At 40.7% G+C, this 144,179-nt stretch overlaps 4 protein-coding genes across 4 annotated transcripts in view; 2 read left to right on the forward strand and 2 right to left on the reverse strand.

Moving 5' to 3' along the window:
- Nucleotides 1–8,154: 8,154 nt before the first annotated feature.
- On the forward strand, nucleotides 8,155–81,183 carry LOC134311968 (oxysterol-binding protein-related protein 2). Its single transcript, XM_062993620.1, has 27 exons — nucleotides 8,155–8,241; nucleotides 10,292–10,377; nucleotides 13,085–13,159; nucleotides 13,251–13,362; nucleotides 13,446–13,531; nucleotides 14,910–15,054; nucleotides 17,210–17,277; nucleotides 19,025–19,069; nucleotides 20,590–20,663; nucleotides 23,893–23,956; nucleotides 25,418–25,522; nucleotides 27,251–27,421; nucleotides 27,594–27,672; nucleotides 30,035–30,132; nucleotides 49,754–49,922; nucleotides 53,954–54,065; nucleotides 58,253–58,328; nucleotides 69,302–69,436; nucleotides 69,762–69,859; nucleotides 70,482–70,664; nucleotides 70,862–70,969; nucleotides 71,661–71,750; nucleotides 72,420–72,546; nucleotides 73,442–73,558; nucleotides 73,673–73,796; nucleotides 75,115–75,205; nucleotides 77,290–81,183. The coding sequence occupies exons 1-27, from the start codon at nucleotides 8,220–8,222 to the stop codon at nucleotides 77,390–77,392; spliced, it is 2,763 nt and encodes a 920-aa protein (XP_062849690.1). The 5' UTR covers nucleotides 8,155–8,219; the 3' UTR covers nucleotides 77,393–81,183.
- A 1,996-nt stretch (nucleotides 81,184–83,179) lies between these two features.
- LOC134312458 (tetratricopeptide repeat protein 39C-like) lies at nucleotides 83,180–112,124 on the forward strand. Its single transcript, XM_062994420.1, has 14 exons — nucleotides 83,180–83,513; nucleotides 92,908–92,956; nucleotides 95,226–95,354; nucleotides 96,037–96,151; nucleotides 96,638–97,148; nucleotides 98,008–98,176; nucleotides 99,973–100,066; nucleotides 104,020–104,127; nucleotides 104,891–105,000; nucleotides 106,825–106,948; nucleotides 107,175–107,269; nucleotides 108,310–108,414; nucleotides 109,771–109,809; nucleotides 111,908–112,124. The coding sequence occupies exons 1-14, from the start codon at nucleotides 83,377–83,379 to the stop codon at nucleotides 111,992–111,994; spliced, it is 1,872 nt and encodes a 623-aa protein (XP_062850490.1). The 5' UTR covers nucleotides 83,180–83,376; the 3' UTR covers nucleotides 111,995–112,124.
- Nucleotides 112,125–121,764: 9,640 nt separating this feature from the next.
- LOC134311969 (laminin subunit alpha-4-like) lies at nucleotides 121,765–131,050 on the reverse strand (the record flags this gene model as incomplete). Its single annotated transcript, XM_062993621.1, has 8 exons — nucleotides 131,045–131,050; nucleotides 127,175–127,302; nucleotides 125,842–126,022; nucleotides 124,389–124,544; nucleotides 124,147–124,312; nucleotides 122,332–122,459; nucleotides 122,071–122,164; nucleotides 121,765–121,910 (listed from the first exon to the last, which is right to left on the reverse strand). Coding segments are annotated over exons 1-8 (1,005 nt in total), but the record flags the coding sequence as incomplete, so codon positions are not given.
- A 1,054-nt stretch (nucleotides 131,051–132,104) lies between these two features.
- si:ch211-241e1.3 (laminin subunit alpha-3) overlaps nucleotides 132,105–144,179 on the reverse strand; it is a 116,140-nt gene continuing 104,065 nt past the window's right edge. Inside the window, exons 57-69 of the mRNA XM_062994421.1 lie at nucleotides 143,969–144,172; nucleotides 143,290–143,438; nucleotides 142,102–142,264; nucleotides 139,814–139,947; nucleotides 139,417–139,561; nucleotides 138,270–138,374; nucleotides 137,776–137,921; nucleotides 136,510–136,627; nucleotides 136,149–136,289; nucleotides 134,822–134,952; nucleotides 134,547–134,681; nucleotides 134,138–134,267; nucleotides 132,105–132,390 (exon numbers count right to left, since the gene is read on the reverse strand). Coding sequence (XP_062850491.1) covers nucleotides 132,388–132,390; nucleotides 134,138–134,267; nucleotides 134,547–134,681; nucleotides 134,822–134,952; nucleotides 136,149–136,289; nucleotides 136,510–136,627; nucleotides 137,776–137,921; nucleotides 138,270–138,374; nucleotides 139,417–139,561; nucleotides 139,814–139,947; nucleotides 142,102–142,264; nucleotides 143,290–143,438; nucleotides 143,969–144,172 — 1,704 coding nt within the window. The 3' untranslated portion in view covers nucleotides 132,105–132,387. The remainder of the gene's footprint in view (nucleotides 132,391–134,137; nucleotides 134,268–134,546; nucleotides 134,682–134,821; nucleotides 134,953–136,148; nucleotides 136,290–136,509; nucleotides 136,628–137,775; nucleotides 137,922–138,269; nucleotides 138,375–139,416; nucleotides 139,562–139,813; nucleotides 139,948–142,101; nucleotides 142,265–143,289; nucleotides 143,439–143,968; nucleotides 144,173–144,179) is intronic.

Raw genomic sequence — 144,179 nt, forward strand, 5'->3', positions numbered from 1 at the left:
CAGACCCTGGTACTGACACACCCACATACCATGACAGACCCTGGTACTGACACACCCCATGCCATGACAGACCCTGGTACTGACACACCCACATACCATGACAGACCCTGCTACTGACACACCCCCATACCATGACAGACCCTGGTACTGACACACCCCCATACCATGACAGACCCTGGTACTGACACACCCCATACCATGACAGGCCTTGGTACTGACACACCCCCATACCATGACAGACCCTGGTACTGACACACCCCATATCATGACAGACCCTGGTACTGACACACCCCATACCATGAAAGGCCCTGGTACTGACACACCCCATACCATGACAGACCCTGGTACTGACACACCCCCATACCATGACAGACCCTGGTACTGACACACCCACATACCATGACAGACCTTGGTACTGACACACCCCCATACCATGACAGACCCTGGTACTGACACACCCCATATCATGACAGACCCTGGTACTGACACACCCCATACCATGAAAGGCCCTGGTACTGACACACCCCATACCATGACAGACCCTGGTACTGACACACCCCCATACCATGACAGACCCTGGTACTGACACACCCACATACCATGACAGACCCTGGTACTGACACAGCCCCATACCATGACAGACCCTGGTACTGACACACCCCCATACCATGACAGACCCTGGTACTGACACACCCACATACCATGACAGACCCTGGTACTGACACAGCCCCATACCATGACAGACCCTGGTACTGACACACCCCCATACCATGACAGACCCTGGTACTGACACACCCCCATACCATGACAGACCCTGGTACTGACACACCTCCATACCATGACAGACCCTGGTACTGACACACCCCCATACCATGACAGACCTTGGTACTGACACACCCCATACCATGACAGACCCTGGTACTGACACCCCCCCATACCATGACAGACCTTGGTACTGACACACCCCCATACCATGACAGACCCTGGTACTGACACACCTCCATACCATGACAGACCTTGGTACTGACACACCCCCATACCATAACACACCCTGGTACTGACACACCACCATACCATGACAGACCCTGGTACTGACACACCCCCATACCATGACAGACCCTGGTACTGACACACCCCCATACCATGACAGACCCTGGTACTGACACACCCCCATACCATGACAGACCCTGGTACTGACACACCTCCATACCATGACAGACCCTGGTACTGAAACACCCCATACCATGACAGACCCGGACTTTTGGACTTGTTGCTGATAACAGTCTGGATCCTTTTCGTCTGTTGTCCGGAGCACACAGCGTCCATTTTTTTCAAAAAAGACCTGGAATGCTGTTTCATCTGACCACAATACACCTTTCCACTGTGTGATGGTCCATTCTAGATTCCTCAGAACCCAGTGAAATCACATTATTATTTAGTTTTTCACCTCATTACTAGCCCTAAATTGCCCCTGTCCCAACTTTTTTTGGAATGTGTTGCAGGCCTGAAATCCAGGAATGGATGTTTATTAATAAATGAAATGAAGTTGAGCAGATAAAACATGAAATATCTCAGGTTCATCCTGTCTGACATCAAATAAAAGTAAATGTAAAAAACTCTGTATTTTTATTTTATTTGCATTTCCCATACTGTTCCAACTTTTTCTGATTTGGGGTTGGACATAGTTTATGGTATAAAGCACCTATTTTGCATCCAGTGCCTGAAAAGTAACCACCCCTCGACCCCTCGAAGTTCTCCCAATACAAGGTGAGTAAACACAAATGATCATTTTATTTATAACAGAAAACAAACTATCCAACACCATCTGGCCATATTAATGACTTCATTTAACTTAATTACTTAATTAATTAAACATAATTAATATTTTTTTCAGTAGACTAGACACACCAGAGCTTGATTACTGCAGCCCTGTTCTATATGAGCATAACTAAAATAGAACCAGGTGGAACCAGGTGGTGGTGCGCTCTATTACGCTAACCCACTATCACTGAGATCTGGGTTTGAATCTCATCCTAATCCGCTCCTTCACCCAGATTCTTTTATTTTTCCTCCCTTCTTTTTTTTGCTACATATCAGCGCACAAACAACTTGGATCGTCTCATGGAAGGAAATAAGACTCTCTCAGGTCTGGTATCGCATCATCATCGCTTCCCTTCTCAAGTGTGTTTTCATGACAAAACATAAGTCTGGGAGACCAGACAGACTCGTCTGAGATTCCTCCTGGTGATAGATGGTGTAGTGTGTGACCCAATATCGCTGATCAGTTGTGTAGTGTGAAAACCACAATGAATTAAAAATTCCTGATTACAAGAGATCGATTTGTGTAGTGTGAGCAGTACAGCGATCTGAACACTTTGAAAGTCACATTTATTTGTATAGCTCTTTTTACAATAAACATTATCTCAAACCAACTTTACAGAATCCAGGACCAACAGACCAGAAACCCCTGTTGAGCAAACCAAGGGTGACAGCGGCATTAAAAAAAACTCCCTTAAAATTACAGGAAGAAACATTGAGAGGAACCAGACTCAGCAAAGACCTCCGTCCTCCTTGGATGGCCTGAAGAATAAGTTACATTTACATTTACGGCATTTAGCAGACGCCTTAATCCAAAGTGACTTACATTACAGTTACAGTATACAGTCTGAGCAATTAAGGGTTAAGGGCCTTGCTCAGGGGTCCAACTTCAGGAACCTGGCAGTGGTGAGGCTTGAACCAGTGACCTTCTGATTACTAGTCCAGTATCTTAACCACTAGGCTACAGGTTGGCATTACCAAAATCATGCAGTAGACGGATGTGCCTACATGTCATTGGTTGAGTTTCATTGGGTCCATGGTGTATTACGGTTCTGCAAGCAGTGTTTCTAGGTGGCACTTGATCTACTGTGACCCAGACCAGGGCTTTCTGAAAAAAAATAAAACACTATTAAAGGGGTTTTAGGGCATCACAACAGGACACATCTAGAGTTCACATGAAAGGTTTACATACACGTGTAAGGAATATATACATCGTACAGTCAGTGATACACGGACATGTGATCAATGCCCACCCCACCCCCAACCCCCAAAGGTGTTTAATATGGTTTAATATGGAGTTTCGGGTTTTTTGAAGGCCATCTGAGTTCATCTGGACCAAACTAATCAAATCATGTCTTTATGGACTTCATTTTTTGCACAGTCATGCTGAAACAGCAAAGAGCCTACCTCAAACTGTTGCCACAAAGTTGGAAGCATATACGGTGGAACCTCGATTTAACGGACCTCCATTTAACAGATTCTGGATGTAAAGGACAAAATCTGGAAAACCAAATGCTTGATCCGATTTTTTTACCAGGTCCAGTATTTCAGTAACTGTCTGCTAGCCAGCGCACATCTCTCTGTTTACATGAGTAAAAGGTTTTGTTTTGTCGGGTGGCTCGCTTTGTTCTCGTCTTTTTCTCTGTTAGCGCTTTCCACCAAAAGAACTCTGGTTCTTGAACCGGATTCTGTTCAGGTTTCTTCGAACCTTGGTGTTTTGTAGAGAACCGACCCGCGTTTCCATCAGTTTTTGGGAACCAAGCCTGTGTCATCAACGGTTGGCGTTACACAACAAGTAATCAGGTGAACTTTAAAAGATGAAAGTGCAGCGAAAACACGGTTTTGCAGTTTAGATGCTAGATTAGATGCTAGTTCGCTGTCTGGAACCTTTTTTTTTTTTTGGTGGAAACACGCGGAATCGGTTCAAAATCAAGTTCGGGAATCGGAACAAAACCGGAACCGCGTCGGTGAAAAAGAGGTATGTGTTTTCTGCTTCATTTTTGCGAGTTCTAGTACTTAGTTCTGCACCAGCTCTGCTCCAGTAACCACCAGCAGAACCTCAAACTCAGAATAATAGAAACTCTGAGTCCCCCACCAAAAATCTCTAAATGACATTTCTCCCCAATAGTACAATACACCAATTTTAATACTTATATATATATATATATATATATATATATATATTATATATTGTTTGTTTGTTTATGTATATTCTCCCCTTTTCTCCCTTTTAGAGTGTCCAATTGCCCGATTGCGTCATACTTCCTCTCCACCAATGCCAATCCCTGCTCTGATTGAGGAGAACGAAGCTAACCCACAGAAATGACCAATTACTACTCCTCCCACCCTTACCGCTTATAACCAATGCAGATACTTATTGAAGATCTTTTGTGCATACAGTAACTGCAGACATTAAACTGAGCCACAAGCTTTACAATAGGAAATCTTAAAAAGCTCTGAAAATGCACATCAGAGCTTGAGGTTGATAAAAATGTGGTCAAGGAAAGTCAAAGATCCAACTAGATTCATGCCTGAAGCTCGTTAATGGGTATAAATTACAGATGCTTACGATAAAAAGAACCCAAACTCTAACCCAGCCACTCCTCTGAGAAGGCTTCTCACAAGACTTCCAGGCATGTCTGTGGAAATTTTCACCCATTCAGTCTATAGATGACAGCATTTGAATGGCTGTTGGTCAAAAAAGCCTCAGTTGATGTTCCAGTTTATTCAAGAGATGTTCAGTGGATCTGAAGTCAGGACTCTGCTGGTCACTGGAGTTTCTTTAAATAGAGATTTTATTCACGTCTTTATAGAGCTTGCATTGTGCACAGGCACTGGAAAGGGCCTTCCCTAAACTGTTGCTGCAAAGCTGGATGCATGTGATTTCCTTTATTTTACTGATTTATTACACCCATTAGCAATTATTGTGGCTGAAACATATGAAATCAGTAATTAGAAGGGCGTGCCAATACTTTTGTCCATATAGTGTATATGTAGGTCTCAGACGAGTGTAAATCTTCTCTTTTAACCCATCAGCAACAGAAGAACCTTTGAAGTGGACCAGTTCAATTAATTTTTGAGAACAATCAATCAATCAAAAGGGACCAAAATGAAGCGCCCATGTGGTTCTTATCTGAAGTGGCTTAATGAAGAGGGAACTGAGCCTGTTCTCTCCAGCCGGGAACTCCAGCATCACGGACGCTGATCTGACCACAAATGAGCACTGACCACAGCCATACGGGATCGGAGATAAGAGGGACTCTCCACATGAGTTAATCAGAGAGATGATGGTGGTCAGGGAAGCAGTGGGGAAGGACCAGTCACAAACAAGAGATACAATCAACTGACTAGTGGCTGTTCTAAAAAAAAAAGAGACAGAATTTAATTTATTTACAAACACTTGTATTTTACAGACTCAGGGATTTAACACACCGGGATTCGGTCTAGATTGAAAACGTATTTCTTTACTCAGGCTTTTGATTAGTCTTTTCAAACTAAACAGCTAACTTAGTGATGCTGTAATAATTAGGGGTGCCGGAGTCTAAAGCTACTCTCTGTAAAACTGACATTTTACTCTTAATGATTTCACATTGTAACTACTGTACATCTTCTGTTGTTTTACCCCGAGGTTAAAGACTGCAAGTCGAGACTGCAGTGCCAACAATGCTGCTTCTACTAGTAGATGGGATGGACACCTGGCGTGTTTGCACCAAAAATGTCCAGAACTTACAACAGACTTTATCACAGACTGAACTGAACAATGAAGAACTCCAATTATTTTCTGCTAGTTATAACTTTTTGTTCAATTTAATTTTGTGTTTGTGTGATTTGTTTAAATCCTATTTATTTATTCCTCCAGGCCACCCAAAGATAATGGAGGTCCCTGCTGAGTCTGGTTCCTCTCAAGGTTTCTTCCTGTAATTTTAAGAGTTTTTCCTTGCCACTGTCGCCCTCGGCTTGCTCAACAGGGTCTGTTGGTCCTGGATTCTGTAAAGTTGTTATGAGACGATGTCTATTGTAAAAAGCGCTATATAAATAAATTTGACTTGACTTGATTTAATTCCACCAGCTCTGCCACCACTGCTACTCTGATCACCCGGAGAGGAATCGGTGTCTTGGAGTGGGTGTGTCTTCCTGCCCTGTGCTCATTGTCTCTTAGAGGTGTTACAGACCCATCGCTGCCCTGATTGTAATGAACGTCTTAACAAATAATTATACATCTTGGTGTGATGAGTGGCACTGCCGCAGCAGGTGGTGTTGGTGCCACACAGCTTTAGTGACCCAGGATCGATCTCCACATTCGATTGCTGTAGTCTCTACAGAGACGGTGGGGTTTCCTCTCGGTATCTGCTTTCTTTTCATCTTTCAAAAATATGCCAGTAGGTGGATTGACTACTCTAAAAAGGTGAGAATGGGTGAGGGAGGGCCATGTGAGGGATTTCTGTTCTTTCCTTTTGTTCATTATTATTTGGGACAGGTTCCATTATCTAGGTTTAATCCCCACTTGTAACTGCAGTCTGTGAGGAGTTGAGTGTAATTCTGCCAGGAGGTAAAAAAAAAGGTCTACAGTGAACGAATGCGTTATCAAGGGGCCTGATCCAGCATAGTGATGAAATCCATTGAAAAATTAGTTTTAATAAAAATAAATAACGGGAGAGATGAGTCTAAATGTCTAAAAGCTTTTCTATGATACTGTTAAACCTAGGATGGGAAAGTATTGAGGCCTTGGGTCTCACAGACTTGGCGTCTTTGTAGAAGATTATAATGCGTCATTGTATTTTCTAAACTCAACCTGCAAAACTAGATTGTGCTAACAAGATTACTTAAAAAAATGTAAACAGGCCACTCAGGTGGCGCAGCGGTAAAATACGCTAGCACACCAAGGATGGGATTTCGAATACATCGTAACGAATCTCAGCTCTGCCATCCGTGTGTATCCAGCTGGGCTGGGCGACCACATGAACAACGATTGGCTGTTGTTCAGGGTGGGATGAGCCGGACCAGGGTTCCTCATAACTGGTGCAATTATGACCTCTGCTGGCTGACTGCGTTGAGGAATAATGCTGATCAGGGTGTGGCTCTCCATGCACAAAGCTGATCCGCATATGAACTCGCCTCATGCAGGTAAAAAGAGGCAGTTGGTACTGCGCACGTGTCGGAGGGGGCGTGTGTCAGTTGCGAAGCTCCTCAGTCAGCAGTGGAGGATGTTTCGGTAGAGGTGAAGCGTACCGCAATTAGGGTAATTGGATACGACTAAATTAGAAGAGGAAATTGGGGGGAAATAAGGGTTTTTGAATGTACCAGCGATACACCGATCAGCCATAACATTAAAACCGCCTCCTTGTTTCTAAACTCACTGTCCATTTCATCAGCTCCACTTACCAAATAATTCTACAATTACAGACTGTAGTCCATCAGTTTCTCTACATACCTTTTTAACCTGCTATCACCCTGTTCTTCAATGGTCAGGACCCCCACAGGACCACCACAGAGCAGGTATTATTTAGGTGGTGGATCATTCTCAGCACTGCAGTCACACTGACATGGTGGTGGTGTGTTAGTGGATCAGACACAGCAGTGCTGCTGGAGTTTTTAAATACCTTGTCCACTCACTGTCCACTCTATTAGACACTCCTACCTAGTTGGTTCACCTTGTAGATGTAAAGTCAGAGATGATCGCTCATCTATTGCTGCTGTTTGAGTCGGTCATCTTCTAGACCTTCATCAGCGGTCACAGGACGCTGCCCACGTGGCGCTGTTGGCTGGATGTTTTTGGTTGATGGACTATTCTCAGTCCAGCAGGGACAGTGAGGTGTTTAAAAACTCCAGCAGCACAGTCAGTGTCACTGCAGTGCTGAGAATGATCCACCACCTAAATAATTAATACCTGCTCTGTGGGGGTCCTGACCATTGAAGAACAGGGTGAAAGGGGGCTAACAAAGTATGCAGAGAAACAGATGGACTACAGTCAGTAATTGTAGAACTACAAAGTGCTTCTATATGGTAAATGTGTGTGTGCTCTGTGATGAACTGGCAACCTGTTTGGTGTGTTTTCTGCCTTTCAACCAATGAATCAAACCCACCACGACCCTGACCAGGATAAAGTGGTTGTATAACAGACAGTGAATAAATGAATTAGTAAATAAGAACATTTATTTATGTTAAATGTTTTTAACAGACTGGTGGTGTTTAGGGCACTACTGTGGGCAGCTGGTCAGGGTGTCGGGTAACACGTCTTTATTTAGAAATCATCACGTGGTTCATCCAGTTCCTCCGAATACGAGTCAGATCAGACTGGTTACAAAGTTATGATTCGATTGGACACAAATTGTATTGACTACAGTTTGTTTTGGTAGTTTACATGTGATACAGATCATCTAACACTAGTAGAACCAGCCTACATGGAACAAGCAGTCAGGCCTGGTAAGCGATGGCTCATCAATATGTGTGTGCAGTGTGTGTGAGGTAGCTCAGCTACATGTTTATTTACACAAATGTGGCTCTGCTATGATTAATAATGTTTATTATACTGCACAAACTTGTTTACTTACTTGCTACACGTACACCAATCAGCCATAACATTAAAACCACCTCCTTGTTTCTACACTCACTGTCCATTTTATCAGCTCCACTTACCATATAGAAGCACTTTGTAGTTCTACAATTACTGACTGTAGTCCATCTGTTACTCTACATGCTTTGTTAGCCCCCTTTCACTTTGTTCTTCAATGGTCAGGACCCCCACAGGACCACCACAGAGCAGGTATTATTTAGGTGGTGGATCATTCTCAGCACTGCAGTGACACTGACATGGTTGTGTGTTAGTGTGTGTTGTGCTGGTATGAGTGGATCAGACACAGCAGTGCTGCTGGAGTTTTTAAATATCGTGTCCACTCACTGTCCACTCTATTAGACACTCCTACCTAGTTGGTCCACCTTGTAGATGTAAAGTCAGAGAAGATCGCTCATCTATTGCTGCTGTTTGAGTCTGTCATCTTCTAGACCTTCATCAGTGGTCACAGGACGCTGCCCACGTGGCGCTGTTGGCTGGATATTTTTGGTTGGTGGACTATTCTTAGTCCAGCAGTGACAGTGAGGTGTTTAAAAACTCCAGCAGCATCGCTGTGTCTGATCCACTCATACCAGCACAACACACACTAACACACCACCACCATGTCAGTGTCACTGCAGTGCTGAGAATGATCGACCACCTAAATAATACCTGCTCTGTGATGGTCCTGTGGGGGTCCTGACCATTGAAGAACAGCATGAAAGAGGGCTAACAAAGCATGCAGAGAAACAGATGGACTACAGTCAGTAATTGTAGAACTACAAAGTGCTTCTATATGGTAAGTGGAGCTGATAAAATGGACAGTGAGTGTAGAAACAAGGAGGTGGTTTTAATGTTATGGTTGATCGGTGTATACTGTCACTTTGCTTTGATGTAATGTAAATACATTGAAATTATTATTATTGTTATTATTTTATTATAAATGAAGACTAAACACCCCAGGGGGGTAAAAGGCAGCAATTTAGGTAAAATATTACTACCATGATACTTAAACTAAGCAAATATGTCAGACAGAGTCTCAGGGTATGGAAATGTGACTAAAGTAAAGAGAGTCTGTTGTTTATAAAAAAGTAATTGAATCTTAATACATACATCTCATACACATTCACATACAATTCAATTTTTACAGTTGACATTTCATTAAAGCAACAGGTTTCAGGTCCAAAAACCTCCAAGAGCAACAGTGACAAGAAAAAAACTCCCTAAATATCCCAAGAAAGAAACATTGAGAGGAACCAGACTCAGCAGGCACCTCCATCCTGCTTGGGTACCCTAGTGGATAATTGGATAATTATTAATAAGAAGCATAATAAATGTAATTAGTCTTCATCATCCTGTAATCATCCAGTCTGTGCTGGAATCATGTCTGATGGTGAGTTTCTGGACATTGTGAGTGCAGTCGCTGCTGATTTACAAGGCATCCAGAAGTCCAGGCAATCTCAAACCCACAGGGTCAGCTTCAGGTGGGTGAAAGGTTCATGTCAGAATTATTTGGGGGTAAAGCAATAATAGCCAAAAATCAGTTTTGCAGAGTGTAGCATGGGCAGCACTCATAATTATTACAGCATAACAAACATGAAGAGCCAGGAGCTACCACAGCCATGAGGTGCTCTTGGGTCCTCAGTATCCACCTCATACACAGCCATCAAACCTGAGTAATCGCATGTAAGGGACAGAATGAAATCAACCCAACACTGATCATTGCACCTTGGTCTAAAGCAAGGGTGGACAGTCCTTGGGTTCAGAGAGCTGAAACTTAAAACACAGCATTAACGCCAGGCCAGCAGGTGGTCAGACCATCAGAGCGCTGCTTTAGACACCAGACCCACAGGACCAGAGCCTTGCTCCACTGGTTTGTGAGGACTAATCAAAGGTCATATAGTGTATGTATGTTTCCATTAGGTAAAAGCAAGTCCAACAGTGGGTGGACGACACTTCATCTGGCCAGTTACTTTGGGCAGAAGGATATTGTTGAAGAACTCCTAAAGGTAAGGAGGAGTAGCACTGATCTGACTATTGCTGATATATACACCGATCAGCTATTAAAACCACCTCCTTGTTTCTACACTCACTGTCCATTTTATCAGCTCCACTTACCATATAGAAGCACTTTGTAGTTCTACAATTACTGACTGTAGTCCATCTATTTCTCCACGTACTTTTTTAGTCTCCTTTCACCCTGTTCTTCAATGGTCAGAACCCCCACAGAGCAGGTATTATTAAGGTGGTGGATCATTCTCAGCACTGCAGTGACACTGACATGGTGGTGTGTTAGTGTGTGTTGTGCTGGTATGAGTGGATCAGACACAGCAGTGCTGCTACAGTCAGTAATTGTAGAACTACAAAGTGCTTCTATATGGTAGGTGGAGCTGATAAAATGGACAGTGAGTGTAGAAACAAGGAGGTGGTTTTAATGTTATGGCTGATCGGTGTATATACCTAATATTTTTTGGTTCCCCTTTTGCTGCCCCATATGGAACAAACTGTGGTGCACTGTGTATTCTGACACCTTTCTATCAGAACCAGCATTAACCAGTCTGTTGTATCGGACCACACGGACCAGCCTTCTCTCCCCACGTGCATCAGTGAGCTTTGGCAGCCCATGACCCTGTCATCGGTTTACCACTGTTCCTTCCTTGGACCACTTTTGATAGATACTGACCACTGCAGACCGGGAACACCCCACAAGAGCTGCAGTTTTGGAGATGCTCTGACCCAGTCGTCTAGCCATCACAATTTGGCCCTCGTCAAACTCACTCAAATCCTCACGCTCGCCCATTTTTCCTGCTTCTAACATCAACTTTGAGGATAACATTTTCACTTGCTGCCTAATATACCCCCCCCCCCCCCACTAACAGGTGATGTGATGAAGATATGAAGTCGGTCATGTCTGTGTAGTTGCCTGGCTGGCCAGTAGATCTCTGCGGTGGTGGTCTGTTTATATCACTTAGTTTGTTTAGCTTTGCCAGTCGATTTTAAAAGCCATTAACTAGCAAATAATTCAATTTTTGATTCAATTTTTTATTTTATCTGACCACATCCTCTCCTCCAGCAGGCTTTTTATGTGCTCAGCAACAAGCTTTTATCATGCTTTAACTTTCCTTTTTACAATAGTTTGGAAGATGATGGGAAAAAATCTGCTTTATCTATTCTATACATTTATAATTGTTTTATAGGATTTGAAATTAATGCTCTTTTAAAAAAAAAAAAAAAAAAAAAAGCCAATTTTTTTTGTTTCTACACTGTGCAATAAATGATGGCTTATTTATTTTTTTATTATACGGTTTATAAAGTATATTATCCTATCCACACATTTTCAACCTTTTCTACAACCCTAAATCAGAAAAAGTTGGGACAGTATGGAAATAAAATAAAAACACAGAGTTTCTTACATTTACTTTGACTTTTATTTGATGTCAGACAGGATGAACCAGAGATAAGTCTCTAATGAATAAAGATGATCAGAGGATCCAGTTTGTCCACAAATGGATGAGAAATTGATTACTTTGGCAAACCTTTGTCAAGCACTACAATACAGAGTTACGGCACAAATGCCACTTAAAACTTTACTGTGCGAAAAAGAAGCCTTATGTTAACCATGTCCAGAAGCGGCATCAACTTCTCTTTTTTTTTTTGGAAAAAATGGACGCCGTGTGCTTCGGACCAAAGACGAAAAGGATCCAGACTGTTATCAGCAACAAGTCCAAAACCAGGGTCTGTCATGGTATGGTGGTGTGTCAGTACCAGGGTCTGTCATGGTATGTGGGTGTGTCAGTACCAGGGTCTGTCATGGTATGGGGGTGTGTCAGTACCAGGGTCTGTCATTGTATGGGGGTGTGTCAGTGCCCTTGGTAAAGGTCATTAACACTTCTGTGATGCAGCATTAATGCAGAAAAGTACATTGTGATCTTAGAGCAACATGTGCTGCCTTCAAGACGTCGTCTTTTCCAGGGACGTCCAGCATTTTTCAACAATTCGATGCAAAACCACCTGCCGCACACATCACAAAGGCATGGCTGCAGAAGAAGAGGGTACGGGTACTGGACTGGCCTGCCTGCAGTCCTGACCTGTCCCCAATAGAGAATGTGTGGAGAATTTTGAAACGGCGACCCCGTACTGTTACACATCTTAAGACGTGTTTGCAGGAAGAACAAAAATAAAAGCTGAAACATTAAATCACTTGGTCTCCTCGGTGCCAAAACGTCTTTTAAGTGGTGAAAAGGAACGGCAACATTACAAAGTGGTAAATGTTTTACCGTCCCAACTTTTTTTGGAATGTGTTGCAGGCCTGAAATTCAGGAATGGAGGTTTATTAACAAATGAAATGAAGTTGAGCAGATAAAACATGAAATATCTCAGGTTCATCCTGTCTGACATCAAATAAAAGTCAAAGTAAATGTAAGAAACTCTGTGTTTTTTTTATTTGCATTTTCCATACTGTCTCAACTTTTTCTGATTTGGGGTTGTATAATATTGTAAACGTATGGTCAAGCTTTAAGTCATTTCAGAATCCCAGTCTCAAACCAGCAGGCATGACTGGTACATGGTAGATGTTAAACCAGACTAGCCATAAATAGATACATAATAATATATGGATTGGTGATTATCTACATGTAAAATTATAATAAACCTCTATAGATTAACAGGAAGTGCAGTGCAGATTGTGGTAACTTGATGTGATGTAAATCTGTTCAGACTGAGGTGGACCTGAATGGTCAGAATGATGAAGGGGACACAGCTCTCCATTTGGCCGCCCTCTCCGGGAGAAAGGTAGACCTCAACCACTTTCCCTTCTCACATTTCGCTCTCACGTTGTCTCTTATTAAATCTTTATCTCTCTGTGTTGTGTTCTCTTTCTCAGGAGGTTGTTCTGCTGCTGTTGAGATACGATGCGTCTGCTACTCTGCTCAACGGATCTGCTCAAAGCCCCCGAGATATCACCGAGGATGATGAAGTCATTACTATGCTGGAAGGTAAGGACCTCACTCTAATGGCCTAGATTTCATTTGACAGGTAGTTTTACTTTATCCTGCTTCACTGCATTTGTTGGCTTCAGCTGCTGAGAGAAGAGAGGACAGAAAGATGGAGGAAAGACTTCTGGGTGCAACAAGAGAGGGAAATATGACTGATTTGGCTCAGTTGGTAAGTCAGAAAATTACCCTAAAAGGTATTCTAGTGATGTGTACAGAATATATAACATGATGTCACAGTAAACAGAGAAAGAGTATTTATTAATAACTTGTATAAACAGATGAATGGACGGACGGACGGACAGTCGGACAGACAGACAGACAGACAGACAGACAGACAGACAGACAGACAGACAGACAGACAGACAGACAGACAGATAGCGATTAATGATGGATAAATTAATAGATTGGTGAAAATGGATGGACGAATGGCTCATTGAGGTGTGATTGATGGATGGGTGGATGGATGGAAGATGAATGGATAGATAGATAAATAGCTTGTTGAGTTTTACAGATGGATGGATGGATGGACGGACGGACTGACTGATGGATTAATGGATAGATAGCTCGTTTAGTTTGGATGGATGGATTGATGGATGGAAGATGGTGGATGGATGGGTGGATGTGTATGAATAGATAGATAGCTTGTTGAGGTTTGATGGATGGATGGGTGGATGGACGGACTGACCAATGGATGGATGCATGGATAGATAGCTCATTGGGTTTTGATGGATGGATGGATGGAAGATTGTGGATGGGTGGATGGGTTGATGGGTGGAAGATGGATGGATAGATAGATAGCTTGCTGAGGTTTGTTGGATGGATGCACGGATGGATGGATTAATGGATAGATAGCGCTTTGAGTTTTGATGGATGGATGGATGAATAGCTTATTGAGGTTTAATAGATGGATGGATGGATAAATATATAGATAGATCATTGCGGTTTGATGGATGGATGAATGAATAGCTTGTTGAGGTTTGATGAATGGATAGAAGGATGAGTAGCTTGTTGAGGTTTGATGGATGGATGAATTTGATAGCTAATTGTGGCTTGCTGGATGGATGGATAGATGGATGGATAGCTTATTGAGGTTTAACAGATGGATGAATGGATAAATATATAGATAGATCATTGCGGTTTGATGGATGGATAAATGGATGAGTAGCTTGTTGAGGTTTAATAGATGAATAGAAGTTTGATAGAGGATGAATAGATAGCTAATTGTGGCTTGCTGGATGGATGGATGGATGGATGGATGGATGGATGGATGGATGGATGGATGGATGGATGGATTTATGGATGGATGGATGGATGGATGGATGGATGGATGGATGGATGGATGGATGGATGGATGGATAGATAGATAGATAGATAGATAGATAGATAGATAGATAGATAGATAGATAGATAGATAGATAGATAGATAGATAGATAGCTTGTTGAGATTTGATGGATGGATAGATGGATAAATTGATAGCTTGTTAAGGTTTGATGGATGGATGAAAGGATAGTCAATTTTAACTCCTGTGTCTCCTTTTTTTAAACAGCTCAGCAGTAACAGACCTCCAGATGTTAACTGCAAGGACTCAGAGGGAAACACTGCATTACTCATAGCAGCCAGCAGGGGACATAAAGAATGTGTGGATATTCTGCTGAACAGTGGAGCCAACATCAATGCAATCAACAAGAAAGGTAGAGCAGAACAGCCTGGAACAGAAATGGTTTGCTTTGTAAATTAGACAATTTTCGGCTGCTTGTTTTCCCTTGTCAGAGACGGGGTCTTACAGAGAGCAGAACTGCATACAGAGTCATGCATTGCTATTCACGAATTAACCAAGGCTGCAATTGCACCTATTTAACCTGTCATGCTTAGCGTAAGAATTAAAATTTGCATTCTTGATTTGGTCCAGTTTAATGTTTAGAATAGTTCAGTGATCTGTTTGGATTGTTTTAAAGTTAGCCTTAACTTTTAACATTAGTGTAGCTTTAGTGCAGCATTAGCCTTCAGTCTAGAGAGTCCCTGTTCATTGTTTACCCCCGTCTATTGTGCACTCACCTAGCCTCACCTAGGCAGGCATTACACTAAGAATTACTGCTTTGAGACCAGGTAAGAAATAATCTTTTTTGTGCTGCATTGTGGTTTAATTTTAAATCATTCCTTCTGGCAAATTGTCTTTAAATCCTCAAGGTTATGATGGTCCCTTTTGAGTGCACACAGTTTCAAAATCCTCTATAAATTTGAATAGGGATTTGAGTCGAGAGATTGGCTGGGCTCTGCAATATCTGCACGTTCTTTTTTTCTTTTTAGAAGCAGTTGAATTATTTTTGGATACATCCATCTTCTTTTGAAATGAAGTTTCATGGCTGATGAGATACATTGAATTCAAAGTGTTGTGGATTTTATTTTGAATTGATATAATTACTACTTTTACTCATCAATCTTCACCTGATCACCCATAATGACGATTTTTTTCGAAACGTAATTAAAATATCAAAAACTGAAATCTATTTTTCATCAGGCTGTCTTCTCTGACACTTCCAGTTATAGACAGGTGCATCCTGTTTGCTTAAATTACCCTTGAGCTGTGTCTAGGACTCAATTACAGTTCACCTGTTACAATCTGGATTGATTGGACATGGTTTGGAAAGGCTCACGATTTACAGTGCATTCTCAGGAATACGTTCAACTCAGGGCAGAGATATCAAACAATATCTGAGCATATGAGTCTTTTCAGCGACCACAGCAGTCTCAATAATTTTGAAATGGAAGAAGAAGTTTGACACAACCTTGGTCATCTGGCAGAAAGAGACTAAACTACACCTGTTGGAAGGACAAGGATCTCTGCAGCACTCCATAAATCACACCTTTATGACAAAGTAGCAATAGCTGCAGTATCTTTGAGTAAAAGACTTATGACAGCCCACTTAGAGTTGATTAATGATATATAAAAAACTCAGAGTCTCTCCTGACATGAGGAATAAGATTCTCAGATCTGATGATTCGACAATGGAACTTAATGGAAAGCACTATGTCTGGTGAAAAACAGATTACGCTAATCATCTGGCTAATATTTATTTATTTTATTAGGATGTTAACGTCATGTTTTACACTTTGGTTACATTCATATTGGTTACACAAGATTCATCAGTTCAAGTTTAATGTCAAACACAGTCTTGGACAATTTTGTATCTCCAATTCACCTCACTTGCACGTTTTTGTACTGTGGAAAGAAACCCACGCAGACACGGGGAGAACATGCAAACTCCACACAGAAAGGACTCGGACCACTCCACCTGAGAATCAAACCCAGGACCTTCTAGCTGTAAGTCCACAGTGCTACCCATTGAGCCACTCGGCTAATATCATCTCTAGAGCGAAACACGGTGGTGGGAGTATCATACTGTAGGGGTGCTTCTCAGTGACATGGACAGGGAGACTGGTAAGAATTGAGAAACTAAAAAAACAGTCAAATACAGGAACATTCTCAAAGGAAACCTTCTCCAGAGTGCACACAGACTAAGACTTGGGCAACAGTCCAGTTTTTAATAGCAAAAAGAACCCTGGAATGGCTCAGATTATGACCAGACATCTGTGGAGAGACCTGAAGATGGCAGTTTACATCCCATCAAATGCTATTAAAATAGAGTGTCTGTGAGAATTTGTGCCCATTCAATTAAAAAAGCTTTTGTACAATACTTTCTCTGTTTAGACTATAGGGCACCACGTAGTCAGGGGGACCAAACCAAATGTAACAAAGTAAAAGTACATTTTTGTATTTAAAGACTTGCAGATCAAACACCTCACATGTACAAATGTTGTTGTGTTACATGTCACCTCTGATTGCAGGTCAGTCAGTGTTGGACCTTGCTAAAGACGATCAGATGAGATCATTTCTTGAAAGAAGTCAAGAAAAGGTAGATCTGTGTATCCTGGTTGGTTTTGTGGATTTGTAGTATAATTACAGTGTATCACAGAAGTGAGTACACCCCTCACATTTCTGCAGATATTTAAGTATATCTTTTCATGGGACAACACTGACAAAATGACACTTTGACACAATGAAAAGTAGTCTGTGTGCAGCTTATATAACAGTGTAAATTTATTCTTCCCTCAAAATAACTCAATATACAGCCATTAATGTCTAAACCACTGGTAACAAAAGTGAGTACACCCCTTATTGAAAGTTCCTGAAGTGTCAATATTTTGTGTGGCCACCATTATTTCCCAGAACTGCCTTAACTCTCCTGGGCATGGAGTTTACCAGAGCTTCACAGGTTGCCACTGGAATGCTTTTCCACTCCTCCATGACGACATCACGGAGCTGGCGGATATTCGAGACTTTGCGCTCCTCCACCTTCCGCTTGAGGATGCCCCAAAGATGTTCTATTGGGTTTAGGTCTGGAGACATGCTTGGCCAGTCCATCACCTTTACCCTCAGCCTCTTCAATAAAGCAGTGGTCGTCTTAGAGGTGTGTTTGGGGTCATTATCATGCTGGAACACTGCCCTGCGACCCAGTTTCCGGAGGGAGGGGATCATGCTCTGCTTCAGTATTTCACAGTACATATTGGAGTTCATGTGTCCCTCAATGAAATGTAACTCCCCAACACCTGCTGCACTCATGCAGCCCCAGACCATGGCATTCCCACCACCATGCTTGACTGTAGGCATGACACACTTATCTTTGTACTCCTCACCTGATTGCCGCCACACATGCTTGAGACCATCTGAACCAAACAAATTAATCTTGGTCTCATCAGACCATAGGACATGGTTCCAGTAATCCATGTCCTTTGTTGACATGTCTTCAGCAAACTGTTTGCGGGCTTTCTTGTGTAGAGACTTCAGAAAAGGCTTCCTTCTGGGGTGACAGCCATGCAGACCAATTTGATGTAGTGTGCGGCGTATGGTCTGAGCACTGACAGGCTGACCCCCCACCTTTTCAATCTCTGCAGCAATGCTGACAGCACTCCTGCGCCTATCTTTCAAAGACAGCAGTTGGATGTGACGCTGAGCATGTGCACTCAGCTTCTTTGGACAACCAACGCGAGGTCTGTTCTGAGTGGATCCTGCTCTTTTAAAACGCTGGATGATCTTGGCCACTGTGCTGCAGCTCAGTTTCAGGGTGTTGGCAATCTTCTTGTAGTCTTGGCCATCTTCATGTAGCGCAACAATTCGTCTTTTAAGATCCTCAGAGAGTTATTTGCAATGAGGTGCCATGTTGGAACTTTCAGTGACCAGTATGAGAGAGTGTGAGAGCTGTACTACTAAATTGAACACACCTGCTCCCTATGCACACCTGAGACCTAGTAACACTAACAAATCACATGACATTTTGGAGGGAAAATGACAAGCAGTGCTCAATTTGGACATTTAGGGGTGTAATCTCTTAGGGGTGTACTCACTTTTGTTGCCGGTGGTTTAGACATTAATGGCTGTATATTGAGTTATTTTGAGGGAAGAATAAATTTACACTGTTATATAAGCTGCACACAGACTACTTTTCATTGTGTCAAAGTGTCATTTTGTCAGTGTTGTCCCATGAAAAGATATACTTAAATATCTGCAGAAATGTGAGGGGTGTACTCACTTTTGTGATACACTGTATACTCGTACTGGTGCAGCACACATTTGAAAATATGTTCTCGTTTCCTTTTTTAAAGATGATATCCTGCACTGCCAAGAGGTTTGAAGGACAGCTGTGGAAGGTAAAAATAGAAGTCTTTTTTAGAAGAATAGAAAAATTATTTTTAATAATTGATCAGCCATAACATTAAAACCACCTCCCTGTTTCTGCACTCACTGTCCATTTTATCAGCTCCACTTACCATATAGAAGCACTTTGTAGTTCTACAATTACTGACTGTAGTCCATCTGTTTCTCTGCATACATTTTTAACCTCCATTTACCCTGTTCTTCAATGGTCAGGACCCCCACAGCACCACTACAGAGCAGGTATTATTTAGGTGGTGGATCATTTTCAGCACTGCAGTGACATTGACATGGTGGTGGTGTGTTAGTGTGTGTTGTGCTGGTACGAGTGGATCAGACACAGCAGCACTGCTGGAGTTTTTAAATACCGTGTCCACTCACTGTTAGACACTCCTACCTAGTTGCTTCACCTTGTAGAAGTCAGAGACGATCGCTCATCTATTGCTGCTGTTTGAGTTGGTCATCTTCTAGACCTTCATCAATGATCACAGGATGCTGCCCATGGGGCGCTGTTGGCTGGATATTTTTGCTTGGTGGACTTTTCTCAGTCCAGCACTAACACACCACCACCATGTCAGTGTCACTGCAGTGCTGAGAATGATCCACCACCTAAATAATACCTGCTCTGTGGTGGTCCTGTGGGGGTCCTGACCATTGAAGAACAGGGTGAAAGGGGGCTAACAAAGCATGCAGAGTAACAGATGGACTACAGTCAGTAATTGTAGAACTACAAAGTGCTTCTATATGGTAAGTGGAGCTGATAAAATGGACAGTGAGTGTAGAAACAAGGAGGTGGTTTTAATGTCATGGCTGATTGGTGTATATCTATATAACTTAGAAGCAAATGCTTATCATAGCATTAATTTTAATCACTTTTTTTCTGACAAAAGGAACTTCTTTTATGTAAAAGGGTGCTTATGATTTTAATGTCTTTCTTTTGTATTTCTGTATCTTAATTGGTTTCAAAATTGGTTTCAAATTTTTCTTTTAGAATATTATTTTTAGAATAGCTTACATTTTTTCTGATGGTAAAGAGGGCCATGACGGGTCCCTTCTGGATTTTATGCACAAAGGCTAAAAGCAAGCAAAATGACTGACATTGTGAATTTTGGGATGTATTCATCAGTGTAATATGAAACAAACTTAATTCTGCAGTTTTTAACACATTAAGCACTGTAATAGATAAGTGACTGATGCTCTATGAAGAGTTGTCAAGGGTGTGGGTGCTCTGGACCCACTGTGACCCTAATCAGGATGTTTTTTTTGTAGGAATAAGTAAATGAAGAAAAGACTTTATTTACTGTGTGCAATGTGAACTAGCTTAGTGTCGCTTGACGTAAACACAAGATGGCGGCAAAGTGTTTTTGTTTGGATGGTAATCTGAGGTCTAGTAGAACATTTATTAAACCTTTTAATGAGTAATTTGAATCCTGTTATATTCTGGATGATTTATACACAGTTCTAGCTGTTGTTTGTATCTCTAGTCTCATCAGGTTTGTAACTGTGTTGTTTACAGAGGTCAGGTTCTCTGAGCTGGAACCCTCACTGGGTTGTTGTGGAGAACGGCACTTTAACCTGGTTCTCCACACAGTAAGTCCTTCACCTCCAGTCATTTTATTATATTTCAATTTATTTCAGGAAATTGCTTATTTATTTATGTACCAGAACATTGCACATTAAGAGGGTTTGTGTGCCGTGTTTAAATGGAAATAAAAAAAATAAAATAAATATACCCAAATTTGATTAATTGTTTTGCATAGTTTTAGAAGCAGATTTTAGGAAACTTGAATTTTGTCACATAACAACTGAAAGGTCTATAATTAAAACATATTGTATAGGGATATACAAAAATTATTATGAATATGTATCGAACAATGTAATGGCTTTGTTTTTACAAACATCATCATAGTAGAGTAGAAATCATTAAACACATCTGAAATGTAAAAGGTCCTTAAAGGTCCCAACAACAATATCCAGGTATCTAGTGAACTAAAGCAATTTATTAGTCATTTGACTAAATGTAGTAAGGGGGGACATTCTGTACCTAATTATTAAATAGTTAAAATTATTTTGCACTAATATTTGCCATGTTTTAGCTTGTTTGCTGTAAATGATGTGGTAACTTATCATTTACAGAAAACATAACAAAACATGGACTTTGGTCAGTGTCCAAACTTTTGTATTGGAATGTAAATGTATTCTCAGTGCTTTTTTCTAGTACTAAGGCAAACTCTGTTTTCTTCTTGTTATTCTTCTACTACTTTTACTACTGCTAGTAATAATGTTGGTAATAATGGTAGTTTTTTTATATATACAGTGTATCACAAAAGTGAGTACACCCCTCACATTTCTGCAAATATTTTATTATATCTTTTCATGGGACAACACTATAGAAATAAAACTTGGATATAACTTAGAGTAGTCAGTGTACAACTTGTATAGCAGTGTAGATTTACTGTCTTCTGAAAATAACTCAACACACAGCCATTAATGTCTAAATAGCTGGCAACATAAGTGAGTACACCCCACAGTGAACATGTCCAAATTGTGCCCAAAGTGTCAATATTTTGTGTGACCACCATTATTATCCAGCACTGCCTTAACACTCCTGGGCACGGAATTCACCAGAGCTGCACAGGTTGCTACTGGAATCCTCTTCCACTCCTCCATGATGACATCACGGAGCTGGTGGATGTTAGACACCTTGAATTCCTCCACCTTCCACTTGAGGATGCGCCACAGGTGCTCAATTGGGTTTAGTCCATCACCTTTACCTTCAGCTTCCTCAGCAAGGCAGTTGTCATCTTGGAGGTTGTGTTTGGGGTCGTTATCCTGTTGGAAAACTGCCATGAGGCCCAGTTTTCGAAGGGAGGGGATCATGCTCTGTTTCAGAATGTCACAGTACATGTTGGAATTCATGTTTCCCTCAATGAACTGCAGCTCCCCAGTGCCAGCAACACTCATGCAGCCCAAGACCATGATGCTACCACCACCATGCTTGACTGTAGGCAAGATACAGTTGTCTTGGTACTTCTCACCAGGGCGCCGCCACACATGCTGGACACCATCTGAGCCAAACAAGTTTATCTTGGTCTCGTCAGACCACAGGGCATTCCCGTAATCCATGTTCTTGGACTGCTTGTCTTCAGCAAACTGTTTGCGGGCTTTCTTGTGCATCAGCTTCCTTCTGGGATGACGACCATGCAGACCGAGTTGATGCAGTGTGCGGCGTATGGTCTGAGCACTGACAGGCTGACCTCCCACGTCTTCAACCTCTACAGCAATGCTGGCAGCACTCATGTGTCTATTTTTTAAAGCCAACCTCTGGATATGACGCCAAACACGTGGACTCAACTTCTTTGGTCGACCCTGGCGAAGCCTGTTCCGAGTGGAACCTGTCCTGGAAAACCGCTGTATGACCTTGGCCACCATGCTGTAGCTCAGTTTCAGGGTGTTAGCAATCTTCTTATAGCCCAGGCCATCTTTGTGGAGAGCAACAATTCTATTTCTCACATCCTCAGAGAGTTCTTTGCCATGAGGTGCCATGTTGAATATCCAGTGGCCAGTATGAGAGAATTGTACCCAAAACACCAAATTTAACAGCCCTGCTCCCCATTTACACCTGGGACCTTGACACATGACACCAGGGAGGGACAACGACACATTTGGGCACAATTTGGACATGTTCACTGTGGGGTGTACTCACTTATGTTGCCAGCTATTTAGACATTAATGGCTGTGTGTTGAGTTATTTTCAGAAGACAGTAAATCTACACTGCTATACAAGCTGTACACTGACTACTCTAAGTTATATCCAAGTTTCATGTCTATAGTGTTGTCCCATGAAAAGATATAATAAAATATTTGCAGAAATGTGAGGGGTGTACTCACTTTTGTGATACACTGTATATTCTGTATTTTTGCTTCAACTGTAATACCTTGATTTTTTTTTCCTCTGGGATTTATAAAGTGATCCATTTCTAATCAGAATCAGAATCAGCTTTATTCGCCAAGTATGTTTACACACACAAGGAATTTGTTTCCGGCTGTTGTTAGCTCTCTACAATTTACAAACAATACAATATACAGACAAGACTACATGTGGACAATGTACAAATTTACATGTTCAGCAGAATTTGCATATGTACAGAGACATCTAATCTAATAATACATGTAATGCTATAGTTTTACCAGCTGAGGTCGCCAGATAATGCAAGTACAAATGTTACTGTAAGAACAGTAGACAGCAGATAGTCTTTATTCATTTATGTTAGTTGTGTACAGCAGGAAGTATTGGTGATTTCACTTTATTTATTAAGTGGCAGTTGTAGCCTAGCAGTTAAGGTACTGGACTAGTAAGCGGAAGGTTGCTGGTTCAAACTCCACTACTGCCAGGGTGCCACTGTTGGGCCCTTGAGCAAGGCCCTTAACACCGAATGGCTTAAACTGTGTGCTGTAAGTCGCTTTGGACAAAAGCATCTGCTAAATTCTGAAAATGTAAATAATTTAAATCATACCTGTCAAGTCTTAAGATTTACCACATTTTGTGGGGGTACGTCCTTCAATTAACTTTGATTATATATGCTGACAGTTGGATCACTTTGGATAAAGGCATCTGCTAAACGCTGTAAATGTAAACACTGTGCACTTGAGCAGGCTGGACTTCACAAGTTTGTGTAAAAAAATAAAAAAATAAAGAAACATTTATCTTCCAGTGGTACATTACTGAAATTTATGTTGCGCGTTGTTGTGTTTTGCTTTGTGTTGTGTTGTGCTGTGCTGGATTTGTTGTGTTGTGCTGTGTTGGCTGTGTACACAGGTTTAATGCAGTAAGTGGGGATCACAGACAGGGCTGTAAGCCTCTTAGGAGGGCTCAGTGTGTGGTAAGTAACTGAACACATTAAAAACTGATGAAGTTATGAAATTAGAGCTGATAATTGTCAAACAAGTAATTGTGATTGACTTTGTCTTCGTACTTGCTCATTCTTTTAAATTCTAATATATATAATTCTAATAGAACTTATTCACTTTATTAATTTAGTTTTTATTACCAAGGACAATAACTAGCTGTTAGACAATAACTAGCTGTTACAGCGAGCTTTCTCAATGATTGAACATGTTTATGCAGACCACAATTCAGGGTTGATTGAAAAATCGTTAGCAATCTCAGGTATGCCGATGACATTATATTATTGGTCACATCATTAGAAGAACTACAGGAACTGTCGTGTCATATCGAGAAGCCGGTAAAGAAATAACACATACTGATAAATGCGGCAAAAACTAAAGTAATGATGAACACTTTATGATGGAGGGTAGAAGACTGGAACAAGTTGACTCCTTATATTTGAGTGGTAAAATATCAAATACTGCAGAATGTGCTGGTGAGGTGAAAACAAGAATGGAAATGTGCATGGCGTCGATGGAGCTAATATCCTTGTCAATTTTACCATCACCAAGCTCTGACTGATGAAACCCTCGGTCTGGCTAGTAATCACAAATTGATGTGAAGCCTGGACACTGAAGGAAGAGGAAGAAAGTCACATCCAGTGATCAGAAGTGCATCAGAAAACTGTTGAAAATCTCATAAAGGAAGGTCATGACCACTGAGCGAGTGTATGAGATGGCCAGAACAGAAAAGGAGCTACTGAACCACATTAATTCTAGTTTTAGTTTTGTTACTTTGAGCGTGTGATGAGGCGTCCACATGAAACATTGAAGGCAGTGTTATGACAGGACTTGTGGACGACCAAGAATAAGGCTTGTGGAACTAAAATTTATCATTTTAAATAATGATGAGCTAAAGTAAATTGTAATTAGACAATATATAATTAATGTTAGAGTCCTCCTGAAGTAATGCTGTAATAAAGTGCTGTAAAAAAACAACTATCCACCTTCAGATTGACTTGTTATTGTATATTTGTCACACTGAATAATTTTAAAAATTGAAATAAGGTAAAAACACTAATCATTATTTAAAACGTATTAAAGGAGCAAATTTACCCAACATCCCTTTCATTCTTGTGAAAAATGTAACAACCCCCCCTTTAGTTTTTACTCTTTATTGAGTCCAGCTTCCCCAGAAACACTGTGCATCCAAGAAGAGAAGACAAACCCACCCACCCCCCATCACCAGACATAGCTACTCATGTCTGTGTAGACGCCCGGCTGGCCGATAGCATCGATAGATTCAGACCCAGAAGCTAGCACTAGCCTCTGTCAATTCAAATGTTGCTTTAGTATTTAACTACCAAGCATTTAAACATGAGTACACCATGAGCCCTGCACAGTCCAGCATTAAAACACACACCACCCTGTTACTGTCTGCATGGGTTCTTTTACAGGTGAAAGCCTGGGATAAATACTTCTTCACACTGAAATGCTGTGATGGCAGCGTGCATCACTTCAAAGTGTCCTCCAGATGTGCCGAGCCAGAAATCATCAGGAAAGTGAGTTATTGTAGGATTTTACTGGATATCTGTGCTTAGATATAGCCTGTTAACGGTCGTCAACTTTGTTAGAAGCTAATCATAGAAAAAATGCACGATCAGCCTTATAAATACCAGAGCTAGTAATGAATAATTAAACAAAAGTTTTATTAATGTACTGATTGACTTAGGGGTGGCACGGTGGCTTAGTGGGTAGCACTGTCACCTCACAGCAAGAAGGTCCTGGGTTCGATCCCCAGGTGGGGCGGTCCGGGTCCTTTTTGTGTGGAGTTTGCATGTTCTCCCCGTGTCTGCGTGGGTTTCCTCCCACAGTCAAAAATCATGCAAGTGAGGTGAATTGGAGATACTAAATTGTCCAAGACTGTGTTTGATATAACCTTGTGAACTGATGAATCTTGTGTAATGAGTAACTACCGTTCCTGTCATGAATGTAACCAAAGTGTAAAACATGACGTTAAAATCCTAATAAACAAACAAACTGATTGACTTACGGACTTATTGCTGATTTTAATGAATTACTGACAGAAACTAACTGGCAGAGCAACTAACTTGCTTACATGTTACTGATTGATATATTTAATATACTGACTGACTTGTAGATTTACTTCGACAGACAGATTTACTGACATTCTGATTTATTTACTGAATAACTGACTAACTTACTGACTTGCTTAGACACAGACTGACTCTACAACTTATTGACCGTTGATTTACAGACCAAATGAATTGATAATTACTGGCCGACTCAGTACCTTTTTTGACTAACCAGTGTGCTTATTTACTGGCTAACTGCCTTAGTAAATACTGACTGGTTGACGTGTTAACTGACCTACAGCTGTACGGATATACAATATAGGGACAAAAGTATTGGGACACTTTTTAATTTGCTTGTTTCAGCCGCAACAATTGCTAACAAGTGTAATAAATCAATTCTATAAAGGAAATAATATGCTTGCAACATTGCAGCAACAGTTTAGGGAAGGCCCTTTCCTTTTCCAGTATGACTTTGTCCCTGTGCACAAGACAAGTTCTATAAACACATGAAGAAAATCTCGGTTTAAAGGAACTCAGAGTCAGAGTCCTGACCTCAGCACCATGCAACAGCTTTGGAATGAGCTGGAACATCAACTGAGGCTTTCTTGACCAACATCAGTGCCCAGCCATACAAATGCTGCCTTCTTTTGACTTAATGGGCACAAATTCCCACAGACATTCTTCAAAATCTTGTGAGGAGCCTTCTCAAAAGAGTGACTGTTGTTATAGCTAAAAAGATCACATAGAGGCCACTCTGTTTTAATACCATTTGTTTTCTAAATGGGGTGTCCAAATAATTTCTGGCCATGACTGACAGACTCTTACTAAGTTGCTGAGTCACTGACTAATTTACTGATCTGCTTACTAACATCTGACTTACAGAAGTGTTCCTGACTGAGTCTGTTTCAGCTTTTTTCCTTTTTTTCGCTAATCTGTGTAATGCTGATGAGTTATCTGATACAGCAGGATTATATAAACGATGACATTTTTATGCTCCCTAGGCTTCCTGTACATTTACATGTTCGGCATTTAGCAGATGCCTTTATCCAAAGTGACTTACAGTACAGTGACAGTCTATTGTCTAAGCAATTGAGGGTCAGTATCCTTTCTCAAGGGCCCAACAGCAGCAACCTGGCAGTGGTGGGGCTTGAACCAGTGACCTTTTGATTACTAGTCCAGTACCTTATCTGCTAGGCTACAACTGCTGTTCCTGTCCTGTATAAACAGAACTGGCTGGATGCTATAGAGGAACACGTGTCCTACAGCAATCTCTGCTCTAGCATGGATGGAACTTCAGTTCAGGACAAGGAGCAGGTAGCTGAAGAGGAGACTGATCTGGGGAACCTCCTTTCACACTCCCTGCAGGTAGGTGGATTTTACGCTGTTTTCATCGGGATAAATAAATGCATCAAAATGTTTAACCTTAGTACTGTATTTGGTTTTATGCTGTTTTAAAGGAAAACAATGGAATTGGACACAATGCACATTTGTTTTCTTAGTTATTATTCATAAATCTTAATACTTGCTCTCCACACAGGCGGCCGAAAGCTATCAGCAGATGCTCGAGTCTCAGGTGGCCACTTTTGTCTCCGTGGTCAAGAATGACGACAGTAACGGTAGGAGTTCTGCTCTGCTCTAATACATCCTATAATGCTGTCAGTTCTTCTTATTCTACTTACATTGGTGTGGAATTACACTATATGGCCAAAAGTATCTGGACACCACTTTTAATTATTGGCTTAAGGTGTTTCAACCACAGGCGGCACGGTGGCTAAGTGGGTAGCACTGTCGCCTCACAGCAAGAAGGTCCTGGGTTCGATCCCCAGGCGGGGCGGTCCGGGTCCTTTCTGTGTGGAGTTTGCATGTTCTCCCCGTGTCTGTGTGGGTTTCCTTCAGGAGCTCCGGTTTCCTCCCACAGTCCAAAAACATGCAGTCAGGTTAATTGGAGACACTGAATTGCCCTCTGTGTGTGTGTGTGTGTGTGTGTGTGTGTGTGTGTGTGTGTGTGTGTGTGTCTGTGTGTGTGTGTGTGTGTGTCTGTGTGTGTGTGTGTGTGTGTGTGTGTGTCTGTGTGTGTGTGTGTGTGTGTCTGTGTGTGTGTGCGTGTGTCTGTGTGTGTGTGTGTGTGTGTGTGTGTGTGTGTGTGTCTGTGTGTGTGTGTGTGTGTCTGTGTCGCCTCACAGCAAGAAGGTCCTGGGTTCGATCCCCAGGCGGGGCGGTCCGGGTACTTTCTGTGTGGAGTTTGCATGTTCTCCCCGTGTCTGTGTGGGTTTCCTTCAGGAGCTCCGGTTTCCTCCCACAGTCCAAAAACATGCAGTCAGGTTAATTGGAGACACTGAATTGCCCTCTGTGTGTGTGTGTGTGTGTGTGTGTGTGTGTGTGTGTGTCTGTGTGTGTGTGTGTGTGTGTCTGTGTGTGTGTGTGTGTCTGTGTGTCTGTGTGTGTGTGTGTGTGTGTCTGTGTGTGTGTGTGTGTCTGTGTGTGTGTGTCTGTGTGTGTGTGTCTGTGTGTGTGTGTGTCTGTGTGTGTGTGTCTGTGTGTGTGTGTGTCTGTGTGTGTCTGTGTGTGTGTGTCTGTGTGTGTCTGTGTGTGTGTGTGTCTGTGTGTGTGTGTGTGTGTGTGTATGTGTGTGTGTATGTGTGTGTGTGTGTGTGTGTGTGTGTGTGTCTGTGTGTGTGTCTGTGTGTGTGTGTGTGTGTCTGTGTGTGTGTGTGTGTGTGTGTGTGTCTGTGTGTGTGTGTGTGTGTGTCTGTGTGTGTGTGTGTGTGTGTCTGTGTGTGTGTGTGTGTGTGTGTGTCTGTGTGTGTGTCTGTGTGTGTGTCTGTGTGTGTGTGTGTGTGTGTGTGTGTCTGTGTGTGTGTGTCTGTGTGTGTGTGTGTGTGTGTGTGTGTGTGTCTGTGTGTGTGTGTGTGTCTGTGTGTGTGTGTGTGTGTGTGTGTGTCTGTGTGTGTGTGTGTGTGTGTCTGTGTGTGTGTGTGTGTGTGTGTGTCTGTGTGTGTGTGTGTGTCTGTGTGTGTGTGTGTGTGTGTCTGTGTGTGTGTGTCTGTGTGTGTCTGTGTGTGTGTGTGTGTCTGTGTGTGTGTGTCTGTGTGTGTGTGTCTGTGTGTGTGTGTGTCTGTGTGTGTCTGTGTGTGTGTGTCTGTGTGTGTGTGTGTGTGTGTCTGTGTGTGTGTGTGTGTGTGTCTGTGTGTGTGTGTGTGTGTGTGTGTGTGTCTGTGTGTGTGTGTCTGTGTGTGTGTGTGTCTCTGCCCTACGATGGACTCGCGCCCTGTCCGGGGTGTTACTGTGTGCCTTGCGCCCATTGAGAAGCTGGGATAGGCTACAGCACCCCCCGTGAACCTAATTGGGTAAGCGGTTAAGAGAGTGAGTGCGTGAGTGTTTTAACCACACCCTTTGCCAACATGTAAGAATGATATGTAAACTATCATATGCTTTATATCATACACTTTGGGTATTTTTCTTTCTTGGGAACAGTTCTTCCTGCTTCCAACTTTGCAGCAACAGTTTAGGGAAGGTCCTTTTCTGTTCCAGCATGACTGTGCCCCTGGGCTCTATGAAGACATGAAGAAAAGCTTGGTTTAAAGAAACTGCAGTGACCTGCACAGAACCCTGACCTTCCAGCTTTGGAATGAACTGGAACATCAACTCAGGCTTTCTTGACCAACGTCAGGGCTTGAATGGGCACAAATTCCCACAAACATTTTTCAAAGTCTTGTGAGAAGCCTTCTCAGAAGAGTGGCTGTTTTTAAAGCTGAAAAGATCTCATTGTTTTTTATAGCGTTTTATTTTGAAATGGGACGTCCAACAAGCTCATGGTCAGGTGTCCAAATACTTTTGGCAATATAGTGTATTTTCAAAATTGTACCTGGTTAGAGTTGTAGTTCTTACATGAATTCCTCTCACCTGTTAGCACTGTTGGAATCATGGTTTGTGTGTGTGTGTGTGTGTGTGTGTTTGTGTGTGTGTGTGGTACGACAGGCCCCGAGTTTCTCCAGGCCAGACAGATCTGTGAGCTCTGCAGCGAGACCAGTTCAGTACTGAGACACTGTGTGGATCTTCTTTCTCAGCAGGAAGAGGTACCGTTTAACACTTCCTGTTATAGCTGTGTGACTGAGAATCACACTTATACACTCACAGTCCCTCAGAGACTCCTACACACACACACACACACACACACTCACACACCTAATCACCTAATTCTGATCTACACCATAGAGATCCAAAACAAACCAGTGTGGTTCAGTCAACTGGGATGATGTGTGTGAATACATTCAGGCACTGTATCATGCTGCTGTTAAATCCATCATTCGATCTTCTATAACAGGACAGCTCTGATGAGAAAAGCTCTGCAGTAGCGCCGCTCTTCTGATGATTGATCTTGTTGAAAGGTTCTTGTGCTTCTTTTTCTACTTTATTTTTGCAGACTTACTTAAAACCTATAGACAGCATCTACACTTAATAGCTAAAAGTATTTAGACACCTGACCGTGAGCTTGTTGGACGTCCCTTTTCAAAAACGAATGCTATTAAAATAGTGACCTCTTTCTGTTAACAGCCACTCTTCTGAGATAGCTTCTCACAAGACTTTTATTAAGAAGTATGTCTGCTGGATTTTGTGCCCATTCAGTGAACAGAGCATTTGTATGGCTTTGAACTGATGTTGGTCAAGAAAGCCTCAGTTGGCTGCTCAGTTGGAAAAAAAACAACACTTTGAACACCGGAGCTGGGATCTCGAATACGTCGTATCGAATCTCGTCTCTGCCATCCGGCTGGGCTGAGCGGCCACATGAACAACGTTTGGCCTGTTGTTCATATAGGGGGCGAGGTACAAGTAAAGCCGGATAGGGTCTCTCTCCCATAACTAATGCAATTATGACCTCTGCTGGCTGATTGATGGCGCCTGCACAAGGGGCGGGGAAGGAGTGCGTTGATCAGGGTGTGTCTCTCAGTACACAGTGCTGATCAGCATTAGCACTCGCCTAGTGCAGGTGAAAAAATGCGGGCGTGGGTTAGCTTTGTTCTGGTCAATCAGAGCCGGTCGGTATTAGTGGAGAGGAAGCGTGATGCAATCGGGCAATTGGACGCGCTAAAATGCATAAACAAAATGCAAAAAAAAGAAAGCCTCAGTTGATGTTCCAGTTCATTCCAAAGCTATTCAGTGGGGTTGAGGTCAGGACTCTGAGCAGGACACTGGGGTTTCTTTATGTCTTTATAGAGCTTGATTTGTGCACGGGAACAGGAAAAGGCCTTCCCTAAACATTTGCTGCAAAGTTGGAAGCTTATAATTTGTTATCATTGATTTATTACACCTGTTAGCAATTATTGTGGCTGAATCACACACATTCAGAAATTAAAAGAGGTGTCCCAATACTTTTGTCCACATAGTGTGTATCTGTACAATAGTACATAACACAGTTCTTTAGACTGTTAGACTGTTGGCTTATCAGAAGCCTGCAGAAGTGCTGCATTAATGAGACTTTCATGGCTTATTAGCTTAATGAGTCGGGTCAGTTATCAGAGTATCGACTCCAAGGTGAATCACAGATGTACAGTAAGGAGACCAGTTTTCAGAGATGATTAGCTTTTTGCAGCTCTTTGGTTTTATTTTGATTCAGTCTTTTCAGCAAGGTTACGAGGAATTTTGAAATTGCAAGTCCAGGCCAGGCTAGGAGATTGGCAGGTCATTCAGTCTTCTTACCTCCTATTTTAGAAAACAGTCTTTACTTTATTTTATGTTTTGGGATCTTTGTTCAGATTCAGTTCAGATTTGGTTTCTTGGCGGACTGGATTTCATTCCTGTTTTTTTCGGTGTGTCACATATCAGTGTGATACCTATTTCAGTCAAACATATACTAAATGTATGTTCTACATACTTACAGCAGTGACAGTCTATTGCTATACCAAAGACTATGAGAACAATCTTTAATCAAACCAAAATAAAAACAGTCTCTAAGATTTTGGAAAAAATTGGCCTAAAAGAGTGAATCTAAGGAACAACACTTGACAAGGACTATAAACTGAAATTTGAGAATTATCTACCTTTTCTGCCGTGAATATAAACACTGTGTAAACATGGCGTAAAACGTTTTTTTTTTCCTCCCAATTTTTCTCCCCTAATGTAGTTGTATTCAATTATTCTGATTGTGTTATGCTACCCCTCTACCGATACAACCCTCCACTGCTGACTGAGGAGCTTCGCAACAAACACGCCCCCTCCGACACGTGTGCAGTACCGACTGCATCTTTTCACATGCACGAGGCGAGTTCATACGCAGATCAGCTTTGTGCACAGAGAGCCACACCCTGATCAGCATTAATCCTCAACTCTGCCCAGGCACCATCAATCAACCATCAGAGGACGTAATTGCACCAGTTATGAGGAGTCCCTATCCGGCTCATCCCATCCCTGAACAACAGCCAATCCCAGCTCTGTTGTGCTAGTTTATTTTACCGCTGCGCCACCCAAGCGGCACAGCGTAAAACATTTAAATAAACAAATAAATCTTCGGTGTTGTTTGATGCTTTAAACTTACAGATCCCATTTCTGAAAAGTTGGGATGTTTTGTACAATGTAATAAATCTGTAATGTTTTAGTTCTCTTAAATATTTATTTAACTGATGAAAGTAGAAAGAAAAGATTTCTAATGTTCACTGATAAACTGCATTGTGTTTTATAATTAGACACACAATTTGATGCCTGCAACACACTCACAATAGTTGGGGCGGGGCACAGTTGTACAGCATTCCACAATAAGCAGGTAAATTAGTAACAGGTGAAGGAAGCATGACTGAGTGTAAAAGAAAAATCCACCAAATGATCAGTCTGTATAAGCATAGATGGATCAGGGCTTACCACTGTGTTCCAAACTGAAGGAGAAAATTGGCAATCAGTTTAACAAGAACGTTTCTGAAAGCAAGATTGCAAATAATTTAGTCGTTCACCATCTACTGTTCATAATATTAAGAAAAGATTCAGGGAATCTGGAGGGAAGTAGCATTACAGTGTGTGTATTTCTTCATTTCTTCTTTTTTTGTGGCAGCAGACCTATCGCCTCTGGTCACTGTCTGGAGAGTTTAGCATGTTCTCCCTGTGTTTCTGTGGGTTTCCATCCACCTTCCAAAGACATTCATCCCTAGAGCGACCAGTACAGTTTAGTTTACATTCACAGTTATGCATTGTAGCAGACTTTATTATCCAAAGAGACTTAAGGTTATGATCGTATACCATGACAGCAATTTAGGTCCAGGGGCCTTGCTGAGGGCCCAACACTGGCAACTCGGCGGTAGTCTGGATTGAACCGGTAACCTTGCTTACTAGTCAAGTACCTTAACCGCTAAACTGCCTTTGCTCTAAACTAACAGGACAAACACTGTGGGCGTGTGATGCTCGTTCTTAGCCATGATTAGCTGGGGTCGCTGGTCCATAACGTCGTCCGTAATGTCGTTCCTGGTTTGCAGTGACGGCGCAGCCTCTTCAGTCGTTTTTCTCCCTCTTGTTTGATGTCCTTGGGGAAAACCGCACCACGGTGGATTAATCGGGAGCCTGACGGCACCAAGGCCGCGCTCATTGTGTCTTTTTATAACGCGCTAATTCATGTGCTGACACAACACACACACGACACACACACGACACACACACACTTTTATTCCTGCTTGATTTTCCGTCCGACAGGAACTGAAGCACACCGTATTTATTGTTTTCTCTTTCTTAAAAGCCTCGCCCTTGCACTCTCTACCTCGGTCTCCATTCTCCAACTCGTCCTGTCTCCCTCCCTCCCCTCCCTCCCTCGTTCACTCATGCTCTCGTACACGCTCAGAGACACAAGCTCCACCGAGCTGGCGGGTCCGAGCTTCAGGGACGTGGAAAGAAGGAAAGGAGAAAAAGGACACACAGTTCCTCGCTGTTTGGAAAGGTACAGTTGGATACCTTTTATTTTTTTGGGCCGATTTTTGTCTTAGGCTTTCATACAGAAGCATCATATTCTGATCTTGTCTGATTCTTTTCTGTACTGAAGCTGTGAAAGTCTCTTTTACCTTGTTGTCCTAGTTTTGGCTCGGGTTTTGTGCCTGTTATCAAGGCTTTTACATGATGCTGAACAGTGCAAATGAATTAAATATAAAGTATTAATGGCATTACTAAGGGAAAGACGTGAATTTATTTCTAAGTCACTGACAATTGAAAGCATCTGTGTGTCAGTGTCAAGGTCACTGCACTTATAGTACGTTAAGTGGGTATTTGAGCAGCAGAAATGGATCAGCGACGTCGCACGTGTTTACTATCTGAGCAAATCGGCCCTTTTTTTCTTAATTGTCGATTTTAAGAGACTCTTCGTATCTCGAGATGTTTTAAAGAATGTGCCGGCTTGAGATTGAGATTGGATTGAGATTAGTGTACTTTTAGAATTGCAGGGTCAGGCTTCTGTAATGTGATTAAAAGTCTAGAGAAACTTTAGGGGGGTTGGGAGTCGACGCATTTATCCAAAGTGACTTGTGCAATGTGCATATGTACAATGTACGATATGCAAAAGATGTACAATCTGTGCGTCTGACACTATTAATTAAAATAGCAGCAAAAGTATATATATTTATATATATATATATATATATATATATATACTTATATATACTTATATATACTGTATATACACCAGTACCTTGAAACCCAATGTCAATTGGTTCTGGAAGTAGTGTCGAGTTTAAAAGACGTTGAGTTTTAAGGTATTTTTTCCCATAAGGATGTTTGTGAAACCTGTTAATGCGTTCCATGGTCCTGTGGAACTGCACATATTTTAGACTAATGTAAAATAATGGGGTTGTTTTTGAGACTCGTACACTGAAATAACACAAATAAAATTTAAAAACACTGGGGTGCCCAGGTGGCGCAGTGGGATATTCTGCTTGCACACTAGCGCCGAGTTTCTGAACTCCTCGGTTCGAAACTCTGTGTGGCCTCCGGTCGGCTGGGAGCCATCTAGCGGGCATAATTGGCAGCACCTGCAGCAGATACTAATTGGCCACCGTATCCTGCACTTCACCTTTACTTCTTTATTGTTTCCTTATGCTTCTTAATTGTGGAGATGCTTGATTTTGGAATACCGTCTTCTGTTCAGTAAAGCTGCATTCACATGAAAAGCGGCACAATAGCTTTTGCACTACTTTTTAACCATAAGCGTTTTAGACTCTCTCAGAAAACAAGCTGATTCTTACCATTCCTCAGAACCTCGAGCTGTAACACAAGTTTAAAAGTGAAACTGAGGAAAATCCAGATAAACACAGATACATGTGGAGCTTTCAGACTGGATCTGACTGTTATTCCACACAAATGCAGATTCGTCTCATATACTGCACCGCTCAAATCGAGCGCTGAACAGCAGCACTGCTGGAGTTTTTAAATAACGTGTCCACTCACTGTCCACTCTATTAGACACTCCTACCTAGTTGGTCCACCTTGTAGATGTAAAGTCAGAGACGATCGCTCATCTATTGCTGCTGTTTGAGTCGGTCATCTTCTAGACCTTCATCAGTGGTCACAGGATGGTTGGTGGACGATTCTCAGTCCAGCAGTGACAGTGAGGTGTTTAAAAACTCCAGCAGCGCTGCTGTGTCTGATCCACTCATACCAGCACAACACACACTAACACACCACCACCATGTCAGTGTCACTGCAGTGCTGAGAATGATCCACCACCTAAATAATACCTGCTCTGTGGTGGTCCTGTGGGGGTCCTGACCATTGAAGAACAGGGTGAAAGGGGGCTAACAAAGCATGCAGAGAAACAGATGGACTACAGTCAGTAATTGTAGAACTACAAAGTGCTTCTATATGGTAAGTGGAGCTGATAAAATGGACAGTGAGTGTAGAAACCAGGAGGTGGTTTTAATGTTATGGCTGATCGATGTATATCTAATAAGTCATTGAAATCAACTATAAATCATCCTAATCACTGTAAGACATCATACCAGCAGTGAAACATGGTGGTGGTAGTGTGATGATCTGGGTCTGCGTTGCTTTCAAAGGGTCTCAGCCACTCCCTTCAGACATAGCCAGTCATGTCTGTATGAAGACACCCGACTGGCTGATAGCACCACTGGGGATTTCAGTATGCAAACTGTCGTTTTGGATCAGGTCATAATATTCCATTACATATTACATCACACTTTACAGTTCTGGTTCTGGTGGCTACAGTTTGGTACTTTTTTTATTCCATTATGGTTGTCCACTTTGACACACAGACACAGTTTCTTTCCTGGACCCACCCAAGCACCACCCAACCAGTAAAACTAGAGTAGTGTGATTTTAAATGTTTTCCAAATCTACATGCTATGTTTCTGTTTTTATGTGGGTGGCTCGGTGGGAAGCACTGTCGCCTCACAGCGAGAAAGTTTGGGTTTAATTCCCAGGTGAAGCAGTCTGGGTCCTTTCTGTGTGGAGATTGCATGTTCTCTCCGAGTCTGTGTGGATTTCCTCTTGGAGCTCCGGTTTCCTCCCACAATACAATGACGTGCAAGTGAGGTGAATTGATGTTTGGCACTGAACTTTAACTGATGAATTATGGGTAACCTGTACCTACCTGTCCTGTCATAAATGTCCTGTCAAAATTTAAATCCTAACAAATAAATACATTCAGTTATCATGTAGCAGAAGACATTTTGGACAGTGTACTTAGTATTCAGCCTTTGATTTTTGGCCGGCTCTGTGTACGCTCATGTCAGAGTTCGTCCTCTTATATTTAGGACTGTTTTAATCTTAGTGTTGCAGAATACGTTCAGTGGGGCACTCAGGTGGGTGGCGTGGGAGTCCAATTCTGTGATCCAGGATTTGAATCCCCAGCTGAGCTATTTGCTAGTCGGGCGACTACACACAGACTTAATTGATTATGTCTGTGATTTATTATGTCTGTACGGCCCCAGGATGCATTGGTGTCCTGCCCGGGGTGTGTTGCTGCATTGCGCTCAGTGATTTCACACAGAAGCCGGACCCAACACAACCCCGACCAGGATAAATCAGTAAAAATGAAATAAAATAACTAACATCAAACTTCCACGTAAATACCAGCAGGTGACAATCAGTGACATTGCTAACATTTGGCAACACTGCTTTATATAGCATAAAAAAGTAATTTGTTGTTGAAGGACACCAACTTTTTAAAATCTTTGCCTTTTAAAAATGTTAGCAAATAATTACAATATTAATAAAATCTAAAATATTTTTAATTCATCAAAACTTAAAATCAACTTGAAATGACTCGGTGGGTAGCACTGATGCCCCACTGCAAAAAGGTCCTGGGTTCGATTCCCAGGTTTCTGTGTGGAGTTTGCATGTTCTCCCCATGTCCGTGTGGGTTTTCTCCGGGAGCTCCGGTTTCCTCCCACAGTCCAAAGACATGCAGGTGAGGTTGGTCCACCTTGCAGATGTAAAGTCAGAGACAATCGCTCATCTATTGCTGGGTTTTTAAACACTTCACTATCGCTGGACTAAGAATTGTCCACCAACCAAAATTATCCAGCCAACAGCGCCCCGTGGGCAGCGTCCTGTGACCACTGATGAAGGTCTAGAAGATGACCGACCCAAACAGCAGCAATAGATGAGCGATCGTCTCTGACTTTACATCTACAAGGTGGACCAACTAGGTAGGAGTGTCTAATAGAGTGGACAGTGAGTGGACACGGTATTTAAAAACTCCAGCAGCGCTGCTGTGTCTGATCCACTGATACCAGCACAACACACACTAACACACCAGCACCATGTCAGTGTCACTGCAGTGCTGAGAATGATCCACCACCTAAATAATACCTGCTCTGTGGTGGTCCTGTGGGGGTCCTGACCATTGAAGAACAGGGTGAAAGTAGGTTAAAAAAAGTATGTAGAGAAACAGATGGAGTACAGTCAGTAATTGTAGAACTTCAAAGTGCTTCTATATGGTGTTGGAGTGGAGCTGATAAAATAAACAGTGAGTGTAGAAACAAGGAGGTGGTTTTAATGTTATGACTGATCGGTGTATTATATTATATTATATTATATTATATTATATTATATTATATTATTATATTATTATATTATATTAATTATATTAATTATATTGTATTATATTGTATTATATATTATATTATATTATATTATATTATAATTATATCATATTATATTATATTTGATTAAAATTTAAGGTGGAAGCTGAGAAAGTTTATTAGTAAAGTTTTTTTCAGCCCTGATTCTGAGTTTGAGACAGACTTTGCTTTGAGGAAGTGTGATGTGTACGTCTGACAGCTTCCTGAGAGGATCAGATGATTAGCAGAAACAGTCTGAACCAGTACGGCCTGCTGCTGCGAGACACAATTAGTGGATTATGACACATTGTATCTGTGGGCTATGCAGTGGAATCTTAATTACATTATCTTTAATCCTCATGCTGAAGACGTGCTTCCTGTCGTCTGTGCTGCTGTATTTGCATTTGAGACTGTGTGAGCTCGTCGTGTTCACCAGGGCGCGTTCGGTTTATTTAATCTGTCTGTTTATTAATGATGATTTTTTTGCCTTAATTAATTATATTTACTGCTGGGTCATTTATGCTCCGGATTTGCCCCACTGAACAGCTCTGGAATGAACTGGAACATCAGTTTAGGCTTTCTTGACCAACATTAGTGCCCAGCCATAACCCTGTCTGTTTCAGGGTTGACGTACAATGGCCGACCCTGTGTTCTGACAGGATGCCAAACCCCCGTCTGGCTATTCACCACCAGGCATAGCCAATCATCATGTCTCTACTGAAGACGGGGTGGCACGATGGCTCAGTGGGTAGCACTGTCTCACTTACAGCAAGAAGGTCCTGGGTTCAATCTCCAGGTGGAACGGTTCGGGTCATTTCTATGTGGAGTTTGCATGTTCTCCCCGTGTCTGCGTGGGTTTCCTCCCACAGTACAAAGACGTGCGAGTGAGGTGAATTGGAGATACAAAATTGTCCATGACTGTTTCAAATTAAACTTGAACTGATGAATCTTGTGTAATGAGTAACTACCATTCCTGTCATGAATGTAACCAAAGTGTAAAACATGACGTTAAAATCCTAATTAATTAATAAATAAATATCTCCACACCAAGATAAACTGATTTAACTTTGTACCTGGATTATTGAGCATGCATCAAGACATTATTCTCAATACTAGGTTATTTATGCAGCCCTCTAAATAATATAAACTGGCTAAAATGTGTATCATAATGTCATTATACTCCCAACTAAATAACAGATTTATCTTAAATCCTAGCGGTGTATCAGGAAATTCACATCCCGTACCTCCTTTATGTAAATATTTGTTTATGTTGGGCCGTAGGGAAATCATACCACGGAGTGAATAAAATGAGAGCGTACATCCGTCTCTGTCTGGAAGCTGCTGGCTGGGACAGTCGATCCTCCATCACTGAGCTCTCGTTTCCACTCTATTCATTTCACAGTCGGTTTTCAGGTGTGAAATCACCATGGCAACAGTGCCGTATGTAGGCCAGGCTGGCGACGGGCGCCGATGAGACCGTCTGTCGGCTCCTGAATATCTCGCTCTCTCCGTGGACCATGTAGCATCTTTTTAAAGTTCTTGTGAGTTAATTTACATGAGACTGAGTTAATGAGTCCTTCAACGTCTGTCTGTTTACGTGGTCACGGTTAATGTGGTCAGACATTGGATTATTGGATTTAGGGCTGCCACTAATGACTATTTTTCTGTCGATTAATCTATAGACTATTTTATCGATTAGTCGATTAATCTAACGATTCATTTTCCTTCAAAAAATTTTACTTTAAGCTTCTTTTACTTTAACAACAGACTGTACGGCATAATAATATAACACAGAACTAAATGTAAATGGGTTTATGTCCATTTTATCAAATTCTTAAGTGCTCCATATTAAACAAAGTGCAGCACGTGTTTATGCCATTCAGAACACAACGCAGAGTGCTTCAACTTATAGCAGAAATAAAATAGTTAGATGTAGGCACGTCTCATTAAGTCCAACGTACAGTAACGACAGAATGAGCCCAGATTCTAACCTACACATTCACTCAACACTTACTTCACATTCTAAGCCATGTAAACAAAGTGGTTAGCGTTAAGGCGCATTTATATGAATAGCTTTTGATCGCCGCACAAATATTTATTAATCGCGAAAATCTCGATCCCAACTGAGCAAAGTGCGCAGCTGTCTAACTGAACTCGCTAATGCCTAGTTCACACTACACGATTTTTGCCCTGATTATTGCTCGGCGACTGGTCGGCGCTAGATTTGCCAGCTCAGGAGCAACTCGGCATTCGCTCGACGATCGAAACTCGGCTCTCAATCACTGTGTGTGTGAACTACTCAACAACTCGATCTGAGCAGCTCACCGAAGCGAGATTTCTAGCATGCCAGATATCTGAATCTGATTTGCCCGACTGGCAATGAGTGCTATGTCGAACAGCCAATGAGAACGCAAGATACGGGGTGAGGGGAAACGCAGGGCAGGAGTTGTAAAAAGGTGGGACAGGGGCGTAATATAGTTTATATCAGAATACATCAGCACACACACATGTTTTACAGTATTTCTGACCTTTTCGTTCTCTACAAAACACCCACGCTGCACTGCAAAAATATTTATTAACCTCCAACTCACTACAGAACAATCCCTGCTGTTCATGTTGCCAGATCCACTCAGACTCATTTATTTTTTCTCCTTGCTTTTATGCTGCACATCAGCGCACAAACTTTGATCGCTCGCTACTTGTTGACGGGCATTTTTGGACGTGGTGTCATTAAACCCCTCGTCACTTCTCGCATTTGTTTTCGTGACAGAACGTGGTTTGGGAGACCAGAGAAGCTCGCCTGTGATTCCAGTTGGTGATAGATGGTGTAGTGTGTAATCCCCCTATCACCGATCAGTCGTGTAGTGTGAAATACACAATGACTTGAAAGACTCCCGATTAGAAGAGATCCAGTCGTGTAGTGTGAACTGTACAGCGACCTGACGACTTGGAAAGTCGTGTAGTGTGAACTTGGCATAAGGAATACGGTATTCCAAGATCTCCATGATTAAGAAGCTTAATGAAACAATATAGAAGTAAAAATGCACCCTAACTGAACTTAACAAGGAATACGGTACTCCAAGATCTCCGCGATTAAGAAGTTTAATGAAACAATATAGACGTGCAACATGGCGCTGGTGCTGCTGTGGTACCATCAAAGCTTTGCACAGTGAACAAACCACCTTTTAGTTTTGTGCCAGTTTTAAGTATTGGCAAACTTTGGATAATTTGGGTCTTGGAAAACTTTGAGCTTTTCTTTGAAAGCTCTACAATCGGGCTCTGACTGCTGCAGACGGCATTTTTTAAGACTGATGCTTAATGCCGCCAACCAGTGACTGGACCAAATACGACTTAGATCATGCACACAGCAAGTAGTGCTGAGGGAATCATATGAACGCTTATATGAATAAAAACTTTGTAGAAATTAAAAAGGATCATTTATAAACATAGTTTTAAAAACAATGCATCGACTTAAAATATTGACGAGTTGACCAATCACAGCAGCCCTAATCGGATTGGATTATTAATCCCTATTAAGCCACCTTGTATACTCTTATCTGATTTTAATATTTATTTAGGGCAGTGGTAGCATAGCGGTTAAGATACTGGACTAGTAATTGGAAGGTTGCTGATTCAAGCCTCACTAATGCCAGGTTGCCACTGTTGAGTTCTTGAGCAAGGCCCTTAACCCTTAATTGCTTGAATTGTACAAGGAATATTCAAAAAGTTTCAGCACTTTTATATTTTGGTTGGAAGCAGTAATTTAGTAATCGGTCGTGACTGAGAGAAGCATATAGTCCGGATTTAGTGCCATCTAATTTCCACCTTTTGGATGCTCAAAAAAGCTTTAAGGGGAAGAAGATTTTTATGTGATGATGATGTGAAAGCAGTGGAGCATCAGTGACTACGCACTCAAGCGAGTTTTTAAATAGAGAAACTTTTTGAAAGACCCTTGTATAAGGTCATAATAGTAAGTCACTTTGGATAAAAGCATCTGATAGATGCCAAATATGTAAATTTCCACTTTGATTCTATTCATGATTGTATGACCTTTGAAACACCACAGTGGAAATATCTCAAGATCTTAAAGAAGATTTGGGTAAAGTGCTGACCAAATAACCCCAATGAGTCTAGAAAACCAATCAATATTCGGGAGTTTGGACGAGGACAGTTTATATCCTTATATCAAAAAACTAAGAGCGTCCGATTTCCCTTAGATCACACGCCAGTAAAATGATGCTGAAGATTAAATAACGCACCCTAAAGCCTTCCACTAAGAGAGAGCCGCCAGATGTGCAAAAGGATTCAGAAAAAGCTGAGAAACAAGAGACGTCATCACAGCTGTGCACTAAATGATAGAAAAAGTCGAACGCGTGCTTCACTGATTACAGCAAAGCGTTCGGATGGTGACCACAGAAAATGATGGAACGTCTTCAGAAAGATGGGAAAACCAGAGCATCTCCTCATCTAGCTAAGATAAGACTTTATTGATCTTCTTGTGGAAATTAACTGCAGTATGAAAGAAAGCTGGTGAAAAACAGAAAAGACAACTTAGTGAAAAAACAAGTGATGTAATTAGTTATAAACTTTATATAGTTAAATATAATCTATACATGAAAATATAAATAATATATTACATATTGCGCTCAAATGATGTGTGATGAATGAAGTGATTGGTGTATGAATAGATGGATTTATAATGAGGGAAGGATAAATAATGATAGATAGTTTTATGGATGGATGACTGGATAGATGGATGGACTGATGGATTAATAATAATGGGTAGTTTTATGGATGGATTTTTTTTTTTTTACAGTTTTTATCCCTATACCAAAGAACAGAGAGGAAATAGCGTCCAATTTTCCTCATATCACAGTAAAATGATGCTGAAGATTATTCAACACCCCCTAGAGCCTTTACAAGATTACAAGAGAACCACCAGATGTGCAAGCAGATTCAGAAAAGGCAGAGGAACAAGAGACATCATTGCAGATGTGCACTAAATTATAGAAAAAGCCAAACGTGTGCCTTACTGATTACAGCAAGAGTAAAATGATTCCCTTTAAAAACCAGTGATGTACTTAGTTACATTAATGTGAATATAATAAATACATGAAAATATGAATAACATATTACATACTGCACTTTTGTATTGCACTCATAGGACATATATACACTGATCAGCCATAACATTAAAACCACCTCCTTGTTTCTACACTCACTGTCCATTTTATCAGCTCCACTTACCATTTAAAAACACTTGGTAGTTCTACAATTACTGACTGTAGTCCATCTGTTTCTCTGCATGCTTTGTTACCCCCTTTTACCCTGTTCTTCAATGGTCAGGACCCCCACAGGACCACTACAGAGCAGGTATTATTTAGGTGGTGGATGATTCTCAGCACTGCAGTGACACTGACATGGTGCTGGTGTGTTAGTGTGTGTTGTGCTGGTATGAGTGGATCAGACACAGCAGCGCTGCTGGAGTTTTTAAACACCTCACTGTTACTGCTGGACTGAGAATAGTCCACCAACCAAAAATATTCAGCCAACAGCGTCCTGTGACCACTGATGAAGGTCTAGAAGATGACCGACTCAAACTGCAGCAATAGATGAGCGATCGTCTCTGACTTTACATCTACAAGGTGGACCAACTAGGTAGGAGTGTCTAATAGAGTGGACAGTGAGTGGACACGGTATTTAAAAACTCCACCAGCGCTGCTGTGTCTGATCCACTCATACCAGCACAACACACACTAACACACCACCACCATGTCAGTGTCACTACAGTGCTGAGAATGATCCACCACCTAAATAATACCTGCTCTGTGGTGGTCCAGTGGGGGTCCTGACCATTGAAGAACAGGGTGAAAGGGGGCTAACAAAGCATGCAGAGAAACAGATGGACTACAGTCAGTAATTGTAGAACTACAAAGTGCTTCTATATGGTAAGTGGAGCTGATAAAATGGACAGTGAGTATAGAAACAAGGAGGTGGTTTTAATATTATGGCTGATCAGTGTATTAGGGCAGTTGTAGCCTAGTGGTTAAGGTACTGGTCTAGTAATTGACATTTTCAACATTTAGCAGACTCTCTTATCCAGAGCGACTTACAAAAGTGCTTCCATAGTGAACATTACCTTAGTCTAGGGTCTGTAGTGTAAAAACATGAACTCACAACGAGAAGAATAATCTCGTGTGTTTAAAGAGATAAATACTTGTACAATTCACTATATACAGAGATGAAAGAAGAGAACAGGAGTGTGTGTGTGTGTGTGTGTGTGTGTTAGTGGCAGGTTCTCTATTGTGTAAGAGCTGTGGTTTGTCCTGCATAAAACTGTATTAGGGATCAGAGATCAGTCTGAGGTGCAGTTGTATGACCCTGCATCATTCTCACAAAGGTCAGTGCAGGTCACTGAAATCTACAGGGCCACTGAGACCAGCGTCAGCCTCCAGCAGGCTCATTACGACGGCCATGGCTGCTTCTTACATAGGTAATGTGTACAGTATTCTAATGAGGAAGTTCTGCAGTGCTTAACCAGCCACAGTCATGACATAAACAGACTGCTTTCACATCGGCAAATGAGCTAGACAAGGTACACAATGCTGGCAGGCACGTTCCAGTCTAACGAGACCGGTCTGGCAGGCTTTTCAGCACGCCGTTGTACAGCGGAGGCTTAAAATAGCGTCCGAGTGCAGCGAGACGGGAGGAAGCGAAGCCACAGAGAGATGTATGGTTCATCACATCTCTTACATAACTGCTCTTTCAGAAGGTTTTCAAGAATGAAAGCCACCAGAGTGAACCTTCTGCCACTCGTTCGTACCACGTGTGCTTCTGGCAGGGCCAGATAGAAGCAGCCAGGAATAGCACCATGCAGAGTCATTGCAGTGTTTAATTAAGACAGATTGTTAACAGAGCGGAGCGATTGTGAAACAGAGCGTGTTTATTTTCAAGCCTGTTAAATATTTCTTTTAATAATCGAAGGCAGATGGAACATCTTTATTTTGTCATATATACACACACGTGTGCTGTTTAGTAGTATAATGTACTTCTGATGGATCAAAGGTTAATAGTGGTTTTAGTTTTGCCTTTTTGCTCAGAAATTCCTCTGGATTCCACAAAGCTTTAACTTCTAAATGAACTGTAGTGAGTGAAAAATTGCACTCGCCCATTTATAATTTTTTGGTGAGCTCTTACCTGTCCTGTAAGCCATGATTCAGTCTTGATCACATAAGACGAAGCTCTTCCTGAATGGTCCAAGTAATAATACATAAGTGTGTTAAGGAATAGTAAATTCATATTTCTTTAAATATCTCCATTTTAAATTGCACATGAATAGTCGTGCTCAAATAATCAGAGCATGTATTCGTCTTGTGAATGATAATGTGAGATGATGGGAGGAAAGGCTGACAGGTACATTATAGATTTCCCCACATCTTTTTATCAGGTTTTATAGATTCTCCAGGCTTTTCCTCACTATCTCACATTCACAGGCAGATTTACAGATGAGCAGTCATCTTATTTAAGATCAATTTGCTCGTTCAGCAGGAGAAGAACTAGCACCATGCATGGATGATCTAATGGAATGATGTACTGATGGAGTAATATGTAATGGATGTAATTTTTTTTAATAAATTTATAGATGAATGGATGGTAGGCTGAATGAATAAATGGATGTATGGGGGATTAATGGACGATAGTTTCAGGGATGGTTGAATTGGTTGAATGAATGACTTTCTGGAAGAATGGATGAAAAAATTATGGATAGTTTATATATGCTGGGATTACCTGATGGATGGATGAATAAATGGATCAGTAATGAATGGATGGAGGGAATGATGGATAGTTTATATATGCTACAATGACATGATGGATAGATGGATGATGGATGGATGAATAAATGGATCAATAATGGATGGAAGGAATAATGATAGATAGTTTTACATATGGTTGGATGGATGGATGGATGGATGAATTGATTGGTGTATTAATAGATGGATTTATAAAGGAATAGTTGAAGGGATGGATGGATGTATGGATGAATTGATTGGTGTTTTAATAGATGGATTTATAAAGGAATAGTTGAAGGGATGAATGAATGGATTGACTGGTGTATTAATAGATGGATTTATAAAGGAATAGTTGAAGGGATGGAGGGATGAATTGATTGGTGTATTAATAGATTAATTTATAAAGAAATAGTTGAAGGGATGGATGAATGGATGGATGAATTGATTGGTGTATTAGTAGATGGATTTATAAAGAAATAGTTGAAGGGATTGATGGATGGATGGATGGAATAATGATGGGTAGTTTTATATATGGAATGATGGTTGGATGGATGACGTCAATAATTAAAAGTGTGTCCACATACTTTAGTCAATAAATTGTTACTATTGCTTCAGTTTGCTTCTTGAAATGATTCGACACTTTTTGAGCCGGAGTGCTGTTTCATCTATCACACAGTGACCTGTTTAATTACGGGTTTAATTGCAGTTCCATCAGGTCGTTGGATGACGTTCTTGTTCACTTCATATTCTTTGTAGAGTCAGGGTGAGTGCGTGCAGCAGCACGGTGCATCTTATAAATGGTGATCGAACCCATTATGAGCGTCGGGCTCAGGTTACTGAGGGGTGTAAGGTGACCGTGTACCGCGTGGCTCTCTAGGATTTGGGTGTTCTGTTCTCGTTGCTGGAAACAGGAGCAGCTCTGGAACGTGAACAAAGGCCTGTAGCTGCAGTCGTCATTCACCATTAAGTACCTGCAGCAAAGACAAATCAGTCGCTTAGTTCAGCTACGAACATGAATAATAACTAACAGAATCAAGTGTTCAAGTTTTCTTCCTCTTAAACATTTAAGTCGGGCCTTGAGCATCATTTACTTCAGACGATGTTCGCCGGTCTCAGATTTCCAGAGCGTGGAGCAGAATGAATGAGAAGATCAGTCGGTTGATATAGGGCGCACTTGAACTTGATATGCCGAGGTCAACAAACGTGCGTCAAAAAGACATCACATATGATTCAGCCTTTCAGAACCTAAATAATATTCAGGGTCCTTCAGTATTCATTCCTGCTATTTGGATGATCTCATAGGACACATGGCAGGTAAATTAATTATTAATGTTTTTTTATTGAAATAGGGAGCTCTGTACCTTTTGCCCATAACTTTGGCACCCAAATGTTGATAAATTTTCAAAATTCTTTCACTGTCACAGCACCAGATCATGATGAATAATTCAGACTGACGACTGAGTCCAGTTTACCTAGAAATTTGATGTGTTGACCGATGGTTCGGAGGATTGTCCTCTTTGCTGAGCACCAGTTCTTAAACTTACACTATGCTGTGATAGGTGCTCACAATTTTGGTCAGTTGCTTTGCTTTCACCTTTCATAGCTTCCAGTTTCATGGATCTCACACAGCAGTTTTTCTAGTTTTTTTTTTTAAATCAGCAAGTATTTTATTTTATGCAGTTTATAACCTTTAATCAGATGAATAGATGAACATTTTATCTTGGGGTACAATATGGTTGTCTGCTGCTGTTGAGTGAAAACACTGATGGTAACCAATGTTTTAAATAAATAAAATAACCTTGTTGTGTCCAACAGTGAAAGAATTTTGAAAGTCGATAAACATTCGCAAAAAAAGTTCCATTCGCAAAGAGGTCCATTTTTTGACTCAGTGTGTACTCACAGTGTAAGTGGTGTACATAAGCTTACACACTTCAGTGAATTAAACTGGCACGATGCACATGACTGAGTTCTTGCTTGTTTGGAAATTATTAGTGATTTATTATTGAGCTGCATTTACAGCACTTAGCAGATGCTCTCGTCTGGAGTTACTCACAGGAGTCAGCCGTCCATGAACACAAATCTGCTGGAACCTTGTTAGAACAAACACATGGGTTACAACTGGTTCATACCTACAGTTCAGGTCAGCTTACTGGTTAAGGTACTGGACTAGTGATCACAAGGTTGCTGTTTCAAGCCACTGTTGGGCCCCTGAGCGAAGCCTTTAACCCTCAATTACTCAAAATGTATTCTGTCACAATTGTAAACTGCTTTGGATCGAAGCGCCTGCTAAATGCCGTAAATGGTCAAAGGTTTGTGGATGTCTTGGCTCTGTCTAAAATTAGATTGGTTGTAGGTTTTCCTGAAATAAAACACAATTGGCTGGGATACGGCACAGCTAACAATCCACGTCCTTTGGCAACTTACAATAGACATCAACAAAAATCTGTGATTTTAGTACTGTCCACATATTATTATCAATAAGGTCAGGATTTTAAATTTCTTGGTTTAATGCAGGTTTTGGGTCATTGCTCTGCTGGAACACCCATATATATCCAAGATTTACCCACCTAGATGATGATTTGAGATTGTACTTATGTACAGACTGCTGTCCCAGTAATGATGTCCAAATTGTGCAATGCAACCTGAGCTCGAGCTATAAGATGCCAGATTTAAAGTGGGCTTTTTTCCTTGCATTGCAGTTTTCAATCCTATGGTATGTAAAGCTCCCTTGACTGTGAACAGTGACACTTGTATTCCAGCTTCTAAATCAAGACAGATCTGCTCCTAAACCTAGGAAATGTGTCACTGTTTTATTTACCTCGTTCTTTATCATGAAACCTAAAATTGCTTAGAAATGACTTTAAGTGACTTGAAAATCTGTCATCTGCTTTTTAACCCCTGTGTTGTCTTGAAATTTGACTTTATCTTGAGTGACCCCAGACATCTACAAAGTTTATGATGAATGGTCTTTTATTTAATGCAAAACAGATCTGGGCTTTAAAATTTAATTTGGTTTTCTTATTTTAAAGATTGTAGTGAAGGCAGGTCATTTTGACCCTTAGGACAAGGGGAGTATACAGAATATTAAGACTACACAAGGGTTGAGCTCTGTACAGAGCTTGACTTTAGTAATACTTGTGACTTAGTGTACTGGGTAGTCAATTACTTTACTGATAGTAGTTAATTATAATCTCTAATGGTGGATTACGATCAAATTACGATCAAATGACATTTCTGATCAAATGTATGTAAACGTTTAACTTCAACTGTATATTTACATATAATCTTTTATAAAAAAGGTCAGAGCAGACTCTACCTACTCAGGAGACTGCGGTCATTTGGAGTGCGGGGGGCACTCCTGAGGACTTTCTTTGACACAGTGGTGGCATCAGCCATCTTTTATGGAGTGGTATGCTGGGGCAGGAGCATCTCTACGGCAGACAGGAAGAGACTAGACAAACTCATTAAGAGAGCCGGCTCTGTCCTGGGGAGCCCCTTAGACCCCCTCAGAGGATGTTAGCCAAGCTGGCATCCATGCTGGAGAATGACTCCCACCCCATGCATGAGACTCTGGCAGCACTGGGCAGCTCCTTCAGCGACAGGCTGCTTCACCCCACAAGTGTGAAGGAGCGATATCGCAGGTCCTTCCTTCCTGCTGCTGTTAGATTATACAACCAGCACTGCTCCAGAGTTTTTTTACTTTTCTTACTGATAATTGTCTATATTGTATACTGTTAATTTGTCTATTTTTTGTACTGTGTGCCCTGCTATCCCTTTGCCGCTGCAACACTGCGAATTCCCCCACTGTGGGACTAATAAAGGATTATCTTATCTTATCTTTATTCTTTATTATTTCCGAGTAGATCTGGAGCGTGAAGTTGGAACAGGAAGTAGAGAAGAACAAGATCCTGTCAGAGTCTCTGCAGAAGTTGGCGACTGAGCATCACCGCCTCAAACAGACACTTTCAACCGGAAGGAAATCTCCGGCTCCGAGCGCTCTCACCGAGGATGAATTCTACGATGCTCCTGCTGGTGAGTGATCGTCTCCAGTGATGAGGATTTCACTTCCTGTCCTAAAAACACAATCAGACGACGGACATCATCAGCATTTTTCTCTTCACTCATTATCTTTTATTTGTCTTTCTTTTTTATTTACTGATTTACATCACTGTTGCTGTATATTCTATTGATCGTTGGTCCAAGTAAATAAAATAAAGGATTGTTAGATTAAATCTTGTCTGTCCAAATTTTCATTCATTCATTCATTCATGTTCAGTTGTGATTGTTATCCTGGTTGGGTGTGTTCCGGAGTGTTTCAGGAACCATAATATATACACTGATTAGCTATTACATTAAAACCACCTCCTTGTTTCTACTCTCACTGTCCATTTTATCAGCTCCACTTACCATATAGAAGCACTTTGTAGTTCTACAATTACTGACCACCACAATTACTGACCACCACAATTACTGACCACCACAGAGCAGGTATTATTTAGGTGGTGGATCATTCTCAGCACTGCAGTGACACTGACATGGTGGTGGTGTGTTAGTGTGTGTTGTGCTAGTATGAGTGGATCAGACACAGCAGCGCTGCTGGAGATTTTAAACACCTCCCTGTAACTGCTGAACTGAAAATAGTCCACCAACCAAAATATCCAGCCAACACCGTGGGCAGCGTCCTGTGACCACCGATGAAGGTCTAGAAGATGACCGACTCAAACAGCAGCAATAGATGAGCGATCCTCTCTGACTTTACATCTACAAGGTGGACCAACTAGGTAGGAGTGTCTAACAGAGTGGACAGTGAGTTGACACGGTATTTAAAAACTACAGCAGCGCTGCTGTGTCTGATCCACTCATACCAGCACAACACACACTAACACACCACCACCATGTCAGTGTCACTGCAGTGCTGAGAATGATCCACCACCTGAATAATACCTGCTCTGTAGTGGTTCTGTGGGGGTCCTGAACATTGAAGAACAGGGTGAAAGCAGGTTTAAAAAGTATGTAGAGAAACATATGGACTACAGTCAGTAATTGTAGAACTACAAAGTGCTTCTATATGGTAAGTGGAGCTGATAAAATGGACAGTGAGTATAGAAACAAGGAGGTGGTTTTAATGTTATGGCTGATCAGTGTATAAAATGCCAGAAAAAGTGGTACCACAGGGAACTGTAGTGGCCGGTGGTGCTGGTGGTGGCTCCATAATGGTACATAATGGTACGTGGTTTGTTTAGCTGGCATTCCATGGAACATGTCTCTTGACAGGTCAATGTTATGTGTGCCAGATTACCCCCTTTCAGGTCCTGCATTCATTCTGATGGGTTTGGCCTCTTCCAACTCCTGCTTGTGTTTAAATAACCTGAGGTCGAGCTTTAAGATGCCAGATTTAACACATGGTAGCCTTTAATCCCATGGCTATGTAAAACTCACTTGACTGTGAACAGTGACGCATGTATTCCAGGAACTTTAAATCAAGACAGATGTGCTTCTAAACTTTGAAAATAGGCCTCTGTTTTATTTACTTTGTACCTGATGATCCTCCTTTCTGACGAGCTACACCCGTTCATGTCCTGCATTCATTCTGATGGGTTTGGCCTCTTCCAACTAGATGATGCACCACCACACACGTCAAATTATGGTTAAAGGAACACTCATCTGAGTTTGGGGTTTTGCTGTTTTCACCCTAGTCGCCAGATCTCTACGTTATCGAACACTGGGATGCCAACTTATGAGTGAGGTGTTTAAAAACGTCAGCAGCGCTGCTGTGTCTGATCCACTCATACCAGCACAACACACACTAACACACCACCACCATGTCAGTGTCACTGCAGTGACTGCAGTGTGGAACACAGAAATCCTTTACCTCGGAATATAGCAGAATTATGAACCGTTCTGCAGGAAGTACGGTGTTCATTACCCCATATATCTGCAGTCCTACGCTCTCATGGGGGACCTACATGGTGTACTGGACAAATAGGAATCTAAAATATGAAAACGTCTTTGTTCTTGACACACTCTTGTGTTTCTACAAACCTCATTTCCAAAAAAAGTGTGATCATTTTTTACCTTACTTGAGCATTCAGTTAACACACAAAAGGACACCTGTAACTACCTGTCCTGTCATGAAAAGAACCGAACTTTTAGGTGTTATGGTATTAGGTATTAGAGTATTTCTCCACTTTGCACAGCTTATGCCAAATTCACACTACACGACTTTCCAAGTCGTCAGGTCGCTGTACAGTTCACACTACACGACTGGATCTCTTGTAATCGGGAGTCTTTCAAGTCGGTGTGGCTTTCACACTACACGACTGATCTGTGATAGGGGGTTTCACACTACACCATCTATCACCAACTGGAATCGCAGGCGAGCTTCTCTGGTCTCCCAAACTACATTTTGTCACGAAAACAAACACGAGAAGTTTAATGATACCACGTCCAAAAATGCACATCAACAAGTAGCGAGCCATCAAAGTTTGTGCGCTGATGTGCAGCTTAAAAACACGGAGGAAAAAATAAATGAATCTGAGTGGATTTGGCAACACGAACAGCAGAAATTGTTCTGTAGTGAGTTGGAGGTTAATAAATATTGTTTGCAATGCAGCGTTGGTGTTTTGTAGAGAACAATAAGGTCAGAAATACTGTAAAACTTGTGTGTGTGTGCCGATGTATTCTGATATAAACTATATTACGCCCCTGTACCACCTTTTTACACTCCTCCCCTGCGTTTCCCCTCACACCGTATCTTGCGTTCTCATTGGTTGTTCGACATAGCACTCATTGCCAGTTGGCCAACTAACTCATATCCAGATATCTAGCAAGCTAGATACACCGTGTAGTGTGAACTAGGCATTAGGAGCTTAGCATGCAGTTCTGCATATTGTTTTGGCTTCTTCTCTCTGAAACTTTCTCATGTAGTTTCAAGTAATAGCCATTTCACACACACACACACACACACACACACACACACTTTTCTTGTGTTTGCTTTCTTTCAAGAAACTAAGGCATTCATACTTTGATTTGATTTCTAGTAGAAGGTCCTGGGTTCGATCCCCTGGTGGGGTGGTCCGGGTCCTTTCTATGTGGAGTTTGCATGTTCTCCCTGTGTATGTGTGGGTTTCCTCCAGGGCTCCGTTTTCTTCCACAGTCCAAAGACGTGCAAATGAGGTGAATTGGAGACACTAAATTGTCCATGACTGTGTTCAATATAACCTTGAATATACAGTATATAACTGATGAATCTTGTGTGATGGGTAACTACCGTTCCTGTCATGAATGTAACCAAAGTGTAAAACATGACGTTAAAATCCTAATAAAATAAATCAAGAAACTAAGGAATTCATGCTTGATGTTCTGTCTGGATGCAATGATTCTCCTCCTGTTCTTTATATGAACTTAAGGGACAGGAACATGTCATGACTTTGAGTAAATCCTAAAAAAATGCATACATTAAAATTCTACATTAAAAATTGTAATAAATAAAAAGAAAGAGTCCCAACTTTTGTAGAAATAAGGTTTGTTCTTTCTTTAATACTTCAAATACAATATGACCAAGCAGTACAGTGGTGCACCATAAGTAGCCAGCTATATTAGTAATAGTGTCCATTTTAATAAAGATTTTGCACTGAAGTAAATGCACATCTCTTCCACATAAATTAAATAAATTTGAATTGTAAAATCAGTCCCTTCCAGGTGGATTGTTCTGCATATTGCAGATTTGTATTTATTTTTTTAACTGTGTAAGCTGGTGAGGTAGAAGAGCAGCCGTGTTGTTGGAACGTGATCTCCCCAGGTGAGGTTTCTCAGGTGTACTGGAACAGTAATGGAAGGGGGGGGGGGGGGCGCTGTGTGTTACCTGTCAGGGTGTGTACACCATTCAGACATGATTGCAGCGCAGCATTGTTATTGACCTGGCTCTGCATGTGTGTGTGTGTGTGTGTGTGTGTGTGCGTGCATGCGTGTGTGTGGGTGTGTATGTGTACATCTTCTGCATCTCGTTCAGATTGAGCCCAGGACAGCAGTGTGAGAGGACGGTGTGTGTGTGTGTGAGAGAGAGGAAGCTTCCAGTGGCGAATCTCCAGTCCAGAAACCTCTCGGCTCGGCCAGCATGTCTGGGGAGGAGAACCATGGAGACAAGATCCACCAGAACGGAGTCAGGAAACAGAGGTGAGACGCTAAAGCCCCCAGGATCACACTTGTTGGTGTTCACTTTTGGTTTGTGCATAACAGAGAGGGGAGGTTACTGTTCAATAATAGCCGACTTTATTGCTTTATTAATAAGACATGAAGTAAATATCTTCTTCATGTTTTAATATTTAGCCTTTTTATATCTCAAACAGCTTTGAAAGAATCTAAAATAAAAAATAACAATGCTGAAATTGAATAAAGCTGTAACTAGGGTTTCTCTAGTTTCTCTAATCTACTCTGGAAATTACATAGAAATTGTATTTACTTTGAAATGTACACAGACGCTCAGTGCTTTCAGCCTGGCCGGGCTTCTACACATATATTATTGGCTTTGGAAAAGCTAAAGGTGTGAAAATAAATGGGTCTAGAGTATTACTACCTTTTATCCAGTTTTTTTTTTTTCCTGACCATTTGGACACTTATTGGACACAATAGGTTACACTTATATAGCGCCTTTTACAAAACCCAAGGTCTCTTTACATACAAAAGTAACAATCACACAGAAATAGCAGAAGATGAAGTGAGAAAGTGCTGAGAAAAAAGGTGAGTCTGTAGGAGAGCTTTAAATTCAGAGAGAGAAGAAGTGGAACGTAGAGAGGAAGTTCCAGAGCAAAGGGGCAGCAACACTAATAGATCGACCGCCCATAGTACTCAGCCTGAACCTGGGAACAACCAGGAGCCCAGCATCTGACGACCTTAAATTCCGGGATGAAGTGTAGCACTTGAGAAGGTCCGACAATCAAACAGGACCGAGACCATGAAGTGACTTTAACCAAGCTCAAGGACGCTTTACAGAGAAAGTTCTACACAGGCAAATAAAGTAGAAACAAAAGAAGCATATGTATATGTGTACACACATACACATACATACACATACACAGAGGGACTATGAAAAATGTTCAGAAAAGAGATGAGTTTTAAGAAGAGATTTGAAATGAGGGAGGGAAGAAGAAGAGCGAAGAGTAGGAGGAAGAGAATTCCAGAGGTAAGGGGAAGCACAGCTGAAAGACCGGCCACCCATAGTGGAAAGCCTGAATCTGGGCACTGCCAGGAGATTGGAGCCAGAGGACCTAAGACGGCACGAGGGGGTGGGGTGTTTAAGTAGATCGGATAGATAGACCGGAGCCAAGCCATGAAGAGATTAAAAGTATGTGTTGTTCTCTTGGGTAAATGTTGGTAAATGCTGGTTAACAGTCCGTGTGCTGTCGGGTCTGTTGAATATGTTATATGTTACATGTCATACATGTGTAATTATCTGTACTATTATGTGTATTGTGTGTACTACTATGTGGACTATTACGTGTATTATTATGTGTATCACCAAAGCAAATTCCTCGTATGTGTAGCATACCTGGTGAAATAAAGTGATTCTGATTCTGATTCTGAAAAGTAAGTACCAATATTTTATATTGAATCCGTTTGGAGATGGGTAGCCAGTGTAGTTTTGCCAGGACAGGAGTAATATGGTCATATTTTTTTGAAAGGATCAGAACTCGAGCAGCAGCGTATTGGACGCATTGAAGGGGGCGGAGGGCTTTGGCAGGTGGTCCATAAAGGAGTGAATGTGTCCGCCCTGTGTGTGTGTCCGCCCTGTGATGGACTGGCAACCTGTCCTGGGTGTTTCCTGCCTTTCGCCCAATGAATCAGACCCTGACCAGGATACCAGGATACCACCAGGATGGTGGTAAACAGACAATGAGTGAATGAACAGAACCTTTTTGGATGCTGAACTGAACCAGGAATATTATTTGTCTGAACAAATCTCCACCTCATGCACCTCATCTATACAGACCGAGTCCTGGTGCAGCTTCATGCTTTTTGCATGAGGCAGAAATGGCAGTAGTTGGAAGCTGATCATTAGCCTAGGTGTCGGGTAACTGTTTCCAAAGCACAAGATCTTCTGAGTGATTCCGGGCCTCCTATTAACCCAGCACTGCATTCAGTCTGAATTTACTCACAGAGCTGTGGGAGGTCCGACAACAACGGTTTTAATTACCTTGTTGAAAACTGCTCTTCGATGGCAGTAGTCACAGAATTGCAGAAGGTAGATTGGCTGAACTAAGTTACCCCTAGATGTGGTGAAGTGTGGCTTACTGACTGTGGGATACTGTGTGATGAGCTATGGTATAACCATCTTGAAATGCTGAATTGATATGAAATTGCAGTCACAGGTAGCGCTGAATTAACTTCACAGGACTTGATTGTACTACAGTAAAACCTCGATTTATAGGACTAAAGAGGGGAGCACTGGTGTGATTGTCCAAAACAGTAAGGCTTTTTTCCAGGAAGTTTGAAAATATACGCAAACACACAAAAGTGCTAAACATGCACATATGATAAATAGTAAATAGATGAACAATGTAAATAGATGTGACAATATGTAAACACAGCATATTTACACATATTCATTTCATTTTCCTTGTGTGGTGGTGGAGATGATTTTGTTTTGTGATGGTATAGTGGAGAGTTTCTATTATTCTGAGTCTAAAGCTCTGCTGGTGGCTACTGGAGCAGCTCTGGTGCAGAACTAAGTACTAGAACTCACAAAAATGAAGCATAAAACACAGAGAAAAAGGCGAGAACAAAGCGAGTCTTCCGACAAAATAAAGCCTCTCACTCATGTAAACAGAGAGACGTGCGCCGGCTAGCGGACAGTTACTGAACTACTGGTCTTGGTTTGCTTCTCGCAGGAATTTTAAACAATCGGACAAGACATTCGGTTTTCCAGATTTTGTCTGTTAAATCCAAGATCCGTTAAATGGAGGTCCGTTAAATTGAGGTTTCTCTGCCTTTTGCAGAGAAATTAAACTTGTTTGGCTCACGTAGGCTGCACTGTGCAGCAAAACAAAGAGGTGAATGATGTAAACAAAGGGGTAAGCGTTAGAACGCATTCACATGAAAAGTGGCAACTTTGAGCATCTCAGCAAGAGCAAAAATCAAGGCGGCAAAAGTGTGCAGTGTGCGCATAAAGAAAGTTGGTATTTTAATTTTAACTGTTTTAAAAGTGTTTTTATATTATATTTCTGTTATTTTCAGTGTATAAGTGTCAAAAACAACCCCATTATTTTACATTAGCCTAAAATATATGCAGTTCCACAGGACCATGGAACGCATTAACAGGTTTCCCAAACATCCTTATGGGAAAAAATACCTTAAAACTCAACGTCTTTTAAACTGGACACCACTCCCAGAACCAACTGACGTTGAGTTTCAAGGTACCATTGTAGTACAGAACTTTTTAATGTTAAACTGTTGTATTTTTAATAGCTGGATAACTTTAACTTTAGCATCACATCATCCTTTAATTCTGTGATTACTGAGCCAAGATCCCCCTTATCTAAATGTTTTTTTATTTTAATAGAGGTTGGACAAACCTGTAGGTATTTTTATGCCATATGACACTAGACGGTTTGACCTCATTGCACACATTTCATGCTTCAAAATGTTACTTATAATACATAAATGTTTATACACGAATATTGTAAAGACCTGGATTTTAAAAAGCATTTTTAACGAAAAGGTTTTTGGATAGGGGTGGCCCAGTGGGTAGCACTTTTGCCTCACAGTAAGAAGGTCCTTGGTTTGGTTCCCAGGTGGAGCTGTCTTGGTCCCTTCTGTGTGAAGTTTGCATGTTCTCCTGTACCTGCGTGGGTTTTCTCCAGGTGCTTCGGTTTCCTTTCATGGTCCAAAGACCTGCAGTCAGGTTAACTGGAGGTACTAAAGTACCCCTATGTATGAGTGATTGTTTGTGTGTGCATGTTTGCCCTGTGATGGACTGGCGACCTGTCCAAAGTGTTTCTCACTTTCGCCCAGTGGGTCGTACCTATCGCGAACCCGAATGGGATGAAGCAGTGAAAAAACAGACAAGGATGAATGAGGGTTTTGGCTGTCTGCTTTGCACAGATGCTTTTACTATTATTTTAAATCTATATGATATAATTTCACTAATTATGCTAACTGATGTACTTATATACTTATTAAACACTTATTAGCAGATTTAGTTCTTATTAATTGTGCTCTTTTCTTATGACAAACATCTGTACTGATGCAGCATCACAAGCCAGCGATGAAGCCACAAACAGAAATTAAACAGAAGGGAGGATTATGTTCATAATGGGAAAACCATTATGAATCTTAATACAATTTCTTTGCTTGTCATGCTGCAGGACGTCTCTTCCTGCGCCCATGTTCTCCAGGAATGACGTCAGCATTTGGAGCATCCTTAAAAAATGTATTGGAATGGTGAGTAAAGTTCTATTTATCTCTGTAACATGTTTTTTCATGCATTTATCCCCAGTTGTCCTCCCAATTGCGTGTAGTGACTAAATTAAATTAAACTTTATTTTTTATGTTTGTTTAACACTGAATTTAGTAACACACACACTTAACTGCTCAGAATGTGTTTCGGCCGATCTTAGGCACCTTTTGATTTCTACAAGGTTTCTAGGTGGAAGATGGTTGTATATAAGTAACAGGACTGAAAGTAACAGGCAGAGGTGGAAAGAGTACTAAAATATTGTACTCAAGTAAAAGTACTATTACTTTAATGAATTTTTACTTAAGTACGAGTAAAATTACTAGTCTAAAAACCTACTCAAGTAAAAAGTAAAAAGTAACTCATTTAAAATGTACTCAGAGTAAACGTTACTTAGTTACTTTTTTAACAGCGGGGGGGGGGGGGGGGGGGGGGTATCTTCTGTGTAATGCAAACAGGACAAGTGGATCAAATAACAAAACATCAAACTCCAAACATGTTAAACTTTAAAAATCACCCTTCCCTCCTTACTCTATACCTAGATTACAGCTCCTTTATTTTAGCACCAGTTTATTTTCCGCAGAATTCACTGCAGCAGTTTCCCAGACACTATTTTTTTTTAGCAATTGTTTTTTACTCAGTAACGGATGTTATTTAAAATGTAGCGAATTACAATTCTTAATACAAAACATATTTAAGTAAAAGTAAAATTACTGGTTGTAAAATCTTCTTTAAAAAGTACAAGTACACAAAAACACTACTCAGTTACAGTAACGAGAGTAAATGTAATTCATTACTTTCCACCTCTGGTAACAGGATTGAGTTTTTAACCTAGAATTAGTAAATAAATGAAATATAGCAGCATGGAGAACATGCTAAAAGCACCAGCACACTGGGTACAGTCTAGTGATTTATCAAAAACCTTTTATTATCAATATAAATAACAACTAAAAAAAATGTAGGTTACAGTGTAGTAGGGAAGAGGCCTGAGGTTTGAACTCGCAAGTTTGACAGGTCTTTTACCGCTGCGGCACCTGAGCGCCGTGTTACTAACATTTTTACAAGATGAGAAGAAACTGGGTGGAACCCAATCATGCCAAACTACGCACAGACACAAACCACAGTCAAGAACCTAATCCAGGGCGCTCGGATGGTGCAGCGGTAAAAACTCGCTAGCACACCAGAGCTGACATGTCGAACTTGTCAATTTTAATCCCAGTTCTGCTACAAGCAGGCAGAGCACGGGGAGTTCACGGGGAGGGTGCCGGAGGGAATTCCTCATAACTGATGTGATTACGACGTCTCCTGGCTGATCAATGGTGCCTGCACAGAGACGGGGAATAATGAGGATAAGGGTGTGTCTCTGTACACAAAGCTGATGCACGTATGAACTCACCTCATGCAGGTGAAAGAATACAGTTGGCTATTGCACACATGTCAGAGGGGGCATGTGTTGGTCACGGTCAAGTTATATTACATGTTATATTACATTCTTAGCATGTCAGATTGGGAATTGGAAATGACTAGATTGGGAGATCAAGGGAGAACAATCCAGGGGGGAAAAAGATACAGTAATGCACTTTTTTATATAGAACTAAAGAAATACAGGTGCGAAATGGTACCACCCCAACAACCAAAAAGGTAAATTTTTGGGGTTTCAGCATAGTTTGGGGGGCGGCACGGTGGCTCGGTGGGTAGCACTCTCGCCTCACGGCAAGAAGGTCCTGTATTCGATTCCCAGGTGGAGCGATCCAGGTCTCTTCTGTCCTGTCCTCCGGGAGCTCCGGTTTCCTCCCACAGTCCAAAGACGTGTAAGTGAGGTGAATTGGAGACACTAAATTATCCATGAGTGTGTTTGATATTAAAAACTTGAACTGATGAATCTTGTGTAACTAGTACAGTAATTACTTGTCCTGTCATGAATGTAACCAAAGTGTGTAAAACTTGACGTTAAATCCTAATAAATAATAATAATAATAATAATAATCAGCAAAGTTTTATTGCTAAACACTCTGCATCTGTATAATTTCTACACGGTTCCAAAAGACCTGGTTACCTTCTCTTTTTAGAAACACTTTTACCTGTCAGTGAGGTTAAAAGCTCCATGCTCCCAGCATTCATCTCATTTAAGCATAATGAGATGCCATGAGTTGTGAAAATACAGACTGCACAGCACTGAACCAGTGAATAAGAACAGTGCAGTCCAGACAGTAACAGTATACATATGAGGATTGTTTATTAGTAGGATTTTAATACAAAGCTTTTACCCGACTCCTCTGTATTGATTCAGATTTTAATCAAAGCTGGTTTAGTTTTTACTTACACAATATTACTACAGTAAAATATTGGATCAGTAATGTGTACCGCTCCTTCACTTAATAAACACAGCCAACAGTGCACATTACATTGTACAGTAAACAAATCTCTGAATAATATTCCCCAAAGTCATTATTAGCTCTGTAGAGGTCCTCGGTGTGTAACTACATCTGCTTAATCCTATTCTATATGTGTGTACGGAGTGTAATCTGCTCTATAAACCTGGCTTTAGGAGGGAAGAGTGAGTGAGGTACAGAGGGACTAAAGCTGGGTTTAAGATCAGTGCTGACAAATGTTAGCTAAAGCTGAAGCGCACTGAAAGCCAGATGAAATCTTTATCATTATTATTATTGTTGTTGTTCTTATTATTATTATTTTGATTGTTATTATTATTATTATTATTATTATTCTTGTTGTTGATCCAGGGTTTGAATCTCTATTGGTGTTCTATTGGTGAAGGGCATTCACTGTTTGGTCCCAAATGTACGTCGCTTTGGATCAAGGCCATAATCACAATATACACTATATTGCCAAAAGTATTCGCTCATCTGCCTTCACACGTATATGAACTTGAGTGACTCCCATTCTTAATCCATAGGGTTTAATATGATGTCGGCCACCCTTTGCAGCTATAACAGCTTCAACTCTTCTGGGAAGGCTCTCCACAAGGTTTAGGAGTGTGTTTATGGGAATTTTTAACCATTCTTCCAGAAACGCATTTGTGAGGTCATACACTGATGTTGGATGAGAAGGCCTGGCTCACAGTCTAATTCATCCCAAAGGTGTTCTATCGGGTTGAGGTCAGGACTCTGTGCAGGCCAGTCAAGTTCTTCCACACCAAACTCACTCATCCACGTCTTTATGGACCTTGTGCTTTGTGCACCGGTGCGCAGTCATGTTGGAACAGGAAGGGGCCATCCCCAAACTGTTCTCACAAAGTTGGGAGCATGAAATTGTCCAAAATCTCTTGGTACGCTGAAGCATTAAGAGTTCCTTTCACTGGAACTAAGGGGCCGAGCCCAACTCCTGAAACACAACCCCACACCATAATCCCCCCTCCACCAAACTCTACACTCGGCACGATGCAGTCAGACGAGTACCGTTTTCCTGGCAACCGCCAAACCCAGACTCGTCCATCGGCTCGCCAGACGGAGAAGCGTGATTCGTCACTCCAGAGAACACGTCTCCACTGCTCTAGAGTCCAGTGGCGGCGTGCTTTACTCCACTGCATCTGACGCTTTGCGTTGTGCTTGGTGATGTAAGGCTTGGATGCAGCTGCTCGGCCATGGAAACCCATTCCATGAAGCTCTACACACTGTTCTAGAGCTAATCTGAAGGCCACATGAAGTTTGGAGGTCTGTAGCGATCGACTCTGCAGAAAGTTGGCGACCTCCGCTGACCCCCCTCTGTCAATTTACGTGGTACCACTTCGTGGCTGAGTTGCTGTCGCTCCCAATCGCTTCCACTTTGTTATAATAGCACTGACAGTCGACTGTGGAATATTTAGTAGTGAGGAAATTTCACGACTGGACTTGTTGCACAGGTGGCATCACGGTACCACGCTGAAATTTACTGAGCTCCTGAGAGCGACCCATTCTTTCACTAATGTTTGTAGTAGCAGTCTGCATGTTGAGGTGCTTGGTTTTATACACCTGTGGCCATGGAAGTGATTGGAACACCTGAATTCAATGATTTGGATGGGTGAGTGAATACTTTTGGCAATATAGTGTATATTAAGGGGGACATGTCCAAAATACCCCACCCCCAACATATAATAATGTAAAATTATAAACATATTTCACTCACTAGCTTTGTGTATTGTTATGATCTGTCGGTGATCCAGTCAAGTTACATTAGCCCACTGCTGCTGAGATCTGGGCATCCAGGGTTCGAATCTCAGCAGTGCTATTGGCTGGACGAGCATCTGCATGGACATGATTTTACTGCTTCCAAAATGTTGACTTGCTGCCTAATATATCCCACCCACTAACAGGTAACATGATAAAGAGATCAGTGTTGATTACTTCACCTGTCAGTGGTCATAATGTTATGCCTAGTCTTGTATATATATATATATATACCTTTTTCAAACAGCATAATTTATGGGTTTAGTGTCAGTACTAATGTAGCGGATATGGATTTAGTGTCAGTAATTTCTGGGTCTAGTGTCAGTCATTTCTGGGTTTAGTGTCAGTACTGATGTATCAGATCTGGGATTAGTGTCAGTACTGATGTATCAGATCTGGATTTAGCTTCAGTACTGATATATCAGATCTGGATTTAGTGTCAGTACTGATGTATCAGATCTGGGATTAGTGTCAGTACTGATGTATCAGATCTGGATTTAGCTTCAGTACTGATATATCAGATCTGGATTTAGTGTCAGTACTGATGTATCAGATCTGGGATTAGTGTCAGTACTGATGTATCAGATCTGAGATTAGTGTCAGTACTGATGTATCAGATCTGGATTTAGTGTCAGTACTGATGTATCAGATCTGGGTTTAGCCTCAGTACTGATGTATCAGTTCTGGGTTTAGTGTCAGTACTGATGTATCAGATCTGGGTTTAGTGTCAGTACTGATGTATCAGATCTGGGTTTAGTGTCAGTACTGATGTATCAGATCTGGATTTAGTGTCAGTAATTTCTGGGTTTAGCCTCAGTACTGATGTATCAGATCTGGATTTAGTGTCAGTAATTTCTGGGTTTAGCCTCAGTACTGATGTATCAGATCTTGGATTAGTGTCAGTACTGATGTATCAGATCTGGGTTTAGTGTCAGTACTGATGTACCAGATCTGGGATTATTGTCAGTACTGATGTATCAGATCTGGGATTAGTGTCAGTACTGATGTATCAGATCTGGGTTTAGCCTCAGTACTGATGTATCAGATCTGGATTTAGTGTCAGTAATTTCTGGGTTTAGCCTCAGTACTGATGTATCAGATCTGGGATTAGTGTCAATAATTTATGGGTTTAGCCTCAGTACTGATGTATCAGATTTTGGATTAGTGTCAGTACTGATGTATCAGATCTGGGTTTAGTGTCAGTACTGATGTATCAGATCTGGGATTATTGTCAGTACTGATGTATCAGATCTGGGATTAGTGTCAGTACTGATGTATCAGATCTGGGTTTAGCCTCAGTACTGATGTATCGGATCTGGATTTAGTGTCAGTAATTACTGGGTTTAGTGTCAGTACTGATGTATCAGATCTGGGATTAGTGTCAGTAATTACTGGGTTTAGCCTCAGTACTGATGTATCAGATCTGGGTTTGGTGTCAGTACTGATGTATCAGATCTGGGTTTAGTGTCAGTACTGATGTATCAGATCTGGGTTTAGTGTCAGTACTGATGTATCAGATCTGGATTTAGTGTCAGTAATTTCTGGGTTTAGCCTCAGTACTGATGTATCAGATCTGGATTTAGTGTCAGTAATTTCTGGGTTTAGCCTCAGTACTGATGTATCAGATCTTGGATTAGTGTCAGTACTGATGTATCAGATCTGGGTTTAGTGTCAGTACTGATGTATCAGATCTGGGATTATTGTCAGTACTGATGTATCAGATCTGGGATTAGTGTCAGTACTGATGTATCAGATCTGGGTTTAGCCTCAGTACTGATGTATCAGATCTGGATTTAGTGTCAGTAATTTCTGGGTTTAGCCTCAGTACTGATGTATCAGATCTGGGATTAGTGTCAATAATTTATGGGTTTAGCCTCAGTACTGATGTATCAGATTTTGGATTAGTGTCAGTACTGATGTATCAGATCTGGGTTTAGTGTCAGTACTGATGTATCAGATCTGGGATTATTGTCAGTACTGATGTATCAGATCTGGGATTAGTGTCAGTACTGATGTATCAGATCTGGGTTTAGCCTCAGTACTGATGTATCGGATCTGGATTTAGTGTCAGTAATTACTGGGTTTAGCCTCAGTACTGATGTATCGGATCTAGATTTAGTGTCAGTAATTACTGGGTTTAGTGTCAGTACTGATGTATCAGATCTGGGATTAGTGTCAGTAATTACTGGGTTTAGCCTCAGTACTGATGTATCAGATCTGGGTTTGGTGTCAGTACTGATGTATCAGATCTGGGTTTAGTGTCAGTACTGATGTATCAGATCTGGGTTTAGCCTCAGTACTGATGTATCAGATCTGGATTTAGTGTCAGTAATTACTGAGTTTAGCCTCAGTACTGATGTATCGGATCTGGAATTAGTGTCAGTACTGATGTATCAGATCTGGGATTAGTGTCAGTACTGATGTATCAGATCTGGGTTTAGCCTCAGTACTGATGTATCGGATCTGGATTTAGTGTCAGTAATTACTGGGTTTAGCCTCAGTACTGATGTATCGGATCTAGATTTAGTGTCAGTAATTACTGGGTTTAGTGTCAGTACTGATGTATCAGATCTGGGATTAGTGTCAGTAATTACTGGGTTTAGCCTCAGTACTGATGTATCAGATCTGGGTTTGGTGTCAGTACTGATGTATCAGATCTGGGTTTAGTGTCAGTACTGATGTATCAGATCTGGGTTTAGCCTCAGTACTGATGTATCAGATCTGGATTTAGTGTCAGTAATTACTGAGTTTAGCCTCAGTACTGATGTATCGGATCTGGATTTAGTGTCAGTAATTACTGGGTTTAGCCTCAGTACTGATGTATCGGATCTAGATTTAGTGTCAGTAATTACTGGGTTTAGTGTCAGTACTGATGTATCAGATCTGGAATTAGTGTCAGTACTGATGTATCAGATCTGGGTTTAGCCTCAGTACTGATGTATCGGATCTGAATTTAGTGTCAGTAATTACTGGGTTTAGTGTCAGTACTGATGTATCGGATCTGGATTTAGTGTCAGTACTGATGTATCAGATCTGGGTTTGGTGTCAGTACTGATGTATCAGATCTGGGTTTAGTGTCAGTACTGATGTATCAGATCTGGGTTTAGTGTCAGTACTGATGTATCAGATCTGGATTTAGTGTCAGTAATTTCTGGGTTTAGCCTCAGTACTGATGTATCAGATCTGGATTTAGTGTCAGTAATTTCTGGGTTTAGCCTCAGTACTGATGTATCAGATCTTGGATTAGTGTCAGTACTGATGTATCAGATCTGGGTTTAGTGTCAGTACTGATGTATCAGATCTGGGATTATTGTCAGTACTGATGTATCAGATCTGGGATTAGTGTCAGTACTGATGTATCAGATCTGGGTTTAGCCTCAGTACTGATGTATCAGATCTGGATTTAGTGTCAGTAATTTCTGGGTTTAGCCTCAGTACTGATGTATCAGATCTGGGATTAGTGTCAATAATTTATGGGTTTAGCCTCAGTACTGATGTATCAGATTTTGGATTAGTGTCAGTACTGATGTATCAGATCTGGGTTTAGTGTCAGTACTGATGTATCAGATCTGGGATTATTGTCAGTACTGATGTATCAGATCTGGGATTAGTGTCAGTACTGATGTATCAGATCTGGGTTTAGCCTCAGTAGTGATGTATCGGATCTGGATTTAGTGTCAGTAATTACTGGGTTTAGCCTCAGTACTGATGTATCGGATCTAGATTTAGTGTCAGTAATTACTGGGTTTAGTGTCAGTACTGATGTATCAGATCTGGGATTAGTGTCAGTAATTACTGGGTTTAGCCTCAGTACTGATGTATCAGATCTGGGTTTGGTGTCAGTACTGATGTATCAGATCTGGGTTTAGTGTCAGTACTGATGTATCAGATCTGGGTTTAGCCTCAGTACTGATGTATCAGATCTGGATTTAGTGTCAGTAATTACTGAGTTTAGCCTCAGTACTGATGTATCGGATCTGGAATTAGTGTCAGTACTGATGTATCAGATCTGGGATTAGTGTCAGTACTGATGTATCAGATCTGGGTTTAGCCTCAGTACTGATGTATCGGATCTGGATTTAGTGTCAGTAATTACTGGGTTTAGCCTCAGTACTGATGTATCGGATCTAGATTTAGTGTCAGTAATTACTGGGTTTAGTGTCAGTACTGATGTATCAGATCTGGGATTAGTGTCAGTAATTACTGGGTTTAGCCTCAGTACTGATGTATCAGATCTGGGTTTGGTGTCAGTACTGATGTATCAGATCTGGGTTTAGTGTCAGTACTGATGTATCAGATCTGGGTTTAGCCTCAGTACTGATGTATCAGATCTGGATTTAGTGTCAGTAATTACTGAGTTTAGCCTCAGTACTGATGTATCGGATCTGGATTTAGTGTCAGTAATTACTGGGTTTAGCCTCAGTACTGATGTATCGGATCTAGATTTAGTGTCAGTAATTACTGGGTTTAGTGTCAGTACTGATGTATCAGATCTGGGATTAGTGTCAGTACTGATGTATCAGATCTGGGTTTAGCCTCAGTACTGATGTATCGGATCTGAATTTAGTGTCAGTAATTACTGGGTTTAGTGTCAGTACTGATGTATCGGATCTGGGTTTGGTGTCAGTAATTACTGGGTTTAGTGTCAGTACTGATGTATCGGATCTGGGTTTGGTGTCAGTAATTACTGGGTTTAGTGTCAGTACTGATGTATCGGATCTGGGTTTGGTGTCAGTAATTACTGGGTTTAGCCTCAGTACTGATGTATCAGATCTGGGATTAGTGTCAATAATTTATGGGTTTAGCCTCAGTACTGATGTATCAGATCTGGGATTAGTGTCAATAATTTATGGGTTTAGCCTCAGTACTGATGTATCAGATCTAGATTTAGTGTCAGTAATTACTGGGTTTAGTGTCAGTACTGATGTATCAGATCTGGGATTAGTGTCAGTACTGATGTATCAGATCTGGGTTTAGCCTCAGTACTGATGTATCGGATCTGAATTTAGTGTCAGTAATTACTGGGTTTAGTGTCAGTACTGATGTATCGGATCTGAATTTAGTGTCAGTAATTACTGGGTTTAGTGTCAGTACTGATGTATCGGATCTGGGTTTGGTGTCAGTAATTACTGGGTTTAGTGTCAGTACTGATGTATCGGATCTGGGTTTGGTGTCAGTAATTACTGGGTTTAGTGTCAGTACTGATGTATCGGATCTGGGTTTGGTGTCAGTAATTACTGGGTTTAGTGTCAGTACTGATGTATCGGATCTGGGTTTGGTGTCAGTAATTACTGGGTTTAGCCTCAGTACTGATGTATCAGATCTGGGATTAGTGTCAATAATTTATGGGTTTAGCCTCAGTACTGATGTATCAGATCTGGGATTAGTGTCAATAATTTATGGGTTTAGCCTCAGTACTGATGTATCAGATTTTGGATTAGTGTCAGTACTGATGTATCAGATCTGGGTTTAGTGTCAGTACTGATGTATCAGATCTGGGATTATTGTCAGTACTGATGTATCAGATCTGGGATTAGTGTCAGTACTGATGTATCAGATCTGGGTTTAGCCTCAGTACTGATGTATCGGATCTGGATTTAGTGTCAGTAATTACTGGGTTTAGCCTCAGTACTGATGTATCGGATCTGGAATTAGTGTCAGTACTGATGTATCAGATCTGGGATTAGTGTCAGTATTGATGTATCAGATCTGGGTTTAGTGTCAGTACTGATGTATCAGATCTGGGTTTAGCCTCAGTACTGATGTATCGGATCTGAATTTAGTGTCAGTAATTACTGGGTTTAGTGTCAGTACTGATGTATCGGATCTGGATTTAGTGTCAGTAATTTCTGGGTTTAGCATCAGTACTGATGTATCAGATCTGGGTTTAGTGTCAGTACTGATGTATCAGATCTGGGTTTGGTGTCAGTAATTACTGGGTTTAGTGTCAGTACTGATGTATCGGATCTGGGTTTGGTGTCAGTAATTACTGGGTTTAGTGTAAGTACTGATGTATCGGATCTGGGTTTGGTGTCAGTAATTACTGGGTTTAGTGTCAGTACTGATGTATCGGATCTGGGTTTGGTGTCAGTAATTACTGGGTTTAGTGTCAGTACTGATGTATCGGATCTGCATTTAGTGTCAGTAATTACTGGGTTTAGTGTCAGTACTGATGTATCGGATCTGGATTTAGTGTCAGTAATTTCTGGGTTTAGCATCAGTACTGATGTATCAGATCTGGGTTTAGTGTCAGTACTGATGTATCGGATCTGGGTTTGGTGTCAGTAATTACTGGGTTTAGTGTCAGTACTGATGTATCGGATCTGGGTTTGGTGTCAGTAATTACTGGGTTTAGCGTCAGTACTGATGTATCGGATCTGGGTTTGGTGTCAGTGATTACTGGGTTTAGTGTCAGTACTGATGTATCGGATCTGGGTTTGGTGTCAGTAACTACTGGGTTTAGTGTCAGTACTGATGTATCGGATCAGAAGTTGGTGTCAGTAATTACTGGGTTTAGTGTCAGTACTGATGTATCGGATCTGGGTTTGGTGTCAGTAATTACTGGGTTTAGCGTCAGTACTGATGTATCGGATCTGGGTTTGGTGTCAGTAATTACTGGGTTTAGTGTCAGTACTGATGTATCGGATCTGGGTTTGGTGTCAGTAATTACTGGGTTTAGTGTCAGTACTGATGTATCAGATCTGGGTTTGGTGTCAGTAATTACTGGGTTTAGTGTCAGTACTGATGTATCGGATCTCTGAGTTCTGTGTATGAACTTCTTTTTCTGCTTCTATCAGGAACTGTCGAAAATCGCCATGCCGGTGATTTTCAATGAGCCGCTGAGTTTCCTGCAGCGTCTGACTGAGTACATGGAACACACGTACCTCATCCACCAAGCCAACGCATCCACAGACTCCATCCACAGGATGAAGGTATTTCAGCTCTTTAAAAATCAAATGCCACCCCTCCCCATCCTGATTTGCGTGCAGGTTGGATGTCAGCACTTTGATCCAGCACAATGAACGGTGTGATATAACATCATATCAGATCTTTTCAAAATTTCATGAGGGACAAACGACGATCACGTCAACAGTTTTGGGGTCAGGATTTCACCTGAACTAAGACCGTGGGGTGCTTCTCAGTCCATTGTTGTTGTTTTTATGTCTTACCCAGGTTGTTAAATATTGACTAGAATTTCTGATGTACAGTAGGTTAGATAATGGGAGCGGTGCTGTCATGTTTCTTTGTGTTGAACAGTGTGTGGCTGCGTTTGCCGTATCTGCCGTGGCGTCACAGTGGGAGAGAACAGGCAAACCCTTCAATCCACTCCTGGGAGAAACGTACGAGCTGATCAGGTAGAAATTCACCTCAAATAATCTTTGTAGTTCTTTAACCCACCAACAACAAATTCCTACACAAGACAACACAAGAACAGTTTTAACCTACCTTGCAGCCATAAAAATAAGAATATAAAATACAGTGAGCAGGTTTAAACATCATACCTTTATATTTTGCCATTAAATGACACAAATGTGTTAAACATGGTGTTAAAATCCAATAAACAAACAAAATACTTGCACTCCTTAATCTGATTGGGGTGGGGGGGGGGGGGGTGCACAGAGACAGGGTTATACCACGCAATGCCTCATTCAGGAAATAAGAAGCGGTTTGGTACTGCACGTGTGTCAGATGGGGCATGTCTCAGGTACAGCTCTGATCAGTTCTGACATCTCAAGCTTGCAAATTCGAATGACGGCTCTGCTAACAGCTAAAGCCTCGCCCTTGTTGGGCCCTCAAGCAAGGCCCTTAACCCTTAGTCGTAATTGTAAGTTGCTTTAAATAAAAGCGTCCTCTAAATGACACAAATGTGAATACAATGACCGGTCGCTGCATGTCTACAAAAGCAGCATCAGCTTGTGATCTAAAGCTCTGGTTCCTCTTCATTATCTGCCTGTTTTGTGTCATGTGCTTTATCAGAGAGGATCTGGGCTTCCGGTGCATGTCGGAGCAAGTGAGCCACCACCCGCCCGTTAGCGCCTTTCACGCCGAAGGCCTGAATGACGACTTCCTGTTCCACGGTTCTATCTACCCTAAACTGAAGTTCTGGGGGAAGAGCGTGGAGGCAGAGCCTCGTGGGATCATCACTCTGGAACTTCCCAAGTATGTGCAGCTGATTTTTATCCACTTAATAACCACTGGATTTTTATTAATGAAGTGATGCTGAATGGTTCTATTTGTGATCTATTTGCGATCCTCTTAAGATAAAAGTGTATTTCATTGCAATAAAAGTGGGATGAATATTTGGGTGCATGTAATAAATGATGATCTGATGTTTTGCACGTTTTTGTTTTGGCCAGACACAAGGAGGCTTACACCTGGACCAATCCTACATGCTGCGTTCACAACATCATCATGGGTCAGCTGTGGATCGAGCAGTATGGCAATGTGGAGGTTATAAACCACAAGTAAGCGCAAGTAATGTTTAAAAAACCCAGACTGTGATATATTGTGTGTAGAAATTCTTACCCGGAGAGGGAATAAGTTGAAACTATATCACATTTACTGTACTTGGATTGTGCACATACACAGATTTGCATGCTTCAGTTACACTACATGTGCACTGTTCACTCTTATTCTACCGTCATTCTTTTAAATAGTCACCACACTTTTACTGCCATCTTCTGTCTTACAGTTATTAATGACCAAATGACAATATTGTTTGTTTGTTTGTTTGTTTGTTTATTAGGATTTTAACGTCATGTTTTACATTTTTGGTTACATTCATGACAGGAGCGGTAGTTACTCATTACACAAGATTCATCAGTTCACAAGGTTATGTCGAACACAGTCATGGACAATTTAGTATCTCCAAATCACTTCACTTGCATGTCTTTGGACTGTGGGAGGAAACCAGAGCACCCGGAGTAATCCACCAGAGACATTACACCTGAGTTAAAAATGAGGATTTTTCGTGGCCATGGTATAAAATGTTTTAATAATTCCATAAATACATTCTATTGTGTTGTCCAGAAACTTCCTCTGTATTTGTAATACTAAGAACAACATCATACCAGCTTTTAGCATGGCACCTTTAAAGCTATTAACACATGTAAATCTTTCCATATGTAAGAAATGCCAAAAAATTATTATTAACAGAACTGGTGAGAAGTGCAGTCTGACCTTCAAGTCCTGCGGCCTCTTCGGCAAAGAGTTACACAAAGTGGAGGGTTACATACTTGATAAAAGGTAATTATAGAAGAATTGTTTTCTTTTTTCTACTTTAAATATAATCTGCATGTTCTACAGAAAAATATTATAAATATGACCGTTTTTATGTTTACGCTGATTTTAATATATTGAAAAAAGACATCATATTTCAAATGTGGCGTAACACACACAAGACACTTTTTATAGTTTCCTTTTCATGAAACAAAAACATTACCGTAACTGTGCATAAAAATAGGCAAAAGTTTGTTTCCTTTTGAGGATGTCTTTAATTACTTGTCCTTAATATGACCAGGGGTGTCCAAACTTTTAAATATAACTATAGCTCGGTTGGCGCGGTGATCTATTACGCTAGTACACTTCAGAGTGTTGGAACTTGCGAGATCAAATCTCAACAGAGTCACCGACCTGGCCGGGCATCCAAACAAACACAATTGGTTGTGTTTGAGGCAGGGACGGTCGGACAGGGTTTCCTCCTGCTGCCGCTCTGATGTGTGATCTTCAGAACTCATCCATGCACCTGTGTGAGTTGGGGGAGTTACATAGTACTCACGCGATATAGGTCTGTGTGGGAACCCAACACTAACAGGTGATAAGAAGTGGCCGCAGTGTATATTCAACTCATTGCATTGGCATTTCCCCACTGTCTATGGGTTTCCAAGTATCACAGAAACCTGCTTTTCTGTGCAGTAAAAAGAAGATCTGTGCCATTTACGGCAAGTGGACCGAGTGTTTGTACACAGTGGATCCGGCCGCGTTTGATCTTCACAAAAAACAAGACAGGAAACCTTCTGAAGAGAAGAGAGGCAGCAAACAGGTGGGGATAACAGAACACGTACAAATAATAAATCATTTACATTTTCGGCATTTAGCAGAATACGATTTTTGAGCAATTAAGGGCCAGTTAAGGGCCTTGCTTGGGGGCCCAACAGTGGCAGTTGGTGGTGGTGGGGCTTGAACTGGCAACCTTCTAATTACTAGTCCACTCTAGACTCAAAGATGCTGCTTGTAAACATTTAAGTGACAGAATTGCATCAACATTTACATTTACTTTTATCAAAAGTGACCTACAATTGTGAACAAGCAAGCAACAGAGGGTCAAGGGCCTTGCTCAGGGGCCCAACAGTGGCAACTTGGCAGTGTTGGACATGAACCAGCAACCTTTTTTTATTACTAGACCAGTACCCAAATCACTAAGCTAGTACCTCCAGTCCCTCTGTATAAATGTATTAGATTAGCCAAGTCTATAAAGTCTGGTTTTGCATGCAGGGCTTGAACCAGAAACCTTCTGATTACTAGCCCTGTTTTGGCTGGCACTCCAAAGCTAAGGCTACGTGTCAAACAACTGAAGGATTCTGTGCCAGCTGAACTCATAGTGTTGCTGTGGCCGTTTAAGAATTCAGTTTTATCCCAACACCCATGCTGGCCAAGGAGAGCTGCAGACTAGCACTTGCCTTCCTACAGAGAGCTGTAGCACATTCTGAACATCACGCTGTGCTTTCTGTACTCCTCTACCACTTGTGCCAATGCATCGACCAGACTGTATGTGTCGTCGTTGCAGCAGAAAGACAATGAAGGTAATGACCACTGTACCAGGCAGAAAGCCGTAATAACCAAAATGACCAAACTAACTAATAGCTAACTGGCTAATCAAGTTTAGTATATTACATAATTAAATAAGCAAAACGTTGGTGCTGTGCTTCCTGTTTCAGAGCAGCGTGGATGAGGAAGCTGAGGAGATGCCGCCTCCTGAAGCTGAGACTGTACAGGTCATCCCGGGCAGTGAACTCATCTGGAGGATATCGCCCAGACCTGATAACTCAGCTCAGGTGAGAACTACAGTGGTGGTAATGGGGAGGGGGGTACTTTTTATTTTCAGCCCACAGAGACTGAAGATGCCTTTAAACCAGACTCATACGTCATGTATGTTTCATTATTTTCAGTACTATGCCTTCTCCACCTTCGCCATGCAGCTGAACGAGCTTGAGGAAGACATGAAGGAGAACCTGCCCATCACAGACTGCCGCTTCCGCCCTGACATCCGCGCTCTGGAGAACGGAGACATAGGTATTGGATGTAATCTACTCCACTCCATGCATGTACACTGGCAAAAATTTATTTAAGCTTTAAATACCCATAAAAATACACTCAGTTGCACTTTATTAGGTACACAACAATTGACTTCACCTACAATCCACACACTATATGGACAACAGTATTAGGACACCCCTCCTAGTTTTTAAATTAATGTGGTTCAGCCACAACAGTCGCTAACAGGTGTAATAAATCAGTTATATAAAGAAAATTACATTCTTCCAACTTTTCTGCATCAGTTTAGGGAAGGTCCTATCCTGTTCCATTATGACTGTTCCCCTGTGCACAAAGCAAGATCTATAAAGTCATGAAGAAAAGCTCAGTTTAAAAAAATCTCCAGTGTCCTGCACAGAGCCCTGACCTCAGCCTTGGTGGCCAGGCATACAAATGCTCTTTTGACTGAATTGGGCACAAATTCCCACAGTGTTACTTCGAAGTTTTGTGAGAGGTCATAACATTTTAATACCATTGCTTTTTAAAATGGGATGTCCAACAAGCTCATGGTCAGGTGTCCAAATACTTTTGGCCATATAGTGTATGAACTTACTGAACAGTATACAGTTACTGACTGTAGCCCATTCGTTTCTTGGTAGACAGCAACATGATAATATCATTGTAGTGTGTTATTCAGTTATAAGTGCATCAGGTGCAGCAGTGTTGTTGGGATTTTTACACACCTCAGTGTCAAAGCTGGAACACAATAGTGCTCCACCCAAAAATATAAAGCCAACAGCATCCACTGATAAAAGACTGGATGAGGATGAACACATATTGTGTGTCTAAATGCTCACCTACAACCAGTGCTAACAGGGCAGGCGTTTCTAATAAAGAGGATAGTATGTTAAACAGGATTTAATTCCAACAGTTGTGTTCTGTTTACAGTTGTATGCTATTGCAGATCTCATTTCATTTTCAGACAGTGTGCGCTATTGTGTTATAGTCAGATTATACCAATAAACCAGATTTTATCCTCAGACTCAGACTCAGCTTTATTGTCATTCAAAACCATGTACATGATTAGAACGAAATGCAGTTACTTAGGTCTCGGTGTGTGTAAACATAATAAAATATAAAAATATAAATAGCAAGAGAAACTATGTTTAGTAAAGATAAAACTTAAGACTTAAAAACTAGAAGAAATAACTAAGATAACTAAGGAATTTTAAATATTTACATTTACATTCAAGTATTGCACAGGAACTACAGCAACTTTATGCGGATCTAAAGTGCACGATTCAAAGTATAGCAGCATATATATATATATATATATATATCCTTTTGATCTTCTCAGATTCAGCCAGCACTGAGAAGAAGAGGGTGGAAGAAAAACAGAGAGTGGCACGGAAGAACCGCTCCAAATCCAACGACGAGTGGAAGACGAGGTTAGTACGTCGGTACATCCGTGCTACATCAGTCTCAGTCACTGAACTGTAAATCAGTCAGAAAATGGTTGGAACTTGTACTTCTTTGTCCCAAAACTATGTATACACACTCACTTTGTTCACAGAGAAGGAAGAGTTGCAGAAACAATGACTAAAACCCTAAAAATTGACACGACGGACATAAACCTTACAACTCAATAGAAATGTAACTAATGTAAGAAATGTGTGTAGAATTCACTGTACAGCAGGATCTGACTGATTATTAATATTTGGTCGCTGATGCTGAGTCTAAGAAGCTTATTTTAATAATGTACACTATTTGGCCAAAAGTATGTGGACACACTCTCCTAATGATTAAGTTCTGGTGTTTCAGCCACACCCACTGCTAACAGATATATAAGATTCAGTAAGCACGGCGTAAAACAACGAATTAATTAAATAAATAAATAATAGAAATATAAAATCCATCATGTACAAGGGGCACAAATTTCCACGGACACACTACAAAATCGCGAGGGACGCTTTTTTTCAAGAGCAAAGGCTGTTATTGCTGCGAAAGGGTGGGGCAACTCCAAATTAATGCCTGTGATTTTGGAATGGGATGTCCAATAAGCTTCTAGTCAGGTGCCCAGATGCTTTTAGCCATATACTATAGTTAGAAGCTGTGGAAAAGTATTTTCCCCTTCCTTACTTATTTATATTTTCCCCCTGTAGCACTGCCCCTTACGCTGGCCAAAGAGGGCGGAGATCATCATGTGTCTTCTCTGACACACCCGTAGTTGCTGTCCGCAGTTTTTCCTTTTTCTCCCATGCACAACCAATCGTGCCTGTGGGTGGGCGCGCAGCTGGTTGATAGCGCTACTGAGATTCGAACATGGATTGGACCTCTGCATCACCCGAGCGCCATAATTTCTTAATTTTTGCATTTATTAAGACCATGACAACCTCAAAAAAGCTTAATCATGCTAAGAGAGAAACAGGACTTCCCCAAACTGTTGGCACAATGTTAAAAGCATATTATTTACATTTTCTCATTATTATACACCTGCTAGCAATAAATGTGGCAGAAGGAACTAAATTCAGTCATTAGAAGGGGTGTCCACATACTTTTGACTCTATAGTGTTGTGTGTATACATTATATATGGTTTTCCTTACTACATATTTTAATCAATCAGATATCTGTCTAGTAGAATGTACACGTAAACCTACATGCTGGTTATTAATGTTTATTGTCATGCTTTCTTTTCTTTGCATCAAACGAGCAGTGTGTCCCTCGGCCCCAGGTCTGAGTGTGTGCAGTGTGTGTGTGTGTGTGTGTGTGTGTGTGTGTGTGAAGTGTGTGTTGCCATGTTCTTTCCTTCCAGCTTCTGAGTCCTTGTTCATAACTGGCTACTAAAGCTCAGGTTGTTCTATTAGTGGTGCTGGTACAGGTACTATACTGATTACAGGTACTGGATTAGTAATCAGAAGGTTGCTGGTTAAATCCCCAGCACCATCAGGTTGCCACTGTTTGGTCCCTGATCTGCCTAAACTGTATTCAGTCAGAATTGTAAGTCACTTTGAACCACTAACTTCATTAGTGGAGACACTTATAAGCAGTAATAATGAAGAGAAGTTTAGTGCTCCTGTGTCATTCTTTTAGTACATTAAACCACATTAGGCGTTACGTTTTAGACTCTCAGAAAAGCTGATCCTTACAATTTCTCAGAACCTCGAGCTGTAACACAAGTTTAAAAGTGAAACAGTGAGGAAAATCCAGATAAACACAGATACATGTGGAGCTTTCAGACTGGATCTGACGCTTATTTCACACACTTGCAGTTTCGTCTTATATTCACACTTTGATGATGTTTTTGGACAGGTGTCCAAATACTTTTGGCTAAATAGTTTAGCTGATGAAGCTCTGTGTGCTTGCTGTGATTTATCACCTTCTACTGGTTTGGTGAAAAGCTGCTACAGAATCATGAGTTATGGTCATTTATGGAAACACAAATCTCTCTTTGTGAGGTCTAACAGTATAACATCATCATGTGTGTGTGTGTGTGTGTGTGTGTGTGTGTGTGTGTGTGTGTCATCCTCGTAGGTGGTTTTACCAAGGACCAAACCCCTACAATGGAGGACAGGACTGGCTCTACTCAGGTGGATACTGGAGCAGGAACTACTCCCAGCTACCCGACATTTACTAACTAAAGCCTGACCAAACTCATACACATCCATCGAGTCCTGAACACAGGAGTTCAGCCGTCTGCAGAGTGTTGGGTTTGGTTCTCCGTGATGGGATCAGTGAAGAGAAAAAACATGCATGTTTACCTAACGTTACGTTCAGATCCTAGTGAGTGTGATTAGTTTTGATGATGCTTTATAGTGAGTGCATTTTACAAGCGCTAAATAATCTGATCACTGCAAGAACTCGGATTTTGGCAAGAATTGAATGACTGAGTTTAAAGCAGGTAAGAAGTTTATGTACACTCTTAATCGCTGATCGCCCTGTGTTCACACTGGCAGCGTCATCATCGTCTGTGAATGTTTGGTAGCCAAGCAAAAAATAAATGTAACAGCAGTACAGCTTACTTTACTGGCTGATATCTACAAAACATCTACAAAAAAAAATTATTTTTACCACAAATCAGACGTGTTACCATCCAGTTTTTACCACAAATCAGTTTTTACCTCAAATCGAACATGTTCCCATCCAGTTTTTACCACAAATCAGCCAACAAATCAGACATGTTCCCATCCAGTTTTTACCACAAATCAGACCACAAATTAGCCAACAAATCAGACATGTTCCCATCCAGTTTTTACCACAAATCAGCCAACAAATCAGACATGTTCCCATCCAGTTTTTACCACAAATCAGACCACAAATTAGCCAACAAATCAGACATGTTCCCATCCAGTTTTTACCACAAATCAGACCACAAATTAGCCAACAAATCAGACATGTTCCCATCCAGTTTTTACCACAAATCAGCCAACAAATCAGACATGTTCCCATCCAGTTTTTACCACAAATCAGCCAACAAATCAGACATGTTCCCATTCAGTTTTTACCACAAATCAGCCAACAAATCAGACATGTTCCCATTCAGTTTTTACCACAAATCAGCCAACAAATCAGACATGTTCCCATCCAGTTTTTACCACAAATCAGCCAACAAATCAGACATGTTCCCATCCAGTTTTTACCACAAATCAGACCACAAATTAGCCAACAAATCGAACGTGTTCCCATCCAGTTTTTTCCACAGATCAGTCTTGTTCCCATCTAGTTTTTACCACAAATCAGACAAAGCGGACATGTTCCCATCCAGTTTTTTTTTTTACCATAAATCAGACGAATCAGACGTGTTCCCATCCAGTTTGTACCACAAATCAGACAAATTAGACATGTTCCCATCCAGTTTTTCCTAGACCTCAGTTACTCAGTTGTAATTTACTTTAGATAAAAGCTCTTGCCAAATGCAGAAATGTAGTAAACATGCAGTGTCAAAATCTGATGCTGAATATCTTTATGGAACGATCAGATTACTAGCGTGTGTGTAAATGTACTCGATGTTAAACGAGGGACGGTCGAACGTGAGGTTTCCTGAATATGCAGCGTGTGAGGTGTAATTTGTTTGTCCAGACTTGCATTGACATTTTGAAGAGATCATTTATATAGATTTGTAGCGTAGAGATATTTCAATAGCTGTAGTAAGCAACGTTGTAAATATAAATACTTCTAGAGATCAGACGTCTGTCTAGACACAGATTTGCTTAATGAAAAACTAACTAGTGTGTGTAGGTGGAGATTAATTACCTCATAATCTTGGTAGCATGTGAAATCTGTAGCATTCTCATCAGTGAATGTAGATTAATAGATTCAGTAATGTGTGAAACCTGAGTTCTGCAGATCCAAGCTAAATGTAATCCTGGGCTAAAGCAGAATAAATATTTATAGTTTATTTTCTGGTCACATTCAGTAGGAAGCTTTGCCAAATCAGCATTGTAATAATAATAATAATAATTATACATTACATTTATATAGTGCTTTTCCAGAACTCGAAGACGCTTACACAATATATAATAAACATAATATTGCCAACATAACACTAAATAATACAAGGAGGAGCACAGTGGAAAGTCAGGGATATATTGAACTTGAGGAAGATCACAGGCAACTGAAAAAAGGTGTGTTTTAAGTTTGGACTTAAATATATATATATAGAGAAGTGGACTGACTGACGATCAAGAGGAGAGAGTTCCAGAGCTCACAGAACCTATAAAGGCTAAATGTAGGACGGTGAGCTAACCAGCAGAAGAAGACTTTAGAGGGCGAGAGGGTTTGTAGTAAGAATGAAGGTCAGACAGTTAAGGTGGAGCAAATTTCTTCCAATTTTAGCGTAGTCAATTAGTCTTCCACTGCTCAGGACCCCGATCTCATCCGAGGAGAGTTTATTTGCCTGACACGCTCCCTCCGACGTGTGCGCAGTCCACCGATTCGTAAAAATTAATAAATTAAAGAATGAATTGATTGACTTATGTGTACTTAAGCTAAAAATGGGAGATCAGTGCTTCAGATATGATACTGTTGAGCCATGCGAGACATTTAGCAATGACTTAGCATCTTAGTTCACTAAGTAATTTTAAAATGTTTTGGTTTTTTTCAGTTTTGTAAATGCAGTGCAGTCTTTTAAATTTACTTGGGGCTCCAAAACCACGCTATCATATACACTGTTTTTTACATTGAGAGTTTGTTGGCAATCTACCTCAAGATCAGACCAAACTCTGGTCCCACAATCAGTAAAAAGCACAAATGTAAAAGACGCCTTTGTTTATTTTGAACCCAGCCTCTTACCAGACTGCAAATTATGTTGCTACATCTATATGAAATAACCACTTCTCACTTTTTTTCACAAGACTTTGAAGTATGACTTGGGGAATTTGTGCCCATTCAGTCAAAAGATGACAGCATTTGTATGGCTGGGCACTGATGTCGGTCAAGAAAGCTTCAGTTAACGTTTAGTTCATTCCAGAGCTGTTCAGTGGAGCTGTGGTCAGGACTCAGGACACTGAAGTTTCTTTAAAAGTAATGCTGGAACAGGACAGGGTCTTCCCTAAACTCTAAATATAATTAATTTACTACACCTGTTAGCAATTGCTGTGGCTGGAACACATAAATGTAATAATTAAAAGTGGCGTCCCAGCACTTTTGTTCATTTAGTGTAGATTTTACTCTCTAAATTTCACTATAACTTTGACCTGAACCTGGTGTGACCACGGCTTTAGTCCAGTATTGCATTTAACCTGGGTTTTAATAAACTAGCGAAAGTAAATAGACAAACGTGATGCTAAATATTTATTTTGGATTTTAAACAATTAAACATCAAGAATGTGTGTCGCTTACAGACCAGCCAACCAGAATTCATTTGTTAGCATAACCTTTAATTAAAAATCTACAGACATGATGAGTTCTTCCACTCCGAGCGCTCATTACAACAAAAATGTACCACTTTTTCATAGTTAAGGACAAAAACTGCACAACATGGTCAGCAGAAGCACAAAAACTATTTGAACTATGCAATAGAATCACAGTGTGTACAACACATCATTCAGAAATCTCTTACGCAATAATAATAATAATAATAATAATACTACAATCTTAATAATGCAGAATGCTGTATTCTGGGAAGTTTTTAAACAGTATCATGTTGTTCAAAGTTATAAGTAATCCTGTTTTAATAAAGGTCATTGACGGTTTAGTACAGAAATTAACCTCAGAACCTCAGACTGCTGAGCTACAGCAGGATTAGATACAGCAGGCTTTATAAACGAGTGTTACACTGCACTGATATGATTGTAGACACAGCGGATGAGCCCTGTACTGTATAGTTGCACTGTACAATTCAATCTTGCATCTGTGAATATAATAGAATAGAACAATAGAAAATAATTGTTTGTATTGTTGTAAATTAAAGGTTTACTCTTCTCTAAACTGCTTCCAGCTTCACTTTATTACAGTGATATTATTTGTTAATATTATTAATTACACACTTTATTTAGCTTGATATTCATCAACACTGTTTGAAACCTTGATTAAGAAGTTTAGCATAACTTTTTTACATGAGCCTTATGCTGCAATCTCAGAATTTCAGAAGTGCTAAAGAAAATGTATTTAAATATCTGTCTTGTTTTAGGTTTATTCTGTCACCTAGTGGTCACAGTTATGCAGTGCACCAACAACAAAATACTATATTGGGAAAATTAAATAATAAAAAGCTGCAAAGGCACTTATCTTAATGCACAAATATTCCTACTGAACAGTAACGAAAGCATCAAGGGTGTACACATTTTAAACATTTCTGAACATTATAGTATAATAATTGAACCATGGATTTGATTTAAGATTAATAATAATAATAATAATAACATGAGAAACAATTTAGACAGTAAGGCAAAAATATATACTTATTATTGTTTTTATTATAAATGTTGTGCTGTTTATTATTATTATTGTTGTAACTACTATTGTAAATGATATAAATGTTATTATTGTTTTCATAAAATAATAACGATAATGATATTTATTCATTATTATTAATAAAATAACAAACAAAAACATTACAAAAATAATTATTGTATTAACAATAATAATAATACATTTAAAATAATATAATGAATAAATTTATAGTTACAAATAAAATAATTACATTATTATTATTATTATTACAATAATGAATTACAATAATAATAATAATCGTAAATATTATCAATTATCGTAAATATTATGAATGTTATTAATGTTTTCATAAAATAATAACGATAATGATATTTATTCATTATTATTAGTAAAATAACAAACAAAAACATTACAAAAATAATTACTGTATTAACAATAATAATAATACATTTAAAATAATATAATTAATAATTTTGTAGTTACACATAAAATAATTACATTATTATTATTATTATTATTACAATGATAAATTACAATAATAATAATAATAATAATAATAACATCCGAAACACTTAAGTAAGATAAACTAAAAATAATAATTATTAGTGTTTTTATTACACATTTTGCGCTGTTTATTATTATTGTTGTAAATATTAATAATATTATATTAATGGTTATTGTAAAAATTATGAACGTTATTCATGTTTTCAAAGGATTAATCCTTATTATTAATATAATAACAAACAAAAACAATACAAAAATAATTATTGCATTAACAATAATATTAATACATTTAAAATAATATAATTAATAATTTTATAGTTACAAATAAAATAATAACATTATTATTATTATTACAATGATGAATTACAATAATAATAATAATAATAATAATAACATCCGAAACACTTAAGACAGTAGAATAGACTAATAATTATTATTAGTGTTTTTTTATAAATGTTGTGCTGTTTATTATTATTGTTGTACATATTAATAATATTATTATTAACGATTATCGTAAATATTATTAATGTTATTAATGTTTTCTTAAAATAATAATTATAATAATTATATTTATTTATTATTATTAATTTAATAACAAACATTACATTTACATTACATTATAGTTAAAATTATGATTATTATTACAGCGATAAATTACAATAATAATAAATACAAGTAACAATAATATTTACAAGTAATATTTAATTTTATCTTAACTGTAATAAGAATTATTACATCTAAAACAATATTAACATTTTATTATAATAAGTAACGCGAATCTGATTCTTCTGATCGCTAGTCTTGCAGGATTGTTATGTGTCTGATGTGAGACCTGCTGTTCTCTTTTAACGTGAACTTTAAATAGTATAAAAACGAGTAACACTGATTTCAGATCAGCAGTAGATGAGCGAGTCTGTCTGTAGAGCAGCCAATGAGCGCAGGGTATGTGCAGAGGCCCCGCCCACATGTGAGAGTCAAGAGGAACCGTGTAAATGCTGCAGAGTCACAGTTCATGTGAAACATGGAAGTGTGATCAGGTTTACGGACACCGCGGAGGTTTAGCTTGGTGGTTTACGCTTTTATTTGTCGGGATGGGTTTAAGTGCCAGTGCTTGATGGAAATAAGCTCTTCCTGGATCAGAGCTGTGTCTGCGTGGGTGGTGTAGGTGTTGCACTGCTGCACCGCTGGAGTTTCAGTACTTACTGTGTTCATTAGATCTGAATCATGGCAGCTTCTGATCCTGGTGCTGGTGCTGAAGATTTAGAGGATGAGCTGGACGATGCAGAGCTCTCACTGAGAGGAATAAACATGCTGCTCAACAATGGATTCAGAGAAAGCACCCAACTCTTCCATAAATACAGGTCAGATATCATTTCATACACACCACCTACTATCCATCATGTCTAATAATCCCTCATTATGGATCCTGACTGAGACTGGTGCCTTCTCCATGCCTATATAAATAGGAATAGTTTGACTGTGCCTGTTGGACCTGCTGTGAGCCTCAAGCGTTGCAACAGGAAGTTCTAGAAATGTCTCTACAGATCTCAGAAGATCAAAGATCTTCATAAATATGATGTGGAAGCCATTTCTGAGCAACTTGAGATACTAAGATTATCTGTACGAACTATAGGCCATAAGTATTACAACTCCAAATAAAAAAAAAGTTGGAACAGTATGGAAAATGCAAATAAAATAAAAACACAGAATTTCTTACATTTACTGTGACTTCTGTTTGATGTCAGACAGGATGAACCTGAGATATTTCATGTTTTATCTGCTCAACATTTATTAATAAACATCCATTCCTGCATTTCAGTCCTGCAACACATTCCAAAAAAAGTTGGGACGGGGCAATTTAGGGCTAGTAAAGAGGTTTGTTTGGTTCAAAAGCTTTGAAAAGAGTCTTTGATGAGTAAAGATGATCAGAGGATCCAGTTTGTCCACAAATGTGTGAGAAAATGATTGAAATGTTTAAAAACAATGAACCTCAAAGAAAGATTGGAAGGGATTTGCATATTTCTCCCTCTACAGTGCATAATATCATTAAACCATTCATGGAATCGGGACGAATTTCAGTGTGTAAAGGCCAAGGGTGCAAGCTTAAGCTGAACGCCTGTGATCTTCAAACCCTCAGACGCCACATGGGTGAGGGATTACTTTATCAAACCTTTATCAAGCTCTACAATACAGAGTTACATGCACAAATGCCACTTAGTACATTACTGTGCAAAAAAGAATGTGTCTTTTTTTGTTTTTTTTGTATTTTACCCCATTTCCTCCCACTTTAGCGCATCCGATTTCTGCCCGTCGATCATCCTCTCACTAATGCTGGTCCCTGCTCCTGATTGGGGAGGACGAGGCTGCTCCACGCCCCCTCCGACACGTGCACAGCAATCGAACATCGTATCACCTACACTTGACGAGTGCAGTGCGGTACAGCGCTGTGTACGGAGAGCCACACCCTCTACCGCACTCCTCTCCCATCTCTGTGCAGGCGCCACCAACCAGCCGGCAGCCAGCAGAGGTCGTAATCGCACCAGTCTGAGAGAGGGAGACCCCATCCGGCTTTGTCCCGCCCCTATCTGAACAACAGGCCGATCGTTGTTCATGTAGCTGCTCAGCCTCAGACGGAAGGCAGAGCCGAGATTCGATACGATGTATTCGAGATCTCAGCTCTGGTGAACAGCGCGTGTTTTACCGCTGCGCCACCTGAGCGGCTCTGTGACCCATTTTTTGACTCCGGGTTTGAAAAACCTGCCCTAGGCAGTGGAAAAAGAAATATGATCTAATGACTCAAATTCCACCTTGTTTACTTTATCTGGATGGATTTATGTGTGGAGAAAGCCAGATGAACGTATGATATGTCTGGTGCTTTTAATAGATCATTAGATTTAACCTCGGTTAACCCTTTGTAGGTGGTTCTGAACCTGAGGCTGTGAAGTAGATCTTCACTGTTTAAAGACCTGGAAGGTTTTCATTTGGCAGAATCGATCATCATTCCAGCACATGTCAAAAATGATTCAAGATGTTCTCCTGATTAACTTGTACATCTTGGTATTAAAAAAGATGGCTTGCTCCCTGCAAGTAGGAGGTGAGAACCTACCCCAAGTGAAGGAGTTCAAATATTTCGGGGTCTTGTTCACGAGTGATGCAAAGAGGGATAATGAGATCGACTGTAGGTTGGGTGTCGAGTCTGCAGTAATGTGGTCACTTTACCGGACCATTGTGGTGAAGAGAGAGCTGAGCCGCAAAGCTCTCAATATACCGGTCGATCTACGTCCCTATCCTCACCCATGGTCACGAGCTTTGGGTAATGATCGAAAGAACGAGGTCACGGATACAAGCGGCCGAAATGAGCTTTCTCCGGCGGGTTGCTGGGCATGCTCTCCGTGATCGGGTGAGGACCTCAGCAATACGGGAGGAGCTCGGAGTAGAACCGCTGCTCCTTCACGTGGAGAGGAGCCAGTTGAGGTGGTTTGGGCATCTGATAAGGATGCCTCCTGGACGCCTCCCTTTGGAGGTATACCAGGCACGGCCAACTGGGAGGAGGCCCCGGGGTCGACCCAGGACCCGCTGGAGGGATTACATCCCATAAGAAATAATGTAAATAGAATTAATCCGTGCCAGACCTACCAAACCCCCCCTTACCCGAACATCTCTAATGTCTTAAATCAGGGGTGTCAAACTCATTTTCTCAGAGGGCCTCATCAGCATTATTGTGGCCCTCAAAGGGCCGATTGTAACGTATACTGCTGTGATTGCAGTCTGTCGTTTTTCTTGGAGGCCGAATTCTGCATTTATATTGTCCTACTTTACCACGGACACGGCCCCATAACACAAGAGACGCACCGTTTTCTCTTCCTGAAGCACAAACTTGTTTTCATTTTCATTAAATTTCCTCCTTCTGCTTAATTTTCTTACTTATCTTCTTGTACATTTTGGGATTATGTGTAAATATTTCTTAACATCATCTACTGGTGGGATGTGTCACTTTGCAGGTCACAAAATCAGCCTGCGTTTTGAGAGATGCAGTTAATGTAGGATTTTACAGTGTATTTTAAGACAATTGTTCTGTCCTCACTAATAGTTTATCCCCCTTTCCCAGCTAGACAGACAGACAGACAGACAGACGGACAGCTCCCTTCAGAATACAGTCGGTTTTATTTGCTTCCCAGCTGTGTGATACACTGTGTGCACCAGAATGAAGTAAAAATACAAACAATAAAGAACTTAATACAGTACAAGCACACAGCTGTAGTCAAGTGTTACATCTGGTACAATATGAGATTTAACCAAACGTAAAATAGCGCTAAGGAGTTAGCATTTTGTGTAAAGATACTAATTGCTATAGTAACAGTAACAATTGTATTTAATTACGGTAAATTTGTAACTAAAACGCTGTGATGTACTCACTAAACATTTACTAACAACTGAGAATATAAACGCCACTACTTACAGACGATGCTTCTGTATTATACTGCAAGATAATTATTTATATTTATTATTATTGTTTACATTACTACCCGCGTTCTTTTGCCGTAAAAGTCACATGGCTTCTCAGCGAAGGTCAAAGTTAGTTGCCATGACTACGATGTCACCGGTTGAATTTAAAGGCGCAGGAGTCCCATTAAATTATAAGTGTGTCTCTGTAACGACTCGAACCATCACAACTATCATAAAGTCGTTCAAGCTCTCGCGGGCCACATCAAATGACGTGGCGGGCCGGATCTGGCCCGCGGGCCGTGAGTTTGACACCCGTCTTAAATTGTCTTTTTGTTATAAATACAAGTATATTTTCCCTTAAAGCTTAAATTATAGAATAGACATTCCTGTAATAAACAATAATACACAGTAGTACTGTACTGTACATAAACACACATCACATGTCAGTACAGTACGTGTGCTGTACTATACACCATAATACATTTCCTTCTTTTTTATAACATGTATCAACCAATAACAACAATAACTTTCATACTGTACTTGATTTCATACACCTATTAGCACTGGTTGTTGCAAAAACACTTAAACCTAATCGTTAAGTGGGGTGTCCACCTACTTTTAGCCAAATAGTGATAGATTTTTTTCATTTTTTCACCACTACGCTTTCTCTGCACCTTCTTTGGGGCCATTGTGATATTGAATTTTACAAAATATAAAGAAAACAACGGAAAAACATCGTCCACTGTCCAAATGTTCGCTCATTGTATAGAGAGAGAGTGACGTCACGCGTTTCGTTCGTGTGCGAATTTCGGTTCGTAATCCGAAATTTGTTCGTACGTTAAGTTGAAACAATCGCTGGTAACCCAAAATGTTTGTATGGTAAACAGTTCGTTAGTCAAGGGTCTACTGTACATACAATAAATTACGTGCTTCCAACTTTGCAGCAGCAGTTTAGGGAAGGCTCTTTCCTGGTCCAGCATGACTGTACCCATGATCACAAAGTGAAGTCTTTAAAAACATGGTTTGACAGGTTTGGGGTGAAGGACTTCCAGTGGCTTGAACTCTACCCCCACTGAACCCTCTTGGGATGAATTGAAATGTTGATTGAGAGTACATCCAACATCAATGTGTGTCCTCACAGATGCTCTAAACAGAATGGGCATAAAATACCACCTGCACACTCCAGAATCTTGAGGAAATCACTCCCAAATGAGTAAAGGCTGTTAGAATTGCATTTGAGAAGGTCAGTTTTGGGGTGAGATTTTCAACAAGCAAGCTCTTGATCAGATGTCCAAATACATTTGAAAGCAAAAATACATTTGTACCTATGTTTACATCATTTAGTGGACGCTTTAATCCAAAGCGACTTACAGTTGTGACTGAATACAATTTAAGTAATTGAGCATCAACTGGCTATGGTGATGGGGCTTTAACCGACAACCTTTTGATTACTAGTCCAATTCCTAAACCCCTAAGCTACCCCTACAAATTTACTTGGTGAAAAACGGTGCTCGGTTCTTGGATCTGTTGAAGAAGATTCTTGTTTGGTCATGTCTGGGTGATGTTTAGTTTAGATAAAAATCATTACCCACCTGCGTCGGCATGCCCAGGCGCTACCATGCAGTGTTTTGTCCTCTTCTTTTAGCCTTTTAGCCTTTGTTTTCACTCCTATTTAGACACGACCCATTCCCAACAACAGCCACCAATTCAAGAGGTTAAGGCTAGCACTTTAACTCTGAGACACTTTTTTACAAACCACGTCTCATGTTCCGTCTTTTTGCTGGTCAACATGTGTAAAGGGGCACTTCCTTTCCACTTCCTGCCCACAAACTCACAGACACTTGAGATCGACTGACATCACATGACTGACAACGAAGATAAGAGAGCAAAGCTAATGCAGCTCCTAGCAGGGCTGGAGGTGACATTTAGCGGCACAGCGAGAGGTTTCAGAAACAAGTCCTAGCACCCAATGTTTTGTACAGTCTAGATCACGTGTCAAACTCAAGTCCTGCTGGCCAAATCCGGCCCGCCACGTCATTTTATGTGGCCCGTGAGAGCTTAAAAGATGTATGTCTTAAAATAGACTGGAAAATCATACATGTCTGCATCTCCTACAATGCATGGCGATTTCGTGACCCGCAAAGTGACCGCATCCCGCCACTACATGACAGTGTTTCTACATCAGGGTTTAACTGAGATGGTTTTCCAACAAGTGATGTTAAGAAATATTTACAAATAATCCCAAAATGTACAAAAGGAGAATTTAATAAAAGATGGGAAATTGAATACGTCTCTTATGTTATGAGGCCGTGTCTGTGGTAAAGGAGTACAATATAAATGTAGATATGTATTATAAATGTACAGTACAAACTTGGCATTTTGACACCAAACAGAATTTAGCCTCCAAGAAAAACAACAAATTGTCCAAGACTTAAAAGGCAGAGAGCAATCACAGCAGGATTTGGTACAATCGGCCCTTTGAGGGCCACCATGATGCAGCTGTGGCCCTTGGTGAAATTTAGTTTGACATCCCTGGTCTAGATGAAGTCAAATGGAATTTGATTTACTTTTTACCCTGTTGTTTTCCTTCTTGGAGCAAGTTCCTACCCAAATTCTAACCTTATCTTTTAATGCCTAGTTCACACTGCACGATTTTCGCTCGCCGACTGGTCAGCGCTAGATTTGCCGGCTCGGGAGCAACTCTGCATTCGCTCGGTGATCGAAACTCGGCTCTCAATCACTATGTGTGAACTACTCAACAACTTGATCCGAGCACTCGCCGAGAGACCGAAGAGAGATTTCTAGCATGTCAGATATCTGGATCCGAGTTGCCCGACTGGCAGTGAGTGCTATGTCGAACAGCCAATGAGAACGCAAGATACGGTGTGAGGGAAAACGCAGGAGAGTGTAAACAGGTGGTACAGGGGCGTAATTTAGTTTATATCAGAATACATCAGCACACACACACAAGTTTTACAGTGTTTCTGACCTGGTCATTCTCTACAAAACACCCACGCTGCATTGCAAAAATATTTATTAACTTCCAACTTACTATAGAACAATCCCTGCTGTTCACGTTGCCAAATCCACTCAGATTCATTTATTTTTTCTCCTTGATTTTACGCTGCACATCAGCACACAAACTTTGATCATTCGCTACTTGTTGACGTGCATTTTTGGACGTGGTATCATTAAACCCCTCGTCACTTCTCGTGTTTGTTTTTGTGACAGAACATAGTTTGGGAGACCAGAGAAGCTCGCCTGAGATTCCAGTTGGTGATAGATGGTGTAGTGTGAAACCCCCTATCGCCGATCAGTCGTGTAGTGTGAAATCCACATCGACCTGATGACTTGGAAAGTCATAACGAATGTCAAATATTCAGGAGATCCAGGCTAATGTATTTTCTACAACATGCAAAGCTAATCAAGCTCCCAGCATGCAAGTAGTCAGGGCTATAAGTGACATTTAGGGGAACATTGGGAGGCTCTAGCTTTATGTCTGAAGGATCTCATAAATAACATTTTCCTAGATTTATTTAGTTTGGTTTCAGTAGTTAGTTTTATTTTGTCTTAGTTTTTTGTTTTTTATTGCTGCTTTTTTTCTGTATTATATAAGTTTAATTCTGTTTTATATACTTACCATTGACGATCGGAGGACAAGCAGAGTAAGAATTTAATTGTACAGTGTAACTTCTGTTGTTACTGTGAATATGACAATAAAACTTTTAAATCTTTCATCTATAATACATTTTAAACTAAGTCACACTGTTGTAGTGCATGTAGGATGAAATATCCTGGGTTCATACTGTCTGCAATGAAGTAAAAGTCAAAGTAAATGTAACAAATACTGTGGTTCTTTTTTTTATTATTTGCATTTCCCATTCTGTCCCAACTTCCTCTGATTTAGGATTGTATTGGAACCGTCTGAGAATGGTCTATGCTTATGAAAGCATTTTTATTTGACACTTTGTTCTCTTGAAAAACGACTTCCTTAAATTCTCCTCACAGCTCAACACTTATACAGTATATACTCTGATGAGCCAAAACATTAGAACCACCTACAAACATGTTCATGGCAATAAGTGTTTTGGAAATATTTTGCATGTCACAGTCAGGGGTCCAATAATTGTCGCAGTTCACGTGTTGAATGCAGCAGATCTGATCAGCATGAAGACTTAAATCTTTATAGCCACACTAGGTTGAAGTATCTCCGAATCAGCCAGTCATGGTGAGAACCCATAGACGTTAGTCCAAGAAAGGACAAGGCAAATTTACTGACAGGTAGTTGGGTGAATCATGAAACCCTTCTGTGTACAGCGCTAGATAGTCTCAGGCCAGTCATAATGCCCATTCTAACTTCTGTCTACTGTCGAGCATTGGATCTGGACATCAGAGCAATGACAGAAGATTGACTAGGTCAGACGGATTTAGTTTTTTCCAAAATTATGTGGATGGCCGGGCACCTTCACAGAGATGCACCAGGATGCACTGTAGGATGATCCACCACGCAACTTACAGAAGGGACCTGCTGCTAGTGCTGGCACCAGATAATCGTGTTTCAGCAGGTCAGAACTGTTTTGGCAGGACATGAAGCGGGCGGTTTTAATCTAGTGGCTGATCAGTGCTTGTAGTTTCTTTAATTTATTTGACGCAGATGATATAAAGTTCAGGTACTTCAGTCTTACCCATTGCTAACGGTTCTAAATAAATATATAAAGTATATAAAATGTGCTTAATTTTACTAATTTTACTGATTTTGTTTTTCAAAAACAGCAGATTTCAAGGATTTTTAAAGAAAAGAGCCACATTTCACAGTAGTCATTAAATTACACTCATAAATCGAATGACGTCCACAGAATTGTTTGGGGGTTTTCTAAACTCAGTTACCTGAGTGTTTTTAACTGCTTTACACTTCCACATCTTGGATGTTTTAACTAAGCGATTTCTAGTGTGACTGAGTGTTTTTTGTGTTTTTGAGTTTATAAAGAAAGAAATAAACTCTACAAAGACAAACTATCGGAAGTATAATACTTTACAGGCTTGTTCTTTTGAGGCGCAGCACAGAGATGATCACTTGGGTAGAGAGGCATACTTTTATATTGATTTTGGAATCCACAAAGGGACAAAATGCTCTCAATACGTAAGCACACATCAAACATCGGGTGTGTTCGTAAACCTAGTGAGCTGCCTTGCTGTCTTACTGCCTACATAGGCAGCTGCCTCAGTAGAGAGGATTCTAATAAGTCATTGATTTATGAGTCAGGTTATTCGAACGCGCTACTTGAACTGCGATTTCATCGGGTTTCGCTTACTAAGCTAACACAGTTAGCATCATGCCATTCAAACCAATGTGATGGGGTGGCACAGCACGCTAGCATGTCAACTAACGTCTCCCTCCGTGTACCAACAACGGTTAAATTCACTGACAAGCCACAATTTGCAAATGAAAACACTTGTACACGTTTATACAAATTAAAAATCAATAATAATTTATTTACATTTGAAAATAACTCAGTTTGTTTCTCCGCACCGTCAGCCATGTTTTTTAAAAATGTTTCTATCAGAAAAGTTGTGTCGCAATGAATGCTGGGATTGCCTTGGCCGCTGAGGACGCTTCCGATGCTCACTTGTTCTTGAGTCAAAATAACATTGAAATGTAAAGATATCTCAGTAGACAGCTTCTTAAGGCATCTAGGATTTCGAGCAGCCTCCTTCTCGGGAGCGGCCTAGGATGACGTAAAATGCGTCTATGTAGAGAGCGCACTAGGTTTTCGAACACACCCAGTGTCAGCACACTACAGCACAGAAAAGTCTCTTACACCAGAACCGCCTCATATTGCACCACATACTTCATACGAAATATGAAAAATGTTAAATCGCTAAACACAAACTTTAAATTTTAAATTTCACAGTCCGTGACGCGTTTTTTATGGCTGATAATTAGGTAGGGCTTTATATGTATTTTATGTTATACAGTATGTTAAACAGTATAACTACTGTTAGCAGTGGGTATAGTGAGGGTATTTTTCTGAGGAAGCTTAAAGCAGAAGTTGGTTTGTTGTTTATTTTGTGCTTCTTTTTCAGAATGCACTGCTAACCATTGTTTTCATGTCAGTAAAAGATGGAAAGAGTTCTAGAGTGAACTCTAAAGAGTGCAATTTATTTGCTTTGCTTTGATAATTTGATATACTGATTATACAATGTTGTTCAGTTACTGTAGTAAAAAATAAAACCTTATTTCTATCATACAAAAAAATACAAAGTTCTTATTGAGTAAGAATAACTTTTTGGTTCCTCTTTGCATTACAGGAACTTCAGTCCACTGATGAGTTTCGGAGCCAGCTTTGTTAGTTTCCTGGTAAGTACATTTCATTTCAATCTATTCTCAATCCTGTGTCCTGTTATACACCGATCAGCCATAACATTAAAACCACCTCCTTGTTTCCACACTCACTGTTCATTTTATCAGCTCCACTTACCATATAGAAGCACTTTGTAGTTCTACAATTACTGACTGTGGTCCATCTGTTTCTCTAAATGCTTTGTTAGCCCCCTTTCACCCTGTTCTTCAATGGTCAGGACCCCCACAGAGCAGGTATTATTTAGGTGGTGGATCATTCTCAGCACTGCAGTGACACTGACATGGTGGTGGTGTGTTAGTGTGTGTTGTGCTGGTATGAGTGGATCAGACACAGCAGCGCTGCTGGAGTTTTTAAACACCTCGCTGTCACTGCTGGACTGAGAATCGTCCACCAACCAAAAATATCCAGCCAACAGTGCCCCGTGGGCAGCGTCCTGTGACCACTGATGAAGGTCTAGAAGATGACCGACTCAAACAGCAGCAATAGATGAGCGATCGTCTCTGACTTTACATCTACAAGGTGGACCAACTAGGTAGGAGTGTCTAATAGAGTGGACAGTGAGTGGACACAGTATGATCCACCACCCAAGTAATACCTACCTGGGAGAGTCCTGACCAGCATGAAAAGGGGGGGTAACAAAGTATGTAGAGAAACAGATGGACTACAGTCAGTAATTGTAGAACTACAAAGTGCTTCTATATGGTAAGTGGAGCTGATAAAATGGACAGTGAGTGTAAAAACAAGGAGTTGGTTTTAATCGGTGTATGATTCTGAGAAAGGTGAGGTCAGTCCAGAATTACACGGGAGGAGCTTGTCAATGATCTCAAGGGAGCTGGGAGCACAGTCACCAAGAAAACCATTAGTAACACACTTCGCCGTAATGGATTGAGATCCTGCAGTGCCCGCAAAGTCCCTCTGCTCAAGAAGGCTCATGTACAGGCCCGTCTGAAGTTTGCCAATGAACACCTGAATGATTCAGAGAAAGCTTGGGAGAATGTGATATGGTCAGATGAGACCAAAATTGAGCTCTTTGGCATCAACTCCACTCGCCGTGTTTGGAGGCAGAGAAATGCCCAGTGGGGATGGTGTTCTTGGGGTCATATCCAGCATTTCTCTGCTCCCAGCTCCCTTGAGATCATTGACAAGCTCCTCCCGTGTAATTCTGGACTGACCTCACCTTTCTCAGAATCATTCTTACCCCACCAGGTGAGATCTTGCATGGAGCTCCAGAGTGAGGGTGATTGACTGTGATCTTGTATTTCTTCCATTTTCGAATGATCGTGCCAACAGTGGTCTCTTTCTCACCAAGCTTCTTGCTGATGGTCTTGTAGCCCATTCCAGCCTTGTGCAGGTCTACAGAACAATCTTGTCCCTGACGTCCTTTGATAGCTCTTTGGTCTTGCCCATGGTGGTCGAGAGATTTGAACGGAAGAAACTGATTCTGTGACAGGAGTCTTTTATACAGGGACAGGACTAATTTGTCTTCCTCATGGGCACATAACCGGTCTGTGGGGGTCAGAATTCTTGCTGGTTGGTAGGGGATCAAATACTTATTTCCCTTAATTAAATACAAATTCATTTATAACTTTTATTTAATGTTTTTTTTCTGGATTTTTTGTTGATTTTCTGTCTCTCTCTGTTCAAATAAACCTTCCATAAAATTTATAGACTGTTCAAGTCTTTGTAAGGGGGTAAACTTACAAAATCAGCAGGGGATCAAATACTTATTTCCCCCACTGTGTATATATATATTTATAAAACGGATAGTTCCGGTCCTAAAATCTGATTGGCTGAGCCGCGTTCGAAGCCGTTGTAAAATCCCCGATAAACGCACACCTAGGACCACCTCACATCATTCCATATTAATACGCCACTGAATAGAGAAAATTAATGTTATTTTCGCCCTCATGTTGCCTAGCAACACTGTTAATCGAACTATTTTGCGTCGCGGAAGAATGCTTTATTGTAAGTTTATACACAATAAATACATTTATGAATTAAACATTGTTGTATTTATTATATTTTATGTTGACCACCGTTTTATAAAAGCAATAAGCCACGAGAGACAGTGCATTACTGTTAAGATTTTAGCACGGGGAAAGAAGTTTTAGAAACGTCATCCCCGTGCTAAAATCACAGTAATGCACGGCCTCTCGTGGCTTATTGCTTTAATATATGGTCCTCATGGTGTCATTTGGTCACACTTTAAATTGCAGATTTGTTTTAGTTAAATATCAAATGTTTGTTTGTTTGTTTTCTTCCCAGAATGCCATGATGACGTTTGAAGAGGAGAAAATGCAGGTAGCCAGCGAGGACCTGCGAGCCACAGAGAAACTGTGTGAATGTGACAGCGCTGGTGTCATCGAGACCATTAAGAACAAGATCAGAAAAAGTGTACGTTCCCAGTCTGAGAAACAGTTTGGTTACCGGTGATAATATGAGGGTCCTTTCTGTGTGGAGTTTGCATGTTCTCCCCATGTCTGTGTGGTTTTCTTCCGGGTGCTCCGGTTTTTTCCCACAGCACAAAGACTTGCAAGTGAGGTGAATTGAAGATACAAAATTGTCCAGGACTGTGTTTGATATTAAACTTGTGAACGGATGAATCTTGTGAAGAAATGCTTAATAAAGACCAATAACAATAATTATTATTATAACAATAACATTAATGCTAATAATAAAATTAATAATGACAACAATGGTAATGATAATGTTAATAATAATAATAATAAATGTAATGATAATACCAATTTTAAAATTCTGGAGTGCCTTTCACCTATCCAAGAATGCTTTACAACACGTTTGTAAGCAAAACAAAAGTGAAAGGGAGCAGTTAGGTAGAGATTGTGGGAGTTCCAAAACTTGGAGCTGTTGGATGGATCTATTTTATGTTTTGAGTTTGCGTGGCAGCCAGTGGCACCGGAAAAAATGCAGGTGTGGAATTGGATTCTGGAAATAGGGCCTGCGTTTGTCCATGCAAAACACAGCAGGAACTTTAACCCAAAGTAAGAAACTATTGTGTGTGTGTGTGTGTGTGATCCTGCTAGCTGAAATTTTTTTGTTTACTGATATCCCACAGGTGGAGGGGCAGAGGATGGAGGCAGCCATGATCGAGCGGCTGCAGAGGCTCATCATAGTGGCCGACTGTCAGGTCTACCTGGCCGTGCTGTCCTTTGTCAGACAGGAGCTCTCAGGTCAGTGTGTCTTTGTTACGTTAATGTTCATTCCATGTATCGTGAGGTGAGGTTTATAAATGCACGCACAATGTTGAGGCCTAACAAAGCTCAGGTGGCATGATGATCTAAAGTCAAGAGGACCCCAGTTCAGGTCACAGCGATGCTACCGGCCTAGTCGGGCGCTCAACGGACTCAGTTGGCCATGTCTGAAAGAGGAAAGTTCCAATGGCTAGGTTGTTCAGCCAGCCCCCCCCACAGACATACCCGATCACATCTGTAGATGCTCTTCTGGCTGAAAGCATCGCTGAGGTTCGGGGTTTGAATAGTATGTTTTACCGCTACTGCATCATCTGAGCATTAAAATGAACTATAGACAATATTTATTTATATTGTATATTTAAATATCAGGATTATTAGGCTAACCCTTATACCTAACCCTTGTTTCCATTAGCTGGTGTTTTATCCTTAAAAGAATTAAATATTTTGCATCTCTCTGTATTCCAGGCTATATCAAAGCTGGCTGGATCCTCCGCAAGGCCTGGAAAATGTACAATAAATGCTACAACGATATCATCCGGCTTCAGGAAAGCTTCCAGAGGAGAGGCTCTGCACCACAGGGTGCGCCTTCCGTCGACCGTCCTGTGCGGGGTCGTAAATCTCAGAAAGCTGTGAACACAACTGACCGCTCTGAACATGCCAGTACTCCTCTAGTTTCTGTTCCAGAGACGTCACTTCAAACCGGTGATGGCCAGCACGTTTCAGAACCGCCCGATCAGCCCAGAAATGTCCCAAAAACGTCTGTGCGTCCCGAACGTGGCGTTACCGAAGAGTCTCTGAGTCGACTTAAGGGTTCGGTCAGCTTTGGATACGGCCTGTTCCACCTCTGCATCTCCATGGTCCCTCCTAACCTTCTGAGGATTATAAACCTGCTGGGATTCCCTGGATCGAGGCAGGAGGGGCTCAGTGCGCTCGCGTATGCCAGCGAAAGCAAGGACATGAAGGCCCCTCTCGCTACGTGAGTAGGTGTGAAAAAGCACCCTTATTATCACGTTAGTATGATGCTTAGTGTCTGCGCAGTGCACATTTATGGCCTAGAGGGGGACAGTGGTGGTGGTCAGATGTTAAGACTCTTAAGAAGGCCTTTTAAAGGGATGCGGGATCAAATCCTGGGTCCGACAAGCTGCCTCTGTTGGGTCAAATAAGAACTAAATTCCGAACAATGGTAGCTTTGTGGTTAAGGTACCGAACTCATATTTAAAAGGTTGCCAACTCAAACTCCAGTTGTCGCTGTTGGCCCCTGAGCAAGACCCTTAACCCTCAATATCTTGAATTGTATTCAAACATAATTGCAAGTCGCTTATTATAGTCTAGAACAGGCGTTACCGACACGGTGCACATGGGCACCTGGTCGCTCGCAGGGACCACGTGAGTCACCCGCAGTGACCATAGAGCTCCGTCTACAATTTGTATGTGTATTGCTGTTCTTTTTGAATCAGTAACATTTGCGTAGATGTAGATTTGAAAACGACTAAATACTGAATATAAAAATTAAAAAATAAAACTCGTGGGGGGCGAAGTTCTGTATCGTCAATCTCACTCTATGCTGAGACAAGCAAGTAGGGTATGATGGGAAGCGAGATGCATTTTTTTATAATAGTAATAATAATAATATAATTAAAGATGAACCATGCAACTGTGTTATTCACAAAGTTCATATAATCAAGTAATTCCTGGTATTAGTCAGTACCCTTGAAGTAGCTCTCAGTTTCAAAAAGGTTGTGACCCCTGGTTTTTAATAAATCCTTCAGCTTTGTGTAACGTAACGTAACAAACAGCTGCTGGTTTGAGTGACTTTGTGTCTCTTCATGTCTTAGACTGGCTCTGCTTTGGTACCACACGGTCGTCCAGCCCTTTTTTGCACTGGACAGCTCTGAAACTGAAGCAGGACTTCAGGCTGCTAGAGCGATACTTCAGAAGAAGGAGACAGAGTACCCCAACTCCTCACTCTTCATCTTCTTCAAGGGCAGAGTGCTGCGACTCGAGGTGAGAGGGATTGTCCGAATGCGTAAAAAATTAACAATAATACAAAATTAGCTATAACTAAGGCCCTACGTAATTCACAGCCGTGAAAGTCACGCACCTGAACCTGAACCGTGTAATGAGCCTTTCCATGTGTAAAATGCAATTTGCTGTGAAATTCAATTCAAGGCTTTCTTTAAGGCAAGGCAAGTTTATTTGTATAGCACCTTTCATACACATTGGCAATTCAAAGTGCTTTACATAAGGGAAAAAAAAATTAATTAAAAGCATTAAAACATTCCTGAGATCTAGAACCTCAGAAAGACTTCTTGCAAACATTTAGTTACAATTAAGAGAACAAGAGAGAACATGAAAACTAAAAGAAAATATAGTAAAATATACCCTACAATTTAGGGAATATGAAATTAAAACAAGAGAGATACACGTTATTATGAGGGATTAATTATACATATTAACGGGGAAATTACAGTTACTAAATACTAAGACTATCCCACAGACTGACAGCAGACAAAGTAACTTATACTACCGGTCGTCACCAATAGTACAGTGTTCCAGTTCTACTGCCACACAATGACGCTCATATAGCGAATTCGTCCATGGTGATATCTCTGTCTTACATAGACAGGCGTCCCAGACGTCTTTACTGTTAATCCTTAAACTATGGGTCAGGTAGAACACACAGCGTCTCACCTTTTCTAGTACTAAGTACTTTAAGAGGTTTACGGTTTGTGTTTAGCGATTTAACATTTTTCATTCACGTAGCATTCAAGTGTCTCACATTTACTGGTTTATTTGCACTGTGGGGCGTCCTGGCAATCCTACGGCAATTCACTTAGCAATCACTTCAAAATAATCAAGATGTCGAAGTGTAAAGCAGATAAAAACACCCTCCCTCATAATATGCCGTCAAAACGGCTCTGACAAGGTGCAGCCCCATACAAAAGGGTTTGAAGCACTGTGTGTTGTGACACATTCACCACATCACCAAAATTAAAATGATCTGCAGTTTCACTCCTGTTGACACAACAGCCTTCACGTCCTTCGGCATCAACGAGTCATGGCCGCCCAAACAACCCACCTCGCCGTTTCATAAAAAACTTAAACCCAGTCATCTGATCATAATGATTTGACTCTTATTAAGGTCACTCAGGTGAACTATGAGGAACCACCATCAGCCCGACATTTAATAGATCCCTGACCGTCACATGCACAAGTGTTATGAAATACGCATTGTCATGCAGGTTTGGGCAAGTGGTTATAACGTTTTGGCTTTCACACAAGCCACTCATGGTTTTGACTAAATACAATCCAAGCATTTGAGCAGTAAGAGCCTTGCTCAAGGGCCCAAAAGTGGCAACCTGGCAGTGATGGGGCTTGAAACAGCGACCTTTCGATTACTAGTCCAGTAAAAGCTGAGCTGATGATGCCATGATTATTAATATGAGGTGTTTAAACCACATCCATCTGTGCACAAAGCTAGGTCCATGGTGTCTTAATAAAGTTTGGACCTGAAGTGAAGGACCTTCAGTGACCAGGACAGGACCCTAATCTCAACCCACATGGTTTTGAAATGGGATTTCCACCCAAGTTCTAATTGTTGCTCAGGTGTCCACATATTTTTGGCAATATATATGTATATTTATTGTCATGTTTGCCAGCCCTGCCTGCGTTGGTTAATAAGGTTTTTCTTTTTACTTTGTGATGGTTAGTGGAGTGTCTGGCTCACACTTCACTTTCAGGAATTCAGCTGTAGATCCGATCTACTTGATGACCATTGATTTATGCTCTGTTACCTTCAGTGTCAGATCAGCGGGGCTTTAACTTGCTTCAACAGTGCGCTGGAACTGGCTACAGAGCAGCGTGAGATCCAGCACATCTGTCTCTACGAGATTGGTAAGTAACTGGACTGCTAAAGTTGAAAACATGATGTTACACATGGGGCACCCCAGGTGGGCCAGCGGGATAAAGCTGCCGGGTTTGAATCTCGGCTCTGCTACTGGTAGGCTGGACGCCCTCTAGCAGGCATAATTGGCCAATGCAGCAGACAAAATTGGCTTCCAGTCTGCTGGGTGGGAAAGACCGGACTAAGGGGTGGGGTTATTAATGCTGTGTAAGGACCTTGGTTGCCCAGGGCGCCTGTGCAGAGATTGGGGTGTGGCTCTCCGTACGTGAAGCTGACCTCACATGCAAATCCACCGAAGTATTGGTGAATAAGAAAGGGATTGGTGGACTGCACATGCATCAGAGGGACTGTGTGGCAGGCATATACACCCTTCCAGCAGCGGATTGGCTACTCTAAATTGGGAGAAAAAAGATACTAATAAAAAAAACCATAAAAATGTCATGATTTAAATGTAAAACTTACAGTATACATTCTATAATGTATTTATTTGCATTTAAACATTATACTATTGTGCATCCAATCCCTAAATCATTTAAGACAAGACAAGTTTATTTCTGTATCACCTTCATACACTGTGGTTTTTCAAAGTGCTCTACAAGTTAGAAAATACAGAGAAAACGATTAAAATTAATAAAATAAAAAGAGAATATAAAACATTTGTTTATATCAATAGATTTAATGAATGAATTAATTAATTAATACACTGTAAATTAGTGTGTCACTGACGTCCCTGGATTTTAAGCTAGTCGTGCTGTTTTGGGAAGCTTGTATTTGTGTTATGATGAGGGATTTAACCCCATACACAGAAATATCTTCGTCAGACCTGATATTCTCACAGAAAATCTGTAAGACTGTCCCAGTGTTGGAGAAAAACTGCAAATACTGAAACCCTAGACTTGGTTTATAAACTGCTGATCTATCGTGTATTTTACTATTAAAAAATCCATTCTTATAACATCCCATATGTAGTGTATTTAAAAAATATTCAGAATCCTTGACTTGCACTTTATGGTGCTGATTATTTAAACTTGAAATTAATATATTGACATTTTTACTCATCAAGCTGTGATGTGGTGCCTGGTTTTCCCTGCTGCAGAGGGTTTTCTGTCCAACGGGTTCTCCTATCTTTGCACAGACCGTCTGGAGTGATGGTTGGATTCTTCATTCCCTCTCATTTACATTTATATTTTCGGCATTTTGCAGACGCTTTTATCCAAAGCGACTTAGTTATGACTGAACACAATTTTTTTTGAGCAATTGAGGATTAAGGACCTTGCTCAGGGGCCCAACAGTGGCAATTTGGTGGTGGTGGTGCTTGAACCGACAACCTTTTGATTACTAGTCCAGTATCTTAACCACTGAGCTATCACTGCCCACTCTCCTATTGCCTCAATGCCCAGTTTGGTCAGACAGCCAACTTTAGAAAGGTTCAAGGTTGTACCAAGCTTCTTCCAGTTCCAAATTACTGAGGACACTGTGAAACTGGGAACACTCAAAGCCTTAGACGTTGTTTGACACCCTTGCTCTGATTTATGCCTTGACATATTTTGATTGCAGAGTTCCATAGACAGTTGGTTGGACTTCACGGCTTGGTTTTTGTCCTGACGATGCAGTGTAAATCACGAGCCTTTACAGACCCAGGGGGGCCTTTCCAAACCTTATCCAGTCAGTTCAGGTTGTTACAGGTTTTGCTGTAATAGTTAAATTGATGATCATTTAGCACCATTACCAAGCTACGACTGATGAAAGCCTCGGTCTGGCCAGTAGCCACATACAGTGTATCACAAAAGTGAGTACACCCCTCACATTTCTGCAAATATTTCATTATGTCTTTTCATGGGACAACACTATAGACATGAAACTTGGATATAACTTAGAGTAGTCAGTGTACAACTTGTATAGCAGTGTAGATTTACTGTCTTCTGAAAATAACTCAACACACAGCCATTAATGTCTAAATAGCTGGCAACATAAGTGAGTACACCCCACAGTGAACATGTCCAAATTGTGCCCAAATGTGTCGTTGTCCCTCCCTGGTGTCATGTGTCAAGGTCCCAGGTGTAAATGGGCAGCAGGGCTGTTAAATTTGGTGTTTTGGGTACAATTCTCTCATACTGGCCACTGGATATTCAACATGGCACCTCATGGCAAAGAACTCTCTGAGGATGTGAGAAATAGAATTGTTGCTCTCCACAAAGATGGCCTGGGCTATAAGAAGATTGCTAACACCCTGAAACTGAGCTACAGCATGGTGGCCAAGGTCATACAGCGGTTTTCCAGGACAGGTTCCACTCGGAACAGGCTTCGCCAGGGTCGACCAAAGAAGTCGAGTCCACGTGTTCGGCGTCATATCCAGAGGTTGGCTTTAAAAAATAGACACATGAGTGCTGCCAGCATTGCTGCAGAGGTTGAAGACGTGGGAGGTCAGCCTGTCAGTGCTCAGACCATACGCCGCACACTGCATCAACTCGGTCTGCATGGTCGTCATCCCAGAAGGAAGCTGACGCACAAGAAAGCCCGCAAACAGTTTGCTGAAGACAAGCAGTCCAAGAACATGGATTACTGGAATGCCCTGTGGTCTGACGAGACCAAGATAAACTTGTTTGGCTCAGATGGTGTCCAGCATGTGTGGCGGTGCCCTGGTGAGAAGTACCAAGACAACTGTATCTTGCCTACAGTCAAGCATGGTGGTGGTAGCATCATGGTCTTGGGCTGCATGAGTGTTGCTGGCACTGGGGAGCTGCAGTTCATTGAGGGAAACATGAATTCCAACATGTACTGTGACATTCTGAAACAGAGCATGATCCCCTCCCTTCGAAAACTGGGCCTCATGGCAGTTTTCCAACAGGATAACGACCCCAAACACAACCTCCAAGATGACAACTGCCTTGCTGAGGAAGCTGAAGGTAAAGGTGATGGACTAAACCCAATTGAGCACCTGTGGCGCATCCTCAAGTGGAAGGTGGAGGAGTTCAAGGTGTCTAACATCCACCAGCTCCGTGATGTCATCATGGAGGAGTGGAAGAGGATTCCAGTAGCAACCTGTGCAGCTCTGGTGAATTCCATGCCCAGGAGGGTTAAGGCAGTGCTGGATAATAATGGTGGTCACACAAAATATTGACACTTTGGGCACAATTTGGACATGTTCACTGTGGGGTGTACTCACTTATGTTGCAGCTATTTAGACATTAATGGCTGTGTGTTGAGTTATTTTCAGAAGACAGTAAATCTACACTGCTATACAAGTTGTACACTGACTACTCTAAGTTATATCCAAGTTTCATGTCTATAGTGTTGTCCCATGAAAAGATATAATAAAATATTTGCAGAAATGTGAGGGGTGTACTCACTTTTGTGATACACTGTATGGATGTAAAGCCTGGACACTGAAAAATTTGACGCTTTCAGACTTTTGAGAACAAGTGCATCAGAAAACTGCTGAAAATCTTGTAGAGGAAGATAATAACCACTGAGTGAGAGTATGAGATGGCCAGAACAGAAAAGGAGCTCCTGAACAACAATTAGTCCTGCAAGTTACGTTACTTTGGATGTGTGATAAAGCTCCCACATGACAACATTCAAGGCAACGTTATGACAGGACTTGTGGAAGGCCAAGAATAGGATTAATTATATTAATTCAAACTCCGGTGGTCCGGGTCCTTTCTGTGTGGAGTTTGCATGTTCTTCCCGTGTCTGCATGGGTTTCCTCTGGGTGCTCCGGTTACCTCACACAGGCCAAAGACATTCAAGTGAGTCAATGACTATTAAAGACTTAAACTAATGAATCTTGTGTAACCAGTAACTACAGTCTGTCATGAATGTAACCAAAGTGTAAAACATGACATTACAATCCTAATAAATAATAATAATAATAATAATAGTGAGCATTAAGGGTTTGAGCCTTTTTGGGTTTGAAGTTTTAAAGGTGTGGTCTCTGTTTCAGGCTGGTGCAGTATGATCGAGCTGAGCTTCACCGATGCCTACAACGCCTTCGAGCGTCTGAGAAAGGAGTCACGCTGGTCCCAGTGCTACTACTCCTACCTTACTGGAGGTAAACACCACTCAATAAGAACGTTTTAAAAATAATAATTGTCATTTTAATTGACTGTAAGTGTTGGACGTTAGCCACGTTTACATGCAGCCTAATAATAGCATCTCAATCTGAATAGAAAACGAACAGAATAGACCAGTACGATTAAAGCCATTCTTTTTTCTTGTATTTATGTATGCAAGTCAACTTGTCTTCCGCTGCTGTGGATCCCCGATTGCGACTGCATTGCTCAATCTTAGCGGACCCTTTCTTTTACACGCCTCGCTCTGCTAACTAGGTCCCCATCTACTAAGTCCGATCATTTCCCCACCCAATTTGTGTCTGCTGCATCCAGCCGACCAGTAGCAGGGCCGAGATTCTATTCCCGCTGCACCACCCGGGTTCCGATTAAAGCCATTCTGAATATAATTTCTATCTGATTGAAGGAGGTGGGTAAACCTTTAAAACACACAGTTGTAGCCTAGTGGTTAAGGTACTGGACTAGTAATTTAAAGGTCGCTGGTTCAAGCCCCACCACTGCCAGGTTGCCACAGCTAGACCCTTGAGCAAGGCCCTTAACCCTCAATTGCTTAGACTGTATACTGTCACAGTATTGTAAGTTGATTTGGATCAAATGTCTGCTAAATGCTGAAAATCATATTTTTATCATATAACCACCTCAGTCTTTATCTATAATCAGAATGAATTCAGTCGGTTTTTCAATCACATGAATAATTGAGCTCATCAGAGCGCTGAGGATTTCTTCATGATTTGTGTGATTCAGTGTGTCAGGGAGCAGCGGGGGATCTGAACGGAGCGCGCTCTGTGTTGAAAGACGCCGCGCGGCTTTTTAAAAGGAAGCACAATCAGATCGAGCAGTTTTCCATGAGGAGGGTGAGTATAATCAAAACAATCAAGAGAAGTGTTCATCAGAGCCAGAGTGTTCATTTACAATCCCTCTCGATCTGACTCGTGTGTGTGTGTGTGTTTGGTTTTCTGTGTGTATTTGTGTGTTTGTGCATGTTTATATTGTGTGTTTATGCTTTTGTGTGTGTGTTTATATACTGTATATTATTATGTCTTGTGTGTGCATGTGTGTTTGTAAATGTTTTTTTTTTTGTGTGCCTGTGTTTGTGTGTGTTTGTAAATGTTTGTTTGTGTGTGGCTGTGTTTGTGTGTGTTTGTAAATGTTTGTTTGTGTGTGGCTGTGTTTGTGTGTGTTTGTAAATGTTTGTTTGTGTGTGGCTGTGTTTGTGTGTGTTTGTAAATGTTTGTTTGTGTGTGGCTGTGTTTGTGTGTGTTTGTAAATGTTTGTTTGTGTGTGGCTGTGTTTGTGTGTGTTTGTAAATGTTTGTTTGTGTGTGCCTGTGTTTGTGTGTGTTTGTAAATGTTTGTTTGTGTGTGCCTGTGTTTGTGTGTGTGTGCATGTGTGTTTGTAAATGTTTTTTTTGTGTGCCTGTGTTTGTGTGTTTGTAAATGTTTGTTTGTGTGTGGCTGTGTTTGTGTGTGTTTGTAAATGCTTGTTTGTGTGTGCCTGTGTTTGTGTGTGTGTGTGTGTGCATGTGTGTTTGTAAATGTTTGTTTGTGTGTGGCTGTGTTTGTGTGTGTTTGTAAATGTTTGTTTGTGTGTGGCTGTGTTTGTGTGTGTTTGTAAATGTTTGTTTGTGTGTGCCTGTGTTTGTGTGTGTGTGCATGTGTGTTTGTAAATGTTTTTTTTTGTGTGCCTGTGTTTGTGTGTGTTTGTAAATGTTTGTTTGTGTGTGGCTGTGTTTGTGTGTGTTTGTAAATGTTTGTTTGTGTGTGGCTGTGTTTGTGTGTGTTTGTAAATGTTTGTTTGTGTGTGACTGTGTTTGTGTGTGTTTGTAAATGTTTGTTTGTGTGTGGCTGTGTTTGTGTGTGTTTGTAAATGTTTGTTTGTGTGTGACTGTGTTTGTGTGTGTTTGTAAATGTTTGTTTGTGTGTGGCTGTGTTTGTGTGTGTTTGTAAATGTTTGTTTGTGTGTGCCTGTGTTTGTGTGTGTGTGCATGTGTGTTTGTAAAATTGTTTTGTGTGCCTGTGTTTGTGTGTGTGTGCATATGTGTTTGTAAATGTTTGTGTGTGCCTGTTTGTGTGTGTTTAATTGTATTTTATGTGTGTATTTGTGTGTTTATGCCTTTGTGTGTGTGTTTATGTTGTTGTGTTTTGTATGTGTGTGTTTGTATGTGCCTGTGTTATATGTTTGTTGGTGTGTGTGTGTTTGTTTGTGTATGTGTTTGTGTGTGTGTTTATATTATTTTGTTTTTGTGTGTTTGTCCCTGTGTAATTGTGTTTGTGTGTGTGTTTGTCCATGTTTGTGTTTGTGTGTGTGTGTTTATGCTTTGTTTGGGTATTTATATGCTTTTGTTTTTTTATGTCTGTTCTCATGCTTGTGCGCACATGTATTTGTGTGTGTGTCTATTCTTATTTTCTGTGTGTGTCTTGTTCATATTCTTGTGCATTTCTCTGTGTGTGTGTGTGTGTGTGTTTATATTCTTGTGTATTTGCCTGTGTGTGTGCATGTATATTTGTGTGTTTGTTTGTGTGTGTGTTTGTGTGTACACATTGTGTATTTCTGTATGTGTTTTTGTGTTTATATTCTTTTGTATTTCTGTGTGTATATACGCACACATAAGTGTCTGTGTTTCTCTGTGTGTGTGTGTGTGTGTGTGTGTGTGTGTGTGTGTGTACATGTACTATCAGGCGGAGGAGTTGAGAAAGCTCTCGTGTAATAAGGAGCGCTGTAGCATGGCGGTTATAGAGGTGCTTTACCTGTGGAAAGCTCTACAGAACTGCTCTGCCTCCAAACTACAGCTCATGATTCAAGGTACATTAAAAAATCTGTACACTGTGCCTGGCCTTAATGATCAGTTTACTAAAGCTGTAGCTTATCATGACAGAACGTCAACAATCCAACATCCCTGATCACAGCAGAGCACAAGAGTTAAGATACTTAGCTAGCTTGTGTGTGTTTGTGTGTGGTTAAATGAGTGAGTGTAATAAAAACACATGCTTATCGTATGTATTAATGTATGTTTTATTGTATGTATTAGTTTTGCAGCAAACAGAGGACTCATGTTGTGGTCTTAAACATCTCCTGCTGGGTGCGGTGTACAAGTGTCTGGGTGACAACACACACGCAGTGCAGGTAAACAACCACAGAATACACGAGTACAGGAAATAGCACCATGTCATGCATTTATACTTTAGTTTTACTGTAGTGCACAGACAAACATCACTGAATAAAATACGCTGTGTTATTAATGATCCATCACATGCTCTTCATGTTGCTTTTATTATTATCTCTTGGCCTTTGGTACTGTTATCCAGGATGTCTTATATCAGTGCTGTCAGACTATTAAATAAGCACTTATAATAATTTCTTGGACATTAGGATAGTTTTGGAGATATACACTGACGAGGCATAACATTATGAGCACTGACAGGTGAAGTGAATATTATTATTATTATTATCTCTTCATCACGGCACCTGTTAGTGGGGAGGATATATTAGGCAGCGAGTGAACATTTTATCCTCAAAGTTGATGTTAGAAGCAGGAAAAATGGACGAGCGTGAGGATTTTAGCCAGTTTGACGAGGGCCAGATTGAGATGGCTAGACGACCGGGTCAGAGCATCTCCAAAACTGCAGCTCTTGTGGGGTGTGTCCTGGTCTGCAGTGGTCAGTAAGGAAGGAACAGTGGTAAACCGACGACAGGGTCATGGGCGACCAAGGCTCACTGATGCACGTGAAGAGTGAAGGCTGGCCCGTGTGGTCCGATCCAACAGACGAGCTACTGTAGCTCAAACTGCTGAAGAAGTTAATGCAGGTTCTGATAGGAAGGTGTCAGACTTGACGGGTCAGGGCTGTTTTAGCAGCAAAAGGGGGACCAACACAATTTAGGAATGTGGTCATAATGTTCTGCCTGATCGGTGTAGGTGCTGTTAATGTTTAGGTTGATCTGTTGTTTATTAGTTTTTGTGATGTCTGTCCAGCGTGAATTGTTCCTCTGGGATAAATGAAGTGGATATAATTTAATCCAAAATCAATCCCAAAGCTTTAAACGTTGGTCGATAGCGATTGTTCTAAGGCCTTTTCCTGGACTCCATGTTCATGGTTTAGGTTTTGAGGTTTTGGGGAGGAATAGTGTGTGAACTGTGTGACTGAACGCTGTTTTTTTGTCTGCAGTGCTTTCAGTTGGCTGTACAAGATGAGGAAGGACGGGTAACTAATTCCTACGTGCAGCCGTACGCCCTGTATGAGCTGGGATGTGTTCTGCTGGAAAATCCTGAGGCAAGTGTGTGTGTGTGTGTGTGTGTGTGTGCATATACATTGCACTGAAAATTTGTTAAATCAATCTATATATATTTAAGCAATAGAACACTCGAGGTCGTGTGTTATCGCGAATAACATCACGGCTGTGATTTGGTCGCAGGCACGAGCCGAAGGCGAGTACGGTAGATCATCACAGCCGTGATGTTATTCGCGATAACACACGACCTCGAGTGTTCTATTGCTTTTATACAACAGTTTTTACAAAATAAAGAAAGAAAATAAATCAAAGAAGCCCTGAATTTCATAATAAATATGCTTTAATATTGACGATACCTTCCGCCAAAAAGTAGTTCCACAACCAATATAAAGTTTAACTCTACAAAGCAGAACATCCCAAGTTGCAAAAACTCATTTCAGGGAGGTAAGAACAACAAGAAGAAAAAGGCAAAAACCTCCGAAGGGAAAAAAAGAAATAAAAAACCTCTCGCACACACCAAAGGATTATGGGTGATAACAGAACTTCTAGGAGCTGCTAACTGGGCTATTAAGCTAACTGTTCGCGTTACAAACACATTCATGTTCCCTACATAGTGCACTAGATTGTATATCAGATCACGGATATATGTTTCCTACATAGTGCACTAGATAGTGAATTAGACAATTGGTTATGTTCCCTACACAGTGCGCTAGATTGTGTATCAGATAACGGATTTAAAACGCGATCGGGAATAAGGTCTGTGTCGCCTGCGTGCGCGTTTGTGTGCATGAAGCTTGTCGTTAATGGCAACGCATCAGTGGAGTAATACAGGTGTGGTGTGAAAAGGCCGTGCTGTTAGAACGCTTCTCAACCAATCAGATTGTAAGGTCGGAACTAACTGTTGTATAAATATACTGTATATATATGTGTGTGTGTGGGTTTGAGTGTGTTTATGTATACATCTGTGTGTGTGTTTGATAAATGCTCTTCACATGTTAACAGTAGGCTGGACTAATTATCAGTCTGGCTCTAAATTGGACACCCTTGTGAAACAACCTAGCTATTGGGAGTGTCAGTGTGCTCTCGATACAGGTCCCAAGCCCAGATAGAAGGTCAGGAAGTACCTGTACCTAGGCTTGGGACCTGTATCGAGAGCACACTGACAAGTGCACCTTTCAAGGGCTTGGCTGTTTAGCCCCAGACGTTAGCCAATCATGAACCAACAGTGGCAACTTAACAATGGTGGGGCTAGAACCGGTACCTTCTGACTCCCCCACCCCCTTAAAAAAATGATAATTTTTTTAGTTATTAGTTTGCACTAGTTAATAGTATTATTAAATAGTAAAAAGTAAATATCTCATTTAGTCAATAAATATTCTGCTTTTTTTTTAAATCAGACTGCAGCCAAGGGAAGATCTTTGCTACTTCAAGCCAAGGTAAACACACATACAACATATACTTTTTAAATACCTCTACAATTACTGACTGTAGCCTATCTGTTTCTCTACATGCTTTGTTAGCCCCCTTTCACCCTGTTCTTCAATGGTCAGGACCCCCACAGGACCACCACAGAGCAGGTATTATTTAGGTGGTGGATGATTCTCAGCACTGCAGTGACACTGACATGGTGGTGGTGTGTTAGTGTGTGTTGTGCTGGTATGAGTGGATCAGACACAGCAGTGCTGCTGGAGCTTTTAAATATTGTGTCCACTCACTGTCCACTCTATTAGACACTCCCACCTAGTTGGTCCACCTTGTAGATGTTTTAGTTGGTCATCTTTTAAACCCTGTTCAGTGGTCACAGGATCATGCATACTGGGCGCTGTTGGCTGGATATTTTTGGTTGGTGGACTATTCTCAGTCCAGCAGTGACAGTGAGGTGTTTAAAATCTCCAGCAGCGCTGCTGTGTCTGATCCACTCATACCAGCACAACACACACTAACACACCACCACCATGTCAGTGTCACTGCAGTGCTGAGAATGATCCACCACCTAAATAATACCTGCTCTGTGGTGGTCCTGTGAGGGTCCTGACCATTGAAAAAATGGTTGTCTTTATCTATACATTTTAAGATATACCATCTATAAATTTTTAATAATGCCATCACTTTGACACAAATAAAAGGTTCTGACTAATTTAACTATTTACATTTAACTATGAAACTAAATTGTACTTTTTATTTTGAAAATAAATCATACATTTTGTTCTTTTATTATTATGTTTTACTACCGCTTTATCCTGGTCAGGGTCACGTTGAGTCCGGTTACCCAGGAATCACTGTGCACAATACTTTAACACACCCCGGACAGGACGCCAATCCATCGGAGGATTTCGGCTTTGTCCCTCTCAGACAAATGTTTGTATGTAGACGCCTGACAGGCTGGTAGCGCTGATGGGGGATAAGAAATCCTAAACCCCAGTTCTAGTGGTCTAGTATAATTCACCACAGTGCCACCAGAGAGCCACATTAGAAATATAAATTATAAAAATAAAATCATTGCCTCTTTGCTCTTTATTAAAAAGAAAATAAGTTATTGTTTTATGTGTTTAAATAAGCATAATTATATACCTTGTCTAAGCACCTTGTATGTTTACACCTTTTCCCCTCCCCCATCCCATCTTCCCTATTGTTTTTGCACTGTTGTCTTTTGTATGTCTGCACTGGAGATGTAGCCTGACAGTGTGTCGTTATACTGTACAACCCTGTATTGTATAATGACAATAAAGTTGAATTGAATTGAATACATTCTTGAACAAAAAATTGTTCAAGTTGCTTAAGCAGCAACAGGGATTTTTGGCGTCATCTTCTGGATAAGTATGGAATTGCACACAATTTTGCTTTATTCGACATTATTTTTGGCAGTAACCTCCTAAATCTGTTAACCCTTTGATGCACAACCTGGGTCAAAAGTGACCCAACTGAGTTTTGATTTTCTATATCTTTGCAATAAATTAATTTCGTCATTCAAGCTTCCATGAATTCCTCAATTAACTTGTTTTTGATCATCACAAATCCTTATTTCAATTTTATATTTTTTACTTTTTTAATAAAAATCATTTTTGTATCACTACCCTTCTAATGAACAACATGGGTCAAAAATGACCCTTATGTATTTACTATGGAATTTGACAGAAACTACTGACATTTGTAAGTGTTTGTAGTCAAAAACATATTTACTGATCTTTTGAAAGACAACCAAAGATTAGGCTCTTGAATCTTGAATATGTCCAATACTATTTGCTTGCTAGCTGTTTACATATTCTAGTATAGATAGCTTTTATTAGCTAAGACAACAAATACATGAATAACTGACAAATGTGCATATGAAAATATTCTTGAATGGATGAATATGGGTCATTTTCCACCCATGTTGTGCATTAGAAGGGGTTTGCTTAGCTTGTGCATCAAAGGGTTAACCACTTTAATTTTATGATCACAGAAAACAAAAGTCATTGATCCAGATGTTTAGTCTCATATTAAATTACTGATAGATCAGTCGGACTGATTTCTGCCTTCTGGCTTGTTTTGCAGGACGATTTCTCAGCGTACGACTTTGAGAACCGGCTTCACGTGCGGATCCACACAGCATTAGCTTCACTCAAAGCTGTCGTCTCATAATAACCACAGATCTGTATGATCCAGCACAATATAGGAGCCTCTGATAGGGGTGAAATATGTCTGGATCATGTGGTAGGAATAACACAACCTCACACTTTAATGTTTATGATTAAAGATTTATACTAGAGCACTGACTGAACCAAAGCACAATTTGTATGTTTATTTTAAGACAGGCACTGATATACAGTCAGTTTTTATTTTATTAGGTTCTCTATTGAATTGGGAACTTGTTCTTTATGACCTCTGGTGGATAATATAGGATCTTCTCTGTTACTCTGAGCTCTTCAGTCACACAGTCCTTGTGAACTGAAGCGAGCTGATTTGCAAAGTCCTCTTCGAAAAAGCTCAGTTTAAGGGCCGTTGTTTTTAGTATGGCTTGTAAAATTTAGAATGACTGATTGTTTACTTGGCTCTGATGTCTTTGCAACAACATTTAAGCTATTTATTACAGTATGTGTCCAAAAATATCTGGGGACACTTGCTTGACGCATTAGCCATCATGGTAGACTGTATGAATTTTGATGATGACCATGAGCTTGTGGATTGTCTCATTTAGAGTGACGTATATATGATCTGTTCAGCTTCTCACAATACTTTGAAGTATATCTGTGGGAATTTGTGCCCATTCAGTCAAAAGAGCATTTGTATATCTGGGCACTGATGTTGATCAAGAAAGACTCCAATTGGGGCTGAGGTCAGGGCTCTGTGCAGGACACTGGAGTTTCTTTAAATCGAGCTTTTCTTCATGTCTTTTTAGAGATGCTTTGTGCACAGTGGTACAGCCATGCTGGCCCTTTTTAGAAAAGGGCCTTCCCTAAACTGTTAATAGAATATTCTTTCTATAATTGATTTATTACACCTGTTAGCAGCTGTTGTGGCTGAAACACAAATTCAGTAATTAGAAGGTGTGTCGCAATACTTTTGTTTATATAGTGTATGTAAAATATATTACATTTATTTATTTATTTAATTAACGTCAGGGTGGCACAGTGGCTCGGTGGGTAGCACTGTCGCCTCACGCAAGAAGGTCCTGGGTTCGATCCCCAGGCAGGGCGGTCCGGGTCCTTTCTGTGTGGAGTTTGCATGTTCTCCCCGTGTCTGCGTGGGTTTCCTCCGGGAGCTCCGGTTTCCTCCCACAGTCCAAAACCATGCAGTCAGGGTAATTGAAAACACTGAATTGCCCCATAGGTGAATGGGTGTGTGTATGTGTGTGTGTGTGTCTGCCCTGCGATGGACTGGCGTCCGTCCAGGGTGTTACTGTGTGCCTTTCGCCCATTGACAAGCTGGGATAGGCTTCAGCACCTGTGAGTGAGTGAGTATTTAATGTTGGAGACTGTTCCAGCATGACTGTGTTTATGCTGGAGGTCCATGAAGACATGGATGGAGTCCTGACCTCAGCCCCACTGAACGTCTCTGGAATGAACCGGAACATCAGCTGAGACTTTCTCTCGACCAACATCAGCGTCCAGCCATACAAACACTATCATCTTTAGACTGAATGGGCACAAATTACCACAGTCATACTTCAAAGTTTTGTAAGAAGCCTGTTCAGAAGAGGTCACTCAAATTTAATACCAGTTGTTTTTGAAATGGGACGTCCAACAAGCTCATGGTCAGGTGTCCAAAGACTTTTGGCCATATAGTGTATTTAAAATGAGTGAGACACTTTAGCAGCCAGGGTCTCAGCAGGTCCAGTTCCACCCTGAAAGCACTGGGCGTAAGGCAGGAACACCCTGAACAGGGCGCCAATCCATCATAGATTCAAGATACAATAGGAAAACCCTGTCTGTTGAAGCAACTTGGCTTTAGCTCTAAAGTTCACTTAATAGTTAAAGGGCTTCGTCCATTATCTCTCCTCCTCCACCTTACATAGCAGCTCATGTCTGTGTAGATGTCTGGCTGGTCAATAGCCAGGTTCCAGGTTCGAATCTTATCTATGGCGTTTCATACAACAAACACCAGCAGCTGACAGGATGTAGAAGGTGGCAGAATTACACAAGTTTATTAAACAGGTACAGAAAACCCATGCACATGTTCGTAAAAGTATCTGTATTGTTTTCTAATTCAGCTTTTCAAGTCAGATTTGCTCTGTTCAGCATCAGCCAAATGAAGAGAATAAAAGGACGATGATGTACCTCAAACAAAAGCTTGTGTGAAATAAATTAATAATGCTGTCAAGCAGAAAATAAAATACAATTCCATCTTAATGTGTCGAGCTGTTTATTCATTTACACTGTAATATTTACATTTTTAGCATTTAGCAGACGCCTTCATATAAAACGACTTACAATTGTGATCGTACACAATCCAAGCAATTGAGGGTTAAGTGCCTTGCTCAAGGGTCCAACAGTGGTAACCCTTGAACAAGGCCCTTTAACCCTCAATTAATAGTTTTCTGGTCTTTTCTTGTCATATCTCATACAGTTTGTTTGTTTTGTTAGATAGAGATAGATAGATAGATAGATAGAGATAGATAGAAAATCACTTTATTAATCCCAGAGGGAAAGTCAAGTATTACAACAGCTCAAGGTACAATAGAAAAAAGTATTAAGTAAATAAAAGACTCAGTTAAAAATTATTAATTAAATAGGCTCAAGGTGCGTAAGAAATACTAAGTAAGTATTGCAGTACAATGTTGGTAGGTAATATATATGCAATATGTAATACAGTAGACCCTTGAGTTACGAACGGTTTACCATACAAACAGTTTGGGTTACGAACGATCTTTTTCAACTTAACGTACAAACTAATTTTGGATTACGAACTGAAATTCACGAAACAGGTGACGTCACGAACAAGTTGACTCTGACCATCTCTCTCTCTCTCTCTCTCTCTCTCTCTCTCTCTCTCTCTCTCTCTCTCTCTCTCTCTCTCTCTCTCTCTCTCTCTCTATATATATATATATATATATATATAAACAGTGAGCGAACATTCGGACAGCGGACGGTGTTTTCTTTATATTTTGTAAACTTCAATATTAAAATGGCCAAAAAGAAGGTGCAGAGGAAGCGCAGTGGTGAGAAAATGACCTCTGAAAGGATAAACAGCATGAAAGGGGGGTAACAAAGCATACAGAGAAACAGATGGACTACAGTCAGTAATTGTAGAACTACAAAGTGCTTCTACATGGTAAGTGGAGCTGATAAAATGGACAGTGAGTGTAGAAACAAGGAGGTGGTTTTAATGTTATGGCTGATCAGTGTATGTCAACTGGATCCATAATGCACAAGTAGAATGTTTATGGACACACAAATCACAAATAGCTGCTTTATTAGTAGAAAACAGTCTTTTAATTCACATCTTATAAAAATGGTCCATCAAGTGAATTTAGGAGTGTTTACACCAAATATAATACAATTTACAGGTGGTAAACATCACAATGGTCAACGTTACAGTACATTACACCTGCTGTTTTATATCACATTATATCTATAAATTACACTTATATCAGCACTTATATTATACAATCAGCAGTCAGCTCCATAAGTAGTGCTGCTTCTGGTAAAAATGAAAATATAAACTCACACTATAAAAGAAAATAATAAATTATGGGTGCTAATAGTCTTTTGTAGTCCCACTTGCCACACAACAGACACAACCGGGTAGCTTAGTGGGTAGAGCTGTGGATTACCAACTGAAAGATTGTGGGTTGAAATCCTGACTAATGGATGAATTGGAACACAGCCTGTTTTGGTATACATTGGAAAGTCCTCCCAGGAAGAGATTTGAGGCTGTTAAAGCAGCAAAACTGACTAACTTTATATTAACTATAAACTAAACGGTTTGGAATAAAATCAGCAAGCAGCTACAGACTGATGCAAAAGTTTGGACGCCCCTTGGTCAACTTCTGATGCTTTTCTTATTTTTAACACAGGCAGAATTTAAAATGTTGGTGACAAATAAAGCAAAGCATGTAATGTGCAAAACACACGACCAGGCATAACATTACGACCACTGACAGGTGAAGTGAATAACACTGATTATCTCTTCATCACGGCACCTGTTAGTAGGTGGGATATATTAGGCAGCAAGTGAACATTTTATCCTCAAAGTTGATGTTGGAAGCACAAGCAGAACGAGGGCCAAATTGTGATGGCTAGACAGCTGGGTCAGAGCATCTCCAAAACTGCAGCTCTTGTGGGGTGTTCCCGGTCTGCAGTGGTCAGTATCTATCAAAAGTGGTCCAAGGAAGGAACAGTGGTAAATCGGCCACAGCGTCATGGCAAAGGCTCATTGATGCACGTGGGGAGCGAAGGCTGGTGTAGCTCAAACTGCTGAAGAAGTTCATGCTGGTTCTGATAGAAAGGTGTCAGAATACACAGAGCAGCACAGTTGCAGGGGGACCAAGACAACATTAGGAAAGTGGTCATAATGTTATGCCTATTTGGTGTATATCACATTTAATATTGTGTTTAATCATTTTCTAATATGATAAATTCAGAAAATGAATAGTTTCTAAATGTATCATATTAGAAATAATTAAACACAGTATTAAAAGTGCTATATTTTTGCAAACCTTTGCAAAAGACTTCATGAAAATGATCTTCAGGTGTCCATATACTTTTGGCAGAGTGAATTGTGAATCGGTATCTAACCGTTGGAGTTGGGTGAGGAAACGATGAAAACTAAACTGTGTTGTACAGGAGTGTCTGATACAGCAGTTCAGCCAGCAATGCAGTTCTGAACTTACAGAAGTTCTACTTTTTTGGAAGATTTGGAAGTCTGGAGCTGCGCTGAGGTGCTTTCAGGTGAGCTGGACATTCTCGCAGGTTCACGGGTCCGAATACTGTGGAGAGTTTCTGGAACACCACTGGATCTCTGTTCATAACGACGTTCTGGAGACATCCAGCGTAGGATTCTGTAACTGAGAGAGATGCAAATCCTGGACGGTCTACAAAAAAAGAAAAAAAGGAGCTTATATAATATATAAATTGATTTTTTTTTACATCTGTTAGCAATTTGTGTGGTCGATGCGCCTTAAAACTTTAGGAGTGGTGTCCACATCAGTATAGCTCAAATATCGTCCATGGTTCACTGGTTTATCAAGAGCTCAATTTTATTAAAATTACATTTCAATTAAGTTGGGATGGTATGTCAAACAAAAATAAACAAAAAGCAGGCATAACATTATGACCACCTTCCTAATATTTCCTAATTTTTGCCAAAACAGCAATGGACGAAAATTTGAGGCCAAGTTAACACCTCAAACTCATTTTTGTGCTCCTCAAACCGTTCCTGAAGCATTTGTGCTTTGTGGCAGGGCGCATCATCCTACTGGAAGAGGCCACAGCCATCAGGGAATAGCGTTTCCATGAAAGGGTGAACATGGTCTGCAACAATGCTTAGGTAGGTGCTACGTGTCAAAGGATGACAGGACCCAAGGTTTCCCAGCAGAACATTGCCCAAAGCATCACACTGCCTCCGCCGGCTTGCCTTCATCCCATAGTGCATCCTGGTGCCATGTTTTCCCCAGGTAAGACTAGGGATGATGAAATGTTCCGAAAAAGTCCATACAAAGACAGGAGATTGCACATACTTTTGTTAATTCACCATATACAGTTCATAATATCACGAAAAAGTCAGGGAGGGGAATTAGAATAGATTACTGCACAACTCAATTAACGACTACAGAATGTCCCAGATCTTTAATCCCACTGAAGGCCCCTCATAAAAAAAGAACATTGGACATAACACTGCTTGGATTTGGCAAAGTAAAAACGTATCATTATAGTTTATTATGAACTTATTACCTGGAACACCTCCCACATAAACAGGAAATGTGGCCTCAGTGAGGGAGAACGAGCTCGGACCGATTGTGTACCTGCTCTCTGTATCCACACTCATTTCCACCACATGGTTTCGCTGTATTACTGAAAAAATGTAAGAAACAGTATAAGACATATTTGTATATACATACAGAACTATACACACAAAGAAAGACAGACAGACAAGCAGACAGACAGGCAAGCAGGCAGACAGACAGATAGATTTATATTATATAGATAGACAGGCAGACAGACAGATAGATTTATATTATATAGATAGACAGGCAGACAGATAGATTTATATTAAATAGATAGACAGGCAGACAGACAGACAGACAGACAGACAGATTTAAGATAGATAGATAGATAGATAGATAGATAGATAGATAGATAGATAGATAGATAGATAGATTTATATTATATAGATAGACAGGCAGACAGACAGCTAGATAGATTTATATTACAGTGTATCACAAAAGTGAGTACACCCCTCACATTTCTGCAGATATTTAAGTATATCTTTTCATGGGACAACACTGACAAAATGACACTTTGACACAATGAAAAGTAGTCTGTGTGCAGCTTATATAACAGTGTAAATTTATTCTTCCCTCAAAATAACTCAATATACAGCCATTAATGTCTAAACCACCGGCAACAAAAGTGAGTACACCCCTTAGTGAAAGTTCCTGAAGTGTCAATATTTTGTGTGGCCACCATTATTTCCCAGAACTGCCTTAACTCTCCTGGGCATGGAGTTTACCAGAGCTTCACAGGTTGCCACTAGAATGCTTTTCCACTCCTCCATGACGACATCACGGAGCTGGCGGATATTCGAGACTTTGCGCTCCTCCACCTTCCGCTTGAGGATGCCCCAAAGATGTTCTATTGGGTTTAGGTCTGGAGACATGCTTGGCTAGTCCATCACCTTTACCCTGAGCCTCTTCAATAAAGCAGTGGTCGTCTTAGAGGTGTGTTTGGGGTCATTATCATGCTGGAACACTGCCCTGCGACCCAGTTTCCGGAGGGAGGGGATCATGCTCTGCTTCAGTATTTCACAGTACATATTGGAGTTCATGTGTCCCTCAATGAAATGTAACTCCCCAACACCTGCTGCACTCATGCAGCCCCAGACCATGGCATTCCCACCACCATGCTTGACTGTAGGCATGACACACTTATCTTTGTACTCCTCACCTGATTGCCGCCACACATGCTTGAGACCATCTGAACCAAACAAATTAATCTTGGTCTCATCAGACCATAGGACATGGTTCCAGTAATCCATGTCCTTTGTTGACATGTCTTCAGCAAACTGTTTGCGGGCTTTCTTGTGTAGAGACTTCAGAAGAGGCTTCCTTCTGGGGTGACAGCCATGCAGACCAATTTGATGTAGTGTGCGGCGTATGGTCTGAGCACTGACAGGCTGACCCCCCACCTTTTCAATCTCTGCAGCAATGCTGACAGCACTCCTGCGCCTATCTTTCAAAGACAGCAGTTGGATGTGACGCTGAGCACGTGCACTCAGCTTCTTTGGACGACCAACGCGAGGTCTGTTCTGAGTGGACCCTGCTCTTTTAAAATGCTGGATGATCTTGGCCACTGTGCTGTAGCTCAGTTTCAGGGTGTTGGCAATCTTCTTGTAGCCTTGGCCATCTTCATGTAGCGCAACAATTCGTCTTTTAAGATCCTCAGAGAGTTCTTTGCCATGAGGTGCCATGTTGGAACTTTCAGTGACCAGTATGAGAGAGTGTGAGAGCTGTACTACTAAATTGAACACACCTGCTCCCTATGCACACCTGAGACCTAGTAACACTAACGAGTCACATGACATTTTGGAGGGAAAATGACAAGCAGTGCTCAATTTGGACATTTAGGGGTGTAGTCTCTTAGGGGTGTACTCACTTTTGTTGCCGGTGGTTTAGACATTAATGGCTGGATATTGAGTTATTTTGAGGGAAGAATAAATTTACACTGTTATATAAGCTGCACACAGACTACTTTTCATTGTGTCAAAGTGTCATTTTGTCAGTGTTGTCCCATGAAAAGATATACTTAAATATCTGCAGAAATGTGAGGGGTGTACTCACTTTTGTGATACACTGTATATAGATAGAAAGGCAGACAGACAGATAGATACAGGGGTTGGACAAAATAACTGAAACACCTGGTTTTAGACCACAATAATTTATTAGTATGGTGTAGGGCCTCCTTTTGCGGCCAATACAGCGTCAATTCGTCTTGGAAATGACATATACAAGTCCTGCACAGTGGTCAGAGGGATTTTAAGCCATTCTTCTTGCAGGATAGTGGCCAGGTCACTACGTGATGCTGGTGGAGGAAAACGTTTCCTGACTCGCTTCTCCAAAACACCCCAAAGTGGCTCAATAATATTTAGATCTGGTGACTGTGCAGGCCATGGGAGATGTTCAACTTCACTTTCATGTTCATCAAACCAATCTTTCACCAGTCTTGCTGTGTGTATTGGTGCATTGTCATCCTGATACACGGCACCGCCATTGGATGCACATGGTCCTCCAGAATAGTTCGGTAGTCCTTGGCAGTGACGCGCCCATCTAGCACAAGTATTGGGCCAAGGGAATGCCATGATATGGCAGCCCAAACCATCACTGATCCACCCCCATGCTTCACTCTGGGCATGCAACAGTCTGGGTGGTACGCTTCTTTGGGGCTTCTCCACACCGTAACTCTCCCGGATGTGGGGAAAACAGTAAAGGTGGACTCATCAGAGAACAATACATGTTTCACATTGTCCACAGCCCAAGATTTGCGCTCCTTGCACCATTGAAACCGACGTTTGGCATTGGCACGAGTGACCAAAGGTTTGGCTATAGCAGCCCGGCCGTGTATATTGACCCTGTGGAGCTCCCGACGGACAGTTCTGGTGGAAACAGGAGAGTTGAGGTGCACATTTAATTCTGCCGTGATTTGGGCAGCCGTGGTTTTATGTTTTTTGGATACAATCTGGGTTAGCACCCGAACATCCCTTTCAGACAGCTTCCTCTTGCGTCCACAGTTAATCCTGTTGGATGTGGTTTGTCCTTTTTGGTGGTATGCTGACATTACCCTGGATACCGTGGCTCTTGATACATCACAAAGACTTGCTGTCTTGGTCACAGATGCGCCAGCAAGACGTGCACCAACAATTTGTCCTCTTTTGAACTCTGGTATGTCACCCATAATGTTGTGTGCATTGCAATATTTTGAGCAAAACTGTGCTCTTACCCTGCTAATTGAACCTTCACACTCTGCTCTTACTGGTGCAATGTGCAATTAATGAAGATTGGCCACCAGACTGGTCCAATTTAGCCATGAAACCTCCCACACTAAAATGACAGGTGTTTCAGTTATTTTGTCCAACCCCTGTAGATTTATATTATATAGATAGACAGACAGACAGATTTAAATTAGATAGATGGATGGATGGATGGATGGATGGATGGATGGATGGATGGATGGATGGATGGAAGATAGATAGATAGATAGATAGATAGATAGATAGATAGATAGATAGATAGATAGATAGATAGATAGATAGATAGATAGATAGATAGATAGACAGACAGACAGAGACAGACAGACAGACAGACAGACAGATAGATAGATAGATTGCAGCATGACTGTGCCCCTGTGCACAAAGCAGATCGATAAAGACATGAAAAACACTTGGTTTAATGAAACTCCAGTGTCCAGCTTTCTTGACCAACATACAAATGCTCGGACTGAATGGCCACAAATTACCACAGACATACTTTAAATTCTTGTAAGAAGCCCTCTCAGAAGAGTGACTGTTGTTATAGTTGAAAAGATCACACAGAGGTCACGACATTTTAATAGCATTCGTTTTTAAACTGAGATGTCTAACAAGCACACCGTCAGGTGTCCACATACGTTTGGGCATATAGTGTAGACAGAGAGATAGACAGATTGATAGATAGACTGTTTAATGTTAACATTTTACATTTAGAACACATACAAGGGATCTTCAAAAAGTTTCCACACTTTTAAATTTTGGTTGGAAGCGGTGAGGGTGGGAGGAGGAGTAATCGGTCGTGTCTGAGAGACTGAGAGACGCTCATAGTCCGGATTTAGCTCCATCTGATTTCCACCTGTTTGGATGCTCAGAGAAGCTTTAAGAGGAAGAAGATTCAATGTTGATGGCATTAAAAAGTGAAAAAAATGCTGGAAAAAATGCATCAGAAGGTGACTGTGTAGAAAAGTATGTTATTTGTTTTTTAAATTTGTAATAAATAGAGTTAAAAAGTGTGGAAACTTTTTGAAAAGCGTTACCTGCGATTTTGTGAAACACCCCGTCACATAGAGACTCCTGCGGTTTGACAGACACGCTGAATTCTCCTCCTCCGTTATTCACCTGAGCCACCACCTGTAATCATTACCAGAACTCAGTCAGGGTCATGTGACTACAGGGTTGGTCAGTAGCTCAGTTAATTTGGCTTTCAAACACAAAATACTGTGTACAGCCCACACAAATAATATTGGCCCTAAAACATCAACTGTGGGATTTTAATACCCTGAAAGAAGGCAGCGTACCTCTCCTTTCCTTATGAACACAGTGAGATGATGGTTGGAGTCTCCGACATGCAGCAGAAGGCCGCTCTCCTTACTGGGCCTCAACTCGATTACAAGCTCGAAATTCTGACTTATTACAAATGACTCATCTGTACAAAAATATCCACACATCATAATGTTACAAAATGAATCTTTTAATTCATGTACAAACATGATATGAGGTATTACAAGGTAAGGTAAGACTACATTTATTTATATAGCACCTTAAAAGACAACCATGGCTGGTAAATAAATACAGACAAAAACAATATTAACTACAATCACTACACCACTTAACCAGTATTAAACACCAAGATAAAGTTAAGTCTTCAGCATTAACTTGTGAAAGTGAAAGGAATCACCGAGGATTTTTCAGTGTAACATCCCTGCACAACGCTTAGAGAGATAGATAGATAGATAGATAGATAGATAGATAGATAGATAGATAGATAGATAGATAGATAGATAGATAGATAGATAGATAGATAGACGGACGGACGGACGGACGGACGGACGGACGGACGGACGGACGGACGGACAGATAGATATACAGACAGATAGACAGACAGATAGAGAGATAAATAGATAGAAACCAGCCATTAGCTGGCAATAAGTCCGGAATGTTTAGTTCAAGAGTTCAAGAGAGGCTTTACATATTAAAACGACGTTCCTCCAGGATCAGGGTGTAACACAGAACACAAGTGCAATACAATACAATACACACAAAAACCTACAATAAATACAAAAGACATTTCTAATCTAAGGATCATCGTCTAAGGAATTTAGGACGATGGGACTAGAGACAAGAGTAGTGTTGGTCAGTACATGTTAGTGAGTGAGGTAGGGGCGGCACGGTGGCACAGTGGCTCGGTGGGTAGCACTGTCGCCTCACAGCAAGAAGATCCTGGGTTCGATCCCCAGGCTGGGCGGTCCGGGTCCTTTCTGTGTGGAGTTTGCATGTTCTCCCCGTGCCTGCGTGGGTTTACTCCGGGTGCTCTGGTTTCCTCCCACAGTCCAAAGACATGCAAGTGAGGTGAATTGGAGACACAAAATTGTCCATGACTGTGTTCGATATAACCTTGAGAAGTGATGAATCTTGTGTAACGATTAACTACCGTGTGTCTGTCATGAATGTAAACAAAGAGTGTAAAACATGACGTTAAAATCTTAATAAATAAATAAATACTGAGTGAGGTAAAAAACATATTCTGATGTACAGTTAGCAGCGTGAAGTTTATACAGCAGCAGATATTAAAAAGTAAGATGCTAAAATTTTGCAAATTGCAATATTGTGCAAAGATGCAAGTGATATAGTCATTAAGTAGTTGTATGTATTTAAGTTGCCAAAATACAGGGTACAAGACTATGTTGGTTGAGTGTGTGTGTGGTTGTGCATGTGAGCCAGTGTGTGCATGTGCAAGTGTGTGTGTAGGTGTGAGAGTGTTTTGTGTGTGTGTTAGTGTATGTATGTGTAAGTGTGTGTGTGTATGTTCGTATGAGTGTGTATATATATGTGAGTAATTATGTGTCACAGTGTAAGTGTGTGTATTAAGGGAATTACTGCTTAATGAGGTGCGGAGACTGCCAATTTAAGCAACCGGCACAGCCAGTCATCTATGCCCTCATGCCCCCTGCTGGCCTATATTGACATGACAGGCATGATACTGCAATCTGCTCCCACTGCCGGACTTTATGGCATGTGGGCCCCTGTGGCCAATACGTAAATACAGAGGTCATCACAAAGCAGTGAATGCTTTTACACAATGTACCATTATAAAGATGTTGGCTAGGACTCACCAATTATAACATAAGCTCCCTGCCCTGAGAAATACGCCCCGCTCTCGGACTGTCCCTCGAAACATGGACCCACACCGTGGTTTGTTGTTGGCGGTGCCATCGATGAGCCGTTCATTTTTAAATTGCGGACACAGCCGACCACACCATGCTCAGGAAGAAACTTCCACTGAAAACAAGCTTCGGGATTTATAATGAATCATTTAAGAACAGCTGATTGATTTAAGAAGGTATTTTAGTTGTACCTTTAGATCTGTGTGTGTGTTTGGAGGAGGAGAACCCAGATAAACGGCTGAGCTGAACTGGATAGACGAGATCTCTCCTGGATTCAGCAACCCGTCCTGAGCCCTCAAGCCATCGATGATCAGTCGAAAACGGCGCTTCTCCAGGCTTACCGTGACCTGCCAGTAGAGGTGCAAATCAATGAAAATAAAGTGCTTCTGTACTTAATTCTAATTACTTCTGCTGTGTGTTTAAATGCATGTAAACACCTTTTTATAACTACTACGTTTAAGTGTTTTAGCCACACCCACTGCAACCACTTGCTGGAGCCTTTTCCAGCTCTCAGTGGGCACAAGGTACACGGAAACACCCTGGACAGGGCGCCAGTCTATCGCAGGGCAGACACACTAACGCATTCACACCTACATAGCTGTATTTACACACTCACATAACACACACACATACACATCTAAGAGCAATTTTAGTATCTTCAGTTAACCTGACTGCAAACTCCACACAGAAAGTACCCAGACCGCTCTTCCTGGGAATCAAACCCAGAACCTTCTTGCTATGAGGCAACAGTGCTACCCATCGACCACCATGCTGCCCCCTTTGCAAACAGGCATATAAAATTACTCACTCACTTTCTTATCCAATTAGGGTCGGGGAGGGGGGGGGGGGGGGGGGGGGGTGCTGGAGCCTATCGCAGCTATTCAAAGGGTGCAAGGCACACAGTAACACCCTGGACAAGGTGCCAGTCCATCGCAGGGCAGACACACACACACACACACACACATACATACATTTTTAGTATCTTCAGTTAACCTGACTGCATGTCTTTGGACTGTGGGAGGAAACCAAAGCACTCGGAGGAAACCCACGCAGACACGGGGGGGGAGAACATGCAAACTCTACACAGAAAGGACCTGGACCGCCTCGCCTAGAGATAGAACCCAGGACCTTCTTGCTGTGAGATGACAGGTGTATAAATAAAATAAAATTCATTTTATGCTTTCAACTTTGTGGCAACAGTTTGGGGATGGCCCCTTCATTTTTTAACATGACTGTGCCCATGTGCACCAAACAGATCCATGAAGACATGGATTTCCGTGAAACAGAGCAGTTAAAATTTACGCTACTACAGAATGATTTTATGAGTGCAGGCCACAGTTTCAGATAGTGAGAATGAGGAACCAAAGGAACTGTTATTTATTTATTTTTATTCATTAAAAAACTGCGAAGAGCCTGGAAAAAAAGAGGTTGGTACAAGGACTGGTCAAGGAGGAGAAGGTAATTATGGGTAAATACTGTATATAAACTAATAAGAGTTGGGAGTAGTTTCAGCTGTCTCCTTTCTCCCAAATCTAAGTTATTCCATTACTCCATTTTTTAATGTACAGCATCAAATGCATGCATATGAAATGGAACGGCTAAATCCTTGAATAATTTGCTATGTACATGAGGATTTTCTCTTACCGTGTGCCACTTTCCATCGTTATATTTCTCCCTGTTAAAGATTTCTCTACGGCGGCCAACCGAGAAGCGGATTCTTCCCTTGGAAACATAAAGAGCCAGGTGATACTTTTCTTGCTCAGCTGGAATATAGAAGACCAGACCCTCCGCAGACTTCGTCTTCACGTCTAAGGAAAAATAGGGCCTGTGGAACAAACAGCACATCAGAGATCAAGAAAAACTGAAGCTGAACTAAAAATGTAAAACAATAATTCACATGTTGTGTTTTCTGTATCTGAGGAATTTGCATTTACTAGTAGTGGTTAAGGTACAGGACTAGTAATCAGAGGGTTGCTGGTTCAAACCCCACATCTGCCAGGTTGCCACTACTGGCCCTTGAGCAAGGCCCTTAACCATCAATTGTAAGTCGCTTTGGATTAGTGCTGCTAAATGTCAAAAATGTAATGCAAAATGCACTGTCATTATTTTATTAAGGGCGGCACAGTGGCTCGATGGGTAGCACTGTCGCCACACAGCAAGAAGGTCCTGGGTTCAATCCCCAGGTGGGGCGGTCCGAGAACATGGAGTTTGCATGTTCTCCCCGTGTCTGCGTGGGTTTCCTCCAGGAGCTCCGGTTTCCTCCCACAGGCTCCAGCATACAACCCCCCCTGCCCCCCGCGACCATGCTTGGATAAGCAGTTAAGAAAGTGAGAGTGATTATTTTATTAAGCATTTGATCCAAATCCATAATGAATGGAGCTGCATAAAACCTTACAATACCAGATTGTTGTTTCTTTACACTAAGATTTAATTTAATTATATTATATTATATTTAATTTAAAGTACAGTATGTAATAAAAATTAATATGTGACATAAGAAATAATATTACTGCAGTTTACTGCTTGGTTATCAATATTTCTTGTAACCATATTCATTTACAAATGCAGTTTCTTGCCCATTAAATAAGCAATACATTATTAGACTTTAGTATCAAACAGCTTTCTAACTAAAAAGCTCTGCATTAAGTTCTAAATTTGATTGGTTCAGTTGTTCTGTGTTGGTGGATAGAAGTCTGAACGAATGATTCTCGTCTTTATAGAGCTCGCTTTGTGCTCAGGGACATAATCATGCTGAAAGAGAAAGAGGACTTCCCCAAACTGTTGCAACAATGTTAAAAACATATTATTTACCTTATATCAGTTTTAAACACCTGTTAGCAATTGATGTGGCAGAAACAGCTAAATGTAATCATTAGGAGGTGTCCACATACTTTTGGGCATATAGTGTTTCATGTGTGATGCTGTAATGATTTGAAAATCCTCACCCCTCAGGTTTAGGCAGCAATGCTAAATGTACCTGCTTTTGAGGTCTGTAGAGGGGACGGTGTAACTCAGGCCGCTAGAAGCACCAGCCAGGAAAAAGGAATGTCTGATCGCAGTGGGTCGGAAGCAGCTCGTCTCATCTTTCACTTCTTCTTTGCCATCCTGCACATTAAAACAAATGTAGAATGTATTTATACAGCAGTAGTGAAGTGGATTAGGTACTGGACTGGTAAAGAATAGTTTGCAGGTTCCAGTCCCACCACTGCCAAGTTGGCCCGTTGCTGGGCCCTTAAACAAGACCCTTAGTATTTGTATACCCACAAAATGTATCTGTTTAACAAGTCTGGTTCGTGAATTCATCAATTAATATACACTTTTTGACTTATGGCAAATTTCTAACTTACTAGGTTAGATGGACTAGTAGGCAGAAGGCTGCCGGTTTAAGCCCCCCAATATCGGCAAGTTGCTAGTGCAGGGCACCTGGGGTGGTGGAAACTGGCTTTTATCCCTATCTGCCTGTATTACCCTGAAACAGCCTCATCTAACGTCACATAATTTGGTGCAACACTTTGTTTGGTTACAATCTTGTGATTTTTTATCCATCACAGGCATTTTTTCACTGTTACACCCATTGTGATGCATTTCTGTTTATCATAAATAAAGACATCCCAGATCTTCTGTGTAATTATGCCGAACCAAATAAAAAATGTATATAATTACATATAACTATATTTACTTTTTTGCCATTTAGCAGACTCTTTTATCCAAAGCGACTTACAATTGAGACTGTATATATTGCAAGCAGTTGAGGGTTAAGGGCTTTGCTCGAGGTCCCAACAGTGGCAGATGTGGGGTTTCCTCCCACAGGCAACCTGGCAGATGTGGGGCTTGAACCAGCGACCATCCGATTACTAGTCCTGTACCTTAACCGCTGTGCCACCTCTGCAACTATACAACTATACTATACATTTGATTGTGTAAATAAATTTGTTTTTCCAAGTCTAACACAAGAAGTGGATAAGAAGCTTCTTCTGTCCTTTGAAAAAGCTTCAGCTTTTCTCCTTTGGGTGAGTGGTAGCACTGCCTATACTAGTCTTCCAACAGGGGTTCAACAATTTCAGTGGTGTGGGTGCTGCACCCAAGTCCGAACCACTCCTAACGTCAAAGTATATACACAACCTACATCAAATAAACATAAGCAAAGCATTGTCGAAAATAGTCCCATAAGATTTAAGGGATACACCCTTGTGTCTAAATGTAACAATGGGTTTGGCTTCATATATATAGAAGACTGGAACGAGACTATGATTATTTTCTTTATGTGTATTATAAAATGATTTTAAAGTAAATATTTCAAAAAATGGTGTGTAGTATGTATATTAAAACTTATATATAAAAGTTGGTTTTACATCAATAAAGATAATTATATGAGACTGTAACATGTAAAATGTCCAGAACAATGAAGAACTCCTCCAGGCCACCCAAGGAGGACGGGGTCCCTGCTGAGTCTGGTTCCTCTCAAGGTTTCTTCCTGTAATTTTAAGGGAGTTCTTCCCTGCCACTGTTGCCCTCGGCTTGTTCAATAGGGGTTTTTGGTCTGTTGGTCCTGGATTCTGTAAAGTTGATTTGAGACAATGTTCATTGTAAAGCACTATATAAATGAGTTTGACTTGACTTGATACATATAACTTATTCTGTACAATACCTGCACATCTGGACATTATAAAATTATTCTAATTCTAAGCTGAAATGTTATATGCCGGAATGATACTTGAAACATTTACATGAACAGACTCAGTAGATTATACTTTATTGCTGTACATTCATAGCTTTACATGTATACAGAGGTGGAAAGTAATGAATTACATTTACTCGCGTTACTGTAACTGAGTAGTGTTTTTGTGTACTTGTACTTTTTAAAGTAGATTTTACAACCAGTAATTTTACTTTTACTTGAGTATGTTTTGTATTAAGAATTGTAATTAGCTACATTTTAAATAACATCCGTTACTGAGTAAAAAACAAACGCTAAAAAATCTCATCTGGGAAACTGCTGCAGTGAATGCTGGGATGGAAAATAAACTGGTGCTAAAATAATGGAGCTGTAATCTAGGTATAGAGTAAGGAGGGAAGGGTGATTTTAAAAGTTTAACATGTTTGATGTTTCGTTATTTGACTACATAGTCTGATGTCACAGAATGGCAAAGTTTTGTCTTATACATCTTGAAGGTTTTCTTTGGGTCACACCACCTGTAACCTTGACTTGTTTTGAGTTCTGAGATTTGCAGTATGATTGTTGTTGGTATTTGTTGGTGATAAAAAGAAGGCTGGTCTATAGAATCCACAATTAATGCCAACTTCAGTGGTTATAGTTTGAAAATGTTGTATGGGATGGTCTGTACTAAAATGACACATGATACATCCCTAAATGTTTTAAATGTTGTATCAACATGTTTTTTTCTATTATATTTCAATTAAAAACAACTATTGTGAGATATATCCACTTGTCCTGTTTGCATTACACAGAAGAGACCCCCTCTCCTGTTCAACAAGTAACTAAGTAACGTTTACTCGTTAAAAGTAAATTTTAAATGAGTTACTTTTTACTTAAGTAGGTTTTTAGACTAGTAATTTTACTCGTACTTAAGTAAAAATTCATTAAAGTAATAGTAGTTTTACTTGAGTACAATATTTTAGTACTCTTTCCACCTCTGATTGTATATATTAAACAGGTGGTGCTAGTTTTATGTAAGTAAATGTGTGTTTTGTATTTAATGTGTGTTAAAACTGTGAGGGACTATGCACCCAAGATTTTCACTCACCTTTCACACCTGTGTTAATGTGACGTGACAATAAAAGTAAAAGTAAAGTAAGTAAAAGTAAGTATTTCTCTGTATAAATGCACTGAGAACTTTTTGAATGAGCCCAGGTTCTTTCTGTTCATTTTATGACGGTCCATTAATTCCTTATCAGCAGTGGTAGCACAAACAGCCGGTTTGTTTGGCTTTTTCTTTAAATAAACGAACTTAATCTTGAATTTGATATAAAATTGTACTAATAGTGTGTTGACCATTTTTATTTGCCTATGAAATTGTAAACTGGGTAAATATTATGGTTTAATTCTTTGACTGAGATTGACTGTAAAGCCGAAAGTATTGAACATTTGACTGACATTCGAGTTTTTTTCTTCTAGTTCTCAGTAAATAAACATCTAATGAGTCAATAAAATGAATAAAATCAATCTGTAGTAAACAAGGAAAAAACTATAATCAAATACAAAAGAGAACCGTTATAAACACATTAAGATAGTAGTGGTTACCCAGTGACAAGTACCTTTTACTATACCTGTATTAGAAAATAAAAGTCCTACAATGATTACAGTAATAAAGAATAAATTATATGTAAAAAAAAAAAAAATAGTTACTAGTTCTACAGTATAATTACGGTAACAAATTATATGTAAAAAAAAAATCGCTAAAATAAATAATTGCACATTTTAATATATTAAAGATTGTACTCGTTACCTAGTAATATAAGCTACTTACACTCACTTTCTGTAGGATGATTTGTAAAATATTTAGCTGTATAACAAATTCACTGTTATGCACTATTACAGGATTACATCAGTAAACTCATGGTCATTTTTAAATACATGTACGAAGCTTTATACATTCATAATGTGTACAGTGATTTGTTTACCATAACATTTTATCATATTATTTTATTAAGTCAGTGCTTCCAACTAACTTGCTGATAATTTGTGGGTTTATCTGTGTCATGTTATGTCTTTTTTTCATCAGCATTGCAAGAACTACATGGCAGTCTGCATTATATGTAGAACATATAAAGCTCAGAACTCGATTTAAAGTCTTTTTTTGGTGAAGAGAGTAAAAGAAAGGTTTACCAGCATGCTCTAGTGTCTTTCATCTTTCAGAAAGTTTGGGGAAACTGGCCATGGGGTCAGTTGTGATCTCTAAATAATAATTTCAACTCTACTTCACTCTTATCACTCTTGTCTTCTATGAGAGAACACATGTAGTATGACCTGTGATTACTTATTTGCTCATGTGTTTCATGTCATGTATGCACCCTAATGACATGCAACATATACACTGATCAGCCACAATTCTCAGCACTGCAGTGACACTGACATGGTGGTGGTGTGTTAGTGTGTGTTGTGCTGGTATGAGCGGATCAGACACAGCAGCGCTGCTGGAGTTTTAAAATACTGTGTCCACTCACTGTCCACTCTTTTAGACACTCCAACCTAGTTGGTCCACCTTGTAGATGTAAAGTCAGAGACGATCGCTCATCTATTGCTGCTGTTTGAGTTGCTCATCTTCTAGACCTTCATCAGTGGTCACAGGACACTGCCCATGGGGTGCTGTTGACTGGATGTTTTTGGTTGGTGGACTATTCTTAGTCCAGCAGTGACAGTGAGGTGTTTAAAAACTCCATCAGCGCTGCTGTGTCTGATCCACTCATGCCAGCACAACACACACTAACACACCACCACCATGTCAGTGTCACTGCAGTGCCGAGAATGATCCACCACCTAAATAATACCTGCTCTGTGGTGGTCCTGTGAGAGTCCTGACCATTGAAGAACAGGGTGAACGCAGGTTAGAAAAGTATGTAGGGAAACAGATGGACTACAGTCAGTAATTGTAGAACTACAAAGTGCTTCTATATGGTAAGTGGAGCTGATAAAATGGACAGTGAGTGTAGAAACAAGGAGGTGGTTTTAATGATATGGCTGATCGGTGTATATCCTGCTACAGTGCCCTTTTGAACAGCGCAAGCTATAATAAAGTACTTAAGTGTAGCCCTGCTAGGCTGGTATGAAAAAGCAGCCACACCAGTCCTTTATGGATGAGATTTGAGTAGCCCTGGATTATGGGATTGTTAGGGTGGTGTTTAAATAGATGAGTAAATGAGAACAAATGAGTGTTATTCAAATGAAGTAAGTATTTGGTTAGATTTTTTATTAGTAGTTTTCTGACACACATCAGTGTCACCATTCATACAAAAACAGTGTAAAATCATTAAAAATCACTTTTATATGCTACTGATTCTACTACATAATTTAGTGTTCATTCATGTAAAGGTTAAGTCGTGTACGTGTCAGTGAAAAACGTTGAGTAGTGATGATACATGACAGCAGTGGATGTGTAAGACGAGACAGTTTAGTGGTTGTAGGAAAAGCTGATGATCTCGTGTTAGTCCATTCTCACAGCATCATCTTCATCACTAGAAACAAACACACGAGATGTGAGAAACCCAGCAGCTCCAGAGCAAAGGACAAAACAATCATTTGATTATAGATCAGGATCAGACAATAATTTCTTTCCAAACACACATACAGGTATGCATTAAAACCCAATGTGAGGAGCTATCAGCTGCTTTAACTAGCTTAAATAATACAACTTAAATTATCTGTGTTATGGTCCACATTTACACACGTCCAGGACTAAAAAGACTTGAGTCTTCCACTCAAGTCTGGACACAAGGCTGTTTTCTTGTGTGTTGTGTAGGCCAGTTGTAGCCTAGTGGTTAAGATACTGGTCCAGTAATCAGAATGTAGCCGGTTCAAGCCTCGCCACTGCTGGCCTCTTGAGCAAGGTTCTTAACCATCAATTGCTTAGACTGTATACTGTCACAACTGTGAGTCGCTTTGGATAAAAGCGTCAGCTAGTTTTTGTTGGCTCTTGACTCTTCTCTACCTGATATCCTTTATTTGATATTTAATTTACTGTTTTCGTCTTGCTTGGGTTAAGCTGATGTTTGTCACCTGTTTACTTATTTATTTATTTAAAGTCAAAATTTTATATATGTGTTTCTTGGGATTTCCAACATTTTTTGCAACTGTTTCTGTGACTAAATGATTGGAACACAAATATCTCTGTTCACCCCGGACTCCCCTGTCTCAAACGGCAACAAAAAAAACATCTTTACTCCCAGGTTTTCCTCCCAAGCTTGGCTTAAAGACCACTGTTGGATGAACATTCTAAAACCCTATTTATATGTGCATAGAGAAGTCACCAATGTATTAGGAGGCCACTGCACAAAGGTAACTGCCATCATCGAACTTTTTACACTACCAAACTAATGATCGAAGTGCCATTTGTATTTATTTTGTGGGATTTTCCTCATTATTTCCCAATCTGTGAATCCGCTGCCAGGGCGGCACCGTGGCGCAGTGGGTTGCACTGTCAGCTCACAGCAAGTAGGGCCTGGGTTTGAGTCCCCAGCTGGGCGGAAAGGTTCTGTGTGGAGTTTGTATGTTCTCCCTGTGTCCGTGTGGGTTTCCTCCAGTCCTCAAGTCCAAATGCAAGCAGTCAGGTTGCCTAATTGGAGCTGCTAACATTGCCCTAAGTATGTGTGTGTGTATTTGCCCTGTGATGGACTGGCAACCTGTCCGGGGTGTTTCCTTACCTTTTTGTCTAATGAATCAGACCCTCAGTGACCCAGAATGAATTAAGTGATAGTAAAACAGACAATGAATGTACTGGTATGGCACTTTTTACAGTGGGCATTCTCTCAAAGCAACTTTACAGATTCAAGGACCAAGAAAAGTCCTGATGAGCGGCCAAGGGCAAAAAGGCAAAAACCCTAAGGGTCAGGAGCCGAAAAAAATGGGTCGCAGAGAAAAAATAATAATGATTAAATAAACTTGTAAGTGAACACCCCCTTGTGGAGGCATTATGTTAGATCTTGTATAGAGAGAGTAGGATGCATTGTGTTGCCTGGGTCGGGCAAAAAATCATTGATAAAATGTGTGTCGCTTGAAAAACCCTGACCTAGAGGATAAACCTTTTAAAAACTACTCCAAGTGCAAACTTTTCATCTTTAACCTAATTCCTAATTCTTTTAAAATTTCTGAAAGCATTTTTGTATCCCTCATACATCCTCACCAAACTGGTCTTAGTACAGCTTGTACACTGTAAATAAAACCATTCACTGATGAATTAAATAATTAACTTTTGCAGATTCTCACCTTCCCAGATAAGCTACTGTTGCTGCTGGCCCATATGTTCTCGGGCGGACGGTCAGCGGAGCACAAATCCACCAGTGCATCTCCTGATGATGTATAAAAGCTCAAATCCTCTGGTCGTATCGTGTCAGGTCTGCAAAAAAGGCAGAGGGATTTCTGTTAGAGACCAGTTAGCACAAAGCAAACAGGAACATAGCTAGCAGGCTGGATATCTAACTGCTAATACAAAACATCACAGCTTCTCCGGACCTCGACACTTTAATGATTTAAATTTCATATGTACTCATCGTGAGGTTTGTAGAACTTTAAACATCACATTCTCTTAAAAATGCCCCAAATTACTCAGTAAGTCTCTTGAGATGAGAATCACTACTGTACGACTCCAGACTTTAACTGATGTTCTGATGTTTACCTTCTTAGGTAGATATTGGAGAGGCAGCCTGTGAGAGAACCTCCACCCAAAACGACGTTATCAGACAAGAACTTGAGATCTGGAGACTGTCTGATATCCTCCCCGACATCGTCTTCGTCAATTCGAAGCTCCGTTCTACAAAAGAACAGAAACTGAGTTCATTTGATGCTTCCTAAATGACATCACGCTGTCATCACCCCATAAACACAGTGACCCAAACAGGTCTTTTTCATGTCATGTCTGGACTTTTGAATAACGTATCAGTAAATACTCACGTTGTGCTCTTCTTGATTACAGTGACGTAATGCCATTGTCCATCTTGGTACTGCTTTTTGGATCTCCATAAACTGTTCTGATAGGTCAGTATAACGTATCCATTCACCATCGAGATCCCGACCTCTTTGTTCTGTACCAGTAAATAAAAATAAATGAACACTAATGTCAACTAGTTTGTACACAGCTAATATGTACAATAAAAATTACTTTGTTATGGTGAATTTAGCTTTTTAGTGGACACGGTCAGTTCACTGGTAGTTGTGTTGAATGCAGCAGATCTAATTAGCATAAAGACTTGAATGACTTTAATAAGGGTCAAATCGTTATAGCCAGACAAATGGCGTGGTGAGTTCCCACAGACAGTGGTCTGAAAAGGGACGAGCCATAAATCACAGACAGGTTGTTGGACGACCAAGATTTATTAATACCAGAGGACATGAAGGCTGTGGCGTCTGGTAAGGACCAACAGGTCAAGTGCTACTGGGCTCATACTGCAGACCATTTTAATCCTGGTGATGACGTGAATGTGTCACAACACACAGAGCATCGAACCCTTTTGTGTATAGGGCTGAGAAGTTAAAGCCCCCATGCTAACCTCTGCCTACTGTAGCACCAGCAGTGACCATGCAGGCCTCAGAACTGGACATCAGTGCAATAACAGAGGATTTAAGTGTGGAATAAATCTGTTTTTTTATAGTGCTTATAAGTTCATGTTACTTAATAGGGTCATGTGTTTTATTTACCCACAACAGTAGTATTGGGACACCTCTTATAATTTTTAAATTCATGTGTTTCAGGTTCCAGGTTCACCAGTTGTTAACAGGTGTAATAAATCGATTATACTAAAGACATGATGTTTTTCCAACTAAAACCTATAACCGAAATACACTGTTTACTTGACAATAAACTAAAAATGTAAAAAATCTAATTCATTACAAAGATTTTGGGGTGGCGCAGAGGTCAGTTGCTCTAACACACTACTGCTGGGATCCAGGGTTTAAATTCCAAATGGTACTATCGGCCGGCCGGGCGTCTGCATACAGACATGATTTGCTATATTTGTGGGAGGGTGATGACTAAGGCTGTGTTACCACATAACGCCCAGTGATTCTGGGGAAACTGGACCCTAAATTAAATAAAATAAAAAATAATGGCCCATTAATATAATGTAAATAAATGATCTAAAAACCAAACAAGGTTTGATTAATTCTGCTTATATGAGAAATTTATGTTTTAGCTCAAATGAAGCAAGAGCAAGCAAGCAATTTAAGGGTCATAAAAGGGTCAAAAAATATGAATTATTGCATTTTTTGGGGAGGAACGTACAGCCTGTTTGTTCTGCAGCAGCAGTCCGTCCTTCTCTGTGCTCCTGAATCCCAGTGATATCGTCACATCTCCATCCAGACTGAAGTCACTGGGTGGAGATTCCAGCGATCCGCCAGGGCTAAACTCTGATTTCCGAGCCATCTGCAAAGCATTAAAGAACGATACAGATCAGCACCAAGCTTAAAACCCTTTATCTTATTTTACAATTTAATACAAACGAATATGCAAATGATCTAGGCTGGGGTCTTGTAATGCAACATTAATTCATTTACTGTCTGATTCACTACTCGGTTTATCCTGTAAAGAGGCTCGTAACACCTGAAACTCTCTCAGACTTTTAAACAGCGGTGTCTTTCCTCACCAGTAAACTGCTGGAACAGCCTCGGCTCACGCCCACTTTTTCGCTGATGGTGGGCGCTCTGTTGGCAGCGTTCATGTTGGTCACACAGCCCTTCAGAGGAGCCACCGTGATGTTGTCTCTGTAGAGGGGATACAACATGTTAAGAGTTAGCAAAATACACACGAATCAATTAACAAAGCGATGTCTTTTATTTATATTGTTCAATCCTGCAATCTGCAAAAGCCCTGATGGGAAATTAATACCCAAAGAAATACCCTCTTTAAAAAGTCTATTTAATCATGATCAGAGTCGCGGTAAGTCTGTTTGTTTTCCGGAATCACATCCGGTGCAGGACGGCAGTCCATCGTAGGGCCTCAGCCAATGGCATGAAGGCACAATATAGAAAATAGCACATATTTACATATAACAGCGACAGAATGTGGGTACTTTAGGCATTCGTGTTTTTTTCCCTTAATTTCCCCCCCAATCTAGTCATATGGAGATCTGTATAGCGCACAGAGAGTCAGGCACTGATCTCTATTACTCCCTGTCTCTGTGCAGGTGCCATCGATCAGCCAGCAGAGGTCGTAACTGCAGCAGTTATGAGGAATTCCCTTCGACAACCCCATTCGCGGACGAGCCGATTATTATCTGTATAGGCGTCTGGTCTGACAGTAACAGAGCAGACATTCGAAGGTGTCAGCTGTGGTGTGCTAGCGTGTTTTTGTGGACGTTGTTTGGGTTTCTTGCATTCTTTTTTATTTATTTATTTATTTTTTTGGTATATGTTCAAAGGTGCTCCGATGGCACAACAGAGAAATACACTAGTTCACTCCCGTGGTGAATTTCTGCAGTGCTATCAGCCGGTTGGGCATCTACACAGACATGATTGTCTATATTTGGATGGAGTAGGGTGGCGGAACAGCCTAGCCATTGGGAGGCGCACCTGTCAGTGTGTTCTCAGTGCCGGTCTCAAGCCTGGATAAAATAATGAGGGCATCCGGCATAAAAACTGTGCCAAGTCTAGTATACTGATCTCCTGTAGTTACCCTAAACATGGGAGCAGTAATATTTCAGCTTCGGTCAGTGGTCAGTAAAAAGAAGAAGTTGGCACTGGCCATGTATATGGATATTAATATGTTTCATTATAGGAGTGTTACTTCTACATTTATGAATAAAAACACAAATATTTCAAAACAAATGTGTAAATAAATACAGATCTAGACTGATCTCATGACTGTGTTGTGCTATACAAGGAATTCAAACAGAATAAAATAAAAGATGCACCTTTCTCGTAAACTGTTGGGTATTCCTCCGACGTAATAGCTGTCGAAAGTTTGAACATTGCACTGACCGCTGACGACCTCTTTGTTTTTTATTAGGACGACTATCTTACTCCTTCTGGAGTCCAGGGCCACCCTCAGCTCGCCATTCTGAATCAAAAACAAGAGAGTAAAAAAACATCATCAATCACTGCTTAAATTCCATGGTTTGCACCAATCAGACTGGATTGGACAGACAAATGACTAGATAGAAAAACAGATAAACAGACAGACAGACAGATAGACAGACAGACAAATGACTGGATAGATAGATAGATAGATAGATAGATAGATAGATAGATAGATAGATAGATAGATAGATAGATAGATAGATAGATAGATAGATCTTAGATATTTTGGTCACTGTGGTCAGATGACCAGCACTCTGCGTTTCTAGGTATAGAAGGTCAAATAGGTGTGGTGCTTTTAGTAAGACATCAGAGCGATCAAAAATGTTACCAGATCATGCTGAGCGGTGCTCTTTTTGGGCTCCAGCATTGTGTCCTTATTTCTTCCACGTAGAACCACGTAACCTTTCTCAAGAGTAACGCTGCAGAAGCCATCCTGCACGATTATAGAGAAAGTAAAACACAACAAAAGTCAACAGATGATTAAAAACACGTATTTCTATTCCACTTAAACACACCTATGATATGTGTTGTCTGGGTTCTTTGGGATTGTTTGTGATTTATCCCAAATGTTTTTGCCACACAGCCATATTTATTTCTATCAGTTATTTAAACTACACACTTATTTCAGTATAAGTTAAGTGAAAATTGTATTCTCCCCCTTCTGAACCCAATCTAGTCGTGGCTTCATTGCTTTTTATAATCAGCCACCCCTGTGCAGGCACCTTTACTGGTCAGCAGAGGTCGTAGTTGCACCAGCGACGAGGAACCCTGTTTCAGCCATCCTCCCTCTCCCTAACGACACACAGCCGAACTAACTATATGATTACACCCATGTTTTTCTTTGTTTTGTGGACAGGCTCTACCATACTAATAGACCTCACAAAGAAGCTTGCTAATTATTCTTGTGCAATAAACAGGTGTTAACAGGTGTTTAAACACTGCTGACTGTTTCTCTTTCAAAAGACCCAAAAATGTATTCATAGTACAGTATTTATGGGTCAAAGACTAAGGTTTCAGGCTCAGAGGTGTCCTCCTCCTTGCTGCTGTTCAATAAGAGTGACCGTATATAAACTTGATGGGCACTTGGACAAGTTTTAAAAGAAGTGCTCCTGACCTAAGCACTTGTGGCTGAGGTTGTATGTTCTTTCTGATGGATGAATCTGAGTTTAAGTATAATTACATCCATGATTTGTTCTGAATGTGCTTTAGATTTTTTTGTTCTGTGGACAAGCTCTACCATACTGATAGACCTCACAAAGAGGTGGGCTAAATATTCTTGTGAAGTAAACAGGTGTTGAGCATCGACAAGCTGAGTACGCTGGCACAGTTACAGTCAGTTACAAGGTCATCAATGGAAAAGTGATGATCCCCTCCTTCAAAGAAGCTCAGAATTGATTGTTAATATGAACTCCTGTCCTATAAACCCATCCTTCTACAGCTGTACACATGTGTGGAATGGTTTTCGAACAACTAACCTGGTTTCCAATGTACATGAGGACGGCGTTCTTGGCTCGAGACAAGATGGTCTGGAAGAAGGTGATGGGCGTGGGCACCTTGTCCGGCTGAGCTTTGACGTAACCGCTACCTTCAAAGTACTCGTACGCTGAGGACGGGACGTATCTGAGGAGTGAAAAAGAAACAGAACAGGAGTTATTTACAACTATCAAATAACTTTATTCTATTTAATTACAACAGTTCTCTCTGCAGGGGTACAGGACAGAGCTGGACACTGGGGAGAACCGAATTTATAAAAAATGAAAAAGCAAGCAGCGATGAAGTTCTCATTTTAATATTATTAACAGAATTAAAATTGGGATTCAATTTACAGCCCTAAAACCTTGTACAGTATTTGTGAGGAAGAGAGTCTTTTACCTCTTACACGGCGTCTCCAGCGTGACGTTCTCCGGTCTTAAAGCTTTAAAGTTGTACAGACTGATGAACCTCTCGTTCAACATGGACAGCTCAAGGCAGCCCCTGTATTTGGGGTAATTCAGGGGGGCTGGAGGCTTTACGGAGGAAAATAATAAAAAATTAATAGGGATTTTAGACACTGCTGATTGTTTCTCATTTAAAAAACACCAGATTTCAAAAGACACCGCTAGCGCTTCCCGAGCTCTGCTAGTTTAAAAGTGCTCCAGACCTAAGCACTTGAGGCTGAGGTTGTATATTCCTTTGATGGATTAATCTGAGTTTCGAGGCGTTGAGATGAACTTACATTCTTTTCCAAACCGTGCTGCTTTATGATTAGATCCTTTCAATTTTTTTGTCCTGTGGACAGGCTCTATCATACTGACAGACCTCACAAAGAGGTGGGCTATTTAAGATAAGATAAGATATCCTTTATTAATCCCACAATGGGGAAATTTGCATCGTTAGAAATGGTAATACATTGGGAGAGTAGGAGATAAAAAAAACTAGCAACCAGATTGTGCTCCCTGAGGAGCACACTGTGGTAACATGAAAAAAAGCCCCTAACAGCACACAAGCACATGTAAACATAAGAACATAACATAGTCACACAACGAGCCACGGGTTTGGGGGTGAGGGGATAGGGAAGGTACCAGCTACGACAAGCAGCCTCAGCGATTTGCAGCCATATGCAGGCGCACATTGCAGACCCGTCCTGCTGTATTGGTGGGATCAAGCTAAGAGAGTGGAGACGTTGTTTTTGGGTTGGTAAAGTTCTGACAGTCATTCGTGCAGCAAGAAAAAGTCTGTACAAAGTTCACGATGACATGGTTGTTGACAGCTCTTACTGCCCCGAATGAACCAGCCAGTGGAGGGAGGGTAGGGTACTTCGCAGCAGATCCTCTGGAGGAATATTCTTATCACCAAGGTCGTTGATGATAACAGTGGGAGCCAAGAGCAGAAATGACATGTTGTTTAGTCTGAGCCCTAATACAAATTTAACAAGAACTCACGGAATGAATGCGTCTCTGATCCGTCTCATTTCGCAAAGCCGTTAGTTTCTCCAAAATGGAATCCATGTTGCGATTAATAACCACAGTCTGAGTTCCAACAGCTCTACCCACCATATCAATCAATTTGGGCAGTTCCTTGGGACCATTGACAACTGACCCAACTTTTTTAATTTCCCGATACAGCAGGGCTAAGCCTAAACCAATCAGCAGAAACCCCACAATTAAAGTTCCGAATAGGTAAACATCCTCTACGTCCTCCAACGAAAGAGGTGCCAGGCACACGACCCTCCACTTCCCCCACGAGTCCGTCGCGTATCCTGCCATCTGCGTTCCATCGGGGCATGTGGGTTCCCCCGAACCCGAACTTCTCGATGAGAAGATGGTGTCAATAGCATTCAGAGACCATTTAACCAATTCCATAATTTGTTCTTTGAGGAGCTGTGCTGAGAAAATCTCTGTAGAGTAGAGTAGACGAGACAGTACGATACAGGAGAGCCAAGCAGGAAAGATAAGGGAGGAGGGAAAATGCAACCGCCTTCCACGAGAGCAAGAACAGAAGAAAAATAAAAATAAAATTTTTCTTGAAAAGTAAACAAGTGTCGACCATCGACAAGCAGTGTCCTGGAGGTTAAGGGCATGACCTATACTGAGCAAAACCTCCCGCCACAAGTTTATCCCAAATGCAGACAGATAGACACACAGACAGACAGATAGATATAGACAGACAGATAGACAGGTAGATAGATTTTAGATAGATAGACAGACAGATAGATTGATAGATTATAGACAGACAGACATACAGACAGACAGACAGAAAGACAGACAGACAGATAGGTAGATAGATAATAGATACCTGGTACCCTTACTGAAATAAACTTATACGCACCACAATTATTTAGCATATTTTCAGTTTAATACCTCACCCTTCTGTATATATTCTGTATATTTTTATATTATATGTTTCATCTCTGTAGTATTTTGACTGCCACATATTTACACCAAGTCCAATTCCTTGTACTGTATATAAAAATGTACTTGGTAAATAAAACAATTTTGATTTTCATTCAGAAGGGTGCTGAGGACTGAGCTGAATATAAACCCTCAGGTTGGTTTTGGCATGAAATGTTCAACAGACTCACGGTCAGGTGTCCACATACTTCTGACTATATAGTGCATGTGTAAAACATTAATAAATAAATAAAAAATAAAACATCATGTATGTGACCTCTGTACACTCACAGTGAAGGTATCCGGATACCCTCCTACGTAGAAGACGGCTTCACTGGGATGGAGATCCAGCAGGTTATAAATGGGGTTTCCGCTGTTGGTGATTCGTTCTGGAGGGTCTGGTGAGCTGGATGTGAATAATTTCGTGAAGTTGACCTCAGCGTCCTCGTAAATTCTACAGAAATAAAAAAGAAAAATGAAATTAGGTACAAGAATGCTGATTCTATTGAAGCAAAATCCTGATCAAATGTGATTGATGTAGTTTATGATTTATTTTCATCTCACACCACAGAGACTGCTGCAAGTTGTCAGGGCTTCTCAAACTGTCACCTGTTTATAAGTTTAATTATGATTTTTAGTTTTGATGTTTTGTTTTTGTATGGTGCCTAGGGGAAGCAGTGGTAAATTAAGCTAGCCCACTACCACTGGGATCCAGGGTTCGAATATACATACAGACATGATTGGTTATATTTTGGAGGAAAATGAAGCCCCGTGATGGATTGGCCTCTCTTACAAACACCAGCAACTATGATTATTATTATTACTGTCATTATTATTATTATTGTCATCATAATAATAATAATTATTATTATTATTGTTATTATTATTACTGTCTTTATTATTATTATTATTATTATTATTACTGTTATTATCATTATTATTATTATTATTGGCATTATTATTATATTATTATTATTATTTTTATTGGCATTGTTATTATTATTGTTATTTTCATTATTATTATTTATATTATTATTATAATTATTAATATTATTATTAGTGTCATTATTATTATTATTATTGGCATTATTATTATTATTCTATTATTATTGTTATTATTATTATTATTTTCATTATTATTATTGTCATTTTTATTATTATTTTTATCATAAATATACCCCGGGCAGCCAGGGAAGCTAATAATAGCACTGCTGGGGATTCGAACCCTGTATCCCAGTGGTAGTGACGTAGCATGATTCAAATTAGTTTGTTTATTTATTTATTTGTTTATTATTTAATTGGTTTAAGGTTTTATAATCTATAGTAAACCTGGCCTGGATGAAACTAATACAATACTGATAAAACTGCTACTAACAAATTTTATATTAGCTGATTATTGTTCAGAATTAAAATAAAGTATTGAACTTTTAAAAAAAACAGACTAATCAATCATCGGTGGAAGTGGGTTGTAGCTCAAACCTGCGCAGATCCACTCGGTCGAAGTAGGCGGGCTCCGATTTCGACCTGGTAATGTCCAGTGACTGCACCTCGTTCACGTTCCCGTTCAGCTTGTAAACGAAGTACAGGATGTTGTTTCTCAGAGCCATGCCCAGGTAATCCTTCGAAGTCTGAGAGAGCAGATGTACGAGGTTAAATCACTACCGATATTACAGGAATTATGTTCAAATCAACAGTTTAAATAAACTGAGGGGAACAAGACACATGTGTACACTATATGGCCAAAAGTATTCGGACACCTGACCATGAGCTTGTTAGACATCACATTTTAAAATGGGGTGACCACTATGTGTCCTTTTTAGCTAGAACAACAGCCACTGTTCTGAGAAGGCTTCCCACAAGACTTTCAAGCATGTCTGTGTATGGGAATTTGTGCCCATTCATTCAAAAGATGACAGCATTTGTATGACTGGGCACTGCTGCTGGAATGTTCCAGTTCGTTCCAAATCTGTTCAGTGGGGCTGAGGTCAGGACTCATGCTGGAACAGGAAAGGGCCTTCCCTAAACTGTTGCTGCAAAGTTGGAAGCATATCATTCCCTTTGTATAATTGATTTATTACATTCATTATACACACAATACATTTAGAAGGGGTGTCCCAATACTTCTGCATATATACTGTATATTTCAGAATTGACTCACATCCTTGTTGCCGAGATAGAGGACGAAGCGGTTTCCATCGTCTCCGGCGGCCTGGCGTCGGCGCCGTCGGTCGTCCCCTCTGCCGGAGGATAGCGGACGCTGCAGGAGGAGACTCAGAGCCGTGTACGCTCGTAAATCTTCCAGGGTTCGAGGCATGCGCAGCTCCACGTGCTCAGAGCCGGTGAATTTCATGGGTACAGAAACCTGTCGA

Source organism: Trichomycterus rosablanca, chromosome 4 (assembly GCF_030014385.1).
Source record: "Trichomycterus rosablanca isolate fTriRos1 chromosome 4, fTriRos1.hap1, whole genome shotgun sequence".
NCBI lineage: Eukaryota > Metazoa > Chordata > Actinopteri > Siluriformes > Trichomycteridae > Trichomycterus > Trichomycterus rosablanca.

Coding starts and splice junctions, on each gene's coding strand:
- LOC134312458 (XM_062994420.1), top strand. CDS start 83,377: ATGGCAGCTTCTGATCCTGGTGCTGGTGCTGAAGATTTAGAGGATGAG. Junction 97,149..98,007: donor ATGAAGGCCCCTCTCGCTAC/GTGAGTAGGTGT, acceptor TTCATGTCTTAG/ACTGGCTCTGCTTTGGTACC. Junction 98,177..99,972: donor GCAGAGTGCTGCGACTCGAG/GTGAGAGGGATT, acceptor TGTTACCTTCAG/TGTCAGATCAGCGGGGCTTT.
- LOC134311968 (XM_062993620.1), top strand. CDS start 8,220: ATGGAACAAGCAGTCAGGCCTG. Junction 69,437..69,761: donor ACTCCATCCACAGGATGAAG/GTATTTCAGCTC, acceptor TGTGTTGAACAG/TGTGTGGCTGCGTTTGCCGT. Junction 70,665..70,861: donor ATCACTCTGGAACTTCCCAA/GTATGTGCAGCT, acceptor TGTTTTGGCCAG/ACACAAGGAGGCTTACACCT.